Raw genomic sequence first — 144179 nt, 5'->3', positions numbered from 1 at the left:
GGTAAGCCAATGAGAAGGGAGTTTCAGTAGTCGAGGCGAGAGATGACCAGGGAGAGAATTAGGAGCTTTGAGGTATGTCATTGGTTAGGAAGGGGTGTATTTTGGTGATGTTGCGGTGGTTGAGTTGGCACGATTTGGACAGTAATTGGATGTGGGGCCAAAAGGATAGTTCAGAGTCCAGGATTACGCCTAGAACCTTGGCATGCGGGGATGGGCTGATGGTTGTGCTATCGATCTTGACAGAGAGATCAGATGAAGGGGCACTTGGGGGAGGAAATATTATGAGCTCGGTTTTGAATAGATTGAGTTTGAGGAAGTGGTGTGACATCCAGGCTGATATGTCTGTTAGTAAATTAGTGATACGTGAGGAGACTGAAGGAGTGAGCTGAAGGGTAGAGAGATAAATTTGGGCGTAGAGATTATATTGAAAGCCATGGGAAGCTATCAGCTGACCCTGGGAGAAGGTGTAGATTGAGAATAGGAGAGGCTCAAGAACAGAACCTTGGGAGACCCCGACAAAGAAAGGAAGAGGAGAGGAGGAAGTAGAATCATAAGTGACACTGAAGGAGCGGTTGGATAAGTAGGAAGAGAACAAGCAAAGAATACAATCACGGAGACCAAGTAAAGTTTTTTGAGGAGGAGGGGTGATCAACCGCATAGGCAGGAGAAAGTGCCAGGAGCAGGAGTACAGAATAGTGTCCATTGGCTTTGACTGTTAGTGGACCGTTTATTAGTTTTAAGAGGGCAGCTTCTGTGGCGTGTGGAGGACGAAATCCAGACTGAAGGGGATCAAAAAGGTTATTCTGGGCAAGGTGGTCGCACAAAAAGGACTAAACACATTTCTGTATGTCGCAAAAATGTCACCACCACCAGCCCCATAATGTGCCTAATAATAAAAAAAAAACAGACAATGTAATCAAAGGTCGTAAATAAGAACCAAATGTGTCTATTACTAATAACAACACAATATAAAAATATATGAGACCAAATAAAAGATATTAGAGTTGCTATGGTGCTATGGTAAATATGTAAAGCTCATAAAGAATTGTCTAACCTCCACCAATCTGTGAAACATTAATAAATAACTGAATAGGGTAATAGTGAACACAAATAATAAGAGGAGGATGTGCAATCCTAAAAAGCAAGTAAGGCAAGACCAGTGTAGAAGTGGCTTAATGTGTATTGCGTTATGTGACTTTAAGGTGATAGCCAAGGCATAAATTTAGAGGGAACAATGCTAATAGCATGCCAACTCCCTGCTTCCTCCTACACCACTGTAGTCCAAAGAGCTCAAGAAAAGAGCAGGGAAAAGTAAGGAATCAATGAGTCAATTAGGAAAATCACTGCTTTGCAAAGGTGACTGTCATGTACCTGGTCGGTGAGCCTGACGTGAAGAGAAAGGCCTCTCATTCAGCTGCGGCTCAGGGGCCACTGGTAGTATGGCAGTGGCCACAGGATCATGGCAAGGTAATAGTGCCTGTGATCAGTCCATTAGTCTGCGTGGCAGCAGCAGTCAGCAGGAGGATGTGGCAGCAGAACTGGCTGGTGGCAGATGAGCTGGCACGGAGCATGTACAGTGGAAGGCTATGGGTAAGCAGCTGGAAGCAGGAGCCAGGTAGAACTTGCTAGACTGAAGAGCTGTAGCAGGGTCATATGAGCAGGATGCAGGGTCAAACAAGCTGGGTCAGTCACGGTCGGGCAGATAAGACATAGAAGGCAGACACCAGGATTTTCAGGTCACAAGCCAAGTCAGCAATGGGTGGTAGATGAGGCAAAAACAGGAGGCAGAAGCAGAATCCAGACACAATCCGAAGTTGGAGCAAGTCGGGTCAGGATCAGAGGTCAAACACAGGAATCAGGAACAGACACACAAAAGCTGGAGACCAAGCAGCAAAGAGCCCATACAGTAGCCCATTTGGTGCCAGCATTAGTGACAGGCACACGCCTGAATATACGACTACACACTTGTGCACCTATGCCCACGTCCATGCACATCTGCCTGGCTAGTTGCCCATCTGCGCATATGTATGACTTTATCTGTTTTATGGCCATTCCTTCCCTGACAGCGACTTAAAAAAATTGAATATGTTGATTTAATTTAACTGAAGAATATATGAAAATTTTATTTTTGACCAAAGTCCCAGTTTAAATAAAAAAACACATAAATTGCCTATAAAAATATGACTTCCTTTAGTAGCATCCATACTTCATTTTGAAGAAATCAAACATTATAGTCAAAAATTAGAGTTAAACATATTTATCATACATGTTGGACAAGCCATTGCAAATCTTTAACAAAGTAAGGAACACAATGACAAATGAAGTAACAAGTAACAACACTGTAATTTGGAATCACTTGCCTTTTTTTGAGCCGGGGACAGAGTCGTCAGCCTTCATTAACTAAGAGATGGTGAGCGTGCCACCACCGCGACCTCAGGGCTACTCGGCTACACTAACAGAATTGCAAAGAGCAGCCTGGGGGATCAGCTGCTGCTGAAAAAAAAGTTTCTACACAAAAGGAACAACTGAAAAGATGTAATTATTTCTTTCTTGTTTGTTTCACTACACAGTCGAAGGAAGTGTGGTAAAGTGGTTCATTTCTCAGATGTGTCGCCCAAGGTTTGTCTCGTGTGTATATCGGGACTATTGATGATAATGTCCAGAGAAGTCTATGGAAAGAGAGCAAACTTGGTTGGCTTTATGGTTCCTGTGAGATGAGAGACGAAGGCAAAAACTCAGAGAAATAGCGAGACAAAAGGCGCAATGTCCGTCAGGGACATTTTTTTGAGTCTAATTTAGTGTCTTTTGTTTCATTGTAAATCTTTTGGAAAAACAATAGACTCTACTATTTTAATGTTTTTGTTCAGCTTTTCTTTAGAACCAAACATTGGACAAAAGTTTTTAAGTATACAATGGTGTACTTCCTACACATCCTCTATTGCTGCACTGGTGACCCAAAGGGACAAGGTGAACCATCAGGGTAGTAGAGCATGAGTCACATAAGAATATAGTCTATCAGAAGGTAGATCATTACACCGCTAATCATCTTGGCTTTTCTGAGGAGGCATTGATATTGTCACATTGTCACATATTATGTCACACGTGAGGTCGTTTGTGCTTGTGATACTAGTAAAAGTAGAAATGGAGTAAACAGGTTTGGCAGCTGATGTGGCAAAAAACAAAGTGCTTGTAAGAACTGTAGGTATCCCGTGAATTGCTAAGTTATACTTCGGCCAGGTGGCACCATGAATGAAGGGTGCATCCAGCCATTCTTTCTTTAAAAATGTGTGTACTTGTTGTGCTATTGAGTGCTGTAAGATTGAAAAACATACTAAGCAGATCGCTCACACCTATACACACACTCTAAATATGAATCATTGTGCAAAATTATGTTCAAAAAGGGGTGCCACGCTCACAAATGCTATTGTGTTAGTATCCCTTTAAATCTGCTTGCATATCCATTTTGAAAGTTAGCATATCATATCAAACCAAATATAACATTAATAAAACAAAACAAAACAAACAGTGCAGCGGTCCATAAAGTGTCCCTTGGTATGAATACGCTTGCATATAACTCAATGTTTCATCAAAACCAGGCTTAAGCTCAGGGGATATACCCTTGAGGAAACCACATGATCCTGTGGCGTAACACGTAGAGGAGGGACCAATCTGTTGTCACGCTGAGGTGCCCATTGTGAGAATACCATGGTAACACTGTCTGATTGTCTTATATCCGCACTGTGAGGACTGAATGCTTTTCACAGTTTGGTACACTCTAAGAACAAGAAAAATGTGAGTGTTTTTTTACTTAGTGTTTAATAAACCAGTTGTTTTAAATAATAAAGCACTATGTCAGCTTTCTCTCTTTATGATTTGGGCATATGGAGATAAGTGTAAGAAAAGGAGGATTCTAATCTCAAGATTACCAGCAGTGGAGTGAAACAGCATAAAACAGATCCCCAGAAAGGGACAAAAGCGCATATAGACCATTGGTTGGTCTTATCCCTCAGGTGAGGGCACAACAGATGAGGGGATTATTACTAATGCATGTGGATGATTGGAGCACATAGTGAACACTAATTAAGGAAGAAGCTGCTTGGAAATATGAACTTAAGCCTGGTTTTGATGAAACATTGAGTATATGCAAGCGTATTCACACCAAAGGACATTTATGGACTGATGCACTGTTTGTTTTGTTTTATTCATGTTATATTTGGTTTGATAAAATATGCTGATTTTCAAAATTGCTACACAAGCAAATTTAAAGGGATACTAACACAATAGCATTTGGGAGTGTGACACCACTTTTTGAACATCCATTCTTCCTTATTTCCTTAAAGATGATGTAAAGTAATTTTTTATGTAGGGTGATATTAATGGCAAATTTTTCCCATGAAATAACAAACATGTCATACTTACCTGCTCTGTGCAGTAGTCTTGCACAGAGCAGCCCCGATCCTCCTCTTATTGGGTCTCCCATCAGCGCTCCTGGCCTCTCCCCCCTGTCCAGTGCACCCATAGCAAACAGCTTGCTATAGGGGCACCCCAGCAGGCTCACTCCTGAGCTGCTGCTCTGTGTGTTCATTCACACACAGAGCGCAAATTGGCCCCACCCCCCCACTCTTTCCTTATTTGTTCACTGGCTGTGATTGACAGTAGCAGGAGCCAATGGCTCCCGCTGTTGTCTCAGGAAATGAGGAGAAAGAGACCCAGTAGAGCCGCTGCTCATGTGCAAATCGCTGGATGGAGATGGGGCTCAGGTAAGTATTAGGGAGGCTGGGGGGACTGCTGCACACAGGCATAGAATGCTTAAAGGAAAAAAAAACCTTGAACCTTTACAACCACTTTGAAATATAAACATGTTATACTTGCCTGCTCTGTGCATGCACAGCTGCAACAGAAACTGATGCAGCTGTGCATGTTAACCAATCAGCTATCCGCTTCTAGTTTTTTATTGTTAAAGCTTAATTGAACAGGCTGAAGTTAGAAGCTGATTAATTATTATGCAGAGCTGCACCCGGTTTTGCCCACTCCAGTTTTAGTAAATGAACCCCTATGTGATCACAGTTTTCTACTTTCCCCATTCTCTCCTTATTCCAGTAATGCATAACTTGATTGTAACTCTTAGTAAATGTGAACACACCTGACAGTTACTGAAGCAACTCATCAAGACCATTTGCCTTACATGTTTGAATATTCGTAAGGAAGTGTCCTTCTCTGATGTACCAGAAAGAAAATTAGGAGAATTTACATGTTTCTATTCAGGAACATTCACAATTGAAGGTCCCCATTTTCAGAAGAATTCATAGGAATTCGTAGTAGAATGCAGAAAATTTTAGATTTCAATATATTACGTATTTGCTGTTATGTTAAACTTGTATATAGTATACAATATTTAAAACATTTTTCATAATTGCTTGACTTGTAGTCTCCCAGCTTCTTAAGTAAAAGCTTGGTTTTGTAAAAAATGAACTGATATTAACAATGGAAACCTGTAGCATTGTATTTTCTCCTTCAACCTTGTATCCCTGAATTTCTAATCTGCAGTAAAGCTATATTATCTATAATATTATTGAAAGCATGCAATCTTTAGAGGGACAGAATGGACAGGTTATTGTGTTCACTGAATGACTTAAGATATATCAAACCTTCTGCTTGTGTTCCACTGGATAGGAACATGTGTGCTATTACACAGCCTCCAACTAAGTGCCTTTTCCAAGGTAATGTCTAATGGCCTTAAAATGCATAATATAAAGATAGTTTATTATAGCCTTCAATACCAGGACTTTGTATGGATGATGGTAGGCCTACAAACAGCCTTAATAATAAACCTGTATCACTAAGCAGATTGTAAACATATACTGTATTAACTCTGTCTGGATCATTGGCATTTCATGCCTTGGTGGACAGAGACCATATGGTAATCATTTTATGATTCAAAATTTTTACAGGTGTTGTATAAGAGCAGATACTGAAAGATTCTCACTTTTATTTTACTATAACTATAGTTTTACTTTACTATAACTTTTACTTTACTATAACCCTACACTGTCTCTAACACCTATATTACTTTGTTAAAAGGGTCATCGTTACACTGACTTATGGACACAACTTTGCCATTCCCCTTTATTATTAAGATAAAAGATTCACCAGGCATCTGACAATGAGTAAACATAATTGATAAAGCCACTATTCACCTCTTGATAAATATACCTACAACATCAGAGGTGTATCAGAGGTTCAGATATTTGGAAGATGGCTACTCGCAAGCAAGAGGGAGAAGACTTACTAAGGTAGACATACAAAGAGAGCTGATATGAAATAGGTAGAGGTAGTGTCTCAGTCCCAAAGTAGTATGCACACAACAAAAAATATTTAGCCCACAGGACTTTAAAAAAGTCACACCTCAAACAAAATATATAAAAAATATGAAAGATTTATTCACATACATTTAAAATACCTTTTAATAGGACCTACAAATGCCATAAAGATACCACCATCAATCTGGAGCAACTGTGCAAATAATATTGTTTCGTGAGACAACTCTCACTTCTTCAGGAGAGGCACAGGGGAGTATGGTTAATTGCAAGATGCTTGCCAACTCAAGCCATGGTGGTCAGGCTGCAAAGTATATTAAAAAAACTCATATATAGCCATGTATATGGTACCCCAAAGGGGAAAAGAAAAATCAATAAAGCCTGCCAAGAGGCCCACTATTCTTCCCCCGGGAGCTGTGAAGGGGCGAGGAGATGACAAAAAAGTGATGTGCTTACTAAGGTAGTTCTAGATAATATCTTCACTACCATCCCAAGGTTGCGGTGGCAGATGCGTTTTCTTTCCACCCCCCAGACAACACTCTTTCCTAGGTGTGCTCTGCCCTGAATAATTTCATCCGCAATCAAAAGACAGGATTCTTACTAGACCTAAGACTGGTCACCCCTCTTCCAGGGTCTTTCTGGTTCATGAAGGATAGAATATCACTAAACTATGGGTGTGTCAGTGCTCCTTTAGTGTGTTTTTAGGTGTGACATCAATTAACCACCCTTCTTTCTTTTTAGACCTTTAGACCTCCTGTAAGGAAAACTCCCAAATCTCTTTGAAGAAGGTCAGCAGATTTGGTCAACTTTTTCCTCAACTTCTCTCTTTGCCTTGTTGCTTTTCCCTATAAAAATAGCAAACATGTTATACTTATCTGCCCTGTTGCAGGGGATTTGCACAGAGCAGCCCCGATTCTCCTCTTCACGGGTCCCTCTTCTGTGCTCCTAGCCCCTCCCTTTTGTTCAGTGCCCCCACAGCAAGCAGCTTGATATGGGTGCACCCAAGCCGAGTCACAGCTCCCTGTGCCCATTCAAACACAGAGCCCCGGCCATGCCACGCCCCCCCTCTCACCTGATTGGCTAGCTGACTTTGATTGACAGCGACAGCAGCAGCAGCCAATGGCACAGCTGCTGTGTCTCAGCCAATACGGGATGGAGAATTTCGGATGGCTGAGACACTCGTGGACATCGCTGGACAGAGAGGGACCTCAGGTAAGTAGTAGGGGGCTGAGGGGGGCTGCTGCACACAGAAGGCTTTTTATCTTAATGCATAGAATGCATTTAGATTAAAAAAAAAACCTTCTGCCTTTACAACCCCTTTAATATACTCTATACTCTTAGCCTCCCTTCAGCAATTGTCAACCCCTTTTCTACTTACAATTCGCTAGATTAATTAAGGGAAGTCTTTTTATGGTGCATAAGTAGTGAACAAAGTCCCCACAACTGGAAATATTGGAACAATATTATCTTGTTAACTGATAAGTTGTTTTGCAAGGGCAAAGATGTCAAGAACTTCACAATTCTGGAAGTAAAAATAGTGACAATAGCAGGAGCACACAGTACTTAAAGCAGAGGTCCACCCACCGAACGAAAAATGTAACATTAACAGCTACAAATACTGCAGCTGATGACTTTTAATATATGGACACTTACCTGTCCAGGGAGCCTGCAATGTCGGCACTGCAGCCGATCTTTGGATGAGCTTTCGGGTGCAGCCACCGCCATTGCCAGTAAGGGAACCGGGCTGTGAAGCCTTTCGGCTTCATGCCCGGTTTACTACTGCGCATGCATGAAGTGCGCTGCGCATTTCAATTGGTCCGGTGGTGGAAAAAGGAGGAGGGGGCCGGATTTCTGCCTTATCTTGCCGCAGCGAGGTCCGACAGAAGTGAGGACAGGGTACCTGTCAAAAAATAGGTCCCCGCCCCCCCTCCCCCCTGAAAGGTGCCAAATGTGGCACCTGAGAGAGGAAGGAGACAAATAACCGGAAGTTCCACTTTTGGGTGGAACTCGGCTTTAATGTTTAACTAAAGGCAAAACACTGCTGCACAGTCCCAGCTGATATCACATAGGATACAAGGACCAAAGGAAAGACTATGGCAGCTAACAAGAAGATACACTAGGGGGAGGACGCAGGGAACAAGTGTGAAGCACAGGAGAGTGGGGGATGCTGGGGGAAGCTGGGCAATAGCGCAGCGAGAGATGGACACAGCAAGCAGAAAAGATAGGCAAAGCCAAACAACAAGAAATAATGCTGTGGAAAGCGCCCACAGCAACAGAAAACGAAGGGATACATGGACAGAAACCAAAGGAAATACAAGAGGGCATCAAGAGGGAAAACTCTGAGAACAATGACAAGACTGAACAAACACACAGAATACAAGTGCACTGAAGAGACAGCAAACACCAAAGGCACACTTCAGCGTGGAGACACATTGCATGAACACAAACCCATAGGTGCAAACGCTTAGTAATACCTAGGTTCAGGGTGGATTGGGAGGAACCCGAGTAGCTCAGACATGGGGTAAAACCCGACGTGGGATTAATGTACATGGAACCATGAGACTGTGTGCTACTGAATTACCAGGCCTTGTTCTGCTCTGTATCTTTGTGTGGAGGCAGAAATCCTGGTAAAGTAGACAAGCTTTATTTTTTCAAGTCAGAGCTGCTTCCCTAATGAGTCGAGAATTTTTTGATAACAGCTGGTGGAAAAGTCAAAGTGCTTACTCTCTCCAGCAATAAAAACAGTGGGCAAGAGTAGTGACATCTCAGATCTTACTCCAAATCCCATGACACAAGCAATCTGAGGCTTTAATGATCTCACATTGCACAGCTATGGGGCACCAGAAAGGGAAAATTTTTCAGGTTAATGCTTAAAATAGAACTTCACCCAAAAGGGGAAGTTCCTCTCTTTTTCCTTCTCCACCCTCCTCCTTCATATTTGCCACTTTATTTTTTTGGGGGGGAGCGGGTAATTGGTTTTGACAGGTACCTGCTCTCCCACTTTCGGTCGGATTGCCACAGCAATTCGAGCAGAAGTTTGCCCCCTCCTCCTTCACCCGTAGCCTCCCAGAAAGCTGCAGGACCATTCAGATGCAGGGCGCTCGCGAATGCGCAGTGAGCAGTCAGTTGCGAAGCCACAAGCAGTCACAGCCATCTGCCCATAGTTAGTATGCCAGTGCCGGGATGGGAACCGAAGCTCAGTGAAGAAACAGGCTAAGTGAGGACATCGCTGGATCTTGGGACAGGTAAGTGTCCTATTATTAAAAGTCAGCAGCTACAGTTTTTAATAGTTTTACAGTTTTTAAACAAATTATTGAACAACCACTTTAAGTACAAGTAGCATTTTAAAGTTATAAAATAGTAAATCATCACTTTTTGAGTTTAAATCTACTTTAAGGATACTAGTGACCTCCCCTTAGCAAGCCCCTAACATGTCCCTTAGCTTTAAATGTTTAAACTGGCTGACCGCTCACTTTAAGAGCCTAAAGCATTTATATACAAGAATCTTCCTACCATTTATTAGTAAATGTGTTGGATATGAACAATATTGCTTAATTACTGATTCTTGTGCTAACTTGTGTCTAAGCTAATATAAAGAAATGCTTTAAATTTCAATAGGTCTGACATTGAGGAGAAGTTGTATGCTGCAATCCTGATAGAGAACAGAACAAAGGACCCTGCAGTTTGTTCATATGACATTGGTTTTTCTATGGTATATGGAACATAATGATATTTCTTACAAAGCCGTCTCAAAGAACTTAGAATGAAAGCAAATTATCAGGAAAAACAGAAGCATACGTTAAATCTGTATTTTAAAAAAGCAGAACTCTAAGAGTGAAATCTTATAAAGTTTCTATTTGCACAGTAATGAGTGGCCAAGGCTAGCATTGCATTTTCAAAGCTGTGAATCCTGCAATGGTGTTAATAATCTGATATTTAGCAGCTTCTGAAAACATATGGGCCATAAAGATTGTTTGGGGAGAGATTTCAATTTTAATCAGTTGCAAAAAGAAAAAAAAAGAAAGAGAAAAGAAGAAACTGCGTGAATAATTATTTGCATTGGTCTTATCTAGGAATTTGCAGAACAGATGTATTTGAAAATTGTATTGCACCATACTGCTAATATCGTCACGTAAGTCTGCCAATTTGTATCAATGTAAGTAAACATAAGCAATGTTCTTGTGAAAAAAAAAAAACTTAATTATAAAAACATGAAAAAAGAATTAATTTAAAAATAAATGTTGATAGGTATGGAAGGACTTTGTTGCAACAATGGGGATATGTGCCTTTGTGATTGGTGCTTGGTGTTGCAGTAAAGAAAAGCTCAAAGCAAGCATTTTTGGAAGCAAGGCGCAAAGGTCAGAGAGAGGTCAGGTTGGCAAGTGGATGGGTGTTCCACTAGCAAAAAAAAAAATCACATTTCCTATTCAGCAGGGTATAATGATGCATTGCTAAACAAACCAGAGACCAGTGGAAGTGGTCCCCAGTTCTCCAAGCTGGACAGTTGGCTGGGGTTGAGCAATAAAAGGTGGAATCCCAGTGGAGGCCTGTAAGATGGGTAAGAGAGTGTCTAGAGCAGGGGTCTCAAACTGGCTGCCCTCCAGCTGTCCCATCATGCCTCTGTTACTGTGGGAGTCATGCTTGCAAGGCCTCATGCACACTAGATGTTAAATTAACGTTATAAAAATGCCAGTAGCTTTGCAGTGAGTCTTTCAACATTTTAACATTTTTGCAATAGCGTTTATTAGCGTTTTTCCGCATTAGCGTTTTTTAGCAATTTTTTTTTTTGGTAAAAATGTTTTGTTTTTTTTTTTTTAATTTTCAATGGATCAAAAATGTCAAAAAACGCTGGTGAGCCGTTTTTGAGCATTTATGGGCGTTTATCAATGTTTTTTGACATTAGGGCATTTTTACAGCTGAAAATAGCTGAAAAACTCCTCTCAGAACACACTAGTTTTGTTTTGTTTTTAAAGCCAAAAAAAGGCTCCAGCCAAAAACTGCTGATATCAGCCTATGTGTGCATGGACACATAGGATAACATGATGGGGAGTTTATTGGCTGTAGAAAAAAAAATCTAAAGCCAAAAACAGCTGCTGTATAAACATCGTCCAGTGTGCAAAAACGTCCAGTGTGCATGAGGCCTAACTGTCAGCCTTGCAATGCCTCATAGGACTCATAGGTTTTGCAACAGCTGAAGGGCCGCCAGTTTGAGACCCTTGGTCTAGAGCATAAGTAAATTGGAACTAAAGTCCTTCTCTCTGAGGATGAGATGTCCATGAGTTCCCTTACGTTGTCTTTAAGGTATATTTTATCTTCACATGTAGTTATTTTGCAAAATGTGAGCTTATAACGTACCTAGAGATGAAGTCTGAATTGCAGAGGTATGGCTCTCTTACAGCTCTGGCTCAGGAGACCTTGCAAGGCAACAGAGAATTGCTGGAGCATAGAGTAGCACAAGTGCCTGTAAAGTCTTCTGCCAGCAGGTGCAGATGTGCCTTGTGACATGCAGAGGAGGCTGGTGAGAAGCACACAGGTGGAAGGACCAGTCTGGAGACAGGCAATGGTCAGTGAGTGTAGATGCAGGTATGCAGGCCAAGGCAAGGTCAGACAGTCCAGGTTGGCAATGTTTGAGCAGATAAAGTCACAGACAGCAGGCAGCGGGACAGTCAGGAACCAGGCCAGGCTCGGTAACAGCAAGGCAGATAATCCAGGGGAGCAGGGAGAAGAATAGTCCAGAGGCAAGCTAGGGCTCTTTACCTGGCAGCTTTTAGGCAAAGTCAGGTTCAGCAAAGGTCGGCAACAGAGAATCAGACACAGGAACAGATGCACAGATGCAATGACAATGCAGTTTAAATAGCCTACCTGGTGCCAATGTACACTCTCACGTGCGCCTGAGCACACGTTCGAGCTCACACATGCGCACCAGCTACATGGCCACAGGCAAGAGTTCTCTGGTTACCCGACATATGAGAATGCCAACGGCTTTCCTGACAGAGCTAGACTACAGTAGGGAAAAGGTATCTAAATAATAAATAATAGTTTGTAATGTTATGTTTTGCTTACGCACATCTTAAAGTGTATGAGCAAACATTTTGGATTCATCTTTGCAAACTTTGAACTTAAAATCTATTTTTAAAGTGAATGCATACCCTAACAATGAACTTTTCAAATTTTCTCTCTTTTTATGATAAATATACCAAGTGAAAAAGTGAAATTAGGTCTCTTAGGAAGCCCTTAGCAGATGGAACGCTTAAGTAGTAGAGCTTCACTGATGCTAGCATTCCACTGGTGATCTCTGTGCAATTACCGACGCTCTCCAACTGGAGATCTCTGCATTTTTCCGGCACATTCCGGCTGGAGATCTCTGCAAGTGGTGACAGTTGACTTCCGAATATTGGATTTAAGGGTATTACATGTGGATGAGGTGTTTTTAATTGTGAGAAGCTGCAATTCTATTATTAATCTTGTAAGTGTATGTTTGTTTGTGGATTGGCTGTGGATGAATTTCAATAAATAAAACAGAGAGCACTATTTTTGGTGTGTGTGGCTCTGTGTTTTTGGGACTTTATTTATGTTATTTTATTTATTTTTTGGGGATAGTGCTTCACTTATTCAGTTATTATATCATTAAATGTGTTTCAACAGTGCAAAAAATCCTGTTGATTTTGCCAGAAAACATGAGATGTTAATATCCTGTGCTCTCTTCCTGTGCAAAAGAAGGGTTTGTGGAGAGGAGGAGATAAGGAGGGGTTATAGAGATAAGGGAGGGCTTTCAAGAGTGGGAGGGTGAGGAGAGCTCTGTGTTTTTTGTAAAGCATCAGAAATGAAGTAGGCAGGGTTGACAACACATGCTTTGGAATTCAGAGGAAGTTAGGAGAATGAAATATTTTTTGCACATCAAAAAAGATTTTGAAGGCCTTGCAGCATATTGATAGGGATACAACATAATGAAATGTGTCTTTATTGCAGAGACGTACAAAATGCATTTTTTTTCTTTGACATATGCTTCAACTGTGAATATTAATATGCAACCAAGAAAATGCCAAGTCCAAAAAAATAAGACAATAATTGCCCATTAGTACATTTCATGACACCTCTCCTCTAATCAAGGTTGGTATGCACAAACAGCATAATAAAGCAGACACTGGCTTCCAAAGTCTATGGTATAAAAGAGAATACTAATTACTGCAGAGAAAACATAAATAGAGTTTTGACTTCATCATCCCAGGAAGTCATTAGCAGATCCTCTGTCAGTCCTTATAGTCAAGGAAAGAATAACATTCATCCAACATTTACTGTGCAGTTTGCATTTTAACATGACCATGTTGGTTTCTATTTTCTTCTTCTTTTTTTTTTTTTTTTTTTAAGCAGACCTTGCATAAAAAAACATTATATTCCAACATTGCGCTGTATACTGTTTCCCCAGCATGGTAAAGTGAAATGTATAAAAAAATATTGCCTGCTCCCCAGCAAGTGAATTATGCAAAAAAGTACCTGTCCAGCAGCAACCCCTTATGTATTTGACATACTGTACCTGCCCTCAGTCCTTTGAGACTTTTGCTGTACAGCCCCTGGAAAGCCAGATGGCCACTGCTGCAGTCCAGGTAGATAGTTATAAGAGTAGTGGGGGTCATTTAAAGACTAACTGTACTTAAAATGCATGTATTTTTAAAGTATAACTAAAGGCAATTTTTTTTTGATTTTGGATAGAGGGGGGAGGGATTAGTACCATTGTATAAATCCACTTTGTGTTTCCCAAATGACTTGTAAAAGTAGTGGTGACATTTTCTCCATGCTGTATATAACCTGTGTAAGGAGCAGAGCTGTGGGACAGGCCCAGTAGGCCCCAGCCACTACAGATACCTGCAGAAAACTACAGTAGAGGTGGAGACAAGACCAGTTACCCTGCACAAGGAGAGAGAGCAGCAGTGACTGGTCTTTATTACAGGAAGCTCCTACACCGAGATAAAGTCTCAACCTGGATTACTGCACAAATTTGTAAGAAATACACAAACACACCAAGATTTGAAGAAAAATTCACATGCCTCTTGTATTTAGGCAATATTTGCTTATCCTGGAGTTCAAATGTCATGTGCCTACTATAAAGAAAACTTGGGCTGAGCAGGATTGGTTCCTTTGATGGTTCAGCTGATTTGCTTTGGTCAGACCTTTCTTGGTGTTTTAATTTACAGACTTCATACAAGCTTTAAATTAATTCTGTCATGTTCGAAAACTGTCAAAGTTCATAATATTACAAAAGGCCTGGCATCTATTTGTGCATGAAAACACTTCTGGCCATGGAGAAATGCTGCAATAGATTAAAAAAAAACTTAAAGTAAGAAGTTATTTATTATGAAATGGCTTACCCCCATTTTCAGCCCTTAAGACCCTGTGAGGGTGACACCATGTTACCTCTGGCAAAATACCAGGGAATGTTGGTATTGCTGGTACTGTTCAAGATGGTCATCTTCAGAGGGCTACTCAATGGGCTTCTCTTGGGCTACTCAGTACCCCTATGATCTCGTTGGAAGGAGTTTGATGTTAAATACTGCAGTATGACGGCAAGGTTATCTTTTGTTATATTTGTTATCTTTTTTTCTCTACTTCTTTAAAATGTATTTCAAAGGATCTGTTGTTTAGTACTGGAAATGTGGCTCAAGAAATGAGAACAGCAGGATTGGCAGCCCTCAGTTTGCAGCTGCAGTAAGTTTTATCAATGTCTTCCCTGTGTGACAATTTACTGTCTTCAACATATACAGCAAAGATTAGATGTTGGCAAGCAGCAGGGAGATGTCATTGGCACTAAACTACACTATAGGCCACAGTTTATGTGGTTTTCTCCAAATCCTGTCTGGGTTTCCATAAGCATTGTTAAAGCCCAACTCCAGCCAATATGTATTTTTTGGCTTTGGTTAACCACTTAAGCCCAAGGCCATTTTGCTGGCCAAAGACCAGAGCGCTTTTTGCGAATCGGCACTGCGTCGCTTTAACTGATAATTGTGCGGTTGTGCGATGTGGCTCCCAAACAAAATTGATGTCTTTTTTCCCCACAAATAGAGCTTTCTTTTGGTGGTATTTGATCACTTCTGCGGTTTTTATTTTTTGCGCTATAAAAAAAAAAAGAGCGACAATTTTGAAAAAAACGCATTATTTTTTGCTTTTTGCTATAATAAATATCCCCCAAAAATATATATAAAAATATTTTTTTTCCTCAGTTTAGGCCGATACGTATTGTTCTACATATCTTTGGTAAAGAAATCGCAATAAGCGTTTATTGATTGGTTTGCGCAAAAGTTATAGGGGTTGATTTACTAAAGGCAACTAGACTGTGCACTTTGCAAAGTGCAGTTGCACTCTGCAAGTGCAATTGCTCCAGAGCTTAGTAAATGAGGTGAGGCTTCACTTTGCAAAGAATGCCCAAACACATGCAAGGAAAATAAAAAAAAACAGCATTTTTGCTTGCACATGATTGGATGATGGAAGTCAGCAGAGCTTTTGCTCATTTACTAAGCTCTGAAGCACCTGCTCTTGCAGAATGCAACTGCACTTGCAAAGTGCACAGTCAATTTGCCTTCAGTAGATCAACCCCATAGCGTCTACAAAATAGGGGATAGTTTTATGGCATCTTTATTAATATTTTTTTTTACTAGTAATGGCGGAGATCAGCAATTTTTATCATGACTGCGACATTATGGCGGACACGTCGGACAATTTTGGCGTGATTTTGGGACCATTCACATTTATACAGCAATCAGTGCGATTAAAATTGCATTGATTACTGTGTAAATGTGACTGGCAGAGAAGGGGTTAACACTAGGTGGCGCTGTAGGAGTTAAGTGTGTCCTAGGGAGTGTTTCTAACTGTAGGGGGGATGGGCTAGCTGTGACACATCACTGATCATAGCTTCCGATCACAGGAAGCTATGATCAGTTACACTGTCACTAGGCAGAATGGGGAGATGCTTGTTTACATTAGCATCTCCCCGTTCTTCCTCTCCGTGAGACGATCGTGGGTATCCCCACGGCGATTGAGTCCGCGGGACCCGCGATCCTACTCATGGAGCTCCCGGCCAGCGCGAAGGGACTTACAAGTACGCCTATTTGCCCAGCCGTGCCATTCTGCCGACGTACATCAGCGTGCGCCGGTCAGGAATGAGTTAAGGTGGGGAAGGATTAGCCTTATTTTTATTGCCACCTTATTGCCATTGGAGAGATTTCACTCCATTGCCTGTCCTTGTGATCACACAGACAGCTAGGAGACCTCCACAATAAGGACAGAGGAAAAAAAAGTTTATAGAAGTCCCCACAACCCTCACTTCAATTTAGTGGTGTTGTTGGAAATATTTTCCTTACTTCATGTCTCGTTGATCACACGGGAAGTGAGCACATCTCCCTTCCCCACTCTTTCCAAAACAAATTAAAAAACTGTTTGGCTAAAAGTGCTTTGGATATCTATAGACGTAGTTTATCTAAATCCAGAACTGGTTTAGAGGCACTCATGAGTCTTGCAGCAGTGTTTTTATTGTCAACATTTCGAAGAAGCTCAGTCCATCTTTCTCAAGACCCGACTTGTCTTGAGAAAGATGGGCTGAGCTTCATAGAAATGTTAATTTACTTCAGAGTGCCGTGCTACCCTTGAAAGTAGTTTATCTGTCAGATGGTTTAAAGTTCATGTTTAGGTATGGATATTTTTGCATAGGTACACATTGATGCCATACCAGGTCGATCCCCATGGAAGCTGGACATCACTGTAATAGACACCAGTACTATAGTGAGCACTGTTAACTTCCAGGTCCTGTGTTGAGCAGGCACCCTTCAGGGAACACTTTGCACTTTCTCCATGAATCTAAAGTATCTAAAGTATTCTCTGATTGAACAAGGTGGAGAAACAGGGCAGTAACAATCTCCACCTCATCCAATCAGAGAACACTTTGCATTTATTGACAAATTGCAAAGTACTTTTTGAATGGCGCCCATACGCAATGACTGACCTCACGTGTACACTAAGCAGCAGGGCAACTGCTTGGACCCAGAATCTAGCAGTGATCACTGTAGAAGCAGTGCGCTTCCACATGGATCCCATAGGTATGGCACATACATACAGGCAATGGTCCAAACTGAACCAACGCAACTATGTATAAATTGCCATACCTGGAATTCAGGTCTTTTTTGAAGAAGTGAAGAGATTTGCTAAACTCCCTTTCTGAAAATACAATTTCTCTGGCTCAGGGCCGGGACAAGGGGTGGGCAGGAGGGGCGGCTGCCCTGGGCACTGTGGTATCAGGTGGGGGGGCTCCACAAGAAGATTGGGTGGGAGGGCGTTTGTATTGGGAGGGGGAATTTGGGGGGGCAGCAGGGGATAAGAATGGTTCTAGAAGAGGAAATTTTGGGGCGTATGTTATGAGTAGTACTTTAGGGGGATGTATGTTGGGAGGGGGGATTGCGGGAAGAGGATTTGTGCTAGGAGGGGGGATTTGGGGGGTTTGTGCTAGAAGAGGTGATATGAAAGAGTGGGTAGGGGTGGAATTTTTTTTGGAGGAGGGATTTTTGGGGGGTATGTGCTGGGAGGGGGTACTCGCAGGGGAAATTTGAGAGTTAGAGGATTTGTGCTAGTAGGGATGATCGAGGGGGCTATTTGTGCTAGGAAGAGGGATGGGTGGGAATTTGTGCTGAAGGGAGGGTTTGGAGGGGGGGGTGTGTACACAGAGGGGCAATTTGAGGGGTAGAGGATTTTTGCTAGAAGGGGTGTTTTTTTGGGGGGGGGATGCATTTGTGCTGGGGGGATGGGGGGAGGCAAAGATTTATGCTGATAAGGGGGATTTCAGCAGGGGGGTGGATTTGTACTAGGTGGAGTTTGAATTTATGCTTGGGGTAAACATGCAGTTTAGTGCTCAATTTTTTTGGGGGGGGGGGATTTTTGCTGGCACATAATGCTCATACTTCTTGGGGGGAGGCGCAGTTTGGCATGTTCACCCCTGGCACTGCTGTGGCTAAAGGGTACTGGCTCTTGTAATGCAAATGCTGTGTAGTTAAATTAAAACTTCAAAAAGAAAAAAAAAAGGAAACAATCACCAACACATTTGTTGGTATTTAATATGGTTTATAAATGAAAATCAATTGTGACATGCACTTTAAAAGTTGGTCATTCTAGATATAAACAAGCAGAAGCTTGATCGATCTGTCCTGAAACTGTTCAATTTTCTTTAGCTGTGTCCAGGTCACATTTAAGAAATGCTTCATCTGACAGTCTGTGACACTTGTTGCTGTATGATGTGATCTGTTCGCCTGACCTTCTAAAGGGCTATTAATGACTGTGCAAGGATATGCCTGTAGCTTTGCCCTATACATGAAAAATAGGTTCAAATATCAAAACTTGTAGACCTGTAGACTTGGATTCAACTTAACAAAGGGAAAAGGCATTTTATTCTCTAAGCAAAAAAAAGTGATGTTGGAGTATTTGAAAGAGCATTGATTTTTTTTTCTAAAAGTACATTCTATTCAGAATGAGAAATAGAGCCATAAACAAAATGTGAGAAAACAGTCCACCTGCCCAGGGCTTCTGTTTTTTATTCACAGATACAGTAGTTATGATGCTCCAGGCCAACCTGAATCATTAATTTGCTCAGTTGCAGATAATGTTTTTTGTTTTTTGATGGTTATTTTAAACTGTGGGGGTATTCCTGGTATTGCTCATCTTTATACTCTAAGGGGGCTGGAGGAGCCTCTCTGCTCTGAGCTTGCTTTTTTAAATTTCCCCACCATAGTCTTCTCCTCCCTCCCCTCATTTATTATCACTTTATCACACCAGCTCTGTTTGTCCTTATCATTGAGAAGAAATGTAAAATCACAAGTGTACACATATTGGCTAACAGTGAATGACCTTGTCGTGTACCTGATAAAGGAACCTGAGTTGATGAGGGCGGCCTCTCTTATATCTCCAGCTTAGGGCCCCTGGTAAACCAAACTCGCGGTTTCAAGGTCATGAATTAGCATGAGTGCTTTATAGTTCTCGCCAGATACTGTTGCAGGAAGACAGATGTCTTGACTTGTCAGTGATGTGTGTCGTACCCTAAGGAGATGATAGACTGGAGATTGGACATAGGATTATCAAACAGGAACACCGCAGCAACAAGTAGACTGATGTGTCGGGTGTAGCCCCTGGCAGGTGTGCCTGAGAGAATGCTTTCTGGTGGTTAATTGTGACACAGGACTTATATAAAGGCAGGCAAGCTGTGTCAGTAACAATAGCATTAGCAGAAGTGAGGTTGGGATTCAGGCCTGAGCTGGTAGTGGAAAGGGATAAGAAGGTCAAGAATAGAAGGAACCAGCAGAAGGATATTTCAGGCGCAAGCCTGGGTAGCATGAGCAGGTCAAGGCAAGCAGGGTCGATAGCATATAGTCAGGCACAAAGTCTTAGATTACAGATTCACGGATAATAAAGACAAGACAGTGCTGGCTATGTGCAGCTGACCAGTTTAAATAACCTGTTTGGTGCCAGCATTATCAACAGGAATGCATACACTTCCTTGTACATGTACACACGCATATTCCTTGTCAAAAGAAGTTTATTGAGTATACAATGTTATAAAGATACATGAAGTAAGTTTACAAGGATCTATAAAGTAAGCTCATTGTTTTACAGTAGGGTTTATATAGGTAAATATCATGAAATTTCAAATATTAAACATTGGGTTCACGTAAACCTAAATTAAAGATATATATCATTTCCTTAGTTACTTTTGTAGGTATTTAAATGATTTATTCCTACTATACATATTGTTTACAAGTAGAGTGTATATAGGTCAAATAAATTCTGATAATGAGCTTTAATCGTAAGGTGGAGAAAAGGAAAGAGAAAGAAGAAAAAGGGTTGAAAGGTAGAGGTATGGTCCACAAGGTTGTCCCGCTCGTCAGTTTATTATTCTTTTTAGTTCTCTTTGAAGCCTTAGAATGGGTGTCTCTGTAAGTCATTTAATCTGTTACCATGGCAACAGGACAGAGTCATTGAAGTTTGACAGGAACTGTTGTTTTATCCAAGGATGCCAAAGTTTTTCAAATTTTGGAATTTGATTTTGATCGATGGCTACCATCTTAGCATGGGACATTGTATTATTCATTCTGTGAATTGTTTCTGCTAGTACCAATGTAGGAGATTTCCATGCCTTGGCCACTGTTTGTTTTGCAGCCGTTATTAGTTGGATCATAAGTTTGAATTGAGAGAGTGTTAACCATTCCGGTTTTAGATTAAATAAAGTTAAATATGGATCTGGTTGTATTATTTTTTTAAATATTTTAGATGCAATCACGAAGACTTCCTTCCAGAAGGTTTGGATTACTGGGCACGTCCATCGTATGTGTAAATGTGTGCCTATTTCTGGGCATCCTCGAAAACAAAGAGCTGAGGTATTAGGTGAATATTTTGCCACTCTAGCGGGTACAAGGTACCAGCGAGTTAGGACTTTATAATTTGTCTCCAGTGCTAAGATGTTGGGTGAAGATGACTTAGATGTGAGCCATATGTTAGACCAGTCCGTGTCTTCTAAAGTTCGTCCCAGGTCCTCCTCCCACCTCTGAACGTAAGAGGGTCTATTAAGATTTGCTACTCCATATAATTGATTATAAAGTGATGAAATTGTACCTTTAGCAAATGGATCTTTTGTACAGATTGATTCAAAAATGGATAATTGGGATAATGGTGTATCCCCCTTTAGGAATGGTGTATAGAAATTTTTGATTTGGAGATATCTAAATATCTCAGAGTTTGGTAGATCATATTTTTCTCTAAGCGATGGGAATGAAAGGAATGATTTAGATGCTATGAAGTCATTTAGTGTCTGAATGCCTGATGTTGTCCAAGCTTTAAAAGAATTTGGGTAGATCCATGCCGGATAAAAGGCCGGATTTCTGATAAAAGAAAGGAGAGGATTGTGTGGAGATTGTAACTGATATTTGGTTTTTAGTTTATCCCAGAGAGATAAGAAGTGTTTAGTTATGGGATTATGAATTTTAAAGCGGTCTTTAGGATCAAGCCATAATAAATTTGATATTAATAGAGGGTCATTTTCTGAAGCCTCTATAAATACCCATAATGGGATTTCCTGTTTTGCATGGTATTTGGACAGACTGGCCAAATGTGCTGCCCTGTAGTAGTTAGTAAAATTAGGGTATCCCAGGCCTCCTTTATTTTTGGGAAGATGTAGTGTGTGTATAGGTATACGTGGTTTAGAAGAGCCCCATATAAACGAAGTTGCTCTTTTTTGTACTATTCTCAAAAAATAGGAAGGAATTGAAATAGGGAGGACTCTGAACAGATAAAGCAATTTGGGTAGAATAGTCATTTTGATTGCATTAATCTTCCCTATCCAGGATAAAGGAAGTTGCGACCATTGTTTTATTAGATTTGTGATATGTCTTAATACAGGAGGATAATTGGTTGAGAATAAGTCAGAATGAGATGCTGTTAAATGAATTCCAAGATATGGGATTGATTTTTCTGCCCATGTGAATGGGAGTGCAGCCCTAGCCGGGATCAATTCCATGTTTGTGAGTGAAATATTAAGCACTAGGCATTTCTTAGGATTAATCATAAGGCCGGATAGGGCTGCAAATCCATCAAGAGCTGGTATTAAGTTAGGACCAGAGACCTGTGGTGATGATAGAAAAAGTAATATATCGTCTGCAAATATACATAATTTGTGTGTAATACCTCCTACTTCAATGCCAGTTATAGTTTGGTTTGTTCTGATATATTGGGCCATGGGTTCGAGTATAAGGGCAAATAATAAGGGAGATAATGGGCAACCCTGTCGGGTACCTCTTTCGATATTAAAGGCTTCAGATTTGTATCCAGCATATTTTATATAGGCTTTGGGTTTATTATATAATGCTTTGATCCATGTTAAAAAGTGGGGTCCAAAACCCCATTTTTGTAATGAATATTGCATATATTGCCAGGATACTGTGTCAAATGCCCTCTTAATATCGAGATATAGAAAACATAAAGGGATTTTCCGTTTTTTAGCAATATGTGCCAATAACACTGCCCTGCGTATATTATCGCCTGCCTGTCTATTTGGCATGAAGCCTACTTGATCTCTATGTATTAATTTTCCTATAATGCTATTGAGGCGTTTTGCTATTATTTTTGCTAATAATTTAATATCGAGGTTTAACAGAGAGATAGGCCGATAATTCACACAGGAAGTATCATCAGAAAGGGGTTTTGGGATCATACAAACAATTGCCATTAGTGTTTCTTGCCGAAAAGAATGTCCATCTAGAAGTTTGTTAAAAGTTTCAGTGAGAATGGGAGAGAGTATTTCTGAGAATGTTTTATAGTATAAAGCCGAGTAGCCGTCTGGGCCTGGTCTTTTGTTAAGTTTTAGGTCTTTTATGGCGTTAGCAACTTCATCTATAGTTATAGGCTCATCCAAACTGCTTTTTTGATTCTGAGATAACTCAGGTAAGGTTATTTTTGAGAAGAAGGATTCAGCCTCTGTAGGATTAAATTCATTGTTTGTCTTGTATAAAGTTGCGAGATGTGAGTGAAATTTATGGACTATTTTAACTGGATTACAAGTGTAAACATTTTTTGATAATTTCAAACGTATTGGTTTGAAAGATTTGTTAGTTGAATTTAATGCCCGAGCCAAATATGTACCTGGTTTGTTTGTATTCATGTAGAAATTGTGTTTGGAGCGTTTGAGGGATTTATCAACTGACTCAGTGAGAAATAGATCGTATTCCAATCTAGATTTTTCCAGATGAGATTTTGTACTCTGAGATGGATTATCTTGAAATGATATGTAGGCTGCATTAAAATTGAGTTCTAGTTTTTTTGCTAGATTTTTGCGTTCCCGTTTAAATAGTGCCATTTGTCGTTGTATTGTACCACGCAAGACAGGCTTATGAGCTTCCCACAGTGTTATTGGGGAGATGTCTGTTGTATTATTAATTGATATGTATTCCTTTAAAGCTTGTTCAATGGCCATCTGATGTAGTGGGTGTTTGAGCATTATGTCTGGTAAGTACCACGTTGGGTCATGCGCTTTTGGTATGGCTGAGGCTATAGTAGTGTACACTGCATTATGGTCAGACCACGGAATCGGAATTATATCTGATGCAATAATTTCTGGTATCATTCCTATTGTTAGAAGAATATGATCTATTCTGGTGAAGGTTTGATGAGGGTGCGAGAAATAAGTGAATTTCTTTTTCATTGGGTTACTTTCTCTACACGAATCTACCAGATTGTATTTGGAAAGAAGTTGAGAAAAAGGTAATCTAGAGGTTATTTTGGATGGTGTAAAAGGTGATTTATCTAGAAATGGGAGGAGGACCTGGTTCGAATCCCCACACATTATTACTGTTCCTATTTTGTGTGTATTAATCACTTGTAATATATGTGAGAGGAATGGTGTAGGTTGTTTGTTAGGAGCGTAGTAGGAAATCACCGTGATTGCTGTATCCATTATATAACCCATGAGTATCAGGTATCTACCTTCTGGGTCTTTAATTTCTGATGATAAGGTGAATGGTGTGGATCGGTGAAATGCAATTAGAGTTCCCCTTTGCTTGGTACAGGCAGAAGCCGTGTAAATTTGTTGATAAAAAGGAGAAATATATTTTGGAGTAGAATCTTTGGTGAAGTGTGTTTCTTGGAGGCATACTATGTGAGCCTTCTTGTTATGGAAAGTACGGAAGGCTTTGGTCCTTTTTTGAGGGACATTTATTCCCTGAACATTCAGGGAAAGTATATTCAGTGGTGCCATGGCAACAGATCAAATAGTTTTGACTTACTTTTGTTATGCAGAGCTGACTGCGCAGATCAACCTGTGTGGACTGAAGAGATGAATAGATAGAAAAGAAACCAGTGAATTCTGGAGTAAAGAGTAAACAAAAAACATATGAGATTAGATGATACATTGTATAAATTATTTTTTGCAAGTAATCACAATTTACCCGTGAAAGAGAATAAATATCTCTCTCAGGGGAATAAGTGCCTTCGTCACACTCCCACATAATATGGTTGGGAGAATGAGGAGGGCTAATGGGGGTACACGGATCTTCCGCTTACAGGAGAGAAGTGCTATGTCAAAAGACATCAAAATGATGTTTCATTAATTGGAGTGCAGAATATAGTTTTTGTTGAAATTATTTATTCCAGGGTGGTTGTATATGGTTAGTCTTGCCCTAGGCTAAATAATTCAGTTAGAAAGGTACTGTTAGTAACTTTGGTATTGATGAAGATAGTTTGAATTATTTTGGGATTTTAACCCTTTTAGAGTAAACAATTACATATTTTATTCATATGTAACTGTTTATATATGTTAACTCATAAAATTGAGGTTGTATTGCTTCAGATTAGAATAAACAAAAACATAATTCTAGGAACTAGTTAGGTAATAATATATTTGTTTTAAGAAAAGAAAGAAAAAGCTTCCATTACTTCTGGATTATTGAACATATTTGTCCTAAAAAGTAATAAATCTATTGTTATTACCTGATAATATATAACTGAACAAGAATTTCCTTATTTCACTTATATATTCTAAGGCTATATGAATCAGAAGTAATAAGAAATATAACTGGAATGTAACATGATCCCACACAGTGTTTGACTATCAGAATGCAGTTACATTCAGTTATAAATACAGGTTTTTTATAGAGAACCATCTCTTAGTATAATAAATGAAGAGATATCAGGAATTAGGATGTCAGTCCATTGAATCTTCTTGGTCCATGGATGATGTGGCATAACGGCCTCTTTTGTGAGAATGATGATTCCCATTTTGTTCTGAAATTTTCTGAGTGCTGCCTGAAGGTGAAGATGATGCCATTCTTCTGCATGTGGGAGAGTTGCTGCTTGTGGGTTCTGTCAGATTTAATTTTAAAAGGGTTTGTTGTAGTTCATCTGCTGATCTGCTTCTGTAAATTGTACCTTGGTAGTTAAATCTGACTGAAAAGGGGAAGCCCCATTGATACATAATGTTGTGGCGTTGCAGTTCCATTCGTTGGGGTTTCATGGATCGTCTTTTAGTAATAGTTGGGATAGGTCAGCAAAAATTTGATAATTGTGTCCTTGAAAATTAAGTTCCTTTTTTTCTCTTGCAGCAATTAGTATTTGTTCTTTCGTTCTGTAATAATGAAATTTTGTGATTATATCACGTGGGGGTCCATCTTTCTTTTTGGCTGTGAGGGCTCTGTGTACTCTGTCCAGTTCTAAACGTTCAATAGGGATATCTGGCTTTAGTTCTTGTAATAGAGCAGTAATAGTAGATTGCAGGTCTGTCACAGTTTCAGGTATTCCCCTTATGCGCAAGTTTGAACGTCTGGCTCTATTTTCGTAATCTTCGAGCTTAGTTTGAAGTATTAAATTCTCTTCTTTTAATTGTTCCAATTCTGTTATATTTACTTGGGTTGTAATTTCAATTTCATCCATTTTTATTTCTAGGGCTGCGGTGTGGTTTCCCAGCTCTCTTATTTCTTTGGTTAGGCTTTTTGTTATTTGGTCTGAGGTTTGTTTTAAAGCCTTATGAAGCATCTTTTCAAATTGTAATAATATTACTGGGGATGCTGAGGAGGCTTGTGGAGAAGTTTGTGAGAGGATTTGTTCTGTATCTGACTCAAATGGAGAGTCTTGCTGTGACATTTTCTGTCTGTGAGAGCGCCCTGATGCTGTATCTTGTGAGGTGACTGGAGCTGCTTTAGTTGCAGTGAGTGCCTGTGAGCTCTTTGTGAGGTGATTTTTATTTCTGCCACGGTTTCCTCCCAGTACCATATTTCCTGCCCAAACTTTCACAGTTTGTTCCCTGGGGCAAAAAGGTTCAAATGGATACATTTTGAGCCTGCAGGCTCCACTTTGTCCTTCTCTTCTCTCCTCAGCGGTGCGGAGCTCTAACAATGCATGTCTGCTCCGCTAGGCTCCGCCCATCTCCCCCTCGTACACACGCATATTCAATGCTACTGGAAACCCCTGATGTGAGGCTAAGAGCAAGCCTGTGCCTGTGAATGGATATTCGCACAGATGCCATTCTGCATACTAGTATAACCTTCCTGAAAGGCCTTCTGGCACCCAACCATTGAGTTCTGAGTAATATGGTTACTACATGAAGGCTATTTAGCCAGTAGTTTGCACCCTGATGGATCACTGCCAAAATGCTGTATACTACAAGTTTTTCTTCTCCCATTGCTCTCTGTTTGCACACTTCAATTAAGCCCTAAGAAAGGGGACGCAGATCCTCAAAATGCATTGGGGTACCTGTAGAGCTTTAATAAAATATTCTACATTAAAGATTCTGGTGGTTCTTAAAAACTCTACTTTCCCCTTGGCTAAGGGCTCATGATACCACATTACTTTTCATCAAAACATGAGCGGTCCCTAGACCTTTACATGGTGTACTGAGCAGCCTACTACTTGGACAAACGACAACACAGGCTGCACTTTCAAAGTTCCTTTTTTTGTGCTTGTCCATGGCCCTCTCCAAATGCAAAAAAGTCTGAAAAAACTGCGCTAGGACAAATAACAGGAGGAGTAATATCCAAAGTAGACCCCTCAAAAGCTGCAATTCTCATGTAAACATTAATACAAGAAGGAAAATCAGGAAAAACTAGAATCGCACTAACCATAGTAGTCACCAATAATCAAAAATAATCTCATAAGTGCATCTAAAAATAGTGAAAAAATCATAAAAGCTCATTGAAATCAAAACAATTACCCAAAAACGAAATGTGCGTATACACATTAATAATAAAAACCAAATATTGATAAGCTCGTGGTTAATAAATTAAAAAAAAGTAAAAATATAGCACATCGATATAAAAATATATAAATTATATGTCCATAATGAATCTATATAATAATTGTGAAGAAAGCAATCTAGTGAATGGATGAAAAAATATATATATAAAATTGGAAATAGAAGTAAACATTAAGAAACAAAAAACCACCCGTGCAAAATTAAAGTCCATAAGATACAGGCAGGCTTTTTTTGAAAAACGTTGGATAAGAAACTAAGCTGAATCCACCACCGGATCAGCAGAAATGAACTCTTACCAGAGTTCCATGATCCCCCATGACAGAGGATCAAGAAATGCATATAAGGAAACACTATATGGCTCCAAGGAATCAGGCAAAATCACAGATACCGGGCGGTCCCCTCCCGACCGATCAGATCATCATGGAGATCCCACGGAGCATAAAAAATATATATAGAAACTCCATAGTGTAAAACTGTTGTTTATTCAATATATTAAAACAAAAGAAAACACACTCACAATGTTGCGGATAATAGAGAGCCTGAAGTCTGCTGTGCTGGCCGGAGCACACGCAGACAACCCGTCCTCTGGGTATATGAAGTATGAGGTGACGTCAGTGTGTCGCTCCGCCCTAAGCATTCCGTAATAACTTACGTCGTCCAGGGGCACGGGCGGCGCACTGCGTCACCTCCAATTATACTAAAGATTGCGCACCAAACCTCGTTCTGAGTCACCACACATTGGTGCACATGAGCAGTAACATAAATATATGTCCGCCTTACTGAATAGCGTACGGACATCTGCATTGGTCACCGAACGAAAAGAGACCCTATACAATCCAGTTCACGGTCGGATCTGGAACATGCAGCGGGAACATAAACGAACTAAACTTTAAAAATGCACATTTAGGAATAAAAAAGTGTCACATCGTATGGACACGCACCGGAAGTATCTCAAATGTCTATAAAGGTGACACCCCCAGCCTTAGGCAGAGTGACACCTAGTGGACACCATAAAAATTGTCTGATATTGTTCTTAAAAGCAAACAATGAGACTACATTGTCATGTAGTATGTTCAATGGTAAAAATAAACTAATATAGATTTAAACGTAATAGATGTAAAAAATATAAAAATAGAATATAAAAATATCAGCAGATGGGACAAAAAGTTCATCTGTTGAAAATAGGAAAAAATTGTGCGGGGACTCAAAACAAAGGTCATTAATAAAATACACAACATAAAAATTAATGATTTTGTTATTAAACAGTCATAAATAGGTGCAATATAAAATGCATACACAATGGGTATCCATTGACCAAAAATATCCACTCATGTTAACCATGATAGTCATTCATAGTCATAATTAAAGGGGCATTGAAATTGAATATCGATAGATCAATAGGAAGTTTGCATGATACCATAAAGTCATAAGACTCATAAAAATCAATGACCAAAGATAAACATGGACAGTAACGAAAAATGCAAACTAGGAGTTGTTAATGAATGCATTAACATCAGTGTCCACGTTCAAACCAAAGGGTACATAAGTTTTGAGATGAAAAATCCAAGACATTTCCTGTTTAGAGATTTCCCTAACTAATGAGCTGCCCCTATAGTGGGGTTTATATTTATCAATCCCCATGTATAGTGTGTTGGAGGGGTCTCTATGGTGCACTTCATCGTAGTGTCTGGAAACTGAATGTTTTTAAAACCTCTTCTAATATTACCGATGTGTTCGTTTAACCTTACCTGAAGGGCCCTTTTAGTCCTCCCAACATATTGCAGCCCACATGGGCATTGGATGAGGTAAACCACACCCTCAGATGAGCATGTGATAAAAGGTTCCACTTCAAAGGTCCGAGAGGTACTAGTTGATGTAAATTTTCAGATTTTCCTCTCCTTACAACTATTCAAGGAGCAGACCTGGCATTTCCTGCATCTATAATAACCCTGAAGGTTTTGAAAGAAGCACCTGTTTGCTCTTGGAGGGTCCTGCACACTGGGGGCAATTCTATTCCCAAATGAAGAGGCCCCTTTAAACACTCCCTGTGGTTTATCAGGTAGTATATTTTTTAAGACCTGATCATTGCATAATAAGTGCCAATGCTTTTGGATTAATTTTTTAATACTCTGGTATTGTACCGAAAATGTAGTGACAAACGGCAAAGACATATTACCCTCCCTCACTTGGTGTGGTTTATCTGCCAAAAGTGACGATCTATCCATACCTCTCACCCTCTCCACAGTTTGAGACAATACTTGAGAATCATAACCTTTCTCTAAGAATCTAGTGGAAAGAACAGCTGCCTGATCATCAAAAGTTTTTATCTCAGTACAATTGTGCCTAAGTCATGTGAACTGGCCCAGAGGAACAGCTCTGAGTCAAGGTTCATAATGGCAACTGTCTAAGGAGATATATGAATTTCTGTCCGTCGGCTTAAAATAAGTTGATGTGACAAACCTCCCCTCTTCGACTGCAATGGTGAGGTCTAGAAAATGAATTTCTTTCAAACTCGCCTCAAAATTAAATTTGATACCCCTATCGTTATCATTGAGAGATGCCATAAAATTTAACAAGTCCAACTCCCTACCATCCCATAGGGGAAGGACGTCATACATTGGGTATCGATGACGTCCTCCTCCCATTTGGCCATAAATAGATTAGCCAGGCTAGGGGCATACTTGCCCCCCATAGCCACACCCCTAACCTGGCGAAAGAACTGTTGGTCAAACACAAAATAATTGTGAGTACCAGTATAATTTAATAGCTCCATGATGAAATCAATCTGTGTTGGAACCAATCCAGAATCTTTCTCCAAGTATAATTTTACTGCTTCCAGACCCAAACAGTGAGGGATGATGGTATTACCCCTTCCTGGGGGTAATCCTGGATAGCAGATTGATGACCTGTTTAGAGTCCTTGATATAGGATGGAATTTTCTTAACCAAAGGCTGTAAATAGTCAATATACTTGCCCACTCGGGACGTAATTGAATCAATCCCACTCACTATGAGATGTCCCGGGGGGCAAGTTTGACTCTTGTGTATCTTTGGAAGATAGTATATGACAGGGGTACATGGAGCACATGGTACTAGAAAGGATCTTTCTTTTTTAGTGAGGATACCACTGTGGAGGCCTCTTTCCACGATAACTTCTAATTCTTTTTTATATTTGGAAACGGGGTCCCTATATAGAGGGGCATAGGTCTCATTATCACCCACAATCCGGTGCATTTCCTTAAGATAATCACATCAATCAAGGACAACAATCCCCTCCCCCCTTATCCGCCGGTTGGATGACCAATGATTTATTTTGACATAAAGAGTCAAGGCCCACCTCCAGATCCCTCTGCATTTTAATCTTTTTGACCTTAATGTGCTCCAGATCATGTAATACAATGTCCCTAAAGACACGAATAGAGGGTGCCATAGTCCCGGGGAGTTGAAAAGGGAGGCATTTGAAAGGCCGGAGTGCTGAAACTCCGAATGGGCTCCAAGACCCCCTTTGACGGGGTTAGATAGCAGGTATCGTTTGATGTTTAGCTTACGAACATACTGAAATTTGTTCAAGCTCTTAGGTGGAGCAAACTTCAGACCCTTATCCAACAGCTTCTTTTCAGGGTCTGTCAGTATCTGTTTACTCAAATTATAGATACCAGCACCTATGTTCTTTTTCTTTTTTGCTGCCTGGATGCGCCTCCCCCTTCTAGTCCCTCTCTTTGTTCCACGGGTCTTTTGAGGCTTTGATTATTCCTGGGAAAAACCCAATTCTGATTCATCTGGCCATCGGGGGAACGCAATATTGGTCAGGTCTTGGTTGATTGTAGACCGGTCTGTAATTACCTGACCGGTATACATCATTGTTCATCCTTGGGGTATCAAATTCATAACCCCTATCGTTAAACCTGGGGCTCCCAAGAGCCTCCAAATCGTATAGGGGAAAGAACCGGTTTTGCATAGGGATATTATATCCTTGATTCCCCCCAACCCTATCATAATAGGAGGGACCAGGTTGGTAAAACTCCCGTATGTAGGGGTATGGTCCCTGCCTTAATGGATTATTAACCCAGGATTGCGGGGGTGGAGGGACCCGTTGTAGACCCTGACCCCGATAGTCCTGTCTATAACTGTTTCTAGTCCTATTGTCATCCAAGAGTTGAGCCAGACCTTTCTTGGAGGTCTTAACTTGCTAATTGTTATCCTTTTAGTTCTTATTTTGTGAAATACCCCTTCTCGGTGAATGATAAGAATCTCGCCTTGTTGGAACAAGGGTGGGACGGTTGACCCCTGTTCCACTTGATGTGGTTGGCTGGGGAAAAGTGTTCATCTGATTGTCACTCTCAATCTCAGAAGCCATTTTCTTCTGCCAGACGAACACATATCCGGATTGATAATCCTCTGTGTCTCTAATACATTTTTTCTTCTTTTTAACTTTTTGATCCTTCTCTTTCTCAAGTGTTTTCAATAAGGTCTTGGAGCATTCCTTATATTCCTCACTATTGATAAAGGGTATCAGCCTATCCTTGATGGGTTTGATTTCTCCATCAAGGCGTGTGAGCTTCTCACTCTTCCTTTGTATAAGGAAGCGCAAGAGATCCACACCAGCGTCATTAAAGTATTTGTACCAGCCCTCCAAATCTATTTCACCTTTTTGGGGGCTGACTTCCCATCGTAAACTTCTTGGGACCATAACAGATTTGATGTAGGTCTCCAAGAACGCGATGTCCCATTGCGTATGTATTTCTGAAATGGTAAGGTTTTTCAATCTAATGAACAAAACACCTACATCAGAATCTATGGCCAAAGGGACTTAGTTTCTTATCCAACGTTTTTCGAAAAAAGCCTGCCTGTATCTTATAGACTTTTATTTTGCATGGGTGGTTTTTTGTTTCTTAATTTTTACTTCTGTTTCCAATTTTATATATATTTTTTTCATCCATTCACTAGATTGCTTTCTTCACAATTATTATCTGGATTCATTATGGACATATAATTTATATATTTTTATATCGATGTGCAATATTTTTTTTATTTTTTTCAATTTATTAACCATGAACTTATCAATGTTTGGTTTTTATTATTAATGTGTATACGCACATTTGGTTTTTGGGTAATCGTTTTGATTTCAATGAGCGTTTATGATTTTTTCACTATTATTAGCTGAGATTATATGAGATTATCTTTGATCATTGGTGACTATTTATGGTTAGCGCGATTCTAGTTTTTCCTGCCTCTCCAAAGTCAGTCGAGGGAAAAGGCAATATTTAATGCTGCTGAATGACAGCATACATTGGCACTGCTCAGAAGCTTGTCAAAGGAGCATAGGCTTGAAAATTATAAGAATTAGGTGATAGGGTAAGTGTACAAAATATATACAAGAAAAAGTTGCGCTACTAGTGTCCAAGAAATATGAAAATAAGCAGCCAGCATCAACAATATGACTAATTGTGAATAAAATAAAAAATAAAAAATGCAGCGCTAAGTGTGTTAGACTTCTACTTCCAGGATACACATCAAAAGTAAAAAAGAAAATAAAGAAAACAGACTTTATCCAATCTGCATACTTAAAAAAGTACCCCATTAGGGCAGTGGATGGGGGATCTCACTATGACTCACAAAAGTAACTAGATACTAGAATTTGAAGAGAATCCTCTAATTAAATACTAATGTTCTGATTGGTAAATTACTTGGTGGCAGCTTATTATGAGAAATCTTCCATGGGGAGTCCAATTTTTTGCACCTCTGTTGAAGAACCTCCCGGTACTGTAGGGCACATGGGATGGTATCACAGTTCTCTAAGGCTTATTGTTCACGGGACGGTTTTACAACCTCTCCTTATTTAACTTGACAGATAGTAACCCATGTTTAAAACGTCTGTAACTATGGTGTATTGTTCTAAAATCAGTAGAGTCACCTCCCCCTTACAAAAAAGTTGAAGAACAAAAGTTGTCAGAATAAGTCAAATTAGCAGATGAAAACATCTCCCAAGGCCAGACCCTTTGGATGAGTGAATCACTGGTGGAGTGTATTTTTAAAAGTTCTGTAATCTTCATAAGATAATTTTGAGAGCAGTTGAAGAAATGTGATCTGTGTCCCCATCTACCTCCACGTTCACAACATTGGAAACATTTGCATCACCAACGTTGCAGAGTTCAGTGGACAAATTATAATTTTAATTGTGGACCTAATTGATTACACACACCATGCTCATTAGGTTAAGGCAGAAAATGAGCCGGTTTTCAAGGTCATTACATTAATAGATATTGCAGGCATGTAATTTGTGATAAGCTCGTTTGCAAGCATCTAATTGATCATTCAAAGCAGCGTAACTGCCGCTTAGAATCCCTTGTCAACGCTTTGTCCAATTTTCATGGTCTCCTTAATATTCAAGAGGTTTTCTGATAAGGCAACTAACATTTCTGATGATGAAAATTAATCATTTTAGCCATTTTTTACCAAAGTCACATTTTTTTCAAGAAAAAATATTTATCCTGCTAATTACAGCAGGAATGGTTTGCAGCCAGCACAATAAATGAACATATTATTTGTTTAAAAAACAGAAAAGGAACATATTCAACAGTTCACCAATGCTGGCTTTTCCAGATATTTCAACCTAGTGTTTCCACTTCACCCAAAACTGTAGATTAACAGTTTTTTTTTATAACTTATATTAGCAACAACACTCTAAACTGGGCTTCAAATGTTTTTTTTTCTTCTTTTTTAAAAGCTACTAGATGTATCCAATCACCTTTAATACGCAAAAACATAAAAAAAAACTAAAAACATTCCAAAATTGGACATGGTAAAAATTGGATTTTAGTAAGTTGCAGATGCAACACAAAGCAACTGTGCTTCCCAAGGCCACAAGCAATGTATCCTTTTCATTAATCTAGCCCTGGCATCCATAAGTATGCTCAGAGCTGAACTCCAGACAACAAGCTAAATACACTGAAATTCATAAAGGGTTCTGTTTTACCTGCCAAAGGATTTGTATTTCTGCTCATCCAGTCCTGATATTTACACAACCCTGGCATATGGTTTAACCCAGTTTGGCAGGGCATAGGACCTGATTTTTCTCTGTTGCAGTTATGTTAAACTAGCAGGTCTTGTCCCTCCCGTAAACTGTGACTGGACAGTCAAGGGGGAAGCAACTGACGAATGATCCCACCTCTCCTATCAGCATGATTATTTTTAGCCGATAAGCCCTTAAGCACAACTGGCTAGTTCCTGCTTCTCCCAGTCTTAGGTTGAGCTCTGATGTATAGGAGATTTGCATCCTGGTTGGAGGGCAATGAGAAAACAACATCTCATCTCCCAATGTCAGCTTACAGTATGTCCTGCTGAGCAATGGGATATAGAACCTTTTCTCCAAGGACAAGTATGTGTCCTGATTTCTGGGTATCAGAATATTGCCCCCCCCCCCCAGCTACTATATTTTTCTCGGCTCTCTTTTCAGTTGCCAGGCAAAAATACTCAGCAACCCCCCCATCTGTAATTGGCTTCTGGCACAGGAGCATCCCTGATGACCTGATTATTTTTGTTGCAGACCTTTGCTATGCGCAAGGATTATACCTATTGCCTTCCACCTGCCTGACCTTTGTTACGTTCAGGGATTACACGTGCTGTTTGACACCTGCATTAGCTCATTCTTGTCCACCCATCCACTAACATACCTGACATTTTGTTTTTCTCCATTGCTGCATGGTATGTTTTCCCTTCAAATATCTTGGATCTGCTTGCAACATTCTAGAGCATATAGCTTTGAGTATTAAGTCCTGGGAGCAATCTAGTACAGGTAGGCCCACTCGCCTACCCTAATCTGCAATTTACCCTGTCTGGAATTCTCGCATTCAGATCTTATAAGATTGCATACCAAGTTAAATTCAGGTACACACACTGACTGCATTTAAAAGTAGATTCAATTATTTATTATTGAATAGGGAGCTGCATTAATTTAATATCCTTTAATATCTATCTGGAGCTCAGCTTCAAACCCATTTCTAATGAAGTAATTCTGTTAGCAAGACTGAAAGAAACCTTTACCGAAATGCCATTTCTGACATCCTCTTCTGAAAATACTGGTCCCCTGACTGTGGTGCTGATCCAATGTCTTCAGTGCTTTCTCAGTCGTTGGCCTGGAATAATGGAGATCAGGAGCTCTAGATTAAATTTCCTGATTTGCTAGCATGTTATGGTCCAGTGTAAGAAAGTATGGAATCCAGAGACAGTCAGGCAACTAGTATATAGTGAGGCAATGGAGTGAAATATATTCCTAAATATGATACTTCATTTTACATTCTGCAGTAAAAGCAATCTCATTCTTGGCCAGAATTAAGCCTGGATTGCACTGGATATTTTAAGTTGCATGGCCCATTAAATCACATTACTATAATATAGTGGTCTCTAAAGAATCTAGAGCCTTTCTCAACTTTCTTACCCCAGAGGTACCCTTAAAATAATTTTCGGTCTCAGGGAACCCTGAGTGGAAAAATTGCTCCCCAGAGTCATGCTGCTGGTTGTGCCGAGTAGTGTTGGCCCCCGGAACTATGCAGGCACCTTCAGTAAGGAGGTCAGCCAGCCACAGCTCAGGAAAACCCTAGCAACCCCAGTTGAGAATGACTGATCTAAGGCATCCAGCGCCAAATCAAACAGTATAAAAAAATATTTATAATTATTAGTTGCATGGCTCTTGTCAAGTGTAAAGCACCTCTATATACATGGCTTCCTAAATTTAAGGGTAATTATAGCAGGACTCCGGCCCAAAAATACAAGATAAAAATTAATTATATCACCAGTTTGGTGTCCTGCATCATTCAACACACTTCTCTTAAAACTAGGTCATCCTGGGCAGTGAAAGGAGAAGTAGTTCAACAATGAAATTATCTCTCTGTCATAAAGCTTTCTCCTCCTATCAGCATTCTTGTTGTCAGCACTTGAACTGATTGACTCCTTGTGTTGCTTCTTCCTATCATACTCCAGCCCTGCTGTACATGGCCTGTATGAGGCTGATAGTCAAGTCAAGTTCAGCCACTTACACTACTTGCATTTAAAAATACCTTTTGGCCTATTTGCTACTCGGTGGTACATTAATGTATGTTATATTGGAATTTAACGTGCGCTGTTTAATGGCAGCCTGTTCAAATGAATGCCAACACTTTCTTGCACGCCGAAAATCTTGACCTTTTTTTAAAGCAACAGCAACTCATTATCTTGCCTTGATGAGCATTGCAAAACATTACAACACAGCTGCCTTGCCTTAGTGTGTTTGAGTGCCACTTAAAATAAATGGCACCTCAACGCATGTGTAGCACTACCCCCGTAGGGGTTGGGAATCTCAGGGTTCTGCACAGCCAGTCAGATAGTATTTCTTTCTTGCTTCCAGACACAGAATACAGTCCTTGAGCTTGTTTTTGTTGTTTTATTTAGGGGATAATAACTTGGATGGGGTAGGGAATTATGGGATGCCCAACTTGACAATGACAACAGAACCAGGGACAATTTCCACTTGATCCTCCTGCACAAATCTTGATCCTTTGCACAGCTCTGCTTGGTTCACTCCTTTAGGGACTAACAGTCTTTTGTTAGTATAACAACAGCCCCTTACAGGCTATGAACTCTCAGTCCCTTAGAAAGTAGCACATGTGGAGTGAACTGCATCCTGCAACTCCTTCTGCTTCCCTGTAGACACTGATCCCAGCTCTACTTCGGCAGACAATGCTAGCCCACCTGGATGCCACTTCACCAGCCCACCTGGCTGCTTCTTCTTCCCAGTCTACCTGATTGACACACTGGAGACTTCCCAGGGCAAGGCTGGATGAAAACTTAAGCACAGCGCTGTCTTCAAGAGAAACCTGCTACATGTGATAGTCTCTCCCCTTGTCTGTCTCTGCACCATACTGATCTACTCACTTTGTCTCACTTTGCTCCTGCTGCCTCACTTCCTTCCAACTGCCTCCTGTGGTAGGATCCTTCCAGGCCAGTCACCCGAGCTTTGGCCCGAGGCAAAACCCTCCTCGGCAGGGGTCCTTCAAGCGCCATCAACATACTCCTTCAGCACTGCTTCTCCATCTTCCACCCGACTCCCATGCTGGCATGGCGCATGTCTATTTAAGGGCTTTTTTTCCCTGCCAGGCCCACTTTCTGGGGATTGACTAAGGGCCCCTAAATATGCAAGACAACCCTCCTAGGCTCCGCCCACTAATTTCTACAACATTCTCCAGTATTCTAGAACCAGGGGGAGGCACCAGAGAGCCTGGATGAGTCATCCAGCCCTGAACTCTAATGAACCCTGACCCAGATTCCATGGCTCAGGTTTAGCCCCGAGCCAAACTATAATTTACCTGTACTTCCACTAGTAGCACACTAGAGGGTGCTACACATGTTACATGTGTTGCCACCCCTTTGCAATAACACACGAGGTAACACACATGTTAAAACAACTCAGGAGTGTAAATGGGCCTTACATAATATATTATTTAGCTACTGCTGTCATTTTCTGTAAAATAGATGGGCACTGATTTAAACACGCAAGACACAAAAAAGTACTTTTCACCAGTTGGATTATGTATATGTATTTCCGCTCTGTGTTGTCTATAGCAAGCTTTACATAACTTTTCTCTACCATGCAGGAGAACAAACATGCCCATACTATCTAAATGTTATTTGCAGGCCATTATAATGTCTTAATCTCACATTTGACTAATGCTCTGTGTTCCCTAAGCTTTCTCTATGGGCCAGAATGGGTTATAATTAATGGGATTGCTTATTTAATGGCCAAGAATGATAATGATGCAGTGATAAGTAAAGACACACAAAGACAAAATGTATTAATTAAGGGGTAATGTGCAGTTGTAAGCAGTTTCATAGATGAATTGGTAGATAGTTGATTAAAGTTAATTTATTTTATGACTGAAGTAGCTGCTGCTACAATTTCTTTTGTGTTATAATAGGACTGTTTTTTGGGAGGAATGTGAATCTCATTTTTAAACTAATCATCTTATTCCAAAATAAGAAATCACACAAGAGTAACTGGGAATTGTAGTGGAAAATGATTGAATATAAACAGACTCAGGAGACGTGGTCCTCATGCTGGGTGGTTCTAATTGATATCCTGGCATTCACCCAACTGCATGGTTGTACTGCATGGTTGTACTACATGGTTGTACTCCAGCCAATATGTAAGTATTATAGGGATGGGCAATATAATTTTTTTTTTCCTCCCTTTTTTTTTTTCCTCCCCAATATTTGGATTGAATATTAGATCATACTGTTACGTATATGTCCTCTGGAGATTGGTATGCATACGCTCCTGAGGAAGTGGAGCGAATCCATAAAACGCATCAAGCATTGTTGCATGCAGTTATGTCTTCTATACATAGTTCAATTATTTTCATCTAGACCCATGCAAATTTTTGCAATTATAACTGATTTTACGCTATAGAGTACAACTGGCTTACATCATCATGTGATGCAATGTGTTATGATGTTTATTACATTTTCATGCAATTTCCAGTATGTTATTTCTGTATATGTAAAAATGATCTATACTTATGTATGTACAAACTAGAAGTGTGCTATGACATGTTTTTGTTTTTTGTTAATAAATATGTCAATTTATACAGACTTATTACTATATTGTGCCCCTTGTTCCTCAGCATAGTCCCAAAAACCCCTTTTCCTTATCTTCAGATTTAGGGATGGAGGATGGAGGTATAACCCTATGTGCCTCATTTAAAGTCCCAAAAAAAACCCTCTACTATGGCATCCACCTAAAGAAGTTGAATTCCCCTACTCACTAAGACACTCGGGGTTCAGGTACCTTTTGAAAGTTGAGACTGTAAAACCACAGAGCACGTTTTCACTGGTTCTAAGCACCACCCTCTAAATTATGCACAACATAAAAAGTTGTGATAAGAGGCTCTAGTCATGCTCAGGAAACACTTTGGAAAGCTTGAAGAGTTGAACGCCCAAATCTGGGCAAAATATAAAAATATATTTAACACCCTACCCACCTACCCATCCAATCTCATTTTTTAAATTGAATAGTAACCCCTTGAATGGCCTTTTTTTTGTGACTACCCCACTTGTAACATTAAAAGACTAGGACCCTCTGTGGACCCAGGTGGTGAATACTGTCAGTAGCCAATGTCCACATCACCAAAAAGGCCGGTAAGCTGCAAAGCAGAAGAAGGAAGAATCAGACCTATTATTTTTTTTAAGAAAAATGTTATCATTATTTAGGAGAGGGTGAAGGGGGAGTAAAAGTTACTTTTAATAATAAGCTCAATAAAAGCACACAATGCCAAACTGCAGTTTCCAAAACGAGCAAAGTCCTTTCTTGTATTAAGAGAGGTATGGACTCCAGAGAGAGAGATATAATTTTTCCCCTGTACAAATCATTAGTAAGACCTCATCTGGAATATGCAGTTCAGTTTTGGGCACCAGTTCTCAAAAATGATATCGGGGAACTTTTGCTATAATAAATATCCCCCAAAAATATATAAAAAAAAAACATTTTTTTTCCTCAGTTTAGGCCGATATGTATTCTTCTACATATTTTTGCAATAAGTGTATATTGATTGGTTTGCGCAAAAGTTATAGCATCTACAAAATAGGGGATAGTTTTATGGCATTTTTATTATTATTTTTTTACTAGTAATGGCAGCGATCTGCTATTTTTATCGGGACTGCGACATGATGGCGGGCACGTCGGACAATTTTGACACATTTTTTGGGACCATTGGCATTATTACAGCGATCAGTGCTGTAAAAATGCATTGATTACTGTAAAAATGTCACTGGCAGGGAAGGGGTTAACACTAGGGGGCAATCAAGGAGTTAATGTGTTCCCTAGTGTGTGTTCTAACTGAAGGGGGGAGTGGACTGTGTACGGGAAGAGATAGATCGCTGTTTATACTCTGTAAGAACAGATGATCTGTCACTTCTCCCCTCAGAGTACCGGAAACTGTGTGTTTACACACACAGATCCCGGTTCTCCATGTGCCCCGAGCATCGGCTCCATGTGCGAGCGCGCGCCCCTAGTGGAAAAAAGGGAACCGACGTAACAGAACGGCGATTCGCGCAGCCGAGCCATGTTGCCGCAGTATAACTGCGGCGGCTGGTCGGCAAGCGGTAACCTTTCCCTTTAATTCCACATAACTAGCAACACTTAAAAAAAAGGTACTTAGCTATGTTTTATTCCCTAGCTTTTTTTTTTACCTCTCAGTAAAATCTCTGCCACTGTGTCACTCTCTGCGCCTCTTCCCTGAACTTCCAGTTGGGCAGTGCACACTGTGCATGTTATACACAATATTCACATTACCAGATCCAATAGAAGGTAAACTTCTGTAAGTCAAGTGCTACTGTGCAGAGCAGGGGCGCAGGCAACATAGGAAGCTGTCTGTGCTGCCTGCGTATGGCTGCACAGAGCTTCTTCAGCTGCAGGCCCAGCTGGAAGCATGTCCATTAGGGTGACTACATTGGGACTCTAGGGAGACCCTGCAAGACAGTAAAGCCACCTTATAAGACATGCAGTGGTCATTGGGACTACCGGAAGTTTCCCAGTGGGCCGATGGCTCAGCGTAGTCCTGGAGCCACTCCTCACTGACAGGAATGATCACGATTTCACTCCTGTCACCAAGAAGCAGCTGCCGACACTTACTGGAGTGAGGATTAGGCTTTCTGCTCCCTCCAGCCTGCAGGGGAAGATAGACAGCCGGCAGACTTTCCTTCCTCTCTCCACTTATCACATGTCACTTATCACATGACTGGAGAGAGGAACAAGAACCTGCCTTCATTCTGGAGAGCTGTGAGTACACGTGGGAGGGGGAGGAGAGAGGTGACACCAGATGTAAGGGAATGCTGAAGGGGACACTGATGGGGACACTCTAATGTAAAGGGGGTGCTGATGGGGACACTCTGATGTAAGGGGGTGCTGATGGAGACACTCTGTGGTAAGGGGGACGCTGTTGGGGATACTCTGATGTAAGAGGGTGCTGATGGGACACTCTGATGTAAGGGGGTGCTGATGTGGACACTCTGATGTAAGGGGGTGCTGATGGGACACTCTGATGTAAGGGGGTGCTGATGTGGACACTCTGATGTAAGGGGGTGCTGATGGGACACTCTGATGTAAGGGGGTGCTGATGTGGACACTCTGATGTAAGGGGGGCGCTGAGGGGGACACTCTGATGTAATGGGGGCGCTGAGGGGGACACTCTGATGTAAAGGGGATGCTGTTGGGGACACTCAAATTTAAAGTGGGCCGGTCTGGATGAAGTCCAGTCTGGGGGGGTCCAAGCAGTTCTCTGTGTGTCTATTGACACACAGAGCAAGCTTGCATGAATGTCCACATAGAAAAGTGGGATTGGGGCTGCTCTGTGTAAGACCATTGTAAAACAGGATTTACAATGACTTTAAGGAAAACAAGAAAGAAGGAAATAAATGAACGTTAGATTATGCACGTTTTGCATACTGGCATTTCTCTATTGCTCATCTAAATAAATATGCCAAACAAATATTTCCCTTTTCCACTGAGTTTCGTCCTGGTAAATATATTCCCTGCGTAGCATCTCGACTTATTTCAAATGTATGGTAATGCAAGAAATGCATTATACAATGGGAGCAGCGTGTTATGTGCAGGGAAAAAGCCTCAGATTATATATAACAAGGTTTTCCCACTTGGCTCCCAGCAAAGAAGAAAAGATGCTTCTAAACTTTGTTTTCTATTTTACTCTGCTCCTCTCCCTTACCACAGATCTGGGGGATGGAATAATTACCTTGGAGATTATGGCACAAGATTATCCTATACAAATATGTTACTTGGATAGCTGGAAGCAATCTCTGCACAAGGCAGTGTGCTGGCGCCTCGGCGGTGCCAAATTTAATCAGCATTGCTATGAAACACTATAATAATGCAATGTAAAAAACCTACAGAGCAAATATGGACAGAAGCATATATGATGAGCTGCATCACTGCACATAAACTCCTCTCTGTATGCGAAAAAACTGTTTGAAATTAAGCAAAATTCCTGTTCCCTAGAGCAACATTTTCTATTGAAAAAGTGGCATAAGGAAGCTAATTGGTTTGTTATGGACAATGCTTTTTATAGGATATGATGTATTTTTTGTTTTGTAAATTACCATTTGGCATGGGGCATCTATACTTTGTCACTTGGATTTGTGACACTGAAAAATGTTCACCACCTATATACAGTATATTTGAATCTGACACTTTCACTAGTTATTTCAGGCATTTATACAGCACCAACAATTTTACGCAGTGCTTTACATATTTTACATTCGCATCCATCCCTATACCTAAGGAGCTTAAAATTTAAGGTCCCCATCTCACATACACACAAGAGCCAATTCAGCTACCAGCATATCTTAGAAGTGTGGTAGGAAACTGGAATACCCCAAGGAATTCCACATAAGCACAAGCAAACCCCATGCAGATAGTATCCTGAACAGGATTTGAACCAGATACCACAGGACTGCAAGGGAGAAGCACTAACCACTAAGTCACTGTACTATCCTAACACACACTATACTACCAACAGTATTGGGGTGCCTTTACACGCACATGAACTTTAATAGCATCCCAGTCTTAGGCCATAGGGTTTAATATTGAGTTGGTCCACCCTTTGCAGCTATAACAGCTTCAACTATCCTGGGAAGGCTGTCCACAAGGTTTAGGAGTGTGTCTATGGGAATGTTTGACCATTCTTCCAGAAGCACATCTGTGAGGTCAGGCACTGATGTTGGATGAGAAAGTCTCTACTGTAATTCATCCCAAAGGTGTTCGGGTTGAGTTCAGGACTCTGTGCACTTGTGCAGGACAGTCAAGTTCCTCCACCCCAAACTTGCTCATCCATGTCTTTATGAACCTTGCTTTGTGCACTGATCCAAATTATTTGGTGGAGGGGGGATTATGGTTTGGGGTTGTTTTTTAGGGGTTGGGCTTGGCCCCTTAGTTCCAGTGAAGAGAACTCTTAAGGTGTCAGCATAACAAGACATTTTGGACAATTTCATGATTCCAACTTTGTGGGAAGTTTGGGGAGGGCCCCTTCTGTTCCAGCATGACTGCGCACCAGTTCACAAAGCAAGGTCCATAAAGACATAGTTGAGTGAGTTTGGGGTGGAGAAACTTAAGTGGCCTGCACAGAGTCCTGACCTCAAACCGACAGAACCCCTTTGGGATGAATTAGAGTGGAGACTGCAAGCCAGGTATCTCGTCCAATATCCATGTCTGACCTCCCAAATGTACTTCTGGAAGAATGGTCAAACATTCCCATAGACACACTCCTAAACCTTGTGGAAAGATTTCCCAGAAGAGTTGAAGCTGTTATAGCTGCAAAGGGTGGGCCAACTCAATATTGAATCCTACGAACTAAGACTGGGATGCCATTAAAGTTCATGTGTGTGTAAAGGCAGGCATCCCAATACTTTTGACAATATAGTGTATGTTTGTTTATTTATGAACTCTGTTGGAAACTAGATTCAGATTAGATAGGTCCTCTTTGCTGATTGCAGATTTAAGTTTATGAGTGTGTGATTTTAAAATGTCTCGGCCAACAAATGTACATGTTTATAGATATAGAGTTTAAATATGCGTCCCATGTGGGATGTGTGTGTTTTTTTATAATAAAATCCAATTAACTCTAACCTTCATGAATATCAATGACATGATGGAATCTTAATGTCACATGAGACTGAAATAAGAAGATGCATAGTTCTAAAATATACAAGGTACTAGACATATAGAGTGCATATAACATACACATAAGCAGGCACAGAAGTATTACCCAATGAAGCAGCATGTTTTTGACATTTATGTAGTTTATTGAATTATAAATGTGTGAATTCAGAAATACTCTGTGGATGTATCATAAAAAATGTCCTGATACCACATGTTGGAGAATGGGTTATTGCTTAGTGTATGATTAAATCTGCACAGTAAAGGCCTGATTTACTTGGACCTTGGCCTGATTTATTAAAGAAAATGAACATCGCATTATGGGTGCATAAAAAATTCTATAAGGATACGATTTGTTTTTTTGTGCAGCATACGTGCCGTTGCTTCAGTGTGCATGTGCCGATGACGTCGTTACATGCAGATACAGGGGATATCTCCTAAACCGTGTAGGTTTAGGAGATATCCGGGGTAGCTACAGGTAAGCCTTATTATAGGCTTACCTGTAGTAAAAAGTGGTTGTAAAGGGTTTACAACCACTTTAAGATTAGGCCAATAAACATGGGAAAAGAAGCCTAGAATTCTATCTGCTGTACAGGTAAAAATGAAATTGACTTGGTAAAAAGAAGAATTTGTTAGTTTTTTTTCTTTAACTTTTCCTAACTCATATATATATAATATCTCACAAAAATTAGTACACCCCTCACATTTTTGTAAATATAGCTTTTCATGTGACAACACTGAAGAAATGACACTTTGCTACAATGTAAAGTAGTGAGTGTACAGCTTGTATAACAGTGTAAATTTGCTGTCCCCTCAAAATAACTCAACACACAGCCATTAATGTCTAAACCACTGGCAACAAAAGTGAGTTCACCCCTAAGTGAAAATGTCCAAATTGGACCCAATTAGCCATTTTCCGTCCCCAGTGCCATGTGACTCGTTAGTGTTACAAGGTCTCCGGTTTAAATGGGGAGCAAGTGTTTTAAATTTAGTGTTATCGCTCTCACTCTCTCATACTAATCACTGGAAGTACAAGATGGCACCTCATGGCAAATAACTCTCTGGGGATCTGAAAAAAAGAATTGTTCTACATAAAGATGGCCTAGGCTATAAGAAGATTCCCAAGACCCTAAAACTGAGCTGCAGCATGGTGGCCAAGACTATACAGCGGTTTAACAGGACAGGTTCCACTCAGAACAGGCCTCGCCATGGTCGACCAAAGAAGTTGAGTGCACATGCTCAGTGTCATATCCAGAGGTTGTCTTTGGGAAATAGACATTTGAGTGCTGCCAGCATTGCTGTATAGGTTGAAGGGGTGGGGGGGGGGTCAGCCTGTCAGTGCTCAGACCATACGCCGCACACTTCATCAAATTGGTCTGCATGTATATCATCCCAGAAGGAAGCCTCTATAAAAGATGATGCACAAGAAAGCCCACAAACAGTTTGCTGAAGAGTAGCAGACTAGGGACATGGATTACTGGAATCATGTCCTGTGGTCTGATGAGACCAAGATATACTTATTTGGTTCAAATGGTATCATGCGTGTGTGGCGGCAACTAGGTGATGAGTACAAAGACAAGTGTGTCTTGCCTACAGTCAAGCATGGTGGTGGGAGTGTCATAGTCTAGGGCTGCATGCATGCCACTGGGGAGCTATAGTTCATTGAGGAAACCATGAATGCCAACATGTACTGTGACATACTGAAGCAGAGCATGATCCCCTCCTTTCAGAGACTGGGCCGCAGGGCAGTATTCCAACATGATAACGACCCCAAACACACCTCCAAGGCAACCACTGCCTTGCTAAACTAGCTGAGGTTAAAGGTGATGGACTGGCCAAGCATGTTTCCAGACCTAAACCCTATCGATCATCTGTGGGGCATCGTCAAACGGAATGTGGAGTAGTGCAAGGTCTCTAACATCCACCAGCTCTGTGATGTCATCATGGAGGAGTGGCAACCTGTGAAGCTCTGGTGAACTCCATGCCCAAGAGGGTTAAGGCAGTGCTGGAAAATAATGGTGGCCACACAAAATATTGACACTTTGGGCCCAATTTGGAAATTTTCACTTAGGGGTGTACTGACTTTTGTTGCCAGCAGTTTAGACATTAATGGCTGTGTGTTGAGTTATTTTGAGTGCGGAAACTTTTTAAAGATCCCTTGAAAACTAAAAAAATAAATGTTGTGCATACCCTTCAGGGGCTCTGGGCTGACTCTAAATTAGAATGTCTGCTGCATCAGATATTTTCTATGCCTTCCTCAGTACATTAAATGAGAAGTATGGCATATGTTAGAAAAAAACAAGCCTACATATTTACCTCTATGCTGTAGCATTGAGGTAAATTGTTCTGCCCTAACAGCTGATAGTGAACAATAGACTATTACAAGTTGACTCTGGGTCACATGAGACCAAAAGTAAATGTACTTCTGTGACCCTAAAGAGAATTATGGCAAAACAAATGTGTTTAGCCATACTTCTCTTTAACAAGGGACATTGTTGCTGATCCAAAAAAATCTAAATAGCATCTCTTTGCAACAAAACAACCTTGGCAGCCTGTGGTGTTGTTCCATTCAAGCACTGCAGCCTGAGTCAGACTTTTCAGCATTGGGCACTACCAAGTGTTGGATACCTTTGCCCCATCACATACTGTGGTTCCAGCTTTTGCAAGGCTTTAGTGTGAGCTTTAGTGTCTGCTGAGCCCTGAGGTCATGTAGGTCGAAGAAAGTAAAGTGCCTGGGGAAACAAAAATCCATCACTCTCAGAAATGTTGAATGCTAAAAAAGCAGCACTGGCAGCCACTCAGGAGACCTCTACTTATACCAATTGTCAAATACAAGTATAGTTTGCAAGAACCAGTACTGCTGCTAATGGACTTTACTGGCACCCGCATGAGACAGAGTCAAATTTATATTAAAAAAAATCAAAACTTTACTGTACAATATTTAAAAATTAATTAATTAGGAACAATATTGCCAAAATAAGATACATACTGTATGTCCCACTTGGGACCACCATACATACACCTTCTATTATTACATCCATGCTTCAGATTCATAAATGATGGAGGTGTGTGTATTTCGTGCGCTGGTCAGCTCATTTCACTTATTGTGTAGCTTCTTCAGGACCAACTTAAAAAGTATCATATGCTGCTGAATAAATAGTAAAAATCCATATAAATTTATTATGCATACAAAGAAATCCTTTTATCAAAGTTATTTACATATAGTATCTCTTAAACCACTCACAAACAGTCTAGCGGAGGAGAGTCACTTGTGTCAGTAAACGTCTGGGGGACGGATATAGGGACTAAGGCTTCTCAATATTTCTTAGCATTATAATGGTAAAACTGGATATATATCTAACAATCCCTTATAAACATAAAAATAGGAAGTACCATTAGGACCAAATTCTGCCCCACTCCAAACAGGCACATGTAAGTATCTATAAATAGTGATTAAATACATACCTACAGAAAAAACACATGTTAACACAGCCATGTAAAGGTTCCCGACGTCAAAGGGACTAAACAAAGCAGATCTTGGTAAATTTGACTCTGTCTCATGTGGGATTCATTAAAGTCCATTAGCAGCAGGACTGGTTCTTGCAAACTATATTAGCAAACTGGGAAAGATGCACATAGGCAAGGAAATATACAAAACAGTACAAAGGTGAGTTCCCCTCAACACTTTCAAGTTATCCAGCACAAACCCTAACTACTCTTTTTCAGCTACTCAGGTTGGAAACAAAGGTTTTAGTTGCATATATTCACAAATACATGTGGAAGCCATAATGCCGCATCAAGGTACCACTGATAAGTGTAGGCCTTAACTCAGACTAACTGAGTTCCCAACTACGAAGCACAAGGCTGTCTATTGAAGGTACAAGCAGTATTCCAGTAGGAGGCTTGGGCTCCATCAGGTCAGCAGGAGGGCCTGTGCCCAACAAGAGCTTCAGCATAGAGTCAGGCTGTGTTAGCTAGATGCACAGCTAGCAAGCAAAAACAAGAATAATTTTTCTTACAAAACCACACCACATGCTCTGCAGTGCACACACAGTGAATTCCCCCTTCCACAACATGTAGTGTCCCACTACCAGGTATGACATGTCGTATCACCCCATATATATACAGCACAGGCCCAACCCACTTCCTCTTCTACTAGTGCTACAGTAGCCATGGCGTCGCCCACCCCGAACACCCATGTTCAACTCAGCTGAGGCTCAAAATCGTCAAGTGTCCATTGCAACCAGAATATAAGAAGGGCACACAAAAAGCGTTCTGTGGGAAACAAATGTCCATAATGCCCATTGAATTGCCCGTGGGAAACAAATGTCCATAATGCCCATTGAATACTTTGCAACATTTTCTGTTGCTTTTCCATAGACTAGATCTCTGGTTACTTCAGGCTGGAGTCATTATGGGGGGTCAAATTTTAGAGGGAACCCAAGCTAGGTAATCTATGGTATGTAATGAAATTGCTTGTCTCTCCATTTCGACCCAGTCTGGTCTACTACCCTGTAAGTATAGGATCAAGAACTGTGCTAATTGAGCAGCTTGATAATACCTCCAGAGGTCTGGTAAACCTAGTCCTCCTTGGGTGCTTCTTCTAAGAAGCACACTTTTAGGGCAGCGATATTCTTTGTTGCCCCAGATGAAACGTATTATCTGGGATAGGAATTTTTGCAGAGGGGATCTCAGGATCAGAATGGGTAGGGAGCGAAATAAGTATGAAATCCTTGGCAAGAGGGTCATTTTTATGGGGTTTACTCTGCCCAACCAGGAAAGATCCCCTTGTTCCCATCTAGAGAGGCCTCCTTCAGTTTTTTTATACATGTGGGGGTAATTGGTGTTATAAAGTTGGTCAACACTAGCTATTAAATTGACGCCCAAATAAGGGATCGAGGCAAGGTCCCAGGTAAATGTGAAGTGGTTTTTGAGTCGCTCAACCAAATGAGCTGGGGTGGTAATATTTAAAGCCACAGATTTGGCCATGTTAACTCTAAGCCCTGAGACCTTGCCAAAATCCTGAAGGAGTTTTAAAAAATTTGGAGTATAAATAAGGGGGAAGTAATAAAAAGTAGCAGATCATCTACAAACAAGGCACATTTATGGACATGGGAGCCGCAGGTAACGACATGCATATCTGGGTGGGTTCTTATTATTACTCGCCCTTGTAGCCCATTTTCAATCCATGTACTCACCCTATGGTCCATGCCAACGGACCTTATTTTGTACAGTAAACGTTTATGGGGAACTGTATCAAATGCTTTTGCAACGTCCAGATACACCAAGTCTACGGGCCTTCCTTTATCTAGATGGCAAATCACCTCCTCATAGAAGGTTAATAGATTGGTTTGGCAAGAGCAATTCTTCATGACTCTTCCAATTAAAGTAAAAACAACTCTTCTAATCCACCTACCCCTGGAGCTTTCCTGGTGCGTGAAAAAGTGAAAATAGAAGGAGAATGAGTGAGAAAGATAGAAAATAAAAACAAGATTGGGAGTAAAGAAGGATGAGGATCTGAGAAGGTCACGAAGAAGCCAAATCGCAGACCTCCTCAGGACCCATGAGAGACATATCCGCTCCGCCTCTATCAAGTAGTAACAAAGCCTGAGAGGCAGACCAACAACCCCCACCATGTGAGACGGAGGTCTACACACAGGGGCAGAGGGAGGCGCTTTACGTACGCTTCGACCCTGCCAACCACCTATTTTGTTAATGTATAATGAAGGGGGTTCTCTATGAAAAACAATTTGTTGGCATTGTGACAGAGAACCCCCCCCTTCCTCCCCCAGGGAATGTCCACAGCTCTGGAACGCTCAATGGGAAAGATACGTTCCCATCAGGGGTGACGTCTGCCCCCTGAGCATCCAGAGCGCTAAGATCTCCAGATAAAATAATAGCAATTATGTTTCCAGTCAGTATTCTGAGTTATTCACGAGCTAGTAACCATACAAACAATAACTATTTATAAAAGGTAAAGTATAGGAAAAAACTTCAAACTGGATGCAAACTAAGACTGAAATGGCCAGGAGTGGGGAATGGTAAAGGATACTGCTGCCCAGCTCTTCTACCATGCTTGCCCTGATCCAGAAAACGTAAGGCCTAAAAACATCGACATTGATACTACAGTGATTACTGCTGGAAATTGGGCCACCAGGGGAAACCATTGTATCACTGTATGTCCAATGTCCGTGGGTATTAGGGCGAAGTTCTGGGTACCTTAGTGGACAGTCAGTCGTATGTCTGCTAGGTCCCCAAATGGTAAGAGTTCAAGTAGGACAAATGACTGTGGTACCTAAAAGGAAAAGCAAATATAATAAAAGAATGAAGATTTAGGCTCGGTTCACATAGGGGCGACTTGTCAGGCGACCTAGTCGCCTGACAAGTCGCCTCCCGTTCTGTGCTACGGAACCATTCTAATAGGAGCGACGCAAGTCGCTCCGACTTAGAAAAAGGTTCCTGTACTACTTTGGGGGCGACTTGGGGCGACTTGCATAGACTTCTATACAGAAGTCGTTTTGCAAGTCGCCTCAGAAGTCGTTTGCAGGTCGCCTCGCTGAGGCGACCTGCAAGTCGTGCCGCCCCTGTGTGAACCGGCACTTAGGCCTCCTAGTTATAAAGGGGGGGTGAGAGTCTTTGGATTGCTTGGACTGCTGCTTTCTCCAGACTGGGCTAATTGGGCTCTGTGGCGATGGACGTTTCGTAGATCTGGTATTCTTGTGGCTTGAAGAAGTTGATGGGTCCAGGGATACGAGGCCCAGATGTACCATCAGACTTTCCCCTCCACTGATAGAAGTAAAGCCGTGTGTCTTATTCTTGTAGGTGAATGATAGGCGAAAGGGGAAGGACCACCAATATTTGATAATTTTTTGCGATAAGACTTGCAGAAGGGGTTTCAGGGTTCTCCTCCACTGTATGGTAAGGGGGGACAGATCTGTGAATACTTGGACGAGGTGTCCCTGGATGGAGAGTTGCTCCACATCTCTGGCTATACACATGATTTCTTCCTTAACCCCATAACAGTGTGGTTTGACCACAATATCCCTGGGTAGTCCATTCAAGCGAGGGGGATGAAGAGCTCTGTGAGCCCTGTCTAGCTCCAGACGATGGTCCGGGATGTCTGGTATGATGTCTTTGATGAAGGATTTAACTGCTAGATGGGTGTCTTTAACAGTTTCAGGGAGCCCTCCAATTCGAAAATCATATAATGCCTGGAGCGGTCATCAATTTTAGAGATAGCCGTGTCCAGTTGGTCTTGTAAGTCCTGGATGCGGGCCGTATTCTGGTTAGTTCTGGAGATTGTTTGCTCCACTTAATGCTCCGTGGCCTCAAATCTAGAGCCGAGATTTGCAGGTCAGCTTGTATGGTGAATGTAATTTGGGATGCCGTTTGTGCTAGGCCCCTGGACAGCATCTTGGAAAATGTATTCATCAGCATAGTAAAGTCCATTGGACTTGCAGAAGAATGTGGGCTGAGGAGGGCTGACATGACTGGGCTGACTGCATGGTCCCTCACAGGGGTGGCAATAAGTTCATCCAGTGTTTTCTCTAGTAAGGATTCCATGGATGCAGGTAATAAGATGTTAGGGAATAGGTTACTTACAGGTTCAGGCCCAGACAGAGGGGCTGCCTGTGCTCCCAAGTCTGTGGCTGCGTCCATAGCTTCTCCCCCTTCAGCGTCTGCAATCTGTGCTCCGGACACCATCTTGGCTTCCTCCGCGGCTGATAGGCCGAATCCGGGCTGTCGGTAGAGATTCCTCCTGACCGAGCCTGAGGACATAGGGGAGTACCCGGACTTCTCCGGAGTCGATTGAGCCATGGGAGAGGTGCGGGCAATCCGGTTGCTAGCTGCAATGGGGCTGGAGAGGTGTCCATCTCGGAAGCTCCGCACCTGCACACTCTTTGATGGATTATGTTTTATTAGTTTGCAACCAGAGCTCATATTTTAAAATCTCATTATTTTGCTGCTAAAAAGCCCTGGGGGAACCTCGTTGTCCTCCAAGTGTCATTTAGTGTCCAACTTGTCCGCTGCAATATCGCAGTCCCGCTTTAAATGGCTGATCACCGCCATTACTAGTAGAAAAATAAATAAATACAAATTTCATAAGTATATCTCATAGTTTGTAGACGCTATAACTTTTGCACAAACCAATCAATAAACGCTTATTGGGATTATTTTTGCCAAAAACATGTAGCAGAATACATATTGCCCTAAATTGATGAAGAAATGAAATGTTTAAAAAAATATTATTGGATGTGTTTTATAGCAGAAATTTAAAAAAATATTGTTTTTTTTTTTCAAAATTGTCATTTTTGTTTGTTTATAGCACAAAAAAAAATTAAAAACATGATTGAATACCACCGAAAGAAAGCTCTATTTGTGGGAAAAAAGGACATACATTTTATTTGGGTACAGTGCCGCACGACCGCACAATTGTCAGTTAAAATAACGCAGTGCTGTATCGCAAAAAATGGCCTGGTCACGAGGAGCGGTAAATCTTCCAGGGTTGAAGTGGTTAAAACCAAAAACTGGTTATAACTGCATTAATCGTTTAAAAGCAACACCCTGTTAAAAACTATATATCGTAGAGAAACCTAATTGGATATTTTAGGACTGTATTTGCGATTACAATGGTAATTTTTCACAAGATTTTTTCCTTTATATTTTGTTTTAGATATTTTTTTTAAATATGATATGACAAAAAACGTAGCCCTTTTACTCTTACTTAGATTATGTTAAATCTGACTAAATCAGAGCAATGACAGATTTTAGCACCAATAAAATCATTCTGGAAAAAATGTTTTTACTGGGAATAAATCTAATACATTTGCCATCTGTTAGGCAAATTAATTCTCCATAGTACAGTCATTTTGTCTGTAGGCATTAAACACTTTATATAAGATTTATTATACCAACTGTTGTTAATCACTTGACGGTTGATCAGAAAGGTTTGGAAGGCAAAAAGGAGTTCGGTGTCAGGCCTGCAACAGTGTACTAAGGAGGCGCAGAGACAACCAGGGTTCGCTGAGTTACATCTAAATGAATGTCACATCTTCCCAAATCGTGAAAGCCTTAGTGACAGAAATTTATGACATGAATAAAAAATCATCACTTAGATTGTCTGGAATTCAGGATGCCTTGTTTAAAGGTGCAGGAAGACATAAATGTCAGAGGAGCTTGCTGCAGAATTCAAACAAATGTAAAATGTTTAACTGCTGAGCCCCTGGGGTGCTACTTTTCTAGTTTTTTTTCCAGGTAGATATAAAGATACATACAGTACATGCAGAACCAGTCAAATTTCGATAGCCCTCTGTAGGACCTTAAAGTGTTTGTAAACAATCACCTTGTAAAACAACCTATTTAGTTAAAAAAAAACATGAAAGGCAAAACATTTTTGTATAAATATAAATAAAACATAAAAAAAAGTGATCACATTCCCTGTTCTCAGCTGCATAAGAGCTGGGGGAGCGGGGAGGCAGCAGCACACTGAGCTTTCCAGGCTATGCAGGGGGGGTGCCAGCACATTTCTGATCATTGGAGGAGAGCAGCCTGAGTTCCCTGCATAGCTAGAGAACTGACCACAGTGTGCCCTCCTGTAAAGTGTAGTCAGTTTTTAATAAAAATGCAGAAGCACTAGTAGGAACACCACAAAGGAAGCAATACAAAGAGAACAGGATACTTTCTCATACAAGTACAGGGTACAGCAGGCACATATCAGGAATATGAAATGTTGGGTTAACAAATGCTTTAACTGTAATGGAGAAAGTGATGTCATCCTATTGGCAGTGCTGCGTAAAAAAGCTTGGTAGACCTCCTTTGGTAGATAAAATATTGCCCTTATATGTCTTCCAATTAAGGATGAGTCAAATGAGGGATCATTGGGAGGCACAACGGACTCCCCTCAGTCCTACCGATACACCAGTGCCACTTCCCAAAGTCAATTGATATCTAAATCACAAAGGGGTTTGAACTATAGTTCATGGTCTTTATGGGCACAACAGTCAACAATGTATAGAAAACTTCAAAAATGGAAGTTATGTTTGAATTTTTGCTGGTTTTGGAAAAGTATAGCCAGCTGAAGATTGACCTAGAAAAGAAAATTTATTAAAGCTAAATTACAAAAAAAAACTGTGTTGAGAAATTATATACAGTATATTACCTTTTTTCACAAAAATATAAAGGAGAAGTGTGGGAATACAAAAAAAACAAACACCCATACTCACCTTCCTCCTGCTGTATCGATCCGATGCTGCAGATTTTCCTCACTGGTTCTAAGCCTGAGAACTGAACGATCACATGACAGGTGATCACCTAATTCTTGGTCTGCTCTGAGCAGAGAGTGGGGACTAGAGTGCCGGGTGGGAGCAGCTGGCTCAGGCTCTCAGTGGAGCTCTGAGAGGCTGAGCCAGCTGCCAGCCAGGCATCTGGGTGGATCACAACATTAGTGCTGGAGATCCTTCCAGAGCCTTGAGTGGCTCTGTGACGTCAGCTGACAGCAGGCTTTAGCATGCTTCTGGCTGATTCTGGGTGACAGGAGAGGACAACTAAGTGCACTCCTGTGACCAATAATACAAAAAATATTGAGCCATACTTCTGTTTCAAAATACATTGTTTAAAGTAATGGTAAAGTCTCTGTTTTTTTTCTATAAAAATAACAAACATGTCATACTTACCTGCTCTGTTGCAGTGGATTTGCACAGAGCAGACCAGATCCTCCTCCTCTTGGGTCCCTCTTCTGTACTCCTGGCCCCTCCCTCCTGTTGAGTGGCCCCACAGCAAGCAGCTTGCTCTGGGGGCACACAAGCCGAGCTGCAGCTCAGTATGTCCATTCAGACATGGAGCTGTGGTTCGGCCCTGCCTCCTCTCTCTCCTGATTGGCTAACTGACTTTAATTGACAGCAGCGGGAGCCAATGGCACCCCTGCTGTGTCTAAGCCAATCAGAAAGGAGAGTCCAGAGATACTTGTGGACATCACTGGACAGAGATGGGGCTCAGGTGAGTATTAGGGGGGCTGGGAGTGGGCTGCTGCACACAGAAGTTTTTCAATCTTAATGCATAGAATGCATTAAGATTAAAAACCTTCTGACTTTACAACCCATTTAAATGCAATAGAGACAATTCTAAGAATTGAAGCAAATATACCTAAAAGAAACAGATAACACAATACCTTGTTAGGCATAGGCGTGCGCACAGGGTGTGCCGGGCAGGGCTGTACTGGGGCCTCTTTCAGCTGCGGCTGCAGCGCCACCCAGGGCGATCCAAGTGTAGCCTCCTCCTCCCCCTCCCTCTGCTTTTGTAATCACACACAGCGATCTCCCGCTGTGTCATGGACCTGGGGCCTGAACTGTTCCATCCATCACAATCTAGGAGGCGGGGCTTTGTTACAGTGAGTGGACGGCCGCCGAACAGTTCAGAGTTCAGATCCCAGCTCCATGACACAGTGGGAGATACCTGCTGTGTGTAATCAAGGCACTGGCGAGGCTGCAGATGAGGCTGCATTGTTGGCACAGTAAGGCAGCAGACGGACACAGTGAGGCTGCAGATGGGCACAGTGAGGCTGCTTAGATGGGCACAGTGAGGCTGCAAATGGGCACAGTGATGCACTTAGATGGGCACAGTGAGGCTGCATTGAAGGGTACTGTTGAGGCTGCAGATGGGCACAGTGGTGCTGCTTAGATGGGCACAGTGAGGCTGCAGATGGGCACAGTGATGCTGCTTAGTTGGGCACAGAGAGGCTGCAGATGGGCACAGTGATGCTGCTTAGATGGGAACAGTGAGGCTGCAGATGGACACAGTGATGCTGCTTAGTTGGGCACAGTGAGGCTGCAGATGGGCACTGTGATACTGCTTGAATGGGCACAGTGAGGCTGCAAATGGGCACAGTGATGCTGCTTAAATGGGCACAGTGAGGCTGTGAATGGGCACGGTAGTGCTGCTTAGATTGCCACACTGAGGTTGCATTGATGGGCATTGACGAGGCTGCAGATGGGCACATGGGGCTGCATTTATCGGCACAGTGAGGCTGCATTGATGGGCACAGTGAGGTTGCATTGAAGGGCACAGTGATGCTGCAATGATGGGTACTGGTGAGGCTGCATTTATCTCTTGCATCATGTCTGCAGTCTCTGACCATCTCTTATATCTTGTCCGCAGTCTCTGACCATCTCCGGTACCATGTCTGCAGTCTCTGACCATCTCCTGTATCATGTCTGCAGTCTCTGGCCATCTCCTGTATCATGTCTGCAGTCTCTGACCATCTCCTGTATCAGGTCTGCAGTCTCTGAGGAAGTCTGGAGAGGAGTCAATATTGGGAATGTCGCCGGGATGGGGGTCATGGGAAAAGTCAGACATGTGTGGACTGTGGAGAGGAGACTATAGGATAAAACCAGCGCCGCCAACCTGGAGCCGTATGACTGATCCCTGCATGGTGCACCTGAGAGGAGGTCAGTGACAGTGCCGCCAGGCCAGTCTGAGGTGGATAACTGATGTAAAGGGGGATTGAATACAACAATGTAAGGGGGCACTGATATAAAGGTTTCCCCCTTATATCAGTAACCCCACCCCCCCTTACCATTGTGTATTCTTTCTGTGGAAGGTGGTCTCTGTGCTTTAAAATGTATTTTTTTCCCTTTTATGAACAAGAAAATAATGTTGTTTGCTGTTGGGCTGATATAATAATGCTATGGGGCTGATGTGAAATTTTATCCAGGGCTGGTTTTTATTCCCAGGCCAGCCCTGGTGCTGGGTGTGCCTGGGCACACCCTAATCAACTCATGCACATTGGCTTTAATGCTCTGTGTGTCAATTGGAAAACGGGAATGATCTCCCTTTTACCAGCCCTGCCATAAGAAAAGTGCTTATGTGCTTCTTTTTCACTGTGCCCGGCAGGGAGATCAATGTGCCAGGGCCATATATATATGTAGACACACACACATGTGTTTTTGAGCTTTAGGGTGCACACCTTAATGCAATAAGCTGTGCACTACTATGGTGTTAGGACTATTATTATTATTATTATACAGGATTTATATAGCGCCAACAGTTTGCGCAGCGCTTTACAACATGAGGGCAGATAGTACACTTACAATACAAATCAATACAGGAGGGATCAGAGGGCCCTGCTCGTTAGAGCTTACAATCTAGAAGGGAGGGTCAAGTGGAAACAAAAGGTAATAACTGTGGGGGATGAGCTGAAGGAAAAAATGAAAATACAGTTGTTAAGTGTGGGTAAGATAGGCTTCTCTGAAGAGAAGGGTTTTTTATTGATCGTCTAAAAGCTAATAGCGTAGGAGATAAGAGGACAGATTGGGGTAGGGCATTCCATAGGATTGGAGAGGCTTTGGAAAAGTCCTGGAGGCGAGCATGGGAGGAGGTGATGAGTTTGCTAGAGAGCAGGAGGTCTTGAGAGGAATGAAGAGAACGAGCAGGTTGGTATTTAGAGACTAGGCTAGTGATGTAGCTGGGGGTGAAATTGTGGATGGCTTTGTACGTAGTTGTTAGTATTTTAAATTTAATTCTTTGGCCGAGCGGAAGCCAGTGGAGGGATTGACAGAGAGGGGTAGCAGACACAGAGCAATTGGTAAGGTGGATGAGTCTGGCAGCGGCATTCATGATGGATTGAAGAAGTGATAGACTATGTAGAGGTAAGCCAATGAGAAGGGAGTTGCAGTAGTCGAGGCGAGAGATGACCAGCGAGTAAATTAAGAGCTTTGTTGTGTCATTGGTTAGAAAGGGGCGTATTTTGGAGATGTTGCGGAGGTTGAGGTGGCAGGATTTCGACAGTGATTGGATGTGTTGCTTGAAAGAGAGTTCAGAGTCTAGGACTACACCTAGAACCTTGGCATGTGGGGATGGGCTTATAGTTGTGCCATCGATTTTGACAGAGAGATCAGGGGAAGGGGCATATGGGGGAGGAAAAATTACAAGTTCGGTTTTGGATAGATTAAGTTTGAGGAAGTGGTGTGACATCCAGACTGATATATCTGATAGTAAATTAGTGATATGTGAGGAGACAGAGGGAGTGAGCTGAGGGGTAGAGAAATAGATTTGGGTGTCGTCAGCGTAGAGGTGGTATTGGAAGCCATGGGAGGCTATCAGTTGACCCAGGGAGGCGGTGTAGATTGAAAATAGGAGAGGTCCAAGAACAGAACCCTGGGGGACCCAAACAGAGAAAGGAAGAGGAGAGGAGGAAGTTGTAAGAAACACTAAGGGTTCGGTTGGATAAGTAGGAAGAGAACCAGCGAAGTGTACAGTCACGGAGTCCAAAGGCGTGTAGTTTTTTTTTGAGGAGGGGGTGGTCAACCGTATCAAAGGCAGCAGAGAGTTCCAGGAGTAGGAGTACAGAATAGTTTCGATTTTGGCCGTTAGTAGATCGTTTGTTAGTTTTAGGAGAGCAGTTTCTGTGGAGTGTTGAGGAGGAAATCAAGACTGAAGGGGATCAAGAAGGTTATTATCAGCGAGGTGAACGCTCAGTCGGTTGTATCGCATGAGTGGTAAATTTGCACGCATCAATGCAATGTGCACCATGCTCACTGTAGTGCGTTGCAGCGTCATTCAATCTGAATGGCACCGCAATGCATCTCTAGAATGAAGCTGTCTTACAACAAACTGCAGCACCTCATTTTGGTGGGATGAGGTGCTTTACAGCCCATTCATTTTGAACGGAATGCCTAAAGCAACTCGCCTTGGTACACAAAAATATGTGCCTTGAAGAACATTGCATTCTGGTGTGGATGGATAATGTAAGATTAAATGTTCTTTTAATATAGCAAGTATAACACACAACTGGGAAAAACAGGAAACAGCAGTAAGGATTCTATTTAATTATATATTGTATATTTGAGTTTTATACTGGTCTTGATGGGGATTTACAAAATAAAATATGCAGACATCCCAACTTGCAAAAACTCATTTCAGGGAGGTGGCAAACTCATGATTGGGGGTGGGGTAGTAGATGGTGTCAGTAGAGCAGTGTGTCAGTAGTTTTTTGTTGTTGTTATTTTCTCTATCCTTTTTTACAATTTTGTTGTTTATTATTTTCTTTAAATAATGTTTTTAAATATTTTTTCACAGTGCTTCTGGGAAAGGGGTGGGGAGAATGTGGCGGTGATGGTGTCAGTACAGCAGTGGATGGTGTCAGTAGTTTTTATTTTTACATATTATTTTTTTAACAATTATATATTTTTTTTAATGCTTTTTTGGGGGGAGGGGGTTTGGACAGTGGACAGTGTAGTTATGGCAGGGGGAGGTATCAGTAGCTTTTTATAATTTAATGTTTTATCATTTTTGTTTACAATTGAATTTTTTTATATTTTTTGCATTTTCTTTTAATCAACCCTGTTGGGGGGGGTATGGTAAGCTATCAGGGGGATATCAGGGGTCTAAATAGAAACATGAGATCTCTCCTTTGAGACAGAGAAAAAAGGCTGAGGACACAGATTCCCCAGTCCCTTTTTCAGCATTGAAGATGAATAGACAGAAGACAGCGGCTCCTGTCTATTCATAAATTGAGCATAGTAACACACAGGTTACTTTGCTCAGTTTTCATAGGACGCAGGAGCGATCTCGCTCACTTTGTCCAATTCAGAAAGGGCAGGGGCCGGTCGCTTCCTCCACTCTCCATCCTGACAGATCCCCACAGGCGGCGGGAGAGGAGAAGAGGGAAGCCGGCTGTGGGGGACGAGGGAGGGTGGAGGACAGGGAGCCAGAGAAGAACAGGGGGGGTGAAGGACACAGAGGGGAGCCGTATAAGAACGGGGGGGAGAAGGGGGGGTAGAAGGACACGGAGGGGGTGATCAGTGCAGCAGGAGGGACAGCTGTGATCATCAATCTCCCTGTATAGCTTTTTAGGCATCAGTCATGGGAGGGAGAGAAGGAGAAGAGGATGTCAGCTATATAGGGAGATCGGTGTTCACAGCTGTCCCTCCTGCTGCACCGATCATCCCCGACCGTGAACCAGGGGACTATCCAGGATCAGCCCCGCAGCCGGAATATCGGGCAGCACTTGCAGGTGTCTGGGAGCCGCCCCCAAAATGCGGGAGGCTCTCGCACCTCGCGGGAGCCTTGAGATGTCTGAATATGTATCTTTCAACACTGGTGTTTGGTCCAGCATTGTCACATGGCGGTATTTGAATCTTTAACCTTGTGCAGGTCATAACTGTAGCAAATTGGAGTTTAGACAGGTCTTCCTTTTTTTTGAACCTGAACAGAGCAGTGGGGGAGAAAAAGAAGGGTAAATATGTACTGCTAGGAAGATCACAGATTCACTTTAAATTGGATTTGAAAAGTGGCTTTATTACATTATTTAATGTAATAAGGTAATAACTATTATAATATAATAATGTTATTAATGTTAATAATATTAATGTTAATAATAATAATAATGTAATAACATTATTTAATGTTAGCCCAGCTGGTAAAGCCATGTGGCACTTACACTTAGTGCGTCCAATCTCACTGGCAGAAGATCAGATGTACCTCTTGAAGCTTGTTTCCAGTTAAAGCGGAACTTTTAGCGGAACAAGTTAAAGCGGAACTAAAGCGTAAGCATTGTAAAAAAAGCCTCCTTGTGTTTTGTAATCTAAGGCTCATCTGTTCCTTTACAGTTATCCTTTTGCTGATTAAGTAAATATATATATTGTTGTTCAAGAAGTGAATTTGTGTTGAAATCAAGACCAGACATAAGGAAGTTACGTGTGTGTCATAAGATGGTCTGCATTTATATCTCTCTAGGTGACATAATATAATGTGACATAATGAATTTGCTTGGATACAGAGATGTAACGAGTTAATAATATTGTGATTGGTTGAATACATTGTTGAAGGAAATATGTAATTTGAATATGTACCCCTTATTGGTGGGAAATACCGTATTTATCGGCGTATAACACGCACTTTTTTCCCCTTAAAATCAGGGGAAAGTCGCAGGTGCGTGTTATACGCCGATCCCCTGCGATCCCGAGCTGTCAAAATATCAAAATCGCCGACCGCGATTTGAAAATGGCGCCGCCGGCGCCGAAATACACAGAGCCGGTCCTCGGCTCTTTCCGGCGGCTCTTTCAAATCGCGGTCGGCGATTTTGAAGCCCAGCAAGCAGGGACAGGGGATCGAAGGCTACACTGGGGCAAGGCTGCACTGGGGAAGGCTGCACTGGGGCAAGGCTGCACTGGGGAAGGCTGCACTGGGGAAGGCTGCACTGAGAAGGCTGCACTGAGAAGGCTGCACTGACAAGGCTGCACTGACAAGGCTGCACTGGGGAAGGCTGCACTGACAAGGCTGCACTAACATGGCTGCACTGGGGCAAGGCTGCACTGAGAAGGCTGCAATGATGGGCATTTAAATGTAAGTTTTTTTCCCTTCAACTTCCCTCCTAAAAGTTTTTTTTTCCTTAAAATTCCCTCCTAAATTGGGGTGCGTGTTATACGCCGGTGCGTGTTATATGCCGATAAATACGGTAGTCGGTAATGCCCACCTTTGGTTTATACAAAACAATATGTCTGAGCCATAATAAAGCGAAAAACAGTGTATGAAGCACCGTGTTGTGTCAATCATTGTGTCCCTATGCACGGAGATATATTTGGGTGAAAGCAACGGAATCAGCCGATAAGGTAAATATAATTAGATAATAAGATAATTGTCAGGACTAGTGATTAAAGGTGCAATTGCACTTTTCAAAAGTTCCCGCTGTTGTTGACTGTGAGCAGGCAGGTTTTTTATTGCTGAAGAGACATGTGCAGCTCAGCTTAGAGCGGCCAACCCTGTGTGTTGGAATAACAGCCTCATTCACATGCATAGGAGTGATGTCATCCCGTGCTGGCCAATGAAGATGGTTGAAAACCGGCACGCAGAATAAGATGCTGACGCAAGGGACAGTATCGTTGAAAGAAAGATGAGTATAATCCACCCTTAGTTCCCCTTTAATGGAAAAGTTTCCTAATGTGGGAACGATAGATGATTTCCTCCTTCTGATAATGTTAATTGCCTTGCAGCTAGGAATGCTAACCCTTGGGCTTCAATACTTACAGACTAATTGGCCTAGATCAAATACACAGACCAGGAAAGTCAGAGAAAAGGCAGAAGTCCTTAAAGTGGTAGTAAACTGCAGTTGGTGAAAAAAATAAAAATAATTCTCTGCAAGACAATGCATACTAGCACATTATGGTAAACTTACCTTAAAACAAAGCCCTACTTTGTGGTGCTGTCACCGCTAAGAGGGCTTCCATCTTCCCCCTGGTCTTCGATCCGGGTTCGCAGCCTCTGGCTACATGAGTGGCCGGGGGTGCGATGACACGTGGAGCCACCATTTACGGCACAGACTCTAAAGGTTCGTCACTGTATGCCAGACCTTCAGAGCGCATGCGCCGGTGATGTCACTGGCTGCATGCACTCTGAATATCTCCTAAACTGTGCAAGTTTAGGAGATATTCACAGTACCTACAGGTAAGCCTTATTATAGGCTTACCTGTAGGTATACAGTAAGTGGTGTAACAGCGTTTATTATCACTTTGCCTTAATTATTGTTGACAGTCACTCAAAGAACTGAAACACAAGGATTGACATAACAGTTGGGCAGAATGAGAGTTCTACAACAGTACCCCCCATGTTGTCCTCAGAAATTTTTTTTGTTAATGACAATCCTCCAGACTGTCACTAAGAAAACAGCACTTACACATGCATTAGCTGGCAGTGCCTGGATAAATGTTATGAATATAACACAGCCACTTTGAATAATTATCTAGGGTTTTCAGGTATACATCAATGTTCAGAGCTCTCACCTCCAAGCCTCATTATGACACAGAGGTGGAAATTCAAAGCTCAACTCCAGACAGGATTAAAAAAAAAATTGCCTAGGCATTCATTAAAATTATTAAAGAGACCTTGTTGCTATATTAAAATTTTTCTGCCAAGATATATCTGTAATGCCACGTACACATGAGCGGACTTTTCGACCGGACTGGTCCGGCGGTCTATCCGATGGATTTTCGGCGGACTTCAGACGGACTCTCTGAAAAAACTGACTTGCCTACACACGATCACACCAAAGTCCGACGGATTCTTATGTGATGACGTACAACCAGACTAAAATAAGGAAGTTGATAGCCAGTAGCCAATAGCTGCCCTAGCGTTGGTTTTCGTCAGTTGGACTAGCATACAGACGAGTGGACTTTTCGATAGGAACTGGGTCCGGCGGAGTTCTGACGTAAAGATTTGAAACATGTTGCAAATCTAAAGTCCGTCAGATTTTCGACCGAAAAAGTCTACTGCAGGTCCGATGAAGCCCACACACGGTCGAATTGTCCGCCGGACTCGGTCCGTCGGACCAGTCTGGTCGAAAAGTCCGCTCGTGTGTACGCGGCATTAGACTGTAAAAGTGCTGATGGTCTCCTCTGCCATCCTGAAAAATCTTCAAAAAGTCTGAAGGGAAATTGACACTGCCGTGATCCCCTGGGTCTACTGCAGCTCCCACTGCTTCAGTGGTTCCACTTGCTGCTCTCCTGGGTCCCCTGCAGCTCTCACGTCTTCCTCCTGCTGAGCTTTTGGTTCTCCTGCAGCTCTTACTGATTTCCCACACTGATATCCCATGTTCACCTCAGTTCTCACAGATTCCTCCTGCTGATCTCTGGTTCTCCCACAGCTCTCAGTGGCTCCTCCTGCTGAGCTCCCAGTTCTCCTACAGCACTCACTGATTCCCCACACTGATATCCTGGGTTCCCCGCAGCTCTCACTGGTTCCTCCAGCTGAGCTACTCAGGCACCTCCAGCTCTCACAGATTCCTCCTGCTGATCTCCGGTTCTCCCTCAGCTCTCAGTGGCTCCTCCTGCTGAGCTTCTGGGTCCCCTGCATCTCTCAATGATTCCCCCTGCTGATCTCCTGGGTCCTCTGCAGCTCTCACTTGTTCCTTCTGTTGAGCTCTTGGGTCAACCCTAGCTCTCACTGTTTCCTGTTTTTGATCTCCTAGGTCCCCTGCAGCTCTCACTTCCATCTGCTGATCTTCTGGGTCTCCCCACAGTTCTCACTCTTCCTGCTGTTTTTCACCTCAAAATTATATTCTGTACTGGGTGGAGCTCAGACAGAGCAAGCTATGAGAGCTGAAGGGGAGCCAGGAAATTGTTTCTCCTGGAAGTGTTGTTTTCCCTGCATACTTCTGCAGTAAGGAGCATTTTCTTCACTTTGACTTGACAGGAGCTTCAACCATTCCCTAAACTATCCCAAATGTTAAAAAATGCCTTCAGATATACTTTAATACCTACAGCCCTGTTTACATCTGAGCTATTTGAAGCACCATTTGAAGCTTTGCCAGAAGCACTTCAGCTCTTGATAATAGGATTTTAATTATATTCAATGGTACCTGAGTTGTGTGGTTACTTGAAGCTCGTTGCTGGAAAAAGGACATGAACTTCTTTTGAAGCCATGGGTTTGGCCCCATTAGATTTTAATGGGAGCACCTGGAAAACATACATAAATTATTTTTTGTGTGTTTTCTTGCCTAGTAAATATTTTATCATTGGCTAAAAATAAAAGAAAAATGAGTGTTCAAGTCTTAGGCCTCATGCACACTGATGCTCCTTAATTGACATTTTTTGCCTAAGCCCCTGAACACACCTCAATAAAAGCCTATCTGTCCATGCACACATAGCCTTTTAAGGAATTTAGGAGCAGCAGTGTTGAGAGGCAGTCAAAGCTTCTTTTCCTGAACGCAGAAAAAACCCGCTCAGGAGAGAAGCTTTTGAGCATAAAAAAAACGTGAAAGTGTCTAAATGCGTCTAAATACACCTAACTAAGCGCTAGGCATATTTAGCACTTGAGCATTTATTTATTTCAATGGCCAAAATAAATTCAAATTCTGGCCAATTAAATAAACGAACACCCAAGCTCAGCTAAACACAGCCAACGTCATTTGAAAAAAAAATGTGTTTTTTAACGCTGATTTTCTCCTGTCAGGTGAATCAGTATTTACAATAAAACTGTGAGCGTGAGGCTTAAAACGCACTCAATTATGCCTGTACGAACCCTTGACAAGAAAAAAGCTGAAAAATAACCAAAGCTGCCTAGCTCATTTGTAAAGGGGGTCTAAATCTAGACAGGAACCTTTTTAAAAGTAGAGGAACCTTTTTCTAAGTCCGAGCAACTTGAGTTACTCCTATTAGAACGGTTCCATTCTGTCATATATCAGGGTCCATGTACCTACCACCTGCCTGACCCAACATACAGCTTCACCGATATCTATGGACGGCTGGGAAGAATTGGTGCCAATCCTCTTTGTTCTATTCTATCTGTTTTTATGCTTTTCCATGGGAGATAAGCAAAACCAGCTTGCAAATGATGGATCAGAGATTTGTCGAGACATAAATAATTACAGTTAAACAACAGAAGCTCAGGCTTCATATACGCAAATCTGTCAGTGTATATATACTTTTGTCTTCTGATACTTTCTTTTGTTAGCACATTGATAACACTCTATGGCTTTCATAATATTCCCCTACACACAAACATATGTTTCACCAACCACAAACAGATGTAAGCGTGTTTGATGAAATGTGCAGATGGATTTGTCAAAGACCTCAGTGCTGTCATTCTAGCTGAGTGCATTCTTGTAGAAATGTCATTATTAACTATACAGTGCTTGAATAGTTTTGCCTACTGGTGCCATTTATTTTGATTTCAACCCCAATACACTAGTAATGCACCTCAAACGCACCTGTGTTGCAGAGCACAATACGTGATCACACGCTACTGTGTATTGCTGCAGGTGTGATTTTAGGTCTATTTTTGTGTGTTGGTAGCCCACTTAAATTAATTGGCTACCTTAAAGGAGAAGTACAGCCTTAGCTCGTTTGGCTGCACTTCTCCTGTGGATCACAGGAGTGCAGTTCATTCTGCGCTCCTGTGACCTGTTTTCAGCAGACAGCGGGCTGAAGCCTGCTGGGCTGACATCACAGAGCGGGTCCAGGCAAGATCATGACCATATGGTCAGGATCCACCCACATGGATGGGCACCAGGCTAAGCCTCTCAGTGAGCTGCTAAGAGCCTGAGCCGGCCGTTTCTGCCCCCTCCACAGCTCAGAGCCCCAGTGAGTGAGGTGGGGGCCAGAGCAGAGAGCTGTGACTAACAGTCAGCAGCTCTCTGCACAGGGAGCGGTGAGAACCGAGTGATGAGCGGTGTTTGATTACTTAGTTTATAGCGCAAAAGATATAAACCGCAGAGGTGATCAAATACCACAAAAAGAAAGCTCTATTTGTGGGAAAAAAAAGGACATCAATTTTGTTTGGGTGCAACGTCGCATGACCGCGCAATTGTCAGTTAAATTGTCAGTTGTCAGCGACGCGACGCAGTGCCGTATCACAAAAAGTGCTCTAGTCAGGAAGGGGGTAAATCCTTTCGGGGCTGAAGTGGTTAAGCCTCATACAATGAGAATATCAGAAGAATGATTGTTGTTTTTTTTGGGGGGAGATTTGCATGCTAGTCTCATATCGAAAAATAAAGAGTTTACTAAAGTTATGAAAATTCTTGTACAACAGAATACAACTTCAGAAGTGATGTAATGTAATGTGTTGTAATGTATTCTTTTGTTTCTGAGCATGCGTCGTCTTGGTCTTCCATTTTTTTCCAGGCGAATACTGTACTGATTAAATGAAAGTCATATGTTCTGGTATCGTATGTTTGTCCAAAGGATAATATTTCACATGAACTGTCGTGATCGACTCTCGAAAGCTGTTTACTAACGCTCAGATTATTGGTGATCACTTAGAAAGTGGTGTTTTTTGTCCGATTTTCTGATTGTGTGTACTAGGCATTAGAGTTGGGGGGGGCAGGCAGTAAAACTAGACAATTGAGACCAGTGGCGGCTGGTGCTAAACTTATTTGGGGAGGCAAACAAACACCTCCCCCCAGCCATTAAGGGCCTCCCCTTTTTATCCTATTCATGCGTCCAGCCCGTTTCAGGATGCTGGGCGCATGAATTACAGCGGCAGGGTTTTTTTTAAGCACCTGATTAGAGCCAGAGGCTCTAATAGGCTTCAAAATAGGGTGGGCTGTGGATGCAGAGCATTGCGATTGGAGACCACCCAGGTGTGTTAGAATAGCGAATGAATATTCGCTATTCTAACACTGAATTGCCTCTCTGCCAATCAGGAAGTGCGGGTCTGATACCCGTTTCCCGATTGGCTGAAAGGACAGACAATCCTTTTGGACACCTAGGAGGAGGAGGAGGGAGATGCACAGTAAAAGCCGCTGGGATCCACAGGAGGAGGAAGGAAGAAAGCTGCCTCCACCTGGACACGCTGCCCACCCGCTTCCTAGATGGGGTAAGTGTGGGGCTTTGATGTCCCGACCGTTCTCCCGGGGGGGTTGCCATTGACCGACCGACAGGGGGGTGGTTGTTTGCCACCCCCAAAAGAAAAAACACCAGCCGCCTCTGCCCCAGGCCCGCACTCACCTCTCCAGGGTCGAGGCACAACGGCTTCCCAGGCTTCTCCTCCTGGCCAGCCTGGTCTTCTTTGGATCCGCCTACTGTCCCGATTGGCCAGGGGAAGAAACCGGAAACCAATAGCGAATATTGATTCACTATCTTTCATTCTATGAATAGTGTAGGACCCACTGGAAATTAGGTACTTTGACACAGTGGTGGGTTTAAGCACGGTATGGCCATATGGTGTTACTAAATCCCCATATTCACTTATTAAGATCAGGTGTTTTTTAATTAGCCATGCAAGATTTGAAAGCAACCTTTTTTTGTGTATGTGTGCGCTATTCTTTGTGGTTGAATGTATTGATTCACTAGTGTCGCAAGTGGGTGGGTTCAGGGTGCAGTGCTCTGCGCCCCGAGCCCAACTTTTTTCAAGCCAATTAGAGCCTCAGGCTCTAATCATGTGCTTGCAAAAAAAAAAAACCTCATAGAAACCTATGAGTCCGGCACCCCGCATGCAACCCAGAATGCAAACTAGGTGGGCGGTGCTCCTGCGACCCTTATGGACCAGCAGCTCCTGGTTGAGACATGTTTTTACTTCCTCCAAACCACTCCCCCTTTAGCTGCAAAGTCAGCGGCCGGGGGTGTATATATGTCGCAGCCAAAGTAGGAATTATACCTCCTGTCACTTTTGACAGGTGCTACCCTTCAAACGCAACCCATTTAAGTGAATAAGGCTGCGCTGCACCTGTCCTGCAACCATGTGCAATGCACATGGTTGTGGCGCACTGGTGTGGGGCACAAGGGGTTAAAGCAGACAGTGAGGAAGCTATACAACACCTACTCACTACCTATCAAATGCTCCCTGAAGAGCAATCTGAATGTGAGCAATGCTAGTGTGAACAACCCCTAAGTGCCGGTTCACACGGGGGTGACTTGTCAGGCGACCTAGCCTCCCGTTCTGTACAATGGAATCATTCTAATCGTCGCTCCGACTTAGAAAAAGGTTCCTGTACTACTTTGGGGGCGACTTGGAGCGACTTGCATAGACTTTTATGCAGAAGTCGTTTTGCAAGTCGCCGTGGCAGTCGTGTGCAGGTCGCCTCGGCGAGGCGACCTGCAAGTCGTGCCGCCCCTAGTGTGAACCGAGCCTTAAGGCAACGTAATGTAATGCACAACTTGACACACCTGGACCAATGCACTAACACTTACAAAAGTCAGACATAGCCGAGTATCTAGTATTTTCAGAAGGAGACCTGAAATGACAGACTCCATGCTTCATTTTTTAATTGTGCATCTCTTTCTGTATTTCAATTGACTGTCCAGGAGTACAGGCTCGGGGGTGGGGGGTGACAAAAACTTTTGCATATACTTTGCTATATGAAAGGCAGCTAATTTGCTTGGTGTTTCCCCTTGTGCTGCAAGTGGGTTCCCAGTTTTGTGGCACATTAATGCATGTGCTTTGGCATGTTGACATTTTCATATACAGTCGACTGCCCAAATTTGCAGGGGTTAAGTTCTTTTGAGCACCCGCGAATTGTGAAAATCGCAAATTTTGGATGTGGTTAAAAAAAATGGCTATAAATGGTTCACACAGGGGCGGCTTTAAAGTCGGACTCCTGTCCAACTCTGAAGCCGCCTCCTACAGCGCGACTTCAGCGCGGGTTGCAAAATGACTTCTGTATAGATGTCAATGCAAGCTGCTCCGAACTCGCCCCCAAGTAGTACACAAACCCTTTTCTAAGTCGGAGCGACTTGAGTCTCTCCTATTAGAACGGTTCCATTGTACTGCATGGAGCGCGACTTGTCAGGCTGACAAGTTGCCTGACAGGTCGCCCTGATTCAGGAATACTTGGCTGGGAAAAAATCCACGAACAGATGAGGCCACAAACTCTGAACCGTGACTTTGCGGGGTGTGTTAAGGCAATCTATTCATTTTAAAAGGTTTATGTACTATTTTTTGTAAGAAGCCATACCACAATGCACCTTAGTGCATCACCAAGCCCTGTGGTGCACCGAAATGCACATCCTTTAGCGAGGTGTGTTGGGGTGCCTTTGGAAATAAATGTTAATGGCACCACAGAACACCCACACACTTTTTCATGCATTCCACTGTCATGTTGCAATGAAGTTACAACAGGGCAACTTTGTGAACCCAGCTTTCTGGTTCCTACATATCGGTAAACTGCATAGAAGTTGCTGGGTGTTTTATTACTCTTGTTTTGCATACTATGTATTTTTTACTGCTAACAAGGTATTTTTCATGCATTTTTTAAACTTCAGACTTGACTTAAAATTCTTTTCATATACAAGAAGAAGATAAATCACTAGAGGATGGCAGTCATCTCTTTTCATCCACTCTTCAGAATAAAAGTTTATTAAACATTCTTGTCTCTGCCGCAAAAAAAAACAAATCTCTTTTCTAAAAATGACCATCTGTTTGCAATGTAAAAGCAAAATTGCACCTGCAGGGACTCACTTGTGTGGGATGTAAAGAGAATGTACTGGTTTGAACTTATAGCGGCAATGCAAATAAAATTAGCATCAATTTTACAATATGTTCTAGTAAACTTTTAATGCATTTCAAACATTCATCTTTCATATCCTACAATGAAACATGTTACAGAGTATATTTAAAATAAGTAAGCATCATTTACTTCTAAACAGACCTCATAACTGGAAATGAGTGAATTGATCTGCTGTTTTCTAAAACCCAGAGTGGATGGTTCCCGGTTATTACTGGAGGATATTTTAGCGGAGGCAGAAAAATCATTTGTGCATACTGTGTACAAGGGATCTCTGGCATTTAGGGGTCCCTTTATACCAAATGTGGGTCAAACAGGTAATGCAACCCCTTTCATATAACACTGCTCACACATAGGGATGAGCTAGTGTTTCATCTGAACCCGAAAGGAGGCTGGCGGTGTGGCTTGTGACATCATTGACCTAATCCACTATGTAGTCATATTATGTCAATAATGACACCAGCATCCCAGTCTCTTTTTCTTCATGCAGCTGCGGGATGGTGAATGCAATGCCTGCAGTTGATTGTGTTGGACTGCCAGCTTCCTTCCGGGTTCGGTCAACATGTGTTTAGATGAAACCCAAGGTTTGTAATATTCAGTATTGGTCATGTAGCAGTACTCTCTATGGACCGGCAAAGTATTAATAGGCCTTTCTAGCCTGTTTAGGGGTAACAGTCCCATGACACCCCACAGCACTCACTGACCATTTAGCACTCCAGTTCTCTCCATCCATCTTTGCTTGATGAGAAGTTTGTTTAGATAACACTGGGAGAGCAAGTATTTTCAGAAAGTATTCTTTCCACGATTATCTCAATTGGAGAAACAAGTTTGCATGTTCTCCCTGTGGCTGCATGGGTTTCCTAAAAGTATTACGGTTTCCTCACACTTTCCGGGGACATGCTGGTAGATTAATTGGCTCCTGTCAAAAAATTGTCCCTAGTATGTATATGTATGGATGTGAGTTAGGGACTCTAAAGAGTAAGCTACTTGAGGACATGTACTGATTTGAATGTACAACATATGTAAAGAGGTGCATAAATTCTTGGCGGTATATAAGTACCTGTAATAAATAAATAAAGTCTACTGTTACCAGCTTTTGCCCAGTTCTCCAAGACTTTTACATCAGTGAAGTTCTGCAAGATGCTCCTAACTGGCAGCCATCCTTCTGCTCTCTTCTTCCTTGAGTCACCTTCCCGAAGGGCAGTACAGACTTCAGGCCTAGGGACTTCAAGCTGTTTTGCTTGCATTAGTCCTCCTCAGGAGAAGGCAAGGAGGCAAGAGACAGAGAGCACACATTCTTCAAGGGTGGCAACTGAGAGAAAACAGAGCTTCCTAGAAGTTCCTCCAAATATTTCTACTCTGCCCTAGCATGGACCCTCGGTTAAACAAAGCTCTTAGTCGTTGGCCAGGAGGAATATAAATATTTATAACTCAGGACATCGTCACCTCCCTACACTATTGCCAGAGACACTCCCCAGCATCAGTAGGAAACAAATGCTTATCTGAGAATCCAGACACTTGCAGAAGACAAACTATATAAATTAGTACAGGCTGAAAATAGCATGGCAATACTAAATTTAAAGTAGAAGCTCATCATTACAGGCAGTAAACTCCTCCTTCACTCCCTGCCTGATCGGTACTGAGAAATGTAGAATGCTTCTCCAATTACCTCCTAATACTATGTGGACTGAAAGCAAAGGGGATGTTCGCTGATTCAGATTGGGAAAGTAGATACATTAAGCATGATATCTATAAATTCTTAATTTCCAATAATGTTTCCTATTAAGCACAACTCAAGTTACAAAAATGAAAACACTTTTCCCTATCAACTTAACCCAATGCTAATCACTAGTTTTTATTTAAAAAAATAAAAAGATCTAACTAAAAGGCCTTAGTTTATTAGCTAACTAAAACTACAGTCACTTAACAGGTTGGGTCCCAACTCTCCTTTCTTCTGTCAGTCGTAATGCTCAAGCTCAAGGTTTCAATTTGCCATATCAATCTCACTTCCTGCTAATGTGGACACCACCCATTGTATGTCAGGAGTGTCAATCGCAAGGCTCCCAAAAGGTCCTTGAAGATTTTTTCGCAGGGTCCCAAAAGACATTATATAATCATAATGCAAGGTGTGGCAACAAGATCAGACAGCTCTGCTTTAAGCCTTCCATCATCATATCCCACTACTTGAAGAAATGTCATAGACATGACAGTGGATTTAGATGAGTAAAAGAGGGTAATTAGCTTTTTTATATTTAAATTAATAAATGGCTAGGAACAGGTGGGGGCATTGGGTTTTTGTATCCCAGGAGTTGCACTATACAATAAATAAAGCTGGCCATAGATGGATCCAAATTCTGCCAGTTCAGCAGGGACTAACCGAATTTCAGTCCATACATGGCCATTCCCATTCAAGAGGAGTCAATCTAATGATCGACTCTTCTCCAACAGAACTGTTGGTAAATTGTCAGCTGCAGCACTGATTAGTGTATTCCAAGAGCAGAGGAGTCCCCACTGTCAGAATACAATAGTACTGTGGGGAGGATTCATCTCGCTTGCGTGGATAGGGGAATCCATTCAGATTTTCAATCAGCCCGCTAAAACATCTTTGAAAGAATTACTCTCAGTATACTACATTCCAACTACAGAATCCACACAGGGGAAAGCAACAATATGACTGAACTGCCAGATTTCTCGTAACTTCTCTTTACTCCTCCACCACCCAGCTCACAAACTGAACAAAAAAATGAAACATCTAGTATTTCCAGGTATAGGGGAGCATGTGAATCTTCCCTCTTCTCTCACGGTGCGGTGTTCAGTTCCTAACTGACCAATTACCAAGCCTGAGCTCTGTCACATAGGGGAAAGTCTCTAGTTCTTTGTAAACTAGATTGACCTAAATAGACATTTTTACCTGTCGGGCAGCACAGTGGTGTAGTGGGTAGCACTCTCACCTAGCAGTAAAAAGGGTCGTTGGTTCACATCCCAACCATGACACTACCTGCCTGGAGTTTGCATGTTCTCCCTGTGCCTGTGTGGGTTTCCTCCGGTTTCCTCCCACACTCCAAAGACATGCTGGTAGGTTAATTGGCTTCTGTCCAAAAATTGGCCCTAATATATGGATGTGAGTTGGGGACCTTGGATTGTAAGCTCCTTGAGGGTAGGGACCGATGTGGTTGTGCTATGTATGTGTGGAGCACTGCGTAAATTGACGGCACTATATGGGTACCTTAAATAAATAATGATAATAGATGAGCATCTTAATGAGACACAATGTACAGGGATAGGGACAATTGTAGACATGCACCCACACTCACTCAGGTTGAACTGGATGGACTGGTGTCTTTATTCAACCTTACAAACTATGTAACTATGTAACTATGTAACCTTGCTTATTTAAAGCGGGGGTCCACCTATCTATCGTTTTTTTTTTTTGGAGTTCATTCACAAACTTTTCTTCTCATGATTATCTACTCACATGTTCTGTGTAATAAGTCTGCCTGTGTCCGATTTCGTTGTAAAGAATAACTTATAAAATTCACTGAAGGCGGTTTCTATCTTCATTGTGGGCATTTGAAGCCCACAAGCATGTATTTCCTGGATGCGGTGAATGCTGTGCTCCCAGCATTCACCGAGATGTTGTGATGACGCTGTTGCACAATGCATGTTGGGAAGCCTGAGACTAGCTCCCAGGGGACTGTGGGAGGTCTGGGAGAGGCTAGAAACACGCCTACTCCCGTGGGAGGAAAACCAGGAAGTGCTAAGAAGATTAGAAAAAAAAAGGTAATCATGGCGATTTAAATTTTTTTACACAGCATGTCAGCATCTAGGCAAGGAAGAGAATGCATAGAGATAATGTTCAAAATTTGGGTGGAACCCCGCTTTAAGGCAAAGTGACAGTGTGTTTACATAGGGGCCCTCATCCAAATCATGGATATTCACCTTGCCAGCACTCCCCTGCCACTTCTTCCTTCCTCATAGACAACAGTTAATATTCTAGTGTCGGATCAAATAAATTGATAGGGGGGAGCAGTGACGTCATGTGACAGTGTTCAGTCGTAGTGACTGGCTGACAGACCAGTGCACACATAAGGAGGTTATGTGCTCTCCTGTACCCAGAAGCACCAGGTATTGTTGTTGGCTTCCACAGAGGAAGGAGCAATTAAAGAGCACTAGCAATATGAGTATTAGTGGGATGGTTTGGGTTGGGGGAAGGCGAAGACGAAGACAAAGAGACTGTCACATTGCCCTAACTACGATGGTGACACTCTTTTTCCTTGTTCTACTAGGCGAATAGAGTGGTGGTAAGTGGAGTAAAGGTGATTTTAAGCGATTAGGAAGCAGCCAAATAAGTAAACCTGTTACTTTGCCTGGCATAGGCAATGCATAAGTTATCTTTAAGGTAACCACTGCATTAAATGTACACTACACTGTGTCTTCCCTTTATACTGATCCCTTTCACATGTATACAGTGCATCTGGAAAGTATTCACAGCGCTTCACTTTTTCCACATTTTCTTATGTTACAGTCTTATGCCAAAATGGATTAAATTAATGAGTTCCCTCAAAATTCTACAAACAATACCCCACAATGACAATGTGAAAGAAGTTTGTATGAAATCTTTCCAGATTTAAAAAAAAAAAAAAAAAAAACAGAAAAATCACATGTACATAAGTATTCACAGCCTTTGCCATGGCATTCAAAATTGAGCTTAGGTGCATCCTGTTTTCACTGATCATCCTTGAGATATTTCTACATCTTGATTGGAGTCCACCTGTGGTAAATTCAGTTGATTGGACATGATTTGGAAAGGCACACACTTGTCTATATAAGGTCCCACAGTTAACAGTGCATGTCAGAGCACAAACCAGGCCATGAAGTCCAAGGAACAGATCTGGAAGGGTACAGAAAAACTTCTGCAGCATTGAAGATCCCAATGAGCACAGTGGCCTCCATTATCCATAAATGGAAAAAGTTTGGAATCACCAGGCCTCTTCCTAGAGTGAGCTGCCCGGCCAAACTGAGCGATCGGGGGGGCCTTAGCCAGGGAGGTGACCAATAACCCAATGGTTACTCTGACAGAGCTCCAGTGTTTCTCTGTGGAGAGGGGAGAACCTTCCAGAAGAACAACCATCTCTGCGACACTTCACCAATCAGGCCTGTATGGTACAGTGGCCAGACAGAAGCCACTCCTCAGTAAAAGGAACGTGACAGCCTGCCTGGATTTTTCCAAAAGGCACCTGAAGGACTCTCAGACCATCGGAAACAAAATTCTCTGGTCTGATGAAACATAGATTGAACTCTACAGTGAAGCATGGTGGTGGTAGCATCATACTGTGGGGATGTTTTTCTGCGGCAGGAACTGGGAGACTAGTCAGGATTGAGGGAAAGATGAATGCAGCAGTGTACAGAGACATGCTTGATGAAAACCTGCTCAAGAAGCACTCTGGACCTCAGACTGGGATGAACGTTCAGCTTCCAACAGGACAACGACCCTAAGCACACAATCAAGATAACAAAGGAATGTCTTTGAGTGGCTCAAACTTGAACCCGATAGAACATCTCTGGAAAGATCTGAAAATGGCTGTGAACCGACGCTCCCCATCCAACCTGATGGAACTTAAGAGGTACTGCAAAGAAGAATGGGAGAAACTGCCCAAAAAGCTTGTAGCATCATACTCAAAAAACTCAAGGCTGTAATTGGTGCCAAAGGTGCCTCAACGAAGTATTGAGCAAAGGCTGTGAATACTTACTGTATGTTAGGGATGAGCTTCGAGTTCGAGTCGAACTCATGTTCGACTCGAACATTGGCTGTTCGCAAGTTCACCGAACAGCGAACAATTTGGGGTGTTCGCGGCAAATTCGAATGCCGCGGAACACCCTTTAAAAGTCTATGGGAGAAATCAAAAGTGCTAATTTTAAAGGCTAATATGCAAGTTATTGTCATAAAAAGTGTTTGGGGACCTGGGTCCTGCCCCAGGGGACATGGATCAATGCAAAAAAAAGTTTTAAAAACGGCCGTTTTTTCAGGAGCAGTGATTTTAATAATACTTAAAGTCAATCAATAAAAGTGTAATATCCCTTTAAATTTCGTACCTGGGGGGTGTCTATAGTGTGCCTGTAAAGGGGAGCATGTTTCCTGTGTTTAGAACAGTCTGACAGCAAAATGACATTTTGAAGGAAAAAACTCATTTAAAACTACCCGCGGCTATTGCATTGCCGACAATACACATAGAAGTTCATTGATAAAAACGGCATGGGAATTCCCCAAAGGGGAACCCCGAACCAAAATTAAAAAAAAAAAATGAAGTGGGGGTCCCCCTAAATTCCAAACCAGGCCCTTCAGGTCTGGTATGGATATTAAGGGGAACCCCGGCCAAAATTTAAAAAAAAAAATGACGTGGGGTTCCCCCTAAATTCCATACCAGACCCTTCAGGTCTGGTATGGATTTTAAGGGGAACCCCGCGCCAAAAAAAAAAAAAAAAACGGCGTGGGGTCCCCCCAAAAATCCATACCAGACCCTTATCCGAGCACGCAACCTGGCAGGCCGCAGGAAAAGAGGGGGGGACAAGAGTGCGGCCCCCCCTCCCTCCTGAACCGTACCAGGCCACATGCCCTCAACATTGGGAGGGTGCTTTGGGGTAGCCCCCCAAAACACCTTGTCCCCATGTTGATGAGGACAAGGGCCTCATCCCCACAACCCTGGCCGGTGGTTGTGGGGGTCTGTGGGCGGGGGGCTTATCGGAATCTGGAAGCCCCCTTTAACAAGGTGACCCCCAGATCCCGGCCCCCCCCTGTGTGAAATGGTAAGGGGGTACATAAGTACCCCTACCATTTCACGAAAAAAGTGTCAAAAATGTTAAAAATGACAAGAGACAGTTTTTGACAATTCCTTTATTTAAATGCTTCTTCTTTCTTCTATCTTGCTTCATCTTCTGGTTCTTCTGGCTCTTCTGGTTCTTCTGGTTCTTCCTCCGGCGTTCTCGTCCAGCATCTCCTCCGCGGCGTCTTCTGTCTTCTTCTCCTCGGGCCGCTCCGCACCCATGGCATGGGGGGGAGGCTCCCGCTCTTCTCTTCTTCTTTTCTTCTTTTCTTCTTTTCTTCTCTTCTTCTCTTCTTCTTCATTTTCTTCTCCGGGCCGCTCCGCAATCCATGCTGGCATGGAGGGAGGCTCCCGCTGTGTGACGGCGCTCCTCGTCTGACAGTTCTTAAATAACGGGGGGGGCGGGGCCACCCGGTGACCCCGCCCCCCTCTGACGCACGGTGACTTGACGGGACTTCCCTGTGGCATTCCCCGTGACGTCACAGGGAAGTCCCGTCAAGTCACCGTGCGTCAGAGGGGGGCGGGGTCACCGGGTGGCCCCGCCCCCCCGTTATTTAAGAACTGTCAGACGAGGAGCGCCGTCACACAGCGGGAGCCTCCCTCCATGCCAGCATGGATTGCGGAACGGCCCGGAGAAGAAAATGAAGAAGAAGAGAAGAAGAGAAGAAAAGAAGAAAAGAAGAAAAGAAGAAGAGAAGAAGAGAAGAGCGGGAGCCTCCCCCCCATGCCATGGGTGCGGAGCGGCCCGAGGAGAAGAAGACAGAAGACGCCGCGGAGGAGATGCTGGACGAGAACGCCGGAGGAAGAACCAGAAGAACCAGAAGAGCCAGAAGAACCAGAAGATGAAGGAAGATAGAAGAAAGAAGAAGCATTTAAATAAAGGAATTGTCAAAAACTGTCTCTTGTCATTTTTAACATTTTTGACACTTTTTTCGTGAAATGGTAGGGGTACTTATGTACCCCCTTACCATTTCACACAGGGGGGGGCCGGGATCTGGGGGTCACCTTGTTAAAGGGGGCTTCCAGATTCCGATAAGCCCCCCGCCCGCAGACCCCCACAACCACCGGCCAGGGTTGTGGGGATGAGGCCCTTGTCCTCATCAACATGGGGACAAGGTGTTTTGGGGGGCTACCCCAAAGCACCCTCCCAATGTTGAGGGCATGTGGCCTGGTACGGTTCAGGAGGGAGGGGGGGCCGCACTCTCGTCCCCCCCTCTTTTCCTGCGGCCTGCCAGGTTGCGTGCTCGGATAAGGGTCTGGTATGGATTTTTGGGGGGACCCCACGCCGTTTTTTTTTTTTTTTTTGGCGCGGGGTTCCCCTTAAAATCCATACCAGACCTGAAGGGTCTGGTATGGAATTTAGGGGGAACCCCACGTCATTTTTTTTTTTAAATTTTGGCCGGGGTTCCCCTTAATATCCATACCAGACCTGAAGGGCCTGGTATGGAATTTAGGGGGACCCCCACGTCATTTTTTTTTTTTAATTTTGGTTCGGGGTTCCCCTTTGGGGAATTCCCATGCCGTTTTTATCAATGAACTTCTATGTGTATTGTCGGCAATGCAATAGCCGTGGGTAGTTTTAAATGAGTTTTTTCCTTCAAAATGTCATTTTGCTGTCAGACTGTTCTAAACACAGGAAACATGCGCCCCTTTACAGGCACACTATAGAGACCCCCCAGGTACGAAATTTAAAGGGATATTACACTTTTATTGTTTGACTTTAAGCATTATTAAAATCACTGCTCCTGAAAAAACGGCCGTTTTTAAAACTTTTTTTTGCATTGATCCATGTCCCCTGGGGCAGGACCCAGGTCCCCAAACACTTTTTATGACAATAACTTGCATATAAGCCTTGAAAATTAGCACTTTTGATTATTCATGTTCGTGTCCCATAGACTTTAACGGTGTTCGCATGTTCGAACGAACTTTTTTCCTGTTCGCATGTTCTGGTGCGAACCGAACAGGGGGGTGTTCGGCTCATCCCTACTGTATGTACATGTGATTTTTTTGTTTTTTTATTTTTAATAAATTTGCAAAGATTTCAAACAAATTTCTTTCACGTTGTCATTATGGGGTATTGTTTGTAGAATTTTGAGGAAAATAATGAATTTAATCCATTTTGGAATAAGGCTGTAACATAACAAAATGTGGAAAAAGTGAAGCGCTGTGAATACTTTCTGGATGCACCGTATCTAATTACAAGGACTATAGTTCCCCTTTAACATAAATCCACAATAAACAATCTTCCCGCAACCATTATGCTTAATTATTCAATGTCCCTAATGATATTCTTAATTATTGCTGCTTGCTGTAATTAATGGCCAGAGCACATTGGCCTGCATTAATCTGCCATTCATTGGTCTACTGGAGCTTCAATACTGTGCACTTTTTTTTTTTCTCTAGTCAAAACAACCTTTATTGATTGCTTATAATGATTTTTAAGACTCCTTGTTACAGACGCACTAAAAGATTCTGATTCACAATAACAAGTAACACAGCCCGTTGCTCATGGAGGAAATGTTCAATACTTCCACACAAAAGACTCACAAGACGATGTTAAATTGGGTTATGTTAAGAAAAGCTTTTTATGATTACTTCAAGATATAATATACAGTAATAGCTTGTAGGCAGCAATGTTAAAACTAATTAGTTTTAAATGATGAAATATCTGAAGTGAAAAGATATTCTGCCAGTGCTTTGTTTACTTTGAAAAAGTAAGAATTAAATTGTATAGATTTTTTTTTCCCTACATACAGTAATTATTGGCTTGAATAAATGTAAATTTTTACAAGGTAATTGTAATACTTAATGGGGTTGTAAAGACAGAAAGTTTTTTTTTCTTACTGCTTTCTATGCATTAAGATAAAAGCCTTCTTTGTGCAGCAGCCCCCTTCAGCCCCCCTAATATTTACCTAGGTCCATCTAATTTCAGCAATGTCCATGAATGTCTCAGCCCTCCGAGAATCTTCTTCCTGATTGGCTGAGACACAGCAGCAGCGCCACTGGCTCCTGCTGCTGTCAATCAAAGTCAGCTAGTCAATCAGGGAAGTTAGGGGGCCGGGCCGGGCCGGGATTCAGAGTCTAAATGGACACAGGGAGCTGTGACTCAGCTTGTGTGTCCCTATAGCTTGCTGCAGGGGCACTGAACAGGAGGGTGGAGCCAGGAGCACCGAAGAGGGACCCAAGAAGAGGAGGATCTGGGCTGCTCTGTGCAAATCCACTAAAGTATAACATGTTTGTTATTTTTATAGGGAAAAAAAGGAGCCTTTACATCACTTTAAACATAAGCTGTTTTTTTTTTTTGTTATGGATGTATTTTGTGGATAGACTGCTCCCCCATCGGACTAAGGTAACTAAAAGTAATAAATGGTAATATAGTGATTGTAGCAGCTCCTTAATTTATAATACAGTCACACTTCTAACCCCTTTCTGTAGATTATCTTTCCCCTGCAGAATGCCCAATGTGAGGCTACGTTAATGGATACCTCTGACTTGGCAAGACAAGCCAACAGTGCGCGTGGCTGCTATTTGTTATACCCGGCTACCAATGAACAACTCTGGTCCCCCGTAAAATCGGGAACCAATCAGAGTAGTTTCTGATCATGCAATCACTATGTCAGCTGTTACATGTGGTATAGAGTCTTTTATTAAAAAAATAAGTCTGCGAAGAACGACAGACAACACTGTGGCCTGAAGATGTGCAACTGTTTAATACTGCAATTATCAGTACCCTGGGTGCCTCTGGAATGTAAATACATTGTGCCAGACAGCAGTGGCGGCTGGAGCTCCATTTTTTGGGAGGGGGGGGGACTGAGTGCTCTGCGCCAAGAGCCCACCCTTTTTGAAGCCAATTAGAGTCTCAGGCTCTAATTATGTGCTTAAAAAAAACCTCCATTGAAATCCATGCGCCCGGTGCCCTGCATGTAGATTAGGGGTCGGGTGCATGGATTAGGGGCAGCACAGCCAGACAGACATCTAGTGTCAGGGTGCTATTCAACATGAAAAGAAGTCAGAAGAATAAAAATGTGAGGGGGCTGAAGAAAAGACCTGGCATAGCTGTCAATACTTTACATGGTCGTGCTCATTGCGCATAAATGCGCACCAGTGCACTCACTGGCACGCTGGGCTGTGGAAGGGATGAGGGCGACTGGCTCAGGCTCTCAAGGACTTGCTGAAAGGCTGAGCCAGCTGCTAATCCAGACATCTGGGTGGATCCCAACTGTAAAGTCAGGATCTTAACAAACGCCTCTCGGCGATTTTAAATGATAAGATAGCTTTGTTTGACAAAATATGGGACCCTTGGATTAACTACCTCTCGGCTACATAATGAGATGGGAGTGGCTCGGGAGTACTTTTCTCCAGGGCCAGAATGCACCCCCTACACTATACTCTATTCTTCTTTCTATGATGCCTTTCCTCTTTCTCTTTTCTTTCAACCTGAAATGTACACACGGGCGGACTTTTCGTCATCAAAGGTTCGACGGTCTTTCCCACTGACTTTTGACGGACTTTCGACGGACTTTCTAAAGAACAGACTTACCTACACACGATCACACCAAAGTCTGACTAAAAGGAAGTTCATAGCCAGTAGCCAATAGCTGCCCTAGCGTCGGTTTTCATCCGTCGGACTAGCGTACAGACAAGCGGATTTCTCGATAGGAACTGGGTCCGGCGGAGTTCCGGCAAAAAGATTTGAAACATGTTCCAAACCCAAAGTCTGTCTGATTTTCAACAGAAAAAGTCCGGTGAAAGTCCGATGAAGCCCACACACGGTCGGATTGTCCGACGGATTTGTTTTGTTGGACCAGTCCAGTCGAAAAGTCCACCCGTGTGTACACGACATTAGGGCCGTTTAGGCCGTTTTTGGTTTAGGCCTGACCATACTATATAAACCTAAAATAAGGACAAGGATACACAAAAACTCACATAAATACAAGGTAATTTGTGATGTAACCGACTCATAACCGATTTGTTACCTGTTCCATTACTTCGTACTAAGATGGTAAATGTCGATCTTGTACTTGTTAAAAATTTTCTGAATAAAAATATTGGAAAAGAAAGTCAGGATCTTTCCTGAGCCTGGTCCAGCTGAGTGGCGTCATGTGTCATTACAGTTACATTACAATTTGGTACAAGAGGAATCAGAGGGCCCTGCTCATTAGAGCTTACACTCTAAAAAGGAAGGATCAATTGATACAAAAGGTAATGGCTGATGGAGGAAGTAAAACAGTGTATTATCACCGTAGGTTATCACTATCACAAACTTCGTAATGGAGGTCATTTCCATCTGGTAAGAAGATGGTGTGCATTTGGGTGGTGGAGCACTGAAGGGGCCGCAGTTTGTTGTGGCAGTGTCATCACAGATTTTTCACTTAAAAATGCTGACTTTTTTTGTTCACAGTTTTGGAAGTTCACTTTAATGATACACAATGTGTGACATTTTGTGCTTATAGAGCATATGTATAGTGAATTATTGTTACACATATTAAAGGGTAACTCCACTTTCATGGGGAAAAAAAATAGCAAATGAAGAAAAAAAAATATAGCATATACAATTGCGACACAAATCATATTGTAATTAAATGTTATTAAAAATGGCCTTTCCATTTCGATCTGCAGCCGCTGTAATTTTCTGAAAATGCAATGCAATATGGCTACCTGGAGGTGTTCTGTACACAGAATGTGTACAGAATGCCCCCAGAAACATAATGTCCTGCTTGTGTGATTGGCTCACAGATTTTCCCAGAAGTCTGCACTAGGGATGAGCCGAACACCCCCCTGTTCGGTTCGCACCAGAACATGCGAACAGGAAAAAAGTTTGTTCGACCACGCGAACACCGTTAAAGTCTATGGGACACGAACATGAATAATCAAAAGTGCTAATTTTAAAGGCTTATATGCAAGTTATTGTCATAAAAAGTGTTTGGGGACCTGGGTCCTGCCCCAGGGGACATGGATCAATGCAAAAACGGCCATTTTTTCAGGAGCAGTGATTTTAATAATGCTTAAAGTCAAACAATAAAAGTGTAATATCCCTTTAAATTTCGTAGCTGGGGGGTGTCTATAGTATGCCTGTAAAGGGGTGCATGTTTCCCGTGTTTAGAACAGTCTGACAGCAAAATGACATTTCAAAGGAAAAAAGCCATTTAAAACTACTCGCGGCTATTGCATTGCCGGTCCGACAATACACATAGAAGTTCATTGATAAAAACGCCATGGGAATTCCCCACAGGGGAACCCCGAACCAAAATTTAAAAAAAATGACGTGGGGGTCCCCCTAAATTCCATACCAGGCCCTTCAGGTCTGGTATGGATATTAAGGGGAACCCCGAACCAAAACTAAAAAAAAAAAAAAAAATGACGTGGGGTCCCCCTAAATTCCATACCAGACCCTTCAACGGGGATGAGCACAGCACCTACAGCAGCTGTCTCTGGTCCTCATTGGATAGATTGATAGCAGCGGGAGGGACAGAGGGCATATCACTCTGCTGGGGTCTGACTAAGGTGCTGGCAGCAGGAACTTTACACCGAGTTTCAGAAAACACGATTGCAGGATTACTCCGCAGACCAACCGCAGTTCAAGTCCCTGACTCCCCATCTGCCAGTGCTGCTAATGTCTTTCTGCTAGGACTTCAGGAAAAATATTAACTCCAAAATGGTGACAATAAAGGTAGTCGTGGATGCAAAATGTTTGTTGAATTCAGCTATCTGATGAAGATTAGACATGTGCAATTCGTTCAATTCAAATCAGTCCAAATATAAATTCGGAGGAATTTTTTGGTTATTCGGAGATCTGGATGTAGCCGAATCTCTGAATGAAATAGTAACGAATTTCGTTGAAATTCAGTAAATTTCGTTTTCTATATTTGTTTTCGAACTAATTCCAAACTTTCGTAACGATTTAAATTCGGATTGGTCAAAAAATAGCTGGAATGCCGTTAAAGTCTATGGGCCACTAACTTGAAAAACCAAAAGTGCTAATTTTAAAGGCTTATATGTAAGTTATTGCCATAATAAGTGTATGGGGACCTGGGTCCTGCCCCAGGGGACATGTACCAATGCAAAGGAAAGTTTTAAAAACGTCCGTTTTTTCAGGAGCAGTGATTTTAATAATGCTTAATGTGAAACAATAAAAATTTTACATTCCTTTAAATCGTGTCTGGGGGGTGTCCTTAGTATGCCTTTAAAATAGTGCATCTTTCCCGTGTGTACAACAGTACCACCGCAAAAAGACACAAGTCCATCAAGTCCAACCTATGTGTGTGATTATATGTCAGTATTACATTGTATATCCCTGTATGTTGCGGTCGTTCAGGTGCTTATCTGATCTGATCTGTTTTTTGAAACTATCGATGCCCCCAGCTGAGACCACCGTCTGTGGAAGGGAATTCCACATCCTTGCCACTCTTACAGTAAAGAACTCTCTACGTAGTTTAAGGTTAAACCACTTTTCTTCTAATTTTAATGAGTGGCCACGTGTCTTGTTAAACTCCCTTCCGCAAAAAAGTTTTATCCCTATTGTGGGGTCACCATTATGGTATTTGTAAATTGAAATCATATCCCCTCTCAAGCGTCTCTTCTCCAGAGAGAATAAGTTAAGTGCTCACAACCTTTCCTCATAACTAATATCCTAGAGACCCTTTATTAGCTTTGTTGCCCTTCTTTGTACTCGCTCCATTTCCAGTACATCCTTCCTGAGGACCGGAGCCCAGAACTAGACAGCATACTCCAGGTGTGGCCGGACCAGAGTCTTGTAGAGGGGGATAATTATTGTTTTATCTCTGGAGGTAATCCCCTTTTTAATGCATGCCAATATTCTGTTTGGTTTGTTAGCAGCAGCTTGGCATTGCATGCCATTGCTGAGCCTATCATTTACTAGGACCCCCAGGTCCTTTTCCATCCTAGATTCCCCCAGAGGTTCTCCCCCTAGCGTATAGATTGCATTCATATTTTTGCCACCCAAATGCATTATTTTACATTTTTCTACATTAAACCTCATTTGCCATGTAGTTGCCCACCCCGTTCATTTGTTCAGATCTTCTTGCAAGGTTTCCACATCCTGACCATTCCAAGTATTCCCCATTTATCACCACCCTCTTAACTTGACCTTGTAGCCAGTTTTCAAACTATGTACTCACCCTATGGTCAATGCCAATGGACCTTATTTTGTACAGTAAACGTTTATGGGGAACTGTGTCAAATGCTTTTGCAAAATCCAGATACACCATGTCTACGGGCCTTCCTTTATCCAGATGGCAACTCACCTCCTCATAGAAAGTTAATAGATTGGTTTGGCAAGAACAATTCTTCATAAATCCATGCTGATAATTACTGCAAATGATACCGTTTTCATTACTAAAATCTTGTATATAGCCCTTATCATCCCCTCCAAGAGCTTGCATACTATTAATGTTAGGCTAACTGATCTGTAATTCCCAGGGATGTATTTTGGGCCCTTTTTAAATATTGGTGCTACATTTTCTCCAATCCACTGGTACCATTCCAGTCAGAAGGCTGTCAGTAAAAATTAGGAACAATGGTCTGACAATTACTTGACAGAGTTCCCTAAGTACCCTTGGGTGCAAGCCATCCGGTCCCAGTGATTTATTCATGTTAAGTTTCCCAAGTCTAATTCTAATTCTGTCCTCTGTTAGTCATGAGGGTGCTTCCTGTGATGTGTCACAAGGATAAATACTGCAGTTTTGGTTACTGAAGCCCCCCCGATTCCCTCGTGAGGACTGAGGAGAAGAATAAATTCAATACGTTCGCTATCTCCCCATCCTTTGTAACCAGATGTCCTTCCTCATTCTTTATGGGGCCAATATGGTCTTTCCTCCCTTTTTTACTGTTTACATACTTAAAGAATTTCTTGGGATTTTTTTTGCTCTCCTCCGCTATGTGTCTTTCGTGTTCTATCTTAGCTGCCCTAATTGCACCCTTACATTTCTTGTTGCATTTTTATAAAGTTTGAATGCTGATGATGATGCCTCAACCTTGTATTTTTTGAAGGCCTTCTCTTTTCCTTTTATATGCATTTTTACATTGGCAGTAAGCAATCCAGGACTTTTGTTCGCTCTTTTAAATTTATTACCCAATGGGATGCACTGGCTAATGCCCTTATTTAATATGCTCTTAAAGCGAACCCATTTCTCCTCCGTGTTCTTTGTTCCTAAGAATTTATCCTAATTGTTATCTTTTAGCAAGGTTCGTAGTTTAGGTAAGTTGGCTCTTTTGAAATTCAGTGTCTTTGTATTTCCCTTATGTTTCCTATTTGTGTGATTTATACTGAAGCCAATTGACCTGTGATCGCTGTTTTCTAAATTTCCCATATTTCCACATCCGTGATCAGGTCTGTATTGTTGGTAATCAGTAAATCTAGTAACACTTTATTTCTAGTTGGTGCGTCTACCATCTGACCCATGAAATTGTCCTGGTCCTGGCAGGAACTGGCAAATGCGTGGTTACCTCCGCCCAGTCTATGTCTGGATAATTAAAATCCCCCATTATGATAACACTTCCCATCCTTGCTGCTAATCCAAATTGTGATAGGAAGTCCGCCTCCCCCTCCTCCCTAGGGGGCTTATAGCATACTCCCAGCATTATTTTCCCGTATTGTCCGGTCCCGGCAATATACATAAAAATCTTAGAAAAAAACGGTCCCCCCCCCCCAGTCCATTACCAGGCCCTTTGGGTCTGGTATAAAAATTAAGGGGAACCCAGCACTAAAATAAAAAAAAAATTGTGTGGGGTCCCCCCAAAATCTATACCAGGCACTTCAGGTCTGGTATGGATATTAAGGGGAACCCTGCGCCAAAATGAAAAAAAAATGATGTGGGGGTCCTCCCAAAATCCATACCAGGCCCTTCAGGTGTGGTATGGATTTTAGGGGGAACACTGTGCCAAAGAAAATGGTGTGAGGGTCCCCCCCCAAAATCCATACCAGACCGTTATATGAGTACGCAACCTGGCAGGCTGCAGGAAAAGGGGGGGATGAGAGAGCGCCCCCCCTCTTGAACCATACCAGGCCACATGCCCTCAACATGGGGAGGGTGCTTTGAGGTCCCCCCAAAGCACCTTGTCCCCATGTTGATGGAGACAAGGGCCTCATCCCCACAACCCTTGCCTGGTGGTTGCGGGGGTCTGTGGGTGGGGAGCTTATCGGAATCTGGAAGCCCCTTTTAACGAGGCAACCCCCAGATCCCACCCCCCTATGTTAATGGGTAGGGGTACATTGTACCCCTACCTATTCACCCAAAAGTGTCAAAATGGTAAAACTGACAGTAGACAGTTTGGGACAAATCCTTTATTAAAAAATAAAAAAATAAAAATGTCCTGCAATGTAACTCCATCGTCAAACATGCCGCCCAACAGACCGAAAAAAGAAAAAAAAACGTAACAACTCTGCCCCTGATGTTAACCCCTTTCCTGCCAGTGTCATTAGTACAGTTACAGTGCATATTTTTAGTACTGATCACTGTATTAGTGTCACTGGTCCCCAAAAAGTGTCAAAAGTGTCAGTTAGGTGTCCGATCTGTCCGCTGCATTGTTGCAGTCCCACTAGAAATCGCTGGTAGCCGCCATTACTAGTAAAAAAAATTAAGTAAATAAAAATTCCATAAAAATATCCCATTGTTTGTAAACGTTATAACTTTTGCGCAAACTAATCAATATACGCTTATTGGGATTTTTTTTTTTACCAAAAATATGTAGCAGAATACATATTGACCTAAATTGATGAAGAAATTCAATTTTTTACATTTTTTTGTTGGATATGTTTTATAGCAGAAAGTAAAAAATATTGTTTTTTTTTTTTCAAAATTGTCGCTCTTTTTTTGTTTATAGCGCAAAAAATAAAAAAACAGAGGTGATCAAATACCACCAAAAGAAATCTCTATTTGTGGGAAAAAAAGGACATACATTTTATTTGGTTACAGTGTCACACGACCGCGCAATTGTCAGTAAGTAACGCAGTGCCGCATTGCACTGAACTGGTTAAAACAAAAGATATTTTTTTTTTTATCTTTTGCTTTTAAGGGTAGAGGAGAGATTTAGGGTCTTTTAGACCCCAGATCTCTCCATAAAGAGGATCTGTCATGCTGTATTGTTATAGCAAGGGATGTTTACATTCCTTGCAATAGCAATAAAAGTGTTAAAAAAAATAGTAAAAGACATTGTACTAATTAAAAAAAATAAATAATGAAATAAATATATATTTTTTAAAGCTCCCCTGTCGCCGATTGCTCATGTGCAGTAGTGAACACATACGTAGGTCACGCTCACATATGAAAACGGTGTTTGCACCATACATGTGAAAGTATCGCTGCAAACGTCTGAGCGAGAGCAATAATTCTAACACTGTAACTCTAAACTGGTAACCTGTAAAAAAAATTTAAAGCGTTGCCTATGGAGATTTTTAAGCACTGTAGTTTGGCGCCATTCTACTACAGTGCGCAATTTTAAAGCATGACATGTTATGCCGCGTACACACGGTCGGACTTTTCGTCTACAAAAGTCCGACAGCCTGTCCGACAGACTTCCGGCGGACTTCCGGCGGACTTTCGGCGGACTTGCAGCAGACTTTCTAACGAACGGACTTGCCTACACACGACCACACAAAAGTCCGACGGATTCGTACGTGATGACGTACACCGGACTAAAATAAGGAAGTTCATAGCCAGTAGCCAATAGCTGCCCTAGCATGGGTTTTTGTCCGTCGGACTAGCACACAGACGAGCGGATTTCGGGGTCCGTCGTAGTTACGACGTAAAGATTTGAAGCATGTTTCAAATCTAAAGTCCGTCGGATTTGAGGCTGAAAAAGTCTGCTGAAAGTCCGGAGAAGCCCACACACGATCGGATTACCAGCCAGCTTTAGTCCGTCGGCGTCCGTTGGACTTTTGTAGATGAAAAGTCCGACCGTGTGTACGCGGCTTTAGTTATCTACTTACTCGGTGTAAAACATAATTTTTCATATTTTACAAAAAATCGGGGTATATATTATGTTTTTTTTTTTTTAAATTAATTGAAGTGTATTTTTTTTTTTTAAAGTTGTGTTTGAAAAACCGATGTGCAAAAATCGTGTGACATAAAAAATTTCAATGACCTCCCCTTTTATTCTCTAGGGTCTCTGCTAATATATATATATATATATATATATATATATATATATATATATATATATATATATATATATATATATATATATATATATATATATATATATATAATGTTTGGGGGTTATAAGTAATTGTCTAGCAAAAATACTCATTTAAACTTGTAAACAACAAAAGTGGTTAAGGGGAACCCCACGCCAAAATTAAGAAAAAAAAACAAAAACAATATCCATACCAGACCATTATCCAAGCATGCAGCCCAGCAGGCCAGGAAAGCCCCCCGCCTTCTTGTGGCGTCATCGACCGAGGCATGCTGGGTCATTGACATCACAAGGGAGTGAGGTCATCAGCTGATCATTCTGAAAATTTGGAATTTGTTAGAAAATGAATAAACAAAACAAAATTTAACAAAACTAAACTAATTCGGAAATGAATCCACAAAACTAAGTTAGTAACATAACGAATCTATCCGAAACAAAACAAATTTTTCCATTCTGCACGTGTCTAATAAAGATTGTCTATATCTAGTCCAGGCATAGAGGTCTAGGAAGGGGATAAGTCACTATTACAATGTTTTGTATTACTGTTTATCAAATCTCCATTTTCAGCAAGGCTACTTTCACACTGGGGTGGAGGGGGGGCCTTAGCGGTAAAGCGCCGCTAGTTTTAGCGGCGCTTTACCGCTGTTGTAGCGGCGCTTTTCTGCAGAGGAAAGGATTAAAAGCGCCTGCAAATCGCTTCTGCCGAAGCGCCTGCAAAGCGCTTCGGCAGGCGCTTCGGGAGCGTTGCCCACTGATTTCAATGGCGGGGTGGTTTAGGAGAGGTGTATACACCGCTCTCGCACCGCCCCAAAGATGCTGTTTGCACAACTTTTTTTCCCGTCCTGCAAGCTCACTGCCCCAGTGTGAAAGCACTCAGGCTTTCACACTGGGGAGGCATGAGAGGCGTTTTTCTGCTGAAAACACTTGAAAAGTGCCCCAGTGTGAAAGTGGCCTAAGGAAACACATTTAGGCAATGTGGTTTTCTATATGTATGCAGCCACTTAATCATTAACAGATAAAAGTATCAAAAACAGGCTACGGAGTGTCTCTTCATCTTCGTATATCTTCATAATGCATATGTTATTATATTAGCATTGTCCTTGTGAATGGCAAATATTATTGTTACACTTGTCAGTGTCATTGCTGTCTGTCACCACTAGCATGAAACCATGAGCCTTTTTTTTTTTTTTTTGCTTTGCTTTTTTGTTTGCTTGTTAGTAAGACGTAAATGAAATGCCGTTACCCTTTCTGTCTGACCTGTTGTTAGTTGCTCACTAAAGATATCTAAGCCAAATTCCGTTTGTAAAGTACTGGGTGATAATGTGTTAGAAAAATAGGATAATTAGCGCGTACAATCTAAGCTGTTATTGTGTCTGCGCCTCCGGAGACAGATAAAAGCTCATCGTGTCCTTAAAATAGGACAGTTCAATAATCCCCCCTTTAATATTTTATTTTTTTTCCATTTGACAGCTTGTATTTTACTCTGTTTCGACTTTGTAAAAAATATTCCCAAAGGAAATGTTAAACAATAATGCACAGATTATGGAAATGACTCATTAAATATAGAGAAAAGACTTGTGTAAATCCAGGCAGACACTTCACAAAGGCAGCCTGGGTGGAAGTTCTATTTCCATGTTTATTCATTGCGCTGTAAATGTTTATTCTGTGTTTTATTGAAACATAAATTAAAGAATTGTAATTATGTGCAGAGCTAACGTAAAAAGCACCGCTCGTTTATTCTGACACAACGCCTAGATTAAAGCCATTTGCATTCAGAAGTAATATTGGCCTTATACTCAACCCTGCATAAAAAAAAGGTATCTCACAAAAGAAATTCTACCTACAGTGTTGGAATGGAATTGTCAGATATGTACAGGTTAGGACTGGTATCCTGCAATCAAGGCTTTTGTCAGAAAGGCCAGACTGAGATCTGTGAGCTAACTTTTAGGGCTGAATTTGTACTTGCTTCCCCTCCAGGCCAACAACCTTGGGAGATCAAAAAGTGCTGCTCTTAACAATCATTACATTAGGTGATCATACAAATAAGCATATGTCACAAAATCAAGTGGAAAAGAAGTACAAACATCCCAAAAATAAATAAAAAGTTCATAACATGAATGTCCACAGCGGGCCACCAATAATGTACCCATACAAAATCAAAATTCATGAAAGTGCTTGGATAATGAGAGTACGCTTGCCAGAGAGTGTGGACCCAAATACCTTTGGGTCCACACAGGCAGGGGTAAGTAGACATCACATAGGGAAGCCAGATTGCTCAGGTTTCTCGTATAGATGGATCTCATAAACTTCTGGTATGGATGGACTTCAGCTTGGATACATCATCTCCACTGAGAGAAGAGCCACCAGCACCACTCTCCCCGGGCTCTGACACACAGATCCCACTTGTAGAGCTCTGCTCCCTTCACCTCCTCCTCTACACGCCCCTGGACCTCCCAGACACTGGCTCTGCACACTCCCAAACAAACTGCTAGTGCAACAACCTTTGGACCCCCCCACCTCCTTAGCCAAAGCTGAGCTTATGGCAGTAGAATTTTCATGATAAAAAATTTTTTTTGGAAACTTGGTTCTATTTTCTAATGGTTAGTGGGGTCAGATTTAGGATTGTTTTCAACTGAAGTGACGAGACAACTCTGAGAAGCATGAAAAAAAAATTCTCAAGCAAATAAAATTCTAAATTCTAATTATATTTTTGTTCAAGAAAAATCATACATATTGTAATGCACATATGCTAGGCACAAAAGAAACCTTTTTAAAATGGATTGAATGGATTCAAGTAGCAGGTCTGGATAAAATTTTAAAGTGATTGTAAAGTCTTGTTTTTTTTTCTATAAAAATAAAAAACATGTTATACTTACCTGCCCTGTGCAGTGGATTTGCACAGGGACAGCTCTGAACCTCCTCTTCTCTGGTTCCTTTTCACTGCTCCTGGCCCCTCCCTCCTGTGTCCATTCAGACATGAAACCGCGACCCAGCCCCGCCTCTCTCTCTCCTGGTTGGCTGACTGACTTTGATTGACAGCAGTGGGAGCCAATGGTGCAACAATGCTGGACAGAGATGGAGCTCAGGCAAGTATTAGGGGGACTGAGGCACACCGAATGCTTTTTATCTTAATGCACAGAATGCAATAAAATAAAAAAAACCTTCTGACTTTTCAACCCCTTTAAGGTCTTTCAAATGAAATGAGTTGACTTGGTGATGGTAAAATCAAATGCTCTGAGGAACAATTTTTCAGCTAACTGGTAAGTCAACTGTCTCACCAACTGGTATCAAACTACTTTACACAAGGCACACCAAGACTAGGAGGTGGAGAAACTGATAGAGTTAGTATGTCTACTCTGTTTCAGTACACCGAAAGACTAGTACACACTACTAGGTTTTGTTTTCGTTCAACCCAGCAGGGCTGAACAAAAAAAAAAAAATGACAGTTCAGGAGGAGCATCTGTACTAACTATGCAATGTTAGTACAGCGATCTCCCCTGCTGTGCTATTGTTTTATGACAGAGGGGACTGCCCCCACCAGAACACTCACTTCAGTGCTCTCAGCCATTGGCTGAGAGTGCTGATCAGAAGCCAATCACCAGACCTTTTTTGGTCATGCCCCTTCGACAGAAGTCGGCCAAACGTCGCCACCATCTATCGGACAGGCTGCAGTACATGCGGGCTGAATTTCGGATGGTTTCTATTGAACCAGCCGATGCCCCCCAACATTCTGCCTGTGTGTACTAGGCTTAAGACCACAACTAGCAGAGTAGGTAATTCTGTGATTATACTATGCTAAAAGTTTGGTTCTTTTTGTGTGTGCTAGGGATGAGCTTCGAGTTCGAGTCGAACTCATGTTCGACTCGAACATTGGCTGTTCGCAAGTTCACCGAACAGCGAACAATTTGGGGTGTTCGCGGCAAATTCGAATGCCGCGGAACACCCTTTAAAAGTCTATGGGAGAAATCAAAAGTGCTAATTTTAAAGGCTAATATGCAAGTTATTGTCATAAAAAGTGTTTGGGGACCTGGGTCCTGCCCCAGGGGACATGGATCAATGCAAAAAAAAGTTTTAAAAACGGCCGTTTTTTCAGGAGCAGTGATTTTAATAATGCTTAAAGTCAATCAATAAAAGTGTAATATCCCTTTAAATTTCGTACCTGGGGGGTGTCTATAGTGTGCCTGTAAAGGGGCGCATGTTTCCTGTGTTTAGAACAGTCTGACAGCAAAATGACATTTTGAAGGAAAAAACTCATTTAAAACTACTCGCGGCTATTGCATTGCCGACAATACACATAGAAGTTCATTGATAAAAACGGCATGGGAATTCCCCAAAGGGGAACCCCGAACCAAAATTAAAAAAAAAAAATGACGTGGGAGTCCCCCTAAATTCCATACCAGGCCCTTCAGGTCTGGTATGGATATTAAGGGGAACCCCGGCCAAAATTTAAAAAAAAAATGACGTGGGGTTCCCCCTAAATTCCATACCAGACCCTTCAGGTCTGGTATGGATTTTAAGGGGAACCCCGCGCCAAAAAAAAAAAAAAAACGGCGTGGGGTCCCCCCAAAAATCCATACCAGACCCTTATCCGAGCACGCAACCTGGCAGGCCGCAGGAAAAGAGGGGGGGACGAGAGTGCGGCCCCCCCCTCCCTCCTGAACCGTACCAGGCCACATGCCCTCAACATTGGGAGGGTGCTTTGGGGTAGCCCCCCAAAACACCTTGTCCCCATGTTGATGAGGACAAGGGCCTCATCCCCACAACCCTGGCCGGTGGTTGTGGGGGTCTGCGGGCGGAGGGCTTATCGGAATCTGGAAGCCCCCTTTAACAAGGTGACCCCCAGATCCCGGCCCCCCCCTGTGTGAAATGGTAAGGGGGTACATAAGTACCCCTACCATTTCATGAAAAAAGTGTCAAAAATGTTAAAAATGACAAGAGACAGTTTTTGACAATTCCTTTATTTAAATGCTTCTTCTTTCTTCTATCTTCCTTCATCTTCTGGTTCTTCTGGTTCTTCTGGCTCTTCTGGTTCTTCCTCCGGCGTTCTCGTCCAGCATCTCCTCCGCGGCGTCTTCTATCTTCTTCTCCTCGGGCCGCTCCGCACCCATGGCATGGGGGGGAGGCTCCCGCTCTTCTCTTCTTCTTTTCTTCTCTTCTTCTCTTCTTCTTTTCTTCTTTTCTTCTCCGGGCCGCTCCGCAATCCATGCTGGCATGGAGGGAGGCTCCCGCTGTGTGACGGCGCTCCTCGTCTGACAGTTCTTAAATAACGGGGGGTGGGGCCACCCGGTGACCCCGCCCCCCTCTGACGCACGGTGACTTGACGGGACTTCCCTGTGACGTCACGGGGAATGCCACAGGGAAGTCCCGTCAAGTCACCGTGCGTCAGAGGGGGGCGGGGTCACCGGGTGGCCCCGCCCCCCCATTATTTAAGAACTGTCAGACGAGGAGCGCCGTCACACAGCGGGAGCCTCCCTCCATGCCAGCATGGATTGCGGAGCGGCCCGGGGAAGAAAATGAAGAAGAGAAGAAGAGAAGAAAAGAAGAAGAGAAGAGCGGGAGCCTCCCCCCCATGCCATGGGTGCGGAGCGGCCCGAGGAGAAGAAGACAGAAGACGCCGCGGAGGAGATGCTGGACGAGAACGCCGGAGGAAGAACCAGAAGAGCCAGAAGAACCAGAAGAACCAGAAGATGAAGGAAGATAGAAGAAAGAAGAAGCATTTAAATAAAGGAATTGTCAAAAACTGTCTCTTGTCATTTTTAACATTTTTGACACTTTCTTCGTGAAATGGTAGGGGTACTTATGTACCCCCTTACCATTTCACACAGGGGGGGGGCCGGGATCTGGGGGTCACCTTGTTAAAGGGGGCTTCCAGATTCCGATAAGCCCCCCGCCCGCAGACCCCCACAACCACCGGCCAGGGTTGTGGGGATGAGGCCCTTGTCCTCATCAACATGGGGACAAGGTGTTTTGGGGGGCTACCCCAAAGCACCCTCCCAATGTTGAGGGCATGTGGCCTGGTACGGTTCAGGAGGGAGGGGGGGCCGCACTCTCGTCCCCCCCTCTTTTCCTGCGGCCTGCCAGGTTGCGTGCTCGGATAAGGGTCTGGTATGGATTTTTGGGGGGACCCCACACCGTTTTTTTTTTTTTTTTTTTGGCGCGGGGTTCCCCTTAAAATCCATACCAGACCTGAAGGGTCTGGTATGGAATTTAGGGGGAACCCCATGTCATTTTTTTTTTAAATTTTGGCCGGGGTTCCCCTTAATATCCATACCAGACCTGAAGGGCCTGGTATGGAATTTAGGAGGACTCCCACGTCATTTTTTTTTTTAAATTTTGGTTCGGGGTTCCCCTTTGGGGAATTCCCATGCCGTTTTTATCAATGAACTTCTATGTGTATTGTCGGCAATGCAATAGCCGCGAGTAGTTTTAAATGAGTTTTTTCCTTCAAAATGTCATTTTGCTGTCAGACTGTTCTAAACACAGGAAACATGCGCCCCTTTACAGGCATACTATAGACACCCCCCAGGTACGAAATTTAAAGGGATATTACACTTTTATTGTTTGACTTTAAGCATTATTAAAATCACTGCTCCTGAAAAAACGGCCGTTTTTAAAACTTTTTTTTGCATTGATCCATGTCCCCTGGGGCAGGACCCAGGTCCCCAAACACTTTTTATGACAATAACTTTCATATAAGCCTTTAAAATTAGCACTTTTGATTATTCATGTTCGTGTCCCATAGACTTTAACGGTGTTCACATGTTCGAACGAACTTTTTTCCTGTTCGCATGTTCTGGTGCGAACCGAACAGGGGGGTGTTCGGCTCATCCCTAGTGTGTGCCAAGAATAAGAAAGCTGTAAGCACACCATATATTTTCCTTCTTTTGGAACCTAATACCTCTTACTTTTTCCTTCTCAGTTGTCCCTGTTTTAGGGATAATGCGCTGCTAACCTGCATAAAATTGTAGTACCGTATTTAATAACTTTTGCGCCACCCTTTTGGCTCCTTCTGCTAATTTCGTGTTAGTAGAAGTTTGGTGAGTGTTGATTCGCGCTTTTCATTTCTTGCTTTTCAGTTCGTTTCTGAACGGCCGTTCGTCAACCAGACATGTTGCGGAATCGGAGGAGATAGCGTGTTATTTATTATTGGCCTTGGAGTTATTGCTTTGACATTATTTTTTGGGTTGAATAATAATGATTTGATTTGGTATATTTTCTATATTTTTGGATGCATAGAATGCACTTTTTGGTTAAGTTCTATTGGCAGATAGCATGTCTAATTTTTTTATTTTTTTTAATGCCCAATAAAAAAATTGTGGAGAATAATACTTGCCTATGTGTTTTACTTCAAATGACAGTTTGGGAGTAGGCAATTACATTTCATAAAATGTAAAATTGACAAGGGACACCAACATAGTTGTATCTTTAATCTTAAAAACTACGGGATAATAGTGTTGTGGTAACTTGCCCAAAAAAAAAAAAAAAAAGCATAATAATATTATTCTTGATATCACTAGAAAAAAAAAGCCTTTGAAACTTTGTTTGCAATAACTCAATCAGTATCACCAGCAAAGCAGCTTCATTATTATCCCAAATAATATCCCACTTCAATACCGGGCACTTTCGTCCCTTCCTGCCCAGGACAATTTTCAGCTTTCAGGGCTGTCGCATTTTGAATGACAGTTGCGCGGTCATCCATCACTGCACCCAAACTAAATTTTTAATATTTTCTTCCCGCAAATAGAGCTTTCTTTTGGTGGTATTTGATCACCACTGGGGTTTTTATTTTTTGCTAAACAAACTAAAAAAGATCAAAATTTGTGGAAAAAAAAAGTTTTTCTTCGTTTCGGTTATAAAATTTTGTTTTCTCCTTCACTGACAGGCACTGATGAGGCGGCACTGATGATTAGGCACTGATAAGGTGGCACTGATGGGCATTGATGAGGAGGCACTGACATGTAGAACTGATGGGCACGGATAGGCGGCATTGATATCCAGCACTAATGGGCACCAATAGGCGGCACTGATATGCAGCACTGATGGCCACTGATAGGCGGCACTGATAGGTGGCACTAATGGGCTTTGATAGGTGTCACTAATGGATATGCGCGATACAGCTGCTCTCTGGACCGGCCTTCACTGAGCCCTCCTCTCCCGTGTCAGCGGCGCCGCGATGTCTGACGTCATCGCGTCTTATGACACGGTGGCGCTGGACGCCGCCGTGCCGAGGGAACAGCCTTCGACGCACATCACCTCCTCTGCTGACACTGATCAGCTGGGGGGTTAGTGACGCTGAATTTCGTCCACCCCCCATTGTATCATCATCTCCTCTGCTGACACTGATCAGCTGAGGAGCTAGTGATGCCGAACTTCGTCCGCCCCCTAGTGTATTATACAACATACCAGCAGTACACATTCCCCGCCCAGTATAGGCTGGGTTTTCCTTACTCAGCTGATTTTTAAACCTCCAGGTGCAGACACACTTCTGTGCTGCACACCTAGACTGCACATCTAGGAGGAGGTTGATGCCCTTTCTGACAATCTGACAATTCAAAGTAAGTACTAGATTTTACCACATAAATATGGCGAATCTTTCCATGTAGTTTCACATTCTCACTACTTGCCATGCTAACAGAGATATATATATATATATATATACTGGGGTAAAAGCCACTGATCCACTCTGCAAACACAATTGTTTAAATGGATTGGGCATATCATAGAGCTGACCCCATACAGGTTAGCCGATCTTCTCTAGGCTAGTCCATCTGTTACCTCCCCATACCTCCCTTGCTACACCATTTTACATATCTGTATGGTTATATTACACCTCCACGATTAAACTCTAGCATGATAGGAGGGCTCAGGTAGACGCATGTATACTCATAGACGCATGTAGACGCATTTATACTCATTGCACATTGGCCATTTTATGTTTTGATATACTCTGTCCATCAATTTACTTTTTGATACTTATATCATATTATATATTTACATTTAGGGTTGTACATTCCCCTCTTCCTTCTCTTGCTGTTCCTTGTGGACACTGGTGACTTCTCGTGTTTGACGCATCCGCGGGGCTTTAAGATCCCCCAGTTATATATACTACAGAGATTCCATCTAATCCTCGGCTCTTGGCTTTCACTATATAAGCCTATATATGGCTGTATATATTTAAACACGGTGTGTAACTGATGCTGTGGTGACTGAGATTTGGAGCATCATCTGTTAAGCTATCAAGTTACAGTCTGGCCGGGATATGCACATAGTTCTGTGAACGAGTAAGTCCTCTCTCTCCCTTATGTTATATACATATATATATTTTTCGCTTTCCCAAGTTCTTATCATTATTGTTTGCCCTTACAAGCTCCTATTATCTACCATTTATATTTATGCCGCATATCCATTGCATATATGTACTAATGATTGGTACATTTTACCTATGAACCCCCCCAGATCATACAATAATCCTTACAGGAAAACCCTGAAGAAGGAATTGCATTTTTAATCCGAAACATGTTGGGTTCCCATGTACTACGTATATGTATGTTTTCCTCAACTGGAACACTCATGTACATGGTCTAGGTATTTTGTATGTACTGTCTATTGTTTTAAATATTTCTTTTGTATATTTCAAATAAAGTATATATTTTTTATTACTATTGGGTACCTGTTATACCAATCATACTATCCCCAAACCCCCCCTCCCCTTTTTGGTTATTTACTCCTACTTCCCCCCCTCACCCGTACAATCCCAGGGTCTCTTCTGTTTATCTTTCCAAATATATTGTCGGGATGTGGTGAAGGGGGTATTAACTCACCTTTATACCTTACATTTGGCAGTGCATCATTTTTTAAAAAATTAAAATGGAGCATACACACGGTTGGACTTTCTGGCAACAAGCTCACATCCAACATTTCCCGTCGGAAAGTCTGATCACGTGTGTACGGGGCATAAGATTTTTTTTAGTTCTGGATAGAGATGTGAATGATAAAACCCTCTACCGAGTTTTATTTTCAGTTTATCTTCCTACTAGGAAGATTTACCCTCTGTATTTGTCCTGATAACCAATGTCACTGAGACAGAGGGGAAAGTTTACTATTTAGAAATGAGAATATGAATTGAGGAGATCCTCCAAGGATGACAAATATTCAAGTAACAATTGTCTGAATTAGGAATTCTCCTCACTGTTGGGAGATTTTCTCTCTTTTTCTGTTGTGTCTCCAAAAGACAAAGCGAAAAAAATAAATCTCCCTGATATGTGCTTTTATTTTATATATTGTAAAGTGCCATGGACTGGCAGGTCTAACATCCTAAACCGTAGCCTAACTTAGTGTAGAACCCTAGGCTAAATTTAGTTTTTGGCTTCACTGCAGTCAGTGGAGCAGTAATCTATTGTTTTGGCTGGTCAGAGTTTTCTAGCTGGGTGTTTCATTTCTGCCTCCTGTATCTTGGAAAATCTTTCAGAATATAGGGCAGGGAGAGTCAAATGTCCAGTATGAATATTTTCTAAAGAGGGGGAGAATGTGGGACTTTGTGTGAAGCATGCGTTGTAGAATGGCTACAAATATGTCTGGCAAGTAAATTGTATTCCATACATGTGATACATACAAGCATCATTGCATAATATAATGGCAGCATAGTAATACATGTAAATGTCAGACTCTTTTGATCCATATGAATACCATAAATATAAAACATACATAATGGTTACAGCATTGTACAGTATAAGATTGTTAAAAACATTCTTAAGATGTAAACACGTAAATAGCATCAGATAGCTTGACGCGTTTTGTGGAAAAACCTCTACTCATCAGGAGCAGATGCAATATAGGTATCTAGAGTTAATAATAGATAACAGTAATTAACAATGGGTCTCAGCATAGGAGAGGGAGGTACAAAAGGGAAGGGAATGTGAAGCGATGAGGGCTGAAGGCCAGCTAGGATACCCATCAATCCTGGGAGCTGAGGTGGTATAATCAAGGGCACAATGGTGACAAACCATCAGTGAACAGACTTTCCAGGGAGTGTGGTATCCCATAGATGAGGGTAACATCATCATAAACCTCTGTAAATGAATAAAATTAGTGCATGATTTAACATAACCAGGACTTATTTTCTCAGAGAATAGGTGCTGGAACTCCCACCTACTAAGTTACTTCTTGTCTCTGCCCCCTACCCACCTCCGAGCAACATCTCTTGGTTCCACCCCTTACCCACCTCCTAGCATCATCTCATTCAGAGAATACAGAGCCAAGTATGATTATGTCATGCTATGCTAAAGTAATTTGTATGGAAATTGGTAATAACAAGAAAAGCAGTACAATAGATCCCTTGCAGCCAGCAGCAATAGACCCCCCAGCAACATAGGACCCCTGCAACAAAATATCATCACAGCAACAATAGACCCCCAGCAGCAACACCAGATCTCCCAGTGGCCAGCATCAATAGACTCTCCAGCAGCCAGAAACAATATACCCCTCCTTTAACAGTAGATCCCTTCCAGCAGCAGTTGACCCCCCAGCAACATAACCTCCCCCAGCAACAATAGATCCCCCACCAGCAACAATAGACCTCCCCAGCAACAATAGGCCACCACACAAAAACAGATCCCCTCCAAAAACAATAGATCCTCCAGCAGCCAGCATCGGTAGACCCTCCAGCACACCCCAGCACCCCTTGCCATTAGATACATTCAGTGCTGGAGGTGCCGGAACTGCATTCCCCCGTGTTCCCGCTGAAAAAAAGCCCTGAACATAACACAATATGGTGTACCTAGTGAATGTGTAGATTGTGAACCAGTGCTGGTATCAGAAAGTGATAGAAGGTATAGTTAACAGAGTATGATGGATTGAGCCTGAATGTGGATAAAAAAGAAGAGTGATTGATAGTATGGGAAGTGACACAGTGATACACTAACAAAAAAGAAAAACCAAGGTACAAACTACAGTGTGGTAATATATAAAAGGAAAAAAGGGGGGACCAAAATATTATTACCTTAAAATCTAGACCAATTTGCTAGATCCAATTGCTGCACAGTGTCCACAAAAAACAAACATCCACAAGACACAGTATGAATATTTAACATTCCCCAACCAATCTCTGGAAGAAGGCATTCGGAAGGTGGCTGGGGAAGTGATAAAAAAAGTGTTGCGCTAAAAATAATAAATAAAAAATGATAAAAAAGATATATGCAAATGAAAAAAACAGTCCAATCAGTCTCTTAAATGGGCCATAGTGGTCAAAATAGCAAACTCTGTGATTCAGCTGTAGATAATGTGCATCCAATCCCTTCACTAGGTGAGTATGCCGCCACCATAATTAATTGGACTCTTACCAGAGAGTCTGGACCCTTTATTACGAAGGGTCAAACAAGCTTGAGGTAAAGAGCGTGATAGCAGGAACAAGCAGCTCAGTCCTTGTTGCTTGTTCCTGCTATCGCGCTCAATACCTATTTGGATGCTCTGTGGCAGCCGCCTTCTTATACTATGCAATGATGATTTTACAATGGATACCTGTAAGTGCAATACTTAATTATTAAATTAATCCTTGAGAGGTTTTACACTATCTATCATTTATGTTTTATTTGGATAAGGCTGTATGGTCGCTGTATGGGTGGCATTCTCTGGACACTCTGGAACTGTTCCTGACGTGGTAACTTTACATATCCCCTGTTGATGATCTCCACCAGGATTTTAATATCAATCCCATTTGACTCTTCGTAGTATAGGGTCCAGGCTCTCTGGTAAGAGACTAATTAATTGTGGTGGCAGCATACTTACCTGGTGAAGGGATTGGATGCACATTATCTACAGAAAAATCACAGAGTTTGCTATTTTGACCACTATGGTCCATTTAAGAGACTGATATTCTTTTGGACTGTTTTTTCTATTGTATATACAGGGGGTCCCCGGGTTACAAACAAGTTAGGGACTGTAGGTTTGTTCTTAAGCTGAATCTGTCGGAACATGTACATTTTTTAAGTGTAGCTCCAGCCAAAAAAACTATTTTTAAGCTTTTTGGATAGCATAGGGAAGGGTTAACACCCCTGTAACATTTGTTTTGCTGTCTGTGCCCCTGTTCAGAAGATTTCACCTCACTTTCTGTCCCAATGACAATTGGATTTTGAAAATTTTGGGTTGTTGCGGAAACAAGCCTTGGTGATAAAGAATCAGTGGAGGTACCTTTTCCCCATAATAGCTCTTACAGGAGTGAATTTCCCTTCCTAGGGGTAGATTTCCTCTCCCTTCCTGTTGTCTCCTTCTGTTTGTAAATAGGAGCCATTTGTAAGTCGGATGTTTGTAACTAGGGGACCCCCTGTATATATTTTTTATCATTTTTTATTTATTATTTTTAGCACAACACCTTTTTCTGTTCTTTGTTATTTTGTGAAAATATCTCACATTTGTGGTGCTGCTTTTTGAAACTGATTAATTTTTCACATTAAATAATTTTTCACATGCGCTGTATTATATTCTTTTTTACAAATACTTGGCATGCCTTTCCAGAGTGTTTTTTCCTCTTCAGGGAAGGTTTCGGGTCTCCTGGGGCTGCTGCCCCTGGAAGGCAGCTATACTGAGACAAGAATTGAGCTGGGGGCCTGGAAGAGATTGCTGATGATTTTTTTCTGGAGGGCACTGAGGAGCTACCTGTGGAGGCTGGGTGGCAGTCAACTTTAGGGATACTGTGAGACCTAGTTGGGACTTTAATGTCTTGCTTGCTATAAGAATTTCTGCTGAGAAACTTGTCCTCCTATTGATTGTGATTATCATTTTGGAGTATCCTGAAACCCCTGAACCCCTCTCCTGTTTCAGGTTATTCCACAAAAAAAAAAAAAAAAAAAAAAAAAAGACTAAGCCTGTATTGTCAGTGCATAGAGCTGTGCTTGTGATTGGTAGCCACAGTAATAGAGAGGGAGACTTGGGTTATATTAGGCGGAAGGTCCTATGAGTAACATATTGTTTCACCAGTACAATAGAAAAACCATACAAAGAACAAGCAGCAATCATAAAATTTGAACCATAAAGTAAAAAGTTAGGTCTCCTTGATGTTCTTATTCCATTAAATATATATGTAAGAATAAATTAGCTTTCCGAGAACATATCATGTCACGAATGTACTAGATTATTTTGCATATATTTTTTTAAAAGTCGTTATACAAATGTGAAAAATGAGAGATTGGCTTGGGGGCATCATAAAGATTATTATGTAGTAGGTATGGCTTTCAGGAGGAAACCTTTATGTGAGTTAAATTATTAAGAACCATGAACATATTGCTGAAGTCAAATTAAAAAGGCAACTTTGCATTGATTTTCAGCCACATGAGATCTGCAAGTAGAGATCTGCTGAGAACTACTGAAGTGGAATCCCATGGTTTCTTGCTACAGTTGATGCCACATTGTCTTCAATTGTGATCACTATAATGCTATGGGTAATTCTTAGTATGCAACAGTCTAAGCAAACAGATACAGTATATATTCAGATACGATAGGAGAATACAATAGGAGCTGTTTCACCTGCTGAAGGATTTGCATTTCTGTCCATCCAGTCCTGAGATTTGCACAGCTCTGGCCACACAGTGCAGCCCTGTTTGTCAGGGCAGGAGACCTGATTTTTCTCTGCTGCAATTAAGTAACACTTTCAGGTCTTGTCCCTCCCCCAGGTGATTGAACAGTGAAGAAGAAGCACACTGATGCGCTTATCAGCTATTAGCATAATCTGTGCAGAAGAACTGACTGGTTCCTCGTGCTGCTTCTCTCTTTCCAAGTCTGAGCTCTGGTGTAAAGGGGATTGCAACTGGCTGATGCCAACAATAATTATAACATGGAGTTGCTGAACTAATATATAAATATGAGTTACATAGTTTAAACCACAAGAGCATACTTAGTGTACTGTATATAACCAAGCACTTACAGCAGAGTTAAGCCAAATGTCAGGCAATCAGGCTTTAGAAAATAAGTTCCTCTTTCTAAAGCTTCAAGGTTTCCCCTAAACAAGCCAAGCCAGGCAAAACCCAGGTCATTTCCTTTGTGACATATATATCAAAATCATCTTTTATCAACAATGGCTTACACAATCAGGTGTGCTATTTTCCAGCAGAATCTTGATTTTTATAAAGAAGTATTATCCAACCGGAGCAGAAGGAAGATAGTGGTTCTTCATTCAGCAAAGGTGTAACGTTTAACAAAAGAGGATGTTACTCTTGGAGGGAAAGTTCTGAAAAGGTAGGCCACAGTCTTACACTTAGGAGATAAAAAAAAGCCCTGGATCAAGTGTCATCATAAGAGTCATTGGTAATACTAGATTCTCATCCCAGTGGGATCAAATTCCAACTATAAGTCGTAGTTGCCCAAGATCCATAACAATGCCTGTCCTCTGTAGGGTCCCCCCCTTTGCTTTCTTCATATTTCACCCATTGGAATGGGTCAGATTCTTGAAACATAGTATGGCACCTACTATTTTAACCTGACTGAACTTGATTTTAGATCTAGAGTTTCTGACAATTTCCTTCTGAAGGCATGAACATTGTTCATGAAACACATGGAGGAAAAATCCAACGTCTATAGATCATGGGGTTTATCACAAAATGCTGAATACAATGTTTATAAAATGTCAAATGAAACTTGGATAACATCAAGAGTGATTTTATGTCTTCCTGTAAAAAAATCTTATATTGGAAAAAATGGTGGATAAGGAATCTAGTTACTAGTCAAAATTCTGTTTAGGAATTTATGGTCTTACATTTTGTAAATAGAATATACTAGATTTGCTTTCAAAATTACATATACTTATAATTTTTTTTGCACCTAATATTCACTTTAATTGTGCATAACAGTGAAAGCCCTAACAATATTGTTGGATATGTTTGGAACCTGAATCTAGGGATGATGGTACCTAAATACTATTAACTCATAAAGTTCATGATCAATTTTGAGGAATTATTCCTGCACATAACCTTATGCTTTATGTAAAACAAGGCTTGGAGTGATTGCTAATTTATTGGTTTTATTTAACCACTTCAGCCCCAGAAGATTTGGCTGCTGAATGACCGGGCCATTCTTTGCAATTCGGCACTGCGTCGCTTTAACTGACAATTGCGCAGTCATGCGGCACTGCACCCAAACCAAAATTGACTTCCTTTTTTCCCCATAAATAGAGGTTTCTTTTGGTGGTATTTGATCACCTCTGCGGTTTTTATTTTTTGTGCTATAAACAAAAAAAGAGCCCCAATTTTGAAAAAAACACCCATATTATCCCCATTTTTTTTTTTTTTTAAAGTAAATTTTTTCTCAGTTTAGGCTGATATGTATTCTTATACATATTTTTGGTAAAAAAAAAAAAAAAATCGCAATAAGCGTATATTAATTGGTTTGCGTGAAAGTTATAGCGTCTACAAAATAGGGGATAGATTTATGTCATATTTATTATTATTTCTTTTTTTTACTAGTAATGGCGGCGATCTCTGATTTTTATTGGAACTGCGACATTATGGCGGACACATTGGACACTTTTGACACATTTTTGGGACCATTGACATTTATACAGCGATCAGTGCTTTAAAAATGCACAGATTATTGTAAAAATGTCACTGGCAGGGAAGGGGTTAACACTAGGGGGCGATCAAGGGGTTAACTGTGTTCCCTGTGTGTATTTCTAACTGTAGGGGGAGGGATCTAGAGGAAGTGACGGATCATGGTTCTTAGCTATTAGGAACTCACAATCTGTCTCTCCTCACAGAACAGAACAGGGATTTGTGTGTTTACACACACACGTCCCTGTTCTGCCTCTCGTGTCCGCGGTCACTCATGGCCGGAGGTCATCGCGACCGTCAGCTACGAGCATCGTAGCCTCACCTCCTGTTTGGCTATGGGACAAGAAGTGAAGGGAAATCAATGAAATGGGACATAGATGGCAAAAAAAACCTGACAGGGGTTATGAGTATCCCTTGCTCTATCTAAAATGAAAACAAAAGTTTTGCCTATAGTTCATCTTTAACCACTTCCATACCGCTGAACATCATATGACCTCCTGTGTTTTCAGTGGAGATATCTGAATGATGCCTGCAACTACAGGCATCATTCAGATATCTTTTTTTTTCTGCCGGCGATTCCCTGCACTGTAAAACAATCATAGCGACAGTTCAGCCACTTGATTGTTTTTGCAGGAGGTGGAGGGGTACGCCCCCCCTCCTCCTGCCGCCTTCCCGTGGAGGCTATTGGCTCACCTGTGCGATCGGCGAGCCGGAGAAGGAATCCTCCGACAGCTGAAATTTATCATAGAGCTGACCGAGGACCAGATGGTCCCCTATGACTCTGAGGTTGGGTGTGGCATTATGAGGTCACGTCCGGCCCTGAATGTTGTAAACACTGCCGTGTATTTGGCTAGGAAGGCTGAGATCTTTTTTTTTTTTTTTTCTCAGGCTTTCCAGCCTATGGAGATTTTTAAATACCAAAGTCTAGCACCATTCCACAAGTGTGCACAATTTTAAAGTGCGACATGTTAGGTATCTATTTACTCAGCGTAACATCATCTTTCACATTATACAAAAAATTGGACTAATTTTACTGTTTTGTCTTTTTTTTTTAATTCATGAAGGTGTTTTTTTACCCAAAAAATTGCTGCGTAATTACCGTATGACATAAAAAATTGCAATGACCACCATTTTATGTGCTAAAATATATATTTAATGTTTGGGGGTTCTGAGTAATTTTATAGCAAAAAAAATTAAGATTTTTACAAGTAGGAGAGGAATGCCGGAATTGGCCTGGTATGGAAGGGTAGCTCAAGCTACATTCCTGGTCACCAGATGCTTGGTTATTTTGGAAAATGCCATACCTACCAATTACACAAAATCCTCCCATTATTATTGGCCACAAAGTGACTTCTGTAGATATTGACCTTTTTATTAAGCCATGGCCCAAAGAAATAATGACACTCAAATCAAAATAATACACAGTACTGTATTTGATTTCACCCTTTATTGGCTAAAACATTCATTTTTATTACAGGTTTTTCCAATATATAGAGATGACAATTTACACAACTCTTTACATATTCACATCCTTGCCCTCAAAGGAGCTGACAATCTATAGTCCCTACCTCATATGCATACTAAAAAATACTAACCTACCAACATGTTTTTAGAGTTGGGAGTAAATCAGTGTACCCAGAAGAATCGGATTTAATGTCTGCCGTGAAGCAGGACATGTCAGCATAGGTCAGGGGTTTATCAGAGCGGGAAGTTCCCCTACCTGTGTCTTCTGTAGCTGATTCAGAATCCCCACTGAAGTCCTCCTCGTGGTGGGCTGGCGCCATCTTGGGGCAGGCCACACTGTAACGGGCCGCGGACTTCTGTCTAAACAGATCCTATATGTTCCGTGCAGCAGTGGTCGCCTGCCCCCGACAGAAATATGAGTGTGGGGTGCTGTAGAGCTTTTTACCCGGCATTGGTATCTCAGAGGTTGGGTATCAGGCTGTAAGTCTGTGTGATCACCGTAGCTCCTCTAGTGTGCTTCCATCCAAGCCACGCCCCCTTGAAATATTTTATTTATCAATCCAAGTTATTACATTTTCTAATTTATGTTATTTGCCAAAAATGCCATTTTTTTTATAGAAATGTTTGCCCAGACTCTTAACTACAAGTCAGACATTTAATGTTCATTTAATGTGAGTTAAGCAAACTGTTACTGCAAATAACTGCTATTGACAAAACAAGTCTAAATAAAATTTTTATATTCCAAAAGCCAAATGTCCTGAACTATTTCAATATTTTTTTGTTAGTATACTCACCAAGGCTGCACCAAATTAATTTACAATTTTTGTTATTTTTAACTTTCCATTGTATTATTGGCTTGAAAAAGCAAATATTAACTTCAAGACTGAGACTTTTATAGTCTGAATTACCCAATAAGTCAATGATTATTGTTTTTTGAATGCCCTACTTATCTATTTACTAAATAATTCAACAAATAATTAGCTGAAGGAACCTAAACATCACACTGAATGTAAGGCAACATACTGCTTTTTTATTAACACTAATTAATTTTCTAAATGTGCACCTCGGAATAAATGATTTGCTAGAATCGTGTTTTTGTCTGATCTAATTTGTTACTGGATATTGCTGCAGGCAATGACACTGATAGAGGCAAGAGATAAATTCATGAATGACTTAATCTTATACCGTCATTTAAAAATGTAACTTTCTTGATCATGTCTACTCAGTCTTGGTTAGAAGCATTGGGCTTAGTCAAAAGTCCTTTGAAAGAGCAAAGTTCTTACAAAGTGTCACAACCCATGGCAAGAAACTGGGATTGAGCATATCAATAAATGATTGTTTCTGATTGCTATAGGTTACTTCACTTTGTGATTTGTTCTTTACGTTATCCATCCTCCCAAAATGTTTTTTTATTGTTTTTGGTAGAAAAAGTTTTAAACAAAACGGAAAACTCACTGAAATTACAAGCCAATAATTGTGTATACATGCAAATCTGCACCACCTTTTGTATTATTTCATACTATCCATATGCCATCTTGTAGAATATGTTAATCAGCATTACTAGAAGGTGATGAATGTAGTGCTGCCACAGGATGAACTGGATAGACTGCTGTCTTTATCCAGCCTTACCCAAGATTTAACTATGTAATTGTGTAATTATCCCCTTACAGGAAGTTCACTGTGGGAACCACTTTCAATCTTTGCCACTTGTTTAATAATACTTGTTTAATAAATACTGTAGTCAACAAATGAGAAGAGAGAACACAAAGCAAGACCGGGAGGGGCCAAATTGTTGTGTGCATTAGTGTGCTCAGGTCCTTATGCAAAAATAATAGCATAATAACATACTAGAAGTGTGGTGTGGAAAGCCTATGACCTCCGGGCTATGCAGCCAGAAAAGCTGAAGCCAAGGTAAGGTATAAGGAAGAAGCGGGGGAAGAACAAGATGGAGGAAGAAAACCGAATAAAGACCAGAAGAGGATGGAATAAGAAACGGGGAAAGAAGAAGACATTAATAAAGGAATTGTCAAAACCCGTCTCTTGTCTTTTTTAACATTTTTGACACTTTTTTGTGAAATGGTAGGGGTACATTTGTACCCCATTACCATTTCACACAGGGGGGCTGGGATCTGGGGGTCCCCTTGTTAAAAGGGGCTTCCAGATTCCGATAAGCCCCCCGCCCACAGACCCTCACAACCACTGGGCAAGGGTTGTGGGGATGAGGCCCTTGTCCCTATCAACATGGGGACATCCTCCCCATGTTGAGGGCATGTGGCCTGGTACGGTTCAGGAGGGGGGGGCGCTCTCTCACCCCCCTCTTTTCCTGTGGCCTGCCAGGTTGCGTGCTCGGATAAGGGTCTGGTATGGAATTTTAGGGGGACCCCATGCCATTTTTTTTAAATTTTGGCACAGGGTTCCCCTTAAAATCCATACCAGACCTGAAGGGTCTGGTATGGATTCTGAGGGGGACCCCCATGCCATTTATTTTTTTTAATTGTGACGCGGGGTTCCCCTTAATATCGATATCAGACCTGAAGGGCCTGGTATGGAATTTGGGGGGACCCCCCCGTATTTTTTTTTTTTTAATTTTGGTTCGGGTTTCCCCTTAATATTCATACCAGACCCAAAGGGCCTGGTAATGCACTGTGGGGGAACCCTATGCCGTTTTTTAAAATGACTTTTATGAGTATTGCAGAGATCTGACAATTCATTATAGCTGCCGGTGCTACCGCTAGTACTTTTAAATGACTTTTTTTCCTTTAGAAATGTCATTTTGCTCTCGGACTGTTGTAAACACGGGAAACATGCGCCACTTTACAGGCATACTATAGACACCTCCCAGATAGGAAATTTAAAGGAATATTACACTTTTATTGTTTCACTTTAAGCATTATTAAAATCACTGCTCCCGAAAAAACAGACATTTTTAAAACTTTTTTTGCATTGATACATGTTACCTGGGGCAGGACCCGGGTCCCCAAACACTTTTTTATGACAATAACTTGCATATTACCCCTTAAAATTAGCACTTTTGATTTTTCACGTTCGTGCCCCACAGACTTTAACGGTGTTCGCGTGTTCAAACAAATTTTTTGCCTGTTCGCATGTTCTGCTGCGAACTGAACAAGGGGGTTTTCCGCTCATCCCTATTCCTATGTATGGTGTTCTGTGCTGAGGAGTTCTATCTCTATCTGTATCTGTCAATGTGATGATAGAAGTCACAGCCATTTGAAAGCTATAGTAAAGTGTGGAAAATATATTTCTTGTGTGAACATTTTTTTTATTTTTAAATATTAGGCCAGGGTTGTCGTGAGTGGGCCTATGGCCAGGAGTTCGTCACGATATGGCGAAGGGAAACAATTACCAGCAAGTGGGTAGCTGTCCTATCCTATTCAAGAAGAAGCAGGGTGGGGAGTTGAGCAGTTTATTGCCAATCACGAGCCTCCTTACACATAGAGGTGTCCATTTTGAACAGAGAGGAAAACTGATTTGCATGAAAAGTAAAAGAGGCCACCAATGTCAAACTGGAACAACCGTCCCTGAAAAGGGGTTGAGGCCTTCAACAGCATCTGTCTTCCACATGCAATGACATTTTAACATCTCTACTCCAGCAGTTTGTGAACACTTTTGTCCATGTAAATCGAAAAAATTAACACCTATGTAGATTTCCTGACAACAAGGATGATATTAAGTAAATAGAACAATGTGATTCCACAACTTTCATATTTCACACCTTTTTATTAGACAATTAACATATTTACATTCCATGAGGGTTGGCTTAGACAGGCCATAGATTATGCAGTTTTCCTGCCTTTCATCATGGGTAGTTGGAAAGAAAATGGCTTGATTTCCCCATTAATACTGACTGTGTTCCCTTCTCTCCCATAGTGCTATTGTGTTCTGCTGGCATTAGTTACTAGCTATAGCAGGCGGCACTAAACATCTGGGAAAAACTTGGTTAATAGATCGGCTTGTGTACAACCAGGGTGCCCAAACATGGATCGAAATTTGACTAGTCCCTTCTGAACTGGCTGAATTTTGATCCATGTATGGCTGGCTTTCATGTGTCAATGCTACCTCTGTGGATATAAAAACTGGGGAATCTTCTTGACACTCATTGAAACTGAAAAAATGGCTTGAAATGTATTCACCATTACAGAGCAAGAACAATTAATGTAAATACAACTAGCTATATTTTGTAAGTGTACACATTCTATAAAACTTTTTTTTTTTCTGTTCAGATATATTATTTACATAAAATATTTTGTCATATCTCAGTGAGAAGTGTGAATAATACTGCTCGGACTACCTCAATCCAAAACATGCTTTTGGATACATTCTCTAAAGACCTAATTATATAATTATTTCAGGCAGGCAAAACGCTAATTGTTGCTTGTAGTTATGTTCAAGCTGATGGCTATCATGTGAGCAGGCGCTCAGCTCCTCTAATGTATTGCCAAAACAGTTCTGATGCAGGGAATTGGACTCTAGAGTACCATTTGACTTGTCGGCTTATATAGGCAAAACAAATGACTGCTGTTTAATGTCTCCATTAGCTTATAAAAGAGTAAACCCCCATTGATTAATACATCCAGTATTCCCCAATGCTCAAATGAGGAGCTCTGAAAAGTAACCTTTATTTTGTCCATATATGTTATAATATAGATATAGATATAGATATAGATATAGATATAGATATAGATATATATACAGTATCTCACAAAAGTGAGTACATCCCTCAAATTTTTGTAAATATTTTATTATATCTTTTCATGTGACAACAATGAAGAAATGACACTTCAATGTAAAGCAGTGAGTGTAGTAGTGGGAGTGTCATGGTCTGGGACTGCATGAGTGCTGCCGGCATTGGGGAGCTACAGTTCATTGAGGGAACCATGAATGCCAACATGTACTGTGACATACTGAAGCAAAGCATGATCCCCTCCCTTCGGAGACTGGGCCACAGGGCAGTATTCCAACATGATAACGACCCCAAAGACCCCTCCAAGACAACTATTGCCTTGCTAAAGAAGCTGAGAGTAAAGGTGAAGGACTGGCCAAGCATGTGTCCAGACCTAATCCTTATTGAGCATCTGTGGGACATCCTCAAACAGGAGGTGGAGGAGCGCAAGGTCTCTAACATCCACCAGCTCTGTGATGTCATCATGGAGGAGTGGAAGAGGACTCAATGGGCAACCTGTGAAGCTCTGGTGAACTCCATGCCCAAGGCAGCGCTGCAAAATAATGGTGGCCACACAAAATATTCACACTTTGGGCTCAATTTGGACATTTTCACTTTTCACAGGGGTGTGCTCACTTTTGTTGCCAGTGGTTTAGACATAAATAATAAAATAAATAATAAAAATAAATAATAAAATATTTACAAAAATGTCAGGGGTGTACTCACTTTTGTGAGATACTATATATATATATATATATATATATATATATATATATATATATATATATATATATATATATATATATATATATATCATATATGGACAAAATAAAGGTTTCATTTTCAGAGCTCCTCATTTGAGCATTGGGGATGTATTAATCAATGGAGGTTTACTCTTTTATAAGCTAATGTAGACATTAATACAGATACAGTTGTGCTCATAAGTTTACATACCCTGGCAGAATTTATGATTTCTTGGCCATTTTTCATAAAATATGAATGATAACACAAAAACTTTTCATTCACTCATGGTTAGTGTTTGGCTGAAGCCATTTATTATGAATCAACCGTGTTTACTCTTTTTAAATCATAATGGCAACAGAAACTACCCAAATGACCCTAATCAAAAGTTTACATACCCTAGTTCTTAATACCGTGTATTGCCCCCTGTAACATCAATGACAGCTTGAAGTCTTTTGTGGTATTTGTAGATGAGGCTCTTTATCTTCTCAGATGGTAAAGCTGCCCATTCCTCTTGGAAAAAAGCCTCCATTTCCTGTACATTCTTGGGTTGTCTTGCATGAACTGCACGTTTGAGATCTCCCCAGAGTGGCTCAATGATATTAAAGTCAGGAGACTGAGATGGCCACTCCAGAACCTTCACTTTATTCTGCTGTAGCCAATGACAGGTCGACTTGGCCTTGTGTTTTGGATCATTGTCATGTTTGAACGTTCAAGTACGTCCCATGCACAGCTTCCTGCCTGATAAATGCAAATGTTCCTCCAGTATTTTTTGATAACATACTGCATTCATCTTGTCATCAATTTTGACCAAATTTCCTGTTTCTTTGTAGCTCACACATCCCCAAAACATCAGCGATCCACCTCCGTGTTTCACAGTAGGAATGGTGTACCTTTCATCATAGGCCACATTGACTCCTCTCCAAATGAAGCGTTTATGGTTGTGGCCAAAAAGCTAAATTTTGGTCTCATCACTTCAAATGACTTTATGCCAGAAGGTTTGAGGCTTGTCTTGTGCTGATTGGCGTATTGTAAGCGGGATACTTTGTGGCATTTTCATAGTAATGGCTTTCTTCTGGTGATTCAACCATCCAGCCCATCTTTCTTCAAGTGCCTCCTTATTGTGCATTTTGAAATAGCCACGCCACATGTTTTCAGAGATTCCTGTATTTTACCTGAAGCTATTTGTGGGTTTTTCTTTGCATCCCGAACAATTTTCCTGGCAGTTGTGGCTGAAATTTTAGTTGGTCTACCTGACCGTGGTTTGGTTTCAACAGAACCCCTCATTTCCCACTTCTTGATTAGAGTTTGAACACTGCTGATTGTCATTCTTAATTCCTTGGATATCTTTTTATATTCCTCTCCTGTTTTTACAGTTCAACTACCTTTTTCCAGCAGATCCTTTGACAATTCTTTTGCTTTCCCCAAGACTCAGAATCCAGAAACGTCAGTGCAGCACTGGATGAAAGATGCAAGGGTCTGTCAGGAGTTCAGAAACTCATTAACCTTTTATACACACACGCACTGATTACAAGAGATTACAGGTGAGGATGGTTACCTTTAATAGAAATTCAAACTATTTTGTGTCAACTTGTGTGCATGTTATCAGGCCAAAATCACCAGGGTATGTAAACTTTTGATCAGGGTCATTTGGGTAGTTTCTGTTGTGGTTAGGATTTAAAAAGAGTAAACACAGTTGATTGATAATAAATGGCTTCAGCCAAACACTAACCATGAGTGAAAGAAAAGTTTTTGAGTTATCATTCATATTCTCTGAAAAATGGCAAAGAAATCATAAATCTGCCAGGGTATGTTAACTTATGACCTAATCTGTGTGTATATATATATATATATATATATATATATATATATATATATATATATATATATATATATATATATATACAGTGCCCTAAAAAAGTATTCACACCCTTTGACATTTTCCACATTTTGTCATTTTACAACCAAAAACGTAAATGTATTATATTGGGATCCCCACCGTGAAACATGGTGGTGGCAGCATCATGTTGTTGGGGATGCTTTTCTTTAACAGGGAAGCTGGTCAGAGTTGATGGGAAGATGGATGGAGCCAAATACAGGGCAATCTTAGAAGAAAACCTGTTAGAGTCTGCAAAATACTTGAGACTGGGGCAAAGGCTCACCTTCCAGCAGGACAATGACCCTAAACATACAGCCAGAGCTACAATGGAATGGTTTAGATCAAAGCATATTCATGTGTTTGAATGGCCTATAATAAGGCTTACCTATAGGTACTGTAAATATCTCCTAAATGTGCACCACTTAGGAGATATTTACTATATATGCAGCCAACACGTCATCGACGCATGCGCCATCCATGCTGTTTCTTCAGAACCCTGTGCCGAGAATGATGGTTCCCCTGCGCATGCGCTGGAGTAACGTCATCACGGCTCTGGCCAGTCACAAAGCCGGAATCCACAGACCCGGAAGGAAGACGTGTGAAGATGGACGCTGCCTCCAGCGATGCAATGTCATTGTTTCAGGTAAGTTTCACATAATGTGCATGTATGCGATGCACACTAGCACATTATGCCTTTACCTTGCAGTTTCGAAAATAAAAAAAAACAACCAGCGGTTTACATCCGCTTTAAATGTAAGGTTAAATATCAACTGCAGTCAGACTTTTTTTTACAGTTTCAATGAATATGGAAGGTTTGGAACCTCTACCAGCTTTTAATGCTGTCTGCTATTCCATTATGGGATATTTGTCTTTACTGTGAGCCTCAATAATGGCAGAACATGGAAAGAGGCAAAGGGGTCACCAGGCACAAACAGGAATTAAAAGTTGACTGGGATTCTTCTATTCCCTATTATACTAAAATGCAGTTCATTGTTGCCTGTGTCCTCATTGGAGAGATTTCCCAATACTCTCTTTCTGATACTTTAAGTACGTGGTTTAGTATAAGGGATACAAAAGTAGTTAAAACCCGACTGATAATTTAGTTTAAATGACCTAAAAATAATTTAGGTGCATTAAAGCAAAAGGGGTGCACATTTTAATGCCGTGTACACACTGTCGGATTTTCCGACGGGAAATGGATGTGAGCTTGTTGTTGGAAAGTCCGACCGTGTGTACGCTCCATCGAACATTTGCTGTCGAACTTTCCATCAACAAATGTTTGATAGCAGGTTTTCAAATTTTCCGCCAACAAAAATTTGTTGTCGGAAAGTCCAATCGCGTGTACACAATCCATCGCACAAAAGTTCATGCATGCTTGGAATCAAGCTGAAGGAGCCGCACTGGCTATGAACATTCTTTTACTCGGCTCGTCGTACGTCACCACGTTCCCACGTTCGGAATTGTTGGCCAACATTTGTGTGACCGTGTGTATGCAAGAAAAGTTTGAGCCAACAACCTTCGAACGAAAATCCACGGTTTTGTTGGCGGAAAGTCCGATCGTGTGTACGCAGCATTACAGTTTTTTTGTACTTTTTTTTTCCCCAGAAAGCAGCTACAGTCTGAATAGAAAAGCCTGTCCCCTGTCAGCATAATGCAGGAAAAGACCATTATTTTCTGTGTGGAAGCAGTGGTCTCTCTTGGAGAAGTTGTGCACTGACTCAGCAGAGGGAGTGTCAAACCTTTGCGGAGACTACTGCTTTTACATAGAGAACCATGGTCCTTCTCTACAGCATGCTGGCAGGAAACAGGCTTTTTTTTACTCAGGTTGTGGCTGATTAATAAATAAAAAGGACTGTAAGTTATTGCACACTTTTTTTTTGTTTTTAGATGCAGCTGGAATGTATTTATGATGGATACCCTTCATGCAGCAACATTTTTATAGGATGTTTATTTCCTCTCTCCTTAGAATTGTTGACTGGTTGTTCAGTAGACAGGCATTGCCATTTTTAAAAATAAGAGTTGGACTATTATTATTATTAAAAGGTCAGTGGGATCTCTCCACTTTAGGTCTTTCTTTTATAATCTATTTGTGGCGATTATAAGTGTTCCCATTCATATCTTTAATATCTCTTTTAGGTGAATGGACCCTTTTGATTGATTTTTTTTCAACATTACAAGCTATTGAGCATGATTCAGAATTAAAGGCAACTTAAAATCTTCCAACCTATACTATAAAAACCATAAGAAAATATCCTGTTATGGGTGTTATGGGTAATACTTTCACCATATAATTGATTCTATAACTCAACCTAAATGAATGCTCTCTTGAATGCCAAACAATATGCACCTTCAACTAGGAAATAGCTGCTGTATTGGTCATTGTACTCTTTGAGGTCGATTGGATAGGCTCCGCTAAGAATTTTGAAAGCAGTTTCAGCTCCATTTAATTGTTTCAGTGGAAATCTGAACAATGTTTTTGTGACCTTCAACGTTATCTTGTGTGAGCAGTTTTGATTGATCTCCTTATGTTGCATGATACAATAGAATTCAGTAGCTTTTTTTATTATTTAATGGTAATCTTCAGTTGAAGTGGTATTGCATACAAAATGTTGTTATAGTTACATAATTCTTACTACAAAAGTATTGACACATACAACTAAAATTTTTGAATGTGTGGTCAAAAAAAAAAATTCACTTTGTAATAATAACTCTAATAGGACATGCTTTCTGCATAGAAACTTACAACGTAGCATAAGGTCCTGACAGCAAAGGTTGTGGACATCTTTCCTTTGATTGTGTCGCTAAGTTCAGTGGAATTTGTCACCTGGACAACAGCCAACTAACTGTCGGGACAGATGCTACGAAGGTGGAATTCTTCAGACAGATGGTTAGAGCCCACAGCTGAAAGTGGCAAGGTCTGCATGTTGATTATCAGAACAAAAAAAACAGAGCTATACCATTCTTTTGTTTCACATTTGTGCGTTGTGGTGAACTAACAAACATGTGTGTTATGGTCAGCTAAAGCATATGTACATTATGGTGTGCTAGCTAGGTGCCTTGGGATGCAATTAAAAATGAATGCATACTAGCACATCATGATATTGCCTTGCAGGAAGAAACTTGTTTTCATGAGTTTACTATCACTGTAATTGTTATGCCGCGTACACACGATCGGAATTTCTGCCCGCAAAAGACCGATGAGAGTTTTTTCGTCGGAAAATGCGACCGTGTGTATGCACCATCAGTCTTTTGCTGGCAGAATTCCAGCCAGCAAAAGATTGAGAGCATGCTCTCAATTTTTCGGTTGGGAAAACTTCCTATCCGAAAATGCAATCGTCTGTGGCAATTCCGACGCGCAAAATCCCTACGCATGCTCGGAAACAATTCTACGCATGCTCAGAAGCATTAAACTTCATTTTCTCGTCTCATCGTAGTGTTGTACATCACCTCGTTCTTGACGGTCGTAATTTCAGTGAACTTTTGCGTGACCGTGTGTATGTAAGGCAAACTTGAGCAGAATCCCGTCGGAAAAGCCATCATATCTTTTTTCGATGAGAAATCTACTTGTGTGTACGCGGCATCAGTCTAATGTAGTGCTACCCCACAAGGAGCCGCTGGTAAATTGCCCAGGTCTTCCCAACTTTTGCCCTGCAGCCAGGCCACAAGGAGCCGCTGGTGAATTGCCCAGGTCTTCCCAACTTTTGCCCTGCAGCCAGGCACAAGGTAGGATAAGGATAAAGATAGGGAAGGGGATTTAGTGGGATACTACAGGAAATAGAACTATTCACATTTGAGGACATCTAGCTGATCTCTTGGTTAATCTCTGGTGAAGTCCTTGCTGAAAGCAGATAGTAGACTTCTCCTTGAAAGAAGTATAAAGCAGAATTAGGAGTGAGCAAAGAACCTCAGTAGTAGTAGTAGTAGCAGGGCAAAGCTCAACAGGTACAACCCAGTTACAGCAGACTGTTTGGCAGTCCAAAAGTAGTAGAACTGAGCAAAGTCCTATGCAGTAGCAAACAGTTGGAAAAGCTCTTAAGAACACGGGCCAATATTCCCTTGTTCATACCCTCAGCTGACTATATAGCACACCATAAGAGGTTAAAAGCACAAGTCTATAGAACCTTTAAGTTGTCTGTACTGCTCTCGAATTCCAAGCAACACTATATACCAGTGATACCAGACCAGATCATGAATAGACTGCCCTTTCAGCCAGCTCTCTGCAGAACCAGGGTCACTCTGACTAACTTCAGGCCCTCAGGACTCCAACCTGAGTCTGCATGGCAGCACAATGTCTCTCAATTCAGCCCCTCAGGTCGCCCACCTGAGGCCACATGGCAGCAAGTGCCAGGGAGACAGCAGCCTCTCTCCTAGCTGGTGCAATCCTGCTTTAGGAAAGACCCTGAGCCCATGTGCCCCTAGAATATAAATACAGGCACCCAGCATGCATAGGGGCACCTTCCCTTGTAATTGGCCACTGTTGTATGAATATTCATGCTCCCATCTGCATGGTTTCTGCTTATTATCCAGAACCTTCTCTGGTTGCTTGGACACAGAGAAATTCAAGACAGCATGAGAAGCACCAGAGCACACTGAGCAAGCTACACTAGCTGATCACAGCTCTCAGCAATTAAATGTATCTAGCTGTCCCTCTGTTAGGTAGAGAAACCAAAAACTATTCTACACTACTCCTAGCACCTACCTAGGAGAGGATACACTAATATTATTATTATTCAACGTGAACATTGGTTCTTTGAATTCTACTACCTATAATGTTGGTGAACTTTTAGTTAACTTCATCTTAAGGATTAAACATGCTCACTTAAAACTTGTAAACAGAGTATTGGTAACTGTAAGCGCAAACACACAAGTCCATATATAACAGGAGATATAAAGGGCTGAGCAACTTAGTCCATAGGGGACAGGCTGGAAGTTCAAGGGTTAAGTGGTAACCGGTAATGTAATGGTTAAAGTAGGCTGGTAGGCTAGGCGGCTGCTGTCCTCAGAGAGCTGGCTCTGTGATGGATGAGAGAGGGGTAGAGAAGGAAGCGCCACCTGAGTGTAGTATTAACAAATGATGTTTAATGACACCAGGTAAAAACACACTTACAGGATAAAAACATTTAAAAGGCTCATCTGTATAGGTATGTGGTCCTCGGTGTTCCCTCTGATCCTGTGGTGGTGACGCTGCAGGGATGCTGGGCTGCAGAAGGTGGATTACCAGCCGGGAGCTCCTTTCTGTGGCCATCAGGAAGAGACTAGGGGCCGGCGTGAAGCGCACGTGGGGCGTGCGTCACGTCATAGGTCGTCCGTCCGCTTCCGGGTTCGGTATCCAGGGGAGGGATTGTCCAGGGAGGAGGGCTTGCAGGGAGGTTGAGAGAAGGCCATTTGTTAATACTACACTCAGGTGGCGCTTCCTTCTCTACCCCTCTCTCACTTAAAACTTGTCACCTTTATATTTTAAGATCCTATAATCGTGACTTTTTTTATGTAAGTGTAGCACTAACTCACGGTGGAGCTGCTGATTTAAGCGGGTCTGTTACCTTCACTCTGCTTCCCTCTGTTTCACCGGCACCGGGTCTAGGGTTCCATTGAGTTTACTCCTGGACAACACACGCACCAACACTGGAGTACGTTTTCAATGCTTTATTAAACAAACGACTTAGGAAGTAGCAGGAAAGAGGTAGAAAGGAAACTTGCAGAAGAAACTCAAATATTCTCTGGTAGGGTTCTCTTGACAACATGTCCTGGTAGAATTTAAATACTATTTGGAATGCGCTCCCCTCGTGGGACACACTCCTTGCTCATCTGGATAGGCCTCTCTCACCAGTCTAGCAGCCAGCAGGCAGCATGAATCAAAGTCTTTGCCACAGACTCATTTGGGAACAAAATCCATACAATCCTCTGCCACAGGATGTATAGGTTTTTCTATAGTGAAAGTCAGTCACAGTGCTTGAACCTTTAAGCCGAGCCGGCAACACTATGCTGTATAGTTACTTTTGGATACGTCCTCCAACCGAGTCACCAGGCCCCTCTATAGACCAGCACGCCGCGTGATCTCTCCAAAACGGGTCCTCCCCTGGTATCTCCTCGGCTGTCCAGCTTCGTCACACAGGACTGACAGCTCAGGACCTTTCCTCGGCCAAAATATGGCGTCTGTCCCATAAATACTCTCGCCCAGAATGCAACTCGGAGGACCACCTCCACCAAGCGTGCCTCCGGGACAGAGATCCATTCGCTTCAACACGTTGCCTTTCCAACCCTGACCAGTGGCAACAGCGACACCCACCGGTCAGCACGGAAACACACGCAACGTCAGCCAAGCTGGAACAGAGGCAAACTTTAACCTTCCTAACGCACAATGTACTAAATTTACCTAACATGCAGTGGATTGCAAATCTACCAGCGCTACATAAGAATGACAACGAAGAAAAAATGCCTTTCATTGTTATGCTGATGACAATATTTCACTCTCTTGTATTGTGTACAGAAAACAAAAATTGATAAAAAAAAATAAAAAGAAAGTTTAAAAAGTTTTTGACTATGAATAAACTTTATGAATTTTAATAAACACATTTAAATACCATACTTATCAGTACTAACACGTTGATCATGATATAATGGCATGGTTTATTGAGTACAACAAATCAAAATGTTGCAAAAATGACAAGTATGAAAGTTTTTGCACCAAGAAATGACAGAACTGTCTTATATTTAATACAATCTTTCTGCTAAAGAGCTTAGCATGAAGAATGCATTGTCATTCTTTGCTTGGAGATTGTAAATGAGAAGAGAAGTGACATTTGATATTACACCTGGAAGAACTGATTATTCTCCTTTTTCATAACATAATAAGCTTGCTTTTTTAGCATTAAAGCAGAATACATTTTAAATCAATATCACATTAAAGAGGATTTGTGTGAATTTGAATAGTGCATTTTTTTTACTTCTGGACTATTAGCAGCCGCACACAGGGGATGCATCTGCATACATTTGCATGTATTTTGGGGATAGTGTTTGCATTTGGTCAGGAATTCTCGCTCTGTGCCATAGACATGTGAGTTCTTATGAAATTCCTATGCACGAAAACATGCATAAACTCGCTATTGAAAGCAATCTGTGGGTGGGGGGCTTATTGGAATTTGGAAGCCTCCTATTAAAAAAAAATGAGGCCCCAGATAACTTGAAAACTACAGAAGGCCTAAAGTGAGGCCTCTGACACTTTCAAATGGCTGCACATTAGCAGTGTATTTTTGTGCATTGAGATGCATTGCTAAAGTTAGGCAGCTCACTCATAATGAATGGGCTATAATGCACCCTGATGCCCAAAAAGTTTGGTCCTGCTGCATTTTACACATCATATTGCAATTCATACTGAAGAAGCTGGAGTACAACAACTCAAGCATTGATTTCAGTGGCAGTAATAAAAACTACAAGCATTGGTGTCAGTGAGTGCACTAATAACCCTCAACATCAGCTACAGTGGATGCAATAATAACCACCACCATTTAGTTTCAGTGGACTCAATAATAACTACCAGAATTGGTGTGAGTACAATAATAACCCTTAACATTGGTGTCAGTGGACACAATAAAAACACCAAAAACTTGAATTACCAAGCACTGGCACTATAAAACCATTCACATAGCATCACGTCCTTAATAAAGCGCATGTCCACAAAACATCTCATCATGGAAACCCCAGGTCTTGCGTTGGAATCCAGCCTCCATGATCTCTTCCACCCTTGAGGCTCATCTCAGCCCACGTCAGCTCTGGTGCGCCGCCGCGCTTGCCTTACGCTTGCCTTGCGATTGCCTTGCGCTTGCCTTGTCGGCTGGCTCGGCATTCGTGCAACTCTGTGGATACTGTTATCTCCCACACCGGTTTGGATGTTTAGGACATTGTCCTCTCTGTGTGGGCTGCGCTTTGAAAAGCGGCAGATTATATCCCCTGGTTATATATGGTATTAATGGAAAAAGAAAACCCGCCGCTCCAGGTGAGAACAGGAAGCCTAATGATCCAGTAGGTGCTCGCCTCCGCACAAAATGAAATTAGAAGAAATGGCCGCACACTACTGTAGATCAAAATCCTCTCTATTTGGATATCTCAAAAACAACAGGCATCGGAATGCAATGACTAAGCGCGTGTGAAGTGTGCGAAACTCGTCTACCCAGCATTCTGATGGCCGGTGTTTTTTGGATGTCCAAATAAAGAGGATTTTGATCTACAGTGATGTGTGCGGCCATTTCTTCTAATTTTATATATGGTATTAAACTGAACTCTGTGTATGTATAAAATGTGAAAGTTTGATACCTCAATAGCATTTTTTTCTCACTGATTATATTTAATGGGGTAAGATTCCTGATCCTTGATCCTTGATTTATGTGTTTTACTTGTTTGGACACAATAAAAAAACCTCCAGCATTGGTTTCAGTAAGTACAGTAATAATGCTCAGCACTGGTGTTAGTGGACACAACGATAACCCCCAGCATTTGTGTCAGTGAAAGCAATAATAACACCTTAACATTAATGTCTGTAGATATAATAATAACTCCCAACACCGTGTCAGTGGGCACAGTAAGAGCACTCATTTTTGGTGTGCATGGATGCAATTGTAACCCCCAGGCATTGATTTCAATGAGTGTAATAATAACCCCCAACATTGGTGTCAGTGAGAACAACCCTCAATATTGGTGTCAGTGGATGCAATAATAGTCTTCAGCATTAATGTCAGTGGACGAACTAATAACCCTCAGCATTGGTGTCAGTGGGTGCACAAGTAACCCCCAGCATTGGTGTTAGTGGATGCAATGGATGCAATAATAAACTGGAAAAGGTATAACCCCTTAGTGTCAGTGGATGCAATCATAACCCCCAACATTGGTGTCAGTGAGTGCTATAATACCCCCAATATTAGTGTCAGTGGATGCAATTAAAAACCCCAGTACTGATTTCAGGGAATGCACAATGTCTGCATGTAAAATACCAACCCAAATGTGTTTAGCTGGCTAGTGGGCAGTGAGGAGGTGGGAGGGAGTGTGCTGTCTTTTACCACTGTGTATACGCCCACATGTATGACTCTATAGTCACATGGGCTGCTCAGATGTAAAAGGGAGGAAATCCTCCGCATAGAAACTCACTGAAAACTGAGCATGTGTAGAGCTGCCAACACTGCTCTGCAAAATCCCTAGCTGCATTGGGGACTTGGACAGAAGGAGGAGATAGAGAGCAGCAGGATCAACCAGGTTAGTGCAGAATACAGAAAACAAATCTCATAGTGACTGAGTATGAACAGCATGTAATATACCATTTATTGATAGTTTTTAGTGATGTGGGTTTAGTGACACTTTAAAGTATATAAACCATAGCCATCTGGTTCACATTACAGTTTGTCTCTTAAAATCTCATCTTCTTCAGCTGTCAGTTGGTAAAAATGTTTTTTCGTGCAACCTACATATGTGTCAAGTACAGTAGCGATGGTCATCTCCGGCTAGTGGCCAACATAAATATTACTTAGTTAAATGTTATCCCACTAGAGAAAACTCCAGAAACCTGCGAGGGGTCCCCAAGGTTTTGATTGCCTAGGGCCCTCCTTTGAGTTTAACACGACACTGCACTAACCTATCTGTAAATTCTTTAGGAAAGATGGCAGTTGGAATGTCAAATAAGGTTTGCTAAACCTTTATCAGGTGGAGTCTTTTAAAAGACTCAATCTACTTCTTCGATGCCAAAGTTTTTTTATTATGTTCACAAAGCTAAAGTTTTTAGCTTTATTTAATATTCCAATGTACTTATTTAATGCAATTTGAAAATTCTTTATTCTACCAGCAATCAGAAAATGCCAACACAAAAATGATCAGCTAGCAACTAGTATATAATTGCAAGGACTGATCTTTTCCTTTTGTCATATAGTCTCTAATTGTGTTATATACATAAATATCTCACAAACAAAACCATACTATTTCACTACCTAATTATTTTGTTTTGATCATTTACCCCTTTTTGTTGCTTTGAAAAAGTAAATAAAAGACCATAAAAGTAAGTTGTATTTTCTGCTTGATAAGGCCACCCCATTGATTCTTTTCTGGTTGTGTGCTTTAATAGCTTAGCTTCCCGTTACTTCTTTGCTTTGAGGGAAGAGAATGTGTCTCATTAGGGTGATGTAATTAAAGGAAAGGTGGATGGAATGCTAAGTCTGGCTCTTTTCTCTAAGCACCACCTTGGATAGTGCCCGGAACCCAATTACCGGTTGCTATGTTTGTTAGGAACTACAATGATCTCTTCTTCAAATAATCTTGTTTTCTGCTCTTGACTCTTGTTAAGGTTTTCTAAGCCACTCAGGCATGGAGAGACAGTTTTAATTCCATACAAAAGAAGCAGAAAGCTAATGTCAAGAAAAATAACGACCATGCCCCCTCAATAATCCCATAAAATTTACGTGGCAGATTCAAGTGAATTTCATTGCTATTTAACCACTTGACGTCCGGAAGATTTACCCACCTTTATGACCAGGCCATTTTTTTTCGATACGGCAGTATTTTACTGACAATTGCACGGTCGTGCAACGCTGTACCCAAATAAAATGTATATACTTTTTTTTCCCATAAACAGAGCTTTCTTTTGTTGGTATTTGATCACCTCTGCGGTTTTTATGCTATAAACAAAATAAGACCAACAAATGAAAAAAAACAAAACATTTTCTTACTTTCTGCTCTAAAACTTACCCAATAAAAAAAATGTAAAAAAATCTAATTTCTTCATAAATTAAGATCAATATTTATTCTGCTACATATTTTTGGTAAAAAAAATTCCCAATAAGCGTATATTGATTGGTTTGAGCAAAAGTTATAGCATCTACATACTATGGGATATGTTTATGGAGTTTTAATTTTTTACATTTTTTTACTAGTAATGGTCACGATCAGCGACTTATAGTAGGACTGCGATATTGCAGCGGACAAAACAGACACTAACTGATGCTTTTTTGGGGACCAGTGACACCAATACTGTGATGAGTGCTAAAAATTAGGGATGAGGCGAACACCCCCCAGTTCAGTTAGCAGCAGAACATGCGAACAGGCAAAAAATTTGTTCGAACACTATTAAAGTCTATGGGACATAAACGTGAAAAATCAAAAGTGCTAATTTTCAGGGTTAATATGCAAGTTATTTTCATAAAAAGTGTTTTGGGGACCCGGGTCCTGCCCCAGGGGATATGTATGAATGCAAAATAAAGTTTTAAAATTGGATGTTTTTTCGGAAGCAGTGATTTTAATAATGCTTAAAGTGAAACAATAAAAGTGAAATATTCCTTTAAATTTTGTACCTGAGGGGTGTCTATAGTATGTATGTGTCTATAGTATTCATCTTCTTCTCTCGCTCCGCCGAGGGACCGAGAAAGAAAAAAAAAAAAACAAAGCCGCGACTGACCCGCCTCCATGGTAGGCATTTGCCGTATGACGCGTCTTTGCTTTGACAGTTCTTATATAACTGAGGGCGGGGCCACACGGTGATGTTCCCGGGTGACCCCACCCCCCTCTGACACCCCAGGAAAGCCATGGGGAAGTCCCTGTGCACCAGAGAGGGGAGGGGTCACCCAGGAACGTCACCGTGTGGCCACGCCCTCAGTTATATAAGAACTGTCAAAATGAAGACGTATCATACGGTGGGTGCCTCCCATGAAGGCGGGTCGGGCCCGGCTTTGTTTTTTTTTTTTTTTTTCTGTCCATCAGCGGAGCGAGAGAAGAAGATGAATGGACTTCGTGGGACTTTTTTATTTTTTTATTTTTTAATAAAGGACTTGTCCTAAGCTGTGTCTTGTCTTTTGTACCATTTTGACACATAGTTACATAGTTACATAGTAGGTGAGGTTGAAAAAAGACACAAGTCCATCAAGTCCAACCTATGTGTGTGATTATGTGTCAGTATTATATTATATATCCTTGTATGTTGCGGTCATTCAGGTGCTTATCTAATAGTTTCTTGAAGCTATCGATGCTCCCTGCTGAGACCACTGCCTGTGGAAGGGAATTCCACATCCTTGCCGCTCTTACAGTAAAGAACCCTCTACGTAGTTTAAGGTTAAACCTCTTTTCTTCTAATTTTAATGAGTGGCCGCGAGTCTTGTTAAATGTTCTTCTGCAAAAAAGTTTTATTTCTATTGTAGGGTCACCAGTATGGTATTTGTATATTGAAAACATATCCCCTCTCTAGCGTCTCTTCTCCAGAGAGAATAAGTTCAAAGCTCGCAACCTTTCCTCATAACTAAGATCCTCCAGACCCTTTATTAGCTTTGTTGCCCTTCTTTGTACCTGCTCCATTTCCAGTACATCCTTCCTGAGGACTGGTGCCCAGAACTGGACAGCATACTCCAGGTGCAGCCGGACCAGAGTCTTGTAGAGTGGGAGAATTATCGTTTTATCTCTGGAGTTGATCCCCTTTTTAATTCATGCCAATATTCTGTTTGCTTTGTTAGCAGCAGCTTGGCATTGCATGCCATTGCTGAGCCGATCCTCTACTAGGACCCCCAGGTCCTTTTCCATCCTAGATTCCCCCAGAGGTTCTCCTCCAGTGTATAGATTGCATTCATATTTTTGCCACTCAGATGCATTATTTTACATTTTTCTACATTGAACCTTATTTGCCATGTAGTTGCCCACCCCATTAATTTGTTCAGATCTTTTTGCAAGGTTTCCACATCCTGCGGAGAAGTTATTGCCCTGCTTAGCTTAGTATTGTCTGCAAATACAGAGATTGAACTGTTTATCCCATCCTCCAGGTCGTTTATGAACAAATGAATCACCCATTTATCACCACCCTCTAAACTCGCCCTTGTAGCCAGTTTTCAATCCATGTACTTACCCTATGGTCCATGCCAACGGACCTTATTTTGTACAGTAAAGGTTTATGGGGAACTGTGTCAAATGCTTTTGCAAAATCCAGATACACCATGTCTACGGGCCTTCCTTTATCTAGATGGCAAATCACCTCCTCATAGAAGGTTAGTAGATTGGTTTGGCAAGAACGATTCTTCATGAATCCATGCTGATTACTGCTAATTATATCGTTCTTATTACTAAAATCTTGTATATAGTCCCTTATCATCCCCTCCAAGAGTTTATATATTATTGATGTTAGGCTAACTGGTCTGTAATTCCCAGGGATGTACTTTGGGCCCTTTTTAAATATTGGTGCTACATTGGCTTTTCTCCAATCAGCTGGTACCATTCCAGTCAGTAGACCGTCTGTAAAAATTAGGAACAACGGTCTGGCAATCACTTGACTGAGTTCCCTAAGTACCCTCGGATGCAAGCCATCTGGTCCCGGTGACCATTTCACACGGGGGGGTGGATGGGATCTGGGGGTCCCCTTGTTAAAGGGGGCTTTCAGATTCTGATAAGCCCCCTGCCCGCAGACCCCCAAAACCACCGGGCAAGGGTTGTGGGGATGAGGCCCTTGTCCCCATCAACATGGGGACAAGGTGCTTTGGGGAGCTACCCCAAAGCACCCTCCCCATTTTGCGGGCATGTGGCTTGGTACACTTCAGGAGGGGGGCGCTCTCTCGTCCCCCCCTCTTTTCCTGTGGCCTTGCGTGCTCGGATAAGGGTCTGGTATGGATTTTTGTGGGGCCCCCACGCCATTTTTTTAAAATTTTGGCACGGGGTTCCCCTTAATATCTATACCAGACCTGAAGGGCCTGGTATGGAATTTGCGGAGATCCCCACGCCATTTCTTTTAAATTTTGGCACGGTGTTCCCCTTAATATTCATACCAGACCCAAAAGGGCCTGGTAATGGACTGGGGGGATCCCATGCCCTTTTTTTTCAATGACTTTTATCTGTATTGCCGGGACCCAACAATTCACTATAGCCGCTATTACTTTTAAATTACTTTTTTTCCTTTAGAAATGTCATTTTGTGCAGGGACTGTCCTAAACACAGGAAAAATACACCACTTTACAGGCATACTATAGGCATACACCCCCCAGGTACGAAATGTAAAGGAATATTTCACTTTTATTGTTTCACTTTAAGCATTATTAAAATCACTGCTCCAGAAAAAACTGCCGTTTTTAAAACTTTATTTGCATTGATACATGTCCCCTGGGGCAAAACTTGTGTCCCCAAACACCTTTTATGACAATAACTTGCATATTAACCCTTAAAATTAGCACTTTTGATTTCTCCCATAGACAATTTATTATAGCCGTGACTAGTTTTAAATGACTTTTTTTCCTTTAGAAATGTCATTTTGTGCAGGGACTGTTCTAGACACTAGAAAAATGTGCCACTTTACAGGTATACTATAGACACCCCCCAGGTACGAAATTTAAAGGAATATTTCACTTTTATTGTTTCACTTTAAGCATTATTATAATCACTGCTCCCGAAAAAACGGACATTTTTAAAACTTTTTTTTTTGCATTGATACATGTCGCCTGGGGCAGGACCCAGGTCCCCAAACACCTTTTATAACAATAACTTGCATATTAACCTTTAAAATTAGCATTTTTGATTTCTCCCATAGACTTATAAAGGGTGTTCCGTGGCTTTCAAATTTGCCGCTAACACCCCAAATTTTCGCTATTTGGTGAACAGGCGAACACCTGTTGTTCGAATCGAACTTACTGTACTAATGACACTGGCTGGGAAGGGGTTAATATCAGGACGATCAAAGGGTTAAATTTGTGCATAACAATGTGTTATCTCACTGTGGGGGAGGTGATTTTACTATGGGAAGGCATTGGTCCACGTTCCTGCTTTGCAGAGACACAGGATCAACACATTACCTACTGACAGAACGGCAATCAGACTTGTTTACATAGACAGATCACCGTGCTGGCTCTCTGCCTGAAGATTGGTGGGTGCCGGCGGACATCGGTGGTACGGGTACCTGCAGATCAGCCCCCGGAGTGTCTAATCAGAGCTGGAGCAGGTCACCAGCATCACATATGTGTGCCACAGACCTGAAAGTGCAAGATCATGTACCTGATCCTGTGTAGAAGAGCTGCATTGCCGCTGTACATATACAGTATACGGTCGGCAAGCGGTTAAGAGTCTAACAAACAAAAATTGGTTTTGCGAAAAATACAGAGCCTGACTTTCAAATAATGCTAGATGCTTGGCTGCCTCTGGTTTTAATAGTTGGGTCCTTTTTTTAATTAATCTAGAAGGTTCACTACCTCCCATGATAGAACCTCCATTCTGCTGTTGATTGAAGGCTTGCAATAAAGTCTACAAAATGCTTTTGATATTGTCTGCCTTGTCAACTTGCACAGTATTGGAACTTTCCATCTGTTATTGAGATTCCCAGTATGTTCTTCACCTCTTCCCCACTTTGTTTTTCCAGATGGTATATATTGCCATGGGCATGTTTGAGTGTGGTGGAGGGCTCTGCACCGGTAATTCTCCTTTTTAGTGACTGTATGTACAGTATATGTTTGCAGGTTGACCCCTCCACATACAGTATACACTTTTGAGGTGTACAGTCACAATACAAGTGAGGTTTTTTAGGACATACTGTAGATATACCCTCTCATTGGTGTTATAGCAACCAGCATCTTTTCCTTTAGGGGTTAACCTAATCTCTGTCCAGTGTGGTAAGTATTCAGGATATTTTGATTTTTCTTGCTTGGCGTTTTTGATTGTTAAGTGGGTCTTCCATCGTATCTTAGCTCTTTGATCACATGAGGGGCCTGCAGGGGATTAAATTGTGTGTCACCCTAATCACCGTTTGTCGTGTGGGCCTGTTTGGACCTGTTGTCCTTCTTTTTGCTCCTATTTCCACCCCCAAGACCTGGTTTTGCAAGCGGTCCACAATATAGCTTTGTTTTCATGTAAGCCTTCATTGCAGTGCTATGATATTATTTATATACTGAATACAATTTTTTGCTTTATTTAATCATTTCCCTTTGGGATTAATAAAGTATTCTGAATACTGAAGCATTGATACTATCTAACATACTTTGTTTACTGTATTCAGTGCAATGTACAACCCAACTTGAAGAAGCTATATATATATATATATATATATATATATATATATATATATTTATGGTTGGAGCCCTATGTCCGATATGGACATAGATTACATTTATAATTAAGATAAGACTTACCATAGGAAATAGACCTGGAAGTGTGGACTTACCATATGAAATGGACCTGAAAGTGTGCCTTGGTCTAATGGCCGGTATGCCAAAATAAGGGGGCATACCCTGGTTTAAGAAATGATTACAAGCACCACAGGTGAGCGGGCTGCTTAAATACCCCCCGGGCTCCTCCCATAAATTCAGGCCACCATACTGGCCTTCCTACGTATGGTTGGAGCCCTATGTTCGATATGGACATAGATAACATTTATAATTAAGATAAGACTTACCATCGGAAATAGACCTGGAAGTGTGGATTTACCATATGAAATGGACCTGAAAGTGTGCCTTGGTCTAATGACCGGTATGCCAAAATAAGGGGGCAAAAACATTCAGGTAGGGGTGTAATATTTTATTGGTTTTCAGTTATTCATTGAGCCAATTTGGAGAATGCCTGTGCCATCTCTACTTGAGGATTGGGGATATACCAGGCGAAACAGGCTGATTTCCACCTGCCTAGTCTTTTGATGACGTGGTCTGGAACCCCATGGCGGGATGCTGCGGAGGCTGCTCCGATGCGAAAGGAGTGTCCGGAGTACTGACTGGGGTTAAGGTGAAGATTGCGGAGAAGTATCCTTTTGTGTTTTACAAACTGACAGGCGCTTAAGGGTTTAACTGGGAATGGTAGAAGAGGACTGGTGTCCGGTTGTTCAGGCAGGAGTGACAGGAGACGGTTGAGTACGGTGACTGGACACCAGCTGTTATTGGTTTTGTACAGGTGAATGTTCACTCCAGAGCCTGTTTGCTGGGTTTTAGAGACCTCGAGGTGAAGGATGAAATGGTCTTGGTAGCGAAGCAAGTGCCGTCTGCATAGTACTTTTTCTGTGGGGTTGTTATAGGTGAATTCGCCAGGTTGCAAGAACCCGTAGTAAGCCAAATATATGGCTGCTTGTAGGACCGTGCTGGGGAGCAGACCGAATGGCGAAGTAGCCAGAATAGTCGACATATCCCTGAAGATGGGCCCCGTAATGGGTAAGCGCTTGGTGCTGGTCACTGGTTGTTGTTTCTGAATGCCCCTTAAGATGGCTCGTATGGCGTGTGATGAGAACAGTGAAGGTTTTGTGGGGTCTTGAAGCGTCAAGAAATGTTGTATGCCGGCTAGGTATAGCCGAATGGTATTGTAAGATAAGGCCAGCTGAGTGTGGCAGTATGAAGTGAAGGCCAGTACCTGTTTGACATCTGTTGGTCCTTTACGGCAGGATGTGAGAAATTTATTGAACGCCTTCCAAGCTGTCTGGTAGGCTTTGAGTGTGTTATGAGAGAGTGAGTGATTGATGAGCTGCGTTGCTCCTTGTAAATGTTGAACTAGTCCAGGGTCAGTTGTGACCAGACAGGGATAGGGGCCGACACTGGTTCGGCTCCGGGAACCTGTTTGAAAAAGGAGGTGTAGTTAAAACGTTACAGTGCGTCAGCAGCTAAATTGTATCTGCCTGGAATAAATGCACAGTGTATGTTAAACTGATGTTGTAAAGACAGTTGTACCAATCTGCGCAGGAAGGACATGACTGCTAGGGACTTGGACCTGCCTTTGTTAATGATGTCTGCCGTGGCCTGATTATCGGTTGTGAAGACTACGGTTTGCCCTATCCAATGATGACCCCAGAGTTGTGCAGCTACCACTATGGGATAGAGTTCGAAGAGGGAAGATGTTCGAATAAAGCCGGGTATCAACAGTATCTGTTGAGGCCAGGGTCCTGAAAACCATTGGTGGCCAAAAATTGCCGCGAAACCTGTGGAGGCTGCAGCGTCTGTCACCACCTGAGGTGACTGGGCCGAAACCATGGGTATAAATAGGGATATGCCATTCCAGGCGGACAGGAATTCCTCCCACATAGGTCCGCTATTGCTGCGGAGTCTAGATTTAGGATCTGGTCGGGGTCTTGTGTTTCTGACAGGAATCTCAGCAGGCGTGACACGAAGGTGCGGCCTTGTGGAATAATTCGCATGGCGAAATTAAGCATTCCCAGGAGAGATTGCAACTGCTTTTTGGTGCACCCCTTGGTGTGGGTGAATTTGTGAAGGGCCGCCCTAATGCGGGTTAGTTTGTCGAGGGGGAGACTGGCTTGCATAGCGCAGGTGTCTAAGTTGACCCCGAGAAAGGTGATGTTGTGTGCTGGGCCGTCGACTTTGTGCTCGGCGATGGGAACATTGAGATTTCCGAATATCACTCTGAGTTTGTCGAGGTCTTCTGGGGGCTTGCTGGGAGGTTCTATTAGTAGGAAGTCGTCCAGGTAATGGATGACTTCTTGGCACTGAGCCTTGTGTAACAGTATCCAAGCAAGGGCCTGAGCGAATGTGTCGAAGAGCCAAGGGCTACTCTTTGAACCGAACGTCAGTTTTGTGGCAAAATAATATGCCTCCTTCCACTTGATGCCATGCCAGCACCAAAGGGATGGGTGGATAGGCAGGAGCTTGAAGGCATCCGAGATGTCAGCTTTGGAAAGCCAGGCACCTGTACCTGCTTTGATGATTGCTTGTATCGCCATGTCCACGGAGGAATATTTTAGGGAGAATTCTTCGGAGGGGATCAGGGAATTGAGACTGGGGATGTGGGAAGAATGAGGCGCAGACAGGTCGTACACCAAACGTAATTTATTTGTGAATTTGCCCTTGACAAGCCCAATAGGGCTGACTCTCCAAGTGCTGAAAGGGGGCTGAGTGAAAGGGCCTATAACGTACTCTCGGTCTACTTCTGCTTGTAAGAGCCGATCTATGGCTTGTTCGTCAATGGCTGCTGAACGAAGATTCCCACATTCGTAAGTACTGTGGGGTAGAGAAATGAGGCCGGTGTGAAAGCCTACTGTGAAGCCCTGGATAAGGTAGGTGGCCAGGGAGGGGGTGGGATGTGAGGTGAGGTAGAGTCCTAGCCATAAGACGTTGATCCGGCTTAGTCATGCCCTCTTCTGTTGTTTGACTTCGCACAAGTTTCTTGGGTGCGCTCTTTGGCATAAGGTGCAGATGTGGAGTAGGCGGCACTGACTGAAGTTGCAGGACCCGTAATTGTAATTATTGCAGATGGCTGCCCCTCCCACGGTTCGGACTGGGCGTCCGAATTTGTCCACCTGAGGCGTTTGTTCAGGGGCCGACTGACCCTGAAGAGCACCGGAGGTAGAGGGAAATTCGAAGGGACGTCTGGTTGTCACATTGGCGCACCAGGTGGCAGTGTGAGTGGAGGACTGGCAAATCGCGCACAGGGGTGAGCGTAAGCCGGCGAAATGGCGGCAGAACAGCTCTGTGTCCATGAGACTCCAATTTGTTGTTGTTTGGAACTGTGTGAGTCTGGCAGCAGCCTTTGCGGAAAAGGAACGGTGGTAGTCGTAAAAAGAAAATCCTCCATACTTGTAGCCCAAGTCTACTACCGTATGGAGGTACAAGTCCAGCTCTTCCCTTCTGCTGGGGGCGGCTGAGCATAGGACGTCTCTCAGCATGCCAAAGGCCAGGGTGAATTCTGGGACGGATAACTTGCGGTTCAGTCTGGGGTCTTTGGCTTTAAGGACCACCGATATGTCACCCCAGGAGTAGGCCTTATTTTCTGCCAGATCGTGCACAGAAATAAGGAGAGAGGCCAGGTTGACGTCCCTGCCGTCCAAAATGTCCTTCCTGATGCTGGTTGGAACCAAATGGGAGGGGTAGACAATGGGGCTCCAGCCTGAGGTACCTGCAGGAAGGGGTGTTAAGGTTTGGGTTGCAGTTGGGTCAGGGATAGCCGCGGCCGGTCGTGCCTCCAGGAGTGCCATCCTGGTTTGTACGTCTGTGACCGAGGTAGACAGGGACGACACCATCGTGTGAAGTTGTGAGATGGCTGAAGATATTGACTGGAGGGATGCCTGCTGGGTACTGGATCCTGCTGCTGGTGGGGGAAAGAGGAGTTTGAACAGCTCGCTTTTCCTCGCTGTGGCGGGGAAGGGCACACCTCTGCGTCTTAGCTCTGCCGTCAGTTTGGGGATAGTCCATCCCCTGAGGGACTGCACGCTGCCGCTCTCTGAGACCGGGGAAGGTGACAGAGGGGCCGTGAAGTCTTCGCTGCCGGCCGGAGACATGGTAGATCTGGTGAGAATATCCTGTCTTGAGCTCTTATTTTGGTTGACTGTAACCTATTGGGGGTGACATGAATTTCAAGTTTTTTTCTTTGATTCCCTGAGTCATACTTACCCGACTTATTTTCTCCCACTTTTTTTTTTTTTTTTTTTCTTTACCTGAGGGGATATCGTCCAACCTGGTGCAGAGTGGACCTACTGAACTTTGACTGACCTGGAGGAAAATGAAAGGTGATAATTCGTGAAGGGCTTGCTGACTAACTTGAAGCCATGACTTGTATGGTGCTTACAATCTTGTGACAATGAAATGATTTGAAATGTTTGCCTTGATTATGAAATGAGTGAACTCCATGACAGAGGTCCGGCTCGGTCGTGTCGTGACTGATCCGACCGTGAACCGGGCTCTGGAGCATGTACTGAAATGAGGCAACTGAAAACATTGGTGCACACCGGGACGAATCGGTGCATATTTGATGCATCTGGATTCGAATCGGAGCGCAGTATGAAACGAAATGAGAGAAATGTTTACCTTGACCGAGGCTCGAATTGGTTGTGCCGCATTTTGCGACTGGCAACGCACCGAGCTCTGGTATAGGTATGGATACGGCCAAAACAACTGAGGCATTCCGTGACGAATCGGTGCATCTCGGATGCGACTGGTTTCGAAACGGTGATGCGCTGTGGGAGTGAAATGGTAGCAATTCCATGACATGCGGATCGGTCGCCCGATATCTGCGACTAGCTATGATCCAGACTCCGGAGCATGTTTCAGAAATGAGGCCGAGCCCTGGGGCACGCCGTAACGAATCGGTGCATGGAGGATGCGACTGGATTCGAAGCGGAGCGCGGTAAGTGCAGGTGTAACATATTGTTTGCCATGACAGAGGCGCGAATCGGTCGTGCTGCTGTAGCGACTGACTACGAATCGGACTCTGGAGCATGTACTGAAATGTGGCTAATACCTGGGGCACGCCAAGACGAATCGGTGCATTTCCATGCGACTGGATTCGTATTGGAGCGTGATACGTGGCAATGAAATGATAACCATGACAGAGGTACGAAGCGACTGATAATGACGTGACTCTGGAGCATGTACTGAAATGAGGCCGTAATTACTGGGGCACACCGGAGCGAATCGGTGCATCTTTTAGGTGCGACTGGATTCAAATCGGAGCGCGGTACGTGACTGAAATGAGAAATGATTTGAAATGGTTTGAAATGTTAGAAATGTCTTTAGAAATGTTTCAGAAATGAGAAATGATTGGTATCGAACTGACGTGGTTCGAAAAGATTTATGCATTTACAAATCGCTGTGGCTGTCTACTGACACATGTTTAACAATTTCGAACTGTCTGAAATGAAGCGACGCTTGCGTCGCTGTGGTTTCCTCAGATAACGCGAAATGGTAACATGACGACAGTGCGACACATGCGGTTACGTTCGTGAAATTTGCGAGTGATTCGTAATTCTAATATCACGGTTTAGTGACATGACATAAAAGTACGTAAAAACAAAAATCCGAGGGGACCCTACCTGCGACAGCCCAGCCAGATGCGTGGTGCGAACAAATCGCTAAACGTGGGCTTCAAAAAACTCTCGGGCACGGAGATCACGAATGCGGGAACTTGTGAGCCAAGTATTTGCGAACGCTGAAATCGGAATAGTCGGCCTAGTGACGTATATCGCGCACAGGAAACCGACAAGCACCACAGGTGAGCGGGCTGCTTAAATACCCCCGGGCTCCTCCCATAAATTCAGGCCACCATACTGGCCTTCCTACATATATATATATATATAGCGAAATGCATTAACAACCTGGATTTGGAGCAACATTCAGGCATCTGTTCTCAAGCAATGTATTGTTTACCATATGGTACAGATGTTTACCATCCGTACCATATTTTAGCGTGAGGGATGCCCTAGTCCACTACAGGGTTGGTAAATGTTTTGAATATGGGTCTACCTGTGGAGGGTTATGTTTTTATATAAATATGCGATTTTATTGTGTCTAATAAAATGTTGTTAATTTTAAACTGGTCTGCCTCCTGTTGTGCCTAAAAAGTCCACCATTTTTGAACATTTAGTTCTTTATTTAATCTTTAAACCTGTTTCAATGGAGTCATGCATCTAAGGCTTGGTCTTGACTACCCTGTATGGCTCACTGCTAAGGCTTCTTTAGCTATCATCAAAGATCTGTAAATATGATCATTTTTTTATCCAAGAGTTTTTACGACTACTATAATTTCCCAAATTATGCAAAGAATTAGCTCTTTTAGGACTGATTTATGCTACTACATTTATGGGAAGGTTTTGAATGCTTGGAAGGCAATCTGACTCAGCAAAGTTCCCCTAAAAAGGTTAAGTCCAGTACCAAATCAAGTGCTAGGGACAGGCGTGGTAATATGGTATTGTAAGTATTATCTGCTTGCATTCAGACTGTGGCTATCTATTGTTTTCCAATATGACTGTGGTTTAGATACAAACAGCCTGCAAAAAAATGGTTCACCGCCTTTAAAATAAATTTGCATATGCAATTCCATTTACAATCCTAAAGTAACAGAAGATATGATAAGGTATAAAACAAAATTCATATTATACTATTGATACCAGCAAAATGTCCTAATTTATTATGGCCAGGATTCTTTTTTTTTCTATTTCATATCATATTTTTAATTACATATTAATTTTCTCCATTCTCTTTCTAAGTCATCAGGTGGAGCTTTGGGCTCCTTTTTACATCTGTTTTGTTTACAGGCTACATAGCTCATGCTGCAATTTACACACAGATTTAGGCCCTGTGCAGTGCACACTAGACATTTTTCCTTGTCAAAAGAAGTTTATTGAGTATACAATGTTATAAAGATACATAAAGAAAGTTTACAAGGATCTATAAAGTAAGCTCATTGTTTTACAGTAGGGTTTATATAGGTAAATATCATGAAATTTCAAATATTAAACATTGGGTTCACGTAAACCTAAATTAAAGATATATATATCATTTCCTTAGTTACTTTTGTAGGTATTTAAATGATTTATACCTACTATACATATTGTTTACAAGTAGAGTGTATATAGGTCAAATAAATTCTGATAATGAGCTTTAATCGTAAGGTGGAGAAAAGGAAAGAGAAAGAAGAAAAAGGGTTGAAAGGTAGAGGTATGGTCCACAAGGTTGTCCCGCTCGTCAGTTTATTATTCTTTTTAGTTCTCTTTGAAGCCTTAGAATGGGTGTCTCTGTAAGTCATTTAATCTGTTACCATGGCAACAGGACAGAGTCATTGAAGTTTGACAGGAACTGTTGTTTTATCCAAGGATGCCAAAGTTTTTCAAATTTTGAAATTTATTTTGATCGATGGCTACCATCTTAGCATGGGACATTGTATTATTCATTCTGTGAATTGTTTCTGCTAGTACCAATGTAGGAGATTTGCATGCCTTGGCCACTGTTTGTTTTGCAGCCGTTATTAGTTGGATCATAAGTTTGAATTGAGAGAGTGTTAACCATTCCGGTTTTAGATTAAGTAAAGTTAAATATGGATCTGGTTGTATTATTTTTTTAAATATTTTAGATGCAATCACGAAGATTTCCTTCCAGAAGGTTTGGATTACTGGGCACGTCCACCATATGTGTAAATATGTGCCTATTTCTGGGCATCCTCGAAAACAAAGAGTTGAGGTATTAGGTGAATATTTTGCCACTCTAGCGGGTACAAGGTACCAGCGAGTTAGGACTTTATAATTTGTCTCTAGTGCTAAGATGTTGGGTGAAGATGACTTAGATGTGAGCCATATGTTAGACCAGTCCGTGTCTTCTAAAGTTCGTCCCAGGTCCTCCTCCCACCTCTGAACGTAAGAGGGTCTATTAAGATTTGCTACTCCATATAATTGATTATAAAGTGATGAAATTGTACCTTTAGCAAATGGATCTTTTGTACAGATTGATTCAAAAATGGATAATTGGGATAATGGTGTATCCCCCTTTAGGAATGGTGTATAGAAATTTTTGATTTGGAGATATCTAAATATCTCAGAGTTTGGTAGATCATATTTTTCTCTAAGCGATGGGAATGAAAGGAATGATTTAGATGCTATGAAGTCATTTAGTGTCTGAATGCCTGATGTTGTCCAAGCTTTAAAAGAATTTGGGTAGATCCATGCCGAATAAAAGGCCGGATTTCTGATAAAAGAAAGGAGAGGATTGTGTGGAGATTGTAACTGATATTTGGTTTTTAGTTTATCCCAGAGAGATAAGAAGTGTTTAGTTATGGGATTATGAATTTTAAAGCGGTCTTTAGGATCAAGCCATAATAAATTTGATATTAATAGAGGGTCATTTTCTGAAGCCTCTATAAATACCCATAATGGGATTTCCTGTTTTGCATGGTATTTGGACAGACTGGCCAAATGTGCTGCTCTGTAGTAGTTAGTAAAATTAGGGTATCCCAGGCCTCCTTTATTTTTGGGAAGATGTAGTGTGTGTATAGGTATATGTGGTTTAGAAGAGCCCCATATAAACGAAGTTGCTCTTTTTTGTACTATTCTCAAAAAATAGGAAGGAATTGGAATAGGGAGGACTCTGAATAGATAAAGCAATTTGGGTAGAATAGTCATTTTGATTGCATTAATCTTCCCTATCCAGGATAAAGGAAGTTGCGACCATTGTTTTATTAGATTTGTGATCTGTCTTAATACAGGAGGATAATTGGTTGAGAATAAGTCAGAATGAGATGCTGTTAAATGAATTCCAAGATATGGGATTGATTTTTCTGCCCATGTGAATGGGAGTGCAGCCCTAGCCGGGATCAATTCCATGTTTGTGAGTGAAATATTAAGCACTAGGCATTTCTTAGGATTAATCATAAGGCCGGATAGGGCCGCAAATCCATCAAGAGCTGGTATTAAGTTAGGACCAGAGACCTGTGGTGATGATAGAAAAAGTAATATATCGTCTGCAAATATACATAATTTGTGTGTAATACCTCCTACTTCAATGCCAGTTATAGTTTGGTTTGTTCTGATGTATTGGGCCATGGGTTCGAGTATAAGGGCAAATAATAAGGGAGATAATGGGCAACCCTGTCGGGTACCTCTTTCGATATTAAAGGCTTCAGATTTGTATCCAGCATATTTTATATAGGCTTTGGGTTTATTATATAATGCTTTGATCCATGTTAAAAAGTGGGGTCCAAAACCCCATTTTTGTAATGAATATTGCATATATTGCCAGGATACTGTGTCAAATGCCCTCTTAATATCGAGAGATAGAAAACATAAAGGGATTTTCCGTTTTTTTGCAATATGTGCCAATAACACTGCCCTGCGTATATTATCGCCTGCCTGTCTATTTGGCATGAAGCCTACTTGATCTCTATGTATTAATTTTCCTATAATGCTATTGAGGCGTTTTTATTTTTGCTAATAATTTAATATCGAGGTTTAACAGAGAGATAGGCCGATAATTCACACAGGAAGTATCATCAGAAAGGGGTTTTGGGATCATACAAACAATTGCCATTAGTGTTTCTTGCCGAAAAGAATGTCCATCTAGAAGTTTGTTAAAAGTTTCAGTGAGAATGGGAGAGAGTATTTCTGAGAATATTTTATAGTATAAAGCCGAGTAGCCGTCTGGGCCTGGTCTTTTGTTAAGTTTTAGGTCTTTTATGGCGTTAGCAACTTCATCTATAGTTATAGGCTCATCCAAACTGCTTTTTTGATTCTGAGATAACTCAGGTAAGGTTATTTTTGAGAAGAAGGATTCAGCCTCTGTAGGATTAAATTCATTGTTTGTCTTGTATAAAGTTGCGAGATGTGAGTGAAATTTATGGACTATTTTAACTGGATTACAAGTGTAAACATTTTTTGATAATTTCAAACGTATTGGTTTGAAAGATTTGTTAGTTGAATTTAATGCCCGAGCCAAATATGTACCTGGTTTGTTTGTATTCATGTAGAAATTGTGTTTGGAGCGTTTGAGGGATTTATCAACTGACTCAGTGAGAAATAGATCGTATTCCAATCTAGATTTTTCCAGATGAGATTTTGTACTCTGAGATGGATTATCTTGAAATGATATGTAGGCTGCATTAAAATTGAGTTCTAGTTTTTTTGCTAGATTTTTGCGTTCCCGTTTAAATAGTGCCATTTGTCTTTGTATTGTACCACGGAAGACAGGCTTATGAGCTTCCCACAGTGTTATTGGGGAGATGTCTGTTGTATTATTAATTGATATGTATTCCTTTAAAGCTTGTTCAATGGCCATCTGATGTAGTGGGTGTTTAAGCATTATGTCCGGTAAGTACCACGTTGGGTCATGCGCTTTTGGTATGGCTGAGGCTATAGTAGTGTATACTGCATTATGGTCAGACCACGGAATCGGAATTATATCTGATGCAATAATTTCTGGTATCATTCCTATTGTTAGAAAAATATGATCTATTCTGGTGAAGGTTTGATGAGGGTGCGAGAAATAAGTGAATTTCTTTTTCATTGGGTTACTTTCTCTCCATGAATCTACCAGATTGTATTTGGAAAGAAGTTGAGAAAAAGGTAATCTAGAGGTTATTTTGGATGGTGTAAAAGGTGATTTATCTAGAAATGGGAGGAGGACCTGGTTTGAATCCCCACACATTATCACTGTTCCTATTTTGTGTGTATTAATCACTTGTAATATATGTGAGAGGAATGGTGTAGGTTGTTTGTTAGGAGCGTAGTAGGAAATCACCGTGATTGCTGTATCCATTATATAACCCATGAGTGTCAGGTATCTACCTTCTGGGTCTTTAATTTCTGATGATAAGGTGAATGGTGTGGATCGGTGAAATGCAATTAGAGTTCCCCTTTGCTTGGTACAGGCAGAAGACGTGTAAATTTGTTGATAAAAAGGAGAAATATATTTTGGAGTAGAATCTTTGGTGAAGTGTGTTTCTTGGAGGCATACTATGTGAGCCATCTTGTTATGGAAAGTACGGAAGGCTTTGGTCCTTTTTTGAGGGACATTTATTCCCTGAACATTCAGGGAAAGTATATTCAGTGGTGCCATGGCAATAGATCAAATAGTTTTGACTTACTTTTTGTTATGCAGAGCTGACTGCGCAGATCAACCTGTGTGGACTGAAGAGATGAATAGATAGAAAAGAAACCAGTGAATTCTGGAGTAAAGAGTAAACAAAAAACATATGAGATTAGATGATACATTGTATAAATTATTTTTTGCAAGTAATCACAATTTACCCGTGAAAGAGAATAAATATCTCTCTCAGGGGAATAAGTGCCTTCGTCACACTCCCACATAATATGGTTGGGAGAATGAGGAGGGCTAATGGGGGTACACAGATCTTCCGCTTACAGGAGAGAAGTGCTATGTCAAAAGACATCAAAATGATGTTTCATTAGTTGGAGTGCAGAATATAGTTTTTGTTGAAATTATTTATTCCAGGGTGGTTGTATATGGTTAGTCTTGCCCTAGGCTAAATAATTCAGTTAGAAAGGTACTGTTAATAACTTTGGTATTGATGAAGATAGTTTGAATTATTTTGGGATTTTAACCCTTTTTAGAGTAAACAATTACATATTTTATTCATATGTAACTGTTTAGATATGTTAACTCATAAAATTGAGGTTGTATTGCTTCAGATTAGAATAAACAAAAACATAATTCTAGGAACTAGTTAGGTAATAATATATTTGTTTTAAGAAAAGAAAGAAAAAAAAAAAAAAAAGCTTCCATTACTTCTGGATTTTTGAACATATTTGTCCTAAAAAGTAATAAATCTATTGTTATTACCTGATAATATATAACTGAACAAGAATTTCCTTATTTCACTTATATATTCTAAGGCTATATGAATCAGAAGTAATAAGAAATATAACTGGAATGTAACATGATCCCACACAGTGTGTGACTATCAGAATGCAGTTACATTCAGTTATAAATATAGGTTTTTTATAGAGAACCATCTCTTAGTATAATAAATGAAGAGATATCAGGAATTAGGATGTCAGTCCATTGAATCTTCTTGGTCCATGGATGATGTGGCATAACGGCCTCTTTTGTGAGAATGATGATTCCCATTTTGTTCTGAAATTTTCTGGGTGCTGCCTGAAGGTGAAGATGACGCCATTCTTCTGCGTGCAGGAGTGTTGCTGCTTGTGGGTTCTGTCAGATTTAATTTTCAAAGGGTTTGTTGTAGTTCATCTGCTGATCTGCTTCTGTAAATTGTACCTTGGTAGTTAAATCTGACTGAAAAGGGGAAGCCCCATTGATACATAATGTTGTGGCGTTGCAGTTCCATTAGTTGGGGTTTCATGGATCGTCTTTTAGTAATAGTAAGTTGGGATAGGTCAGCAAAAATGTGATAATTGTGTCCTTGAAAATTAAGTTCCTTTTTTTCTCTTGCAGCAATTAGTATTTGTTCTTTCGTTCTGTAATAATGAAATTTTGTGATTATATCACGTGGGGGTCCATCTTTCTTTTTGGCTGTGAGGGCTCTGTGTACTCTGTCCAGTTCTAAACGTTCAATAGGGATATCTAGCTTTAGTTCTTGTAATAGAGCAGTAATAGTAGATTGCAGGTCTGTCACAGTTTCAGGTATTCCCCTTATGCGCAAGTTTGAACGTCTGGCTCTATTTTCGTAATCTTCGAGCTTAGTTTGAAGTATTAAATTCTCTTTTTTTAATTGTTCCAATTCTGTTATATTTTCTTGGGTTGTAATTTCAATTTCATCCATTTTTATTTCTAAGGCTGCGGTGCGGTTTCCCAGCTCTCTTATTTCTTTGGTTAGGCTTTTTGTTATTTGGTCTGAGGTTTGTTTTAAAGCCTTATGAAGCATCTTTTCAAATTGTAATAATATTACTGGGGATACTGAGGAGGCTTGTGGAGAAGTTTGTGAGAGGATTTGCTCTGTATCTGACTCAAATGGAGAGTCTTGCTGTGACATTTTCTGTCTGTGAGAGCGCCCTGATGCTGTATCTTGTGAGGTGACTGGAGCTGCTTCAGCTGCAGTGAGTGCCTGTGAGCTCTTTGTGAGGTGATTTTTATTTCTGCCACGGTTTCCTCCCAGTACCATATTTCCTGCCCAAACTTTCACAGTTTGTTCCCTGGGGCAAAAAGGTTCAAATGGATACCTTTTGAGCCTGCAGGCTCCGCTTTGTCCTTCTCTTCATTCCTCAGCGGTGTGGAGCTCTAACAATGCATGTCTGCTCTGCTAGGCTCTGCCTCCTGCCCCCCCCACTAGACATTTTTCTACTTCTCCTAAACATCTTTCCTCCTGGCAGTGGCATTTTAGCAGAAAAACTCTTGACGCTTGTAAAAGTGTGCTAGGCACATTTGGCTGCATTAATTTATTTAATTGGACAGAATAGTAATTTACTTTGGTCACTGAAAGAAATTAACACTCAAGCACTAAATGTGCTTAGCGGTAATGCGCATTTAGATGCATTTACAAGTATCAAGCGTTTATCCTGCAAAAAAGCTGCTGCTCCTAGATGCACTGGTAGTGTTTTTTTTTCCCTGCCTGTAAATGCCCAGGCCCCTAAACTCCTCTAAACAACTACACTGTTTAATATTGAGTTGGCCCACCCTTTGTAGCTATAACAGCTTCAACTCTTCTGGGAAGGTTGTCCACAAGGTTTAGGAGAGTGTCTATGGGAATGTTTGAGCATTCTTCCAGAAGCGATCTTGTAAGGTCAGGCACTGATGATGGATAAGAAGGCCTGGCTCGCAGTCTCCTCTCTAATTCATCCCAAAGGTATTCAGGTTGAGGTCAGGACTCTGTGCAGGCCAGTCAAGTTCCTCCACCCCAAACTCGCTCATCTGTGTCTTTATGGACCTTGGACAAGCATGAAATTGTCCAAAATGTCTTGGTATGCTGACGCCTTAAGAGTTCCCTTCACTAGAACTAAGGGGTCAAGCCCAACCCCTGAAAAACAACCCCACACCATAATCCTCCCTCCACCAAATGATTTGGACCAGTGCAAAAAGCAAACTCAATATTAAACGCTACGGGCTGGGATGCCATTAAAGTTCAT

The sequence above is a fragment of the Aquarana catesbeiana genome, linkage group LG07 (genome assembly GCF_042186555.1).
Source record: "Aquarana catesbeiana isolate 2022-GZ linkage group LG07, ASM4218655v1, whole genome shotgun sequence".
Taxonomy (NCBI): Eukaryota; Metazoa; Chordata; class Amphibia; order Anura; family Ranidae; genus Aquarana; species Aquarana catesbeiana.
This window is presented reverse-complemented; position numbering follows the sequence as displayed.